This window comes from Monodelphis domestica, chromosome 5, assembly GCF_027887165.1.
Source record: "Monodelphis domestica isolate mMonDom1 chromosome 5, mMonDom1.pri, whole genome shotgun sequence".
NCBI classification, from domain to species: domain Eukaryota; kingdom Metazoa; phylum Chordata; class Mammalia; order Didelphimorphia; family Didelphidae; genus Monodelphis; species Monodelphis domestica.
Window position 1 is genome coordinate 283,676,395 of NC_077231.1, and position 144,179 is coordinate 283,820,573.

General features: G+C 44.4%; 3 protein-coding genes across 4 annotated transcripts; 1 reads left to right on the forward strand and 2 right to left on the reverse strand.

Moving 5' to 3' along the window:
• Positions 1-12,653: 12,653 nt before the first annotated feature.
• Positions 12,654-120,529, reverse strand: FYCO1 (FYVE and coiled-coil domain autophagy adaptor 1). 2 transcript variants are annotated; one of them, XM_007505070.3, is made up of 18 exons: positions 120,411-120,529; positions 100,224-100,389; positions 95,750-95,856; positions 94,494-94,619; positions 65,592-65,698; positions 62,890-63,033; positions 61,415-61,508; positions 57,059-59,425; positions 55,959-56,051; positions 55,192-55,310; positions 54,275-54,442; positions 50,003-50,152; positions 49,687-49,898; positions 47,646-47,787; positions 23,840-23,935; positions 22,565-22,775; positions 17,511-17,620; positions 12,654-16,218 (listed from the first exon to the last, which is right to left on the reverse strand). In XM_007505070.3, exons 2-18 carry the CDS (start codon positions 100,273-100,275, stop codon positions 16,143-16,145), a joined length of 4,374 nt encoding a protein of 1,457 aa, XP_007505132.1. In that variant the 5' UTR covers positions 100,276-100,389; positions 120,411-120,529; the 3' UTR covers positions 12,654-16,142. The 2 variants fall into 2 exon arrangements, with proteins under 2 accessions (XP_007505132.1, XP_001379568.1); XM_001379531.4 differs by lacking the exon at positions 120,411-120,529 and adding an exon at positions 100,812-101,061.
• Positions 36,613-41,786, forward strand: CXCR6 (C-X-C motif chemokine receptor 6). The gene is made up of 2 exons (XM_007505069.3): positions 36,613-36,689; positions 40,019-41,786. Exon 2 carries the CDS (start codon positions 40,044-40,046, stop codon positions 41,067-41,069), a length of 1,026 nt encoding a protein of 341 aa, XP_007505131.1. The 5' UTR covers positions 36,613-36,689; positions 40,019-40,043; the 3' UTR covers positions 41,070-41,786.
• A 13,471-nt stretch (positions 120,530-134,000) lies between the features above and the next one.
• XCR1 (X-C motif chemokine receptor 1) lies at positions 134,001-136,296 on the reverse strand. Its single transcript, XM_001379540.3, has one exon. It carries the CDS (start codon positions 136,230-136,232, stop codon positions 135,222-135,224), a length of 1,011 nt encoding a protein of 336 aa, XP_001379577.1. The 5' UTR covers positions 136,233-136,296; the 3' UTR covers positions 134,001-135,221.
• Between the last annotated feature and the right edge of the window lie 7,883 nt (positions 136,297-144,179).

The window sequence follows — 144,179 nt, forward strand, 5'->3', positions numbered from 1 at the left end:
TAGGCATTTGGGGTTAAATGACTTGCCCAGGGTCACATAGTTAGAAAGTATCTGAGGTCACATTTGAACCCAGGTCCTCCAGACTCCAGGACTGGTGCTTTATCCATTATGATTCCTAGCTGCCCCTTTAAATGTTTTTCTTAAACTCTTCTGTCTTAGAATTAATTCTAAGTATTTGTTCCAAGGCAAAAAAGCTGTAAGGGTTAGGCAGTTGGAGTTAAGTGATTTGCTCACTCCCAAATTATTAAATGGCTTCAATAAAATTAATAAAATGAATAAATATTTATTAAATGACTACTATGAACCAAGGCAGCTAGTGGTGTAATAGGTAGAGTGCCTAAGCTGGGGTCAGGAAGATCTAGGTTCAAATCTAGTCTTGGAACTTACTAGACAGTTATTCCTAACTAAACACTAGCTGTGTGACCCTGGGCAAGTCACTTAACCCCATTTGCCTCAGTTTCCTCATTTGTAAAATGAGCTGGAAAAGGAAATGGCACTCCCCTCAAAGCATTTTGTTAAGAAAACCCCAAATAGGGTCATGAAGAATCAGACATGACTGAAATGACTAAACAACAACAAAAATCTACCAGACACTGTGCTTAAGTCCTGGGGATAAAAAAAGAAGCAAAAGATGGTCTCTTAATTTCCAGGTTTTGCTATCACAAAAAGAGCTGTTATAAATATTTTTGTACATAAAGGAGCTTTTCTATTTCTTTGATCTGTTTGGGGTATAAGTCTAGCAGAGTTAAAGCTGGATCAAAGGCCACACACTGTTGAGCAACTTTTTGTGTATAATTCCACATTTATTTCCAGAAGGCTTCTACTCAGTTAGACTCACAAATAGTGCTTTGGTTTACCCATTTTCCCACAATCCCTCCAGTAATTATTATTTTCCTCTTTTGTCAGCTTTGAAGCCCTGATGGGTATGAAATAGAATATTAGAATTACATTTTTAATTTTTCACTTCTCTGATTAGTAGTGGGAACATTTTTTAAAATATGGCAATAGTTTTTTCTCTCGAGAACTGTCTGTACAGATCTTTAAACCATTCATCAAATGGAGAATGGCTCTTCTGATAAAATTGAATTACTTCCTTATACATTTTGGAAATGAGGCCTTTATTAGAGAAACTTTTCCCCCCAATTAATTATTTCCCTATTATTTTCAGTTTCATTATCTTTGTACAAAACCTTTTCAGTTTTATGTAATCAAAATTATTCATTTTCTCTTTTATGATCTCCTCTCTTTTTAGTTTGGTCATGAACTTTTCTCCTCTCTAAAAATATGATAGGTAGTTTGCCTCCATATTTCTTTCATTTGTTTATGATGTAACCTTTAATATCCAGGTCATGTTTCCATTTGAGCTTATCTTTGTATGAGATGTGAGGTGGTGGCTCAAATTGAATTTCTTCTACACTACTCTCTAATTTTACAGAGTTTTTGCTAAGTAATGAGTCCTTATCTCAATGGCTGGGATACGTGTATTTGTCAAATATTGGATATATTTGCTTTCGTTTGTCAGATGTCTAATCTGTTCCACTGACAGAGCTCTCTAGACCTAGGACCAAACTGAATTGATCATCACTATTTGGCATTATAGTTTGAGATTGTCACTATTAGACCTCCTTCTTTCCTATTTCTTTTAATTATATTTCTTGAGATTCTTGACTTTCCCCCCCTCCACATCAACTTTGTTATCATTTTTTCTAGTTCTAGAAAGTAATCCTTTGGCAGTTTCATTGGTATGGCATTGAATAAGTAAACTAATTTCGGTATAATATTGGCCCATCCTACCTATGGACAACGAATACTTTTCTAATTATTTAGGTTTATCTATATTTATGTATTTATTTCTGAACTTATCTATTTCTGTATTTATTCTTTTGCATTTACTGATGTATTTAATTCTGTTAAGCAGTCTTTTGTAGTTGTAGTTCCTTAGTTCTCAGGTATATTTTGGACGGTAGACTCCCAAATATTTCTTTACATTCTTTTTTAATAACTTTAAATGGAATTTCTCTTTCTATCCATTCTTGATGGATTTCATTGGCATTATATGAAAATGATGCTGTTTTGTGTTGATTTATTTGATAACTTGCAAGTTTGCTTAAGTGATCATTCCTGTTTATATTTTTTAGCACTTTCTTGGAGGATTTCTATCATGTCATCTATATAAAGCGATCATTTTGTTTCTTCATTACCTATGTTTATTCCTTCAATTACTTTAAAAATATTGTTATAGTCAGCATTTATAGTACTATTAAAAATATAAGTGCTGACAATAGACAGTTGATTTTTTTAAAAATTCATTTAACTGCCTTGGTAGAAAGAAATCCCCTGAAGGACCGAAGTGAAACTGATAATTTTGGATGCTAGGGGAACGTCCTCAGCTGTTCTCTTATGTGAAAGGAGGGCATTCTCAAATTTAATGAAAGATCAAAGAGAATGAGTCTTTCCTCTCCCTCACATCCAAAGGAAAGAGTTTCAGTTAAGACTGATCATTGGAAAAGAAAGCTTTGGTGTTTGTTCTAAAGAGAAAGGCCTAAAGAAAGACCACCAGGATAAAAGAAAACCCCTTAACTTGAATTGATTCTCTACAGCAGAAGAGACATAGAACTCAACTCCTGAGGCTTCAGCAACAAAAATCCAGAAACAAAAAGCAAAAAGAGTTTTATAGCACCAAGCATGACCAAAACATAAATCTAGAAAGGGGGAATAACTCAAAAACTTATAATCACTCAATTGAGAACAATTAGAATTCTTCAAAGAAATGATGTAGCATTGTGAGAAGATGGTGGAGTAGGGCAAGAAGCTTTCTCACTCTCCTCATACCCCCACAAACAACCAAAAATAACTCTATAGAATCAAAGCTAAACAGTGAAAATAGATAGAAGTCAAGAGTGAAGCTGAATAGCCTGGGAAAACTAGGGAGGAAGGTTTCTGATTTCCCTGGTCTAAGTCCTTCTATTGTAAGCCCTGGGGCAGGACCAGAGTAAGCACAATGGAATCAACAAGGTAACCCCTGGGTGCAAGATTGGAAATCTCACTTTGTTTGCCTGTTTTCTGAAGGACATCACTGAAATCCTCAAGCAGAGGGCCCTGGCAGTAGCTGTGTCTTTTGCAGTCTCAGTTCAGGAGACTCCCACTGGCCTATAGCTGAGGATTTAAAGAATGGACACCACTGAATCTGTGAGTGCCAAGCCCTCAGGACAGGAGCTCAGGCCTCACTGCTAGCATTTGAGGGCCTTTGGAAACCCAATAAAAGTGGCATGGACACCTGCTTTGTCCTAAGCTGTGATAGTAGGACAGGAGAACTGAGGAAAGAGAGCAAATGGGTAAGTGTGGTTTCTAAGGGACTGGGAATTCCTGGTTGTTGCCACAGGGAGAGGCAGAGTGGTGGCTTGCAGTAGCAATGGCAGAACTGCCCATTGACTCTAGTGAGAACACCAGGCTAGGGCTTGAGCTGGGGCCCCAGGATTATATCACCCTGGACTATAAAAACTGGAAAAACAAAATAGGATAGTAAACTGGAAATAGGATAGTAAACTGGAAATAGGATAGTAAAACTGGAAAAACGAAATAGGATAGTAAAAATGAACAAACAAAATCCTGAAACATATGGTAACACACTTCAGCACAATAGGAACTCTGAAAGTCCAGCAAAAAGCCAATAACAAAAACCATTGGCCCAGCTCTTAAAACTTAAAAATAAATAAATAAATGTTGAGCAAGCAAAGGAGAAATAATGTAACTATTGACAGTTATTATGGGGACAGGATAGATCATGACTCAAACTTAGAGGACAGTGAAGAAAAAATGCCTACTTCAAAAACAGCAAAGAAACACAATAAATGGCCAGATGTACAAAAAGAGCTTTTGGAAGGGCTAAAAAAAAGAGCCATTCAAGAAAAATTAAGAAAACTATAAAAGAAAGATCACACAAATGGAAAAAGAGATCCAGAAACTCACAGAAGAAAATATCTATCAAGAACTAGAATTGGACAAAGAGAAACTAAAGATTTCCTAGGACAACAATAACTAACAAAGCAAAATCAAAAGAAGTAACTAATAGAAGAGAATATGAAATATCTTATCACAAAAACACTGGACCTGGAAAACAGATCAAGTAGAAAGAATAGCTAGATTTCCAGAAAATTACAATAAAAAAGTTTAGACACCACTCTTCAAGAAACCATCAAGGAAAACTACTTTAAAATTTCAGAATCAGAGTGTATAATAGAAATTGAAAGAATGTATTGACCATTACCTCAAAGAGGGCCTTAGATGAAAATGAACAGGAACATTATTGCTAAATTATGTAGCTCCCAGGTTAAGGAGAAAATACTACAAGCAACAAGAAAAAATTTAAATACTGTGGGGCTGCAAATAGAATAACATAAGACTTAACCATCACAACATCAAAATGGGACATAGCATTTCATAGAGCAAAAGAACTGGGCTTACACCACAAATTGCATATCTAGCAAAGATGAGCATAATTATAAAAGGTAAAAAGTTGACATTTAACAAACTAAAGGAGTTTCACCTATTCTTGGGGGAAAACTCAGAATTCAGTGAAAATTTTATTTTTAAAAAACATATGATGAAATGAAACGTAATGAAAAACTAATCATAAGCAACACAAAAGGTCAAATTGTTCATTCCTGTATGGGAAAATGTTATCTATGGACCCTGGAAATGGCATCTTTGCCTAGGTATTTTGAAGGGGCATATATGGAGAGAAGATTCAGGGTTGAGGTGAATGGAATAGGATGGAATGAACTGAAATGGTAATGTAATAGATCAAGAGGAGATGAGGTGGAATGGCTAACATACAGAGAAGGAATGAGTGGAAGAACTGCCACAGAGAAGTGGAGGAGAGAGTGGATGTCTGGGAGTACTACAATCCTATTCTCCTTAGACTCTGGATAAAGAGAGACAACATACACAATTAGAGAGATAAATTTTTTCTGATGCACAGAAAAACAGGAGGGAAGGGGGATATGATAAGGGAGGGACCAGGGGGTGAAGAACAACAGAATAAGAAAAGGGAAGGAAAATAGGGTTACCTAGAGAGGAGTACACATCAAGAGGCAGAGGGTAAAGTGAGGGGCTAAGGGGATAAGGAAGTGACTTTTGGAAAGGTGACCCAATTTGGAATCAAGAGGGCAAGGGAAGAGAATAAGGGGGGTTTTTTTGGGAAGGGGTTTGAATTGGAGAAGTATTGGTTAAAGGAAATTGGAAATCTGAAGAGGATACAGTGGAAAGAAAGGAAGACAGGGACAAACAGTGTGAAGGAACAAAATAGATGGAAATGCACAACTAATAACTATGACATTGAGTATAAATGGGAGGAATTCACCCATGGGAAGAAAAATGGATGAGAAAAGATAAAAAAAAAATAACCCAAGACCTGGCAATGTGTGATTTATAAGAAACACACTGAAAATGAGAGAGACACATAGAGTGAAGATGAGAGGCTGGAGCTGAATATACTATTCCCCAGATGATTCAGAGAAAGCAAGGGTAGCAGTCATGATCCCTGACAGAGCCATGATCCTTAACAGAGTTGGGGATACAATTGGAAGGGATGAATAGGGTAACTATATTATGTTGGGGGGAAGGGGTACTATGGATAATTAATTATTATAGGAATTAGACCTGTATGTAGCAAGTGTTATAGCATCTATATTTTTAAAGGAAAACTAAATGAGACACATATGGAAATAGATAACAAAATAACAATAGCAAAGGACTTTAATTTTTCTCCTCTCAGAACTCGATAAATCTAAACATAAAATAAATTAAAAAGAAGTTAAGAGATGAATATAATCTTAGATAAGGTAAATATGACAAATATCTGGAGAATCTCCATACATCTGTATGAGGTTAGCAGCAGATCTAAGCCTGAGCATACACATAACCTAAACATGGTTTCTGGTGAGATGACAATGGTTTGGAGAGCATAAATATTCTGAAAAAGTCTTACTTTAAAGTTCATCGCAATAAGGAGGTATTCCTGCATTCTTGAGAGGTCCCAGTACTGGAACAAAAGTTCCACTGGGTATGACAAAGATAGAAAGACTTGGTTTTGGAAAAAGTATGATCCTGGCAACAGATTATGTCTGCTTCCTAAGAACCAATTTAGCTAAATATAGTCCTCCTAAAGCATGTTAACTGCTACCAAACAAGTTAAGTTGATCAAATTAAATGCTGATAGGAACATGGAGAAACAGGTGTTATATTACATTGCTAGAGCCGCTGTGATTTTTTTCTGTTAGGAAACAAGATGAAAATGTGCATTAAGAGCTGTTAAACTGCTCTTGCTCATTGACCTAAGGATTCTATTACTAGGGTTAGGCCCTGAGGGCATTCTTGATAGAGTACAAAGCTGTGTGTACATGAAAATATTCATGATAGCTTTATTTGTAATGATAAAGATCTGGAAATGACACAAATGCAATTATTGGGAGAAATGTCTGAATAAATTGTGATATTTGAATGTGATAGATTATATTGTTATTATAAATGGCAAACATTAGAAATATACAAAAATAAGGGAAATATATGGAGAAATGAAAAGAGAATAAGAACAATACATACTATGATTACATTTTTAAAATATCCACAAAACCAAGAGAAAAAAGTATCAAACTAAAATAAATCTAAAGAGAGCTCAAAAGAAGAGGATGTTTATATTAACACACACTCAAATAATTTACATGTTTTAAGACAAATTATAAACAATGTGGAATTTTTATTTTACCACAATTTCTTAATGCATTTATTTATTTAAATGTTTGGTGGTGGTGGTATTAAGTATATAACATAAAAAATTTAAAAAAACACAAAGAAATGATATAATCATTTAAAAAATTATTTTATAAAGGAAATAAATAAAAGTTATGGAGAAGAAACCTGGGGAAAGGATCAGCAGTTTAACAAAAGAAGCTCAAAACCTTAACCTAGCAAAAATGCCCTTAAAATCGGAACTAATTGCATTAATTAGAAATCAGTGATTTAGGAGCAAATCATTCTTAAAATAAAAAGAAAAAAAAGAAAAAATGGAGGAAAATGTAAGTTATCGTAAACGAAAAACAACTAACCTAGAGAACAGACCAGGGGAGATAAATGAAGAAGCATAGGGATATGTGAAATCCATAATCCTCCCCTTCCCCCACAAGGGTATTTCTTTTTCCCCCATAAACCCATACCTTATAATTAATACTAAGTAGTAAGGGCCAGGCAGTTGGGTTTAAGGACTTGCTCATGATCACACAACTAGCAAGTATCTGATGTCAAATTTGAACCCTGAACCACCTAGCTGCCCCTTGGATATATCTCAAGAAATCTTTTTTTTCAGAAAGAATAAAAGGGTAAATTGAAAATAGAAAAAAAAAACCATCTACCAATCACCACCTAAAAGGAATTACAAAGTGGAAATACCCAGAAATGTCATTGAAAAAATCCAGAATTTCCAGTCAAAAGGAAAAAAATGATGGCACCAGCAGCCAGAAAGACAGAATTAAAATATCAAGGAACCACAATGAGACTTACACACGATTTACCAGCTATCACTTTAAAGGAGCAGAAAAGACAAACTAGCATATTTCCAAAGGCAAAAGGCACAAAGGATTATGAGGAAGAAAAATTAACTCAACAAAAGAGTATCATTGTACAAGAAAAAAAGTGGATCTTCAATCAAATCAGTGATTTTCAAATATTCACTTTTAAATCAGCTTTTAAAATCCTTTACAGCCTGGTCCCAACTTACATCTCCAGTTTCCTTCCTGCTCCCTCCAATCTCGTTGAACTCATCTTCTTGCTGTTCCTTCTTTCTAAGTTCTAATTCTCGTCTTCACATTGTTTTTCCATGCCGAGAATACTTAGAATCTTTTGTTTCCTTCCCAACTTGGCTCTACAAGAAGCCTTCTCTGATCTCCACTACAAGGACCCTCCTCTACCAACCCCAAGATACCATTTATTTATTGAGTGTGCACACATGCAATCACGTGTATATATAAATACCCAAATGCATACACATCCCTACACACAAATATATGTACGTGCAGAAATGTGTATCCATATATATATACACACACAGGTACATAAGTGTCTTTATAAACAATATACACACATACACATCTACATATCTACATATACACATGTGTGAACAGCTATGGGGCACCACAGTGTATAGTGTCCTGAGCCTTCAGACAGAAAGACTTCTCTTGATGAGTTCAAATCCAGCCTCAGACATCTACTACTTGTGTGACCCTGGGCAAGTCATTTCACTCTGTTTCCCTCAGTTTCCTCACCTGCAAAATGGTCTGGAGAAGGAAATGGCAAGCCACTCCAGTAACTCTGCCAAGAAAACCCCGAATGGGTTCACAGATATCTGGGACATGACTGAGAAATGACTAAATGTCAAATATTTATTCACCAAGTTTGGAAGGAAACAAAGGATTCTAAGGGGCTGAGATGGCAACTAAGGGGCATTCCAGCAACAGGAGAACGATGCAAAGGTATGAGTTAGAATGCTATGTATGAGGAACATACATGCACAAATATGCACGTGTATGTATACATATGTTCTTGTGTATCTATATGCACAGGCACACTCATATCTTCATAGGTGTCTGTCTTTGTGTGTATATATATGTGTACATAGGTACATAAATATCCATCCATGTTTTTTCCCCTGACCAAATGTAAGCTCCTCGAGGGCAGGATTGATTTCATTTTTATTTCAGTATCCTCAGTGCCTGGCACACAGTGGGCGCTTCATAAAGTCTTCTCTTGTTTTAATCATCTCCTACGTTCTGGAGTTTGAGAGCTTGTTTGGTGGTTCTACCAAGGGAAGGGAAGCTGCTGGCTTTAGGGGGTCTGTGAACTTGGATGGGGAAAAATAAACCACATTTTTATTATGATTCCAATCATTTCCCATCAAAAACGAGCATTTCCTTCAATGACGTAAAATACAAGATACCGAGAAGAGCTCTGAGCTTTTTTCTTGGGTCAACCCTACAGCCAATGGAATCACAGATTTTTCAGACTCTCTGAGTCTGTTGACCACAGAGGGCCCATCTTCTCTCCTTACATTCAATTCAACAAGAATTCTCTGATTTCCCATTATCTACCTGGCCACCATGTTCACATTTATAGAGTTCACTTAAGGTTTGCAAAGCACTTTGCCTACTTTATCTCATTTGATCAGTATAACATGGTGAGATAGGAGATATTTTTATTCCTGTCTTTCAGAGAAGGAAACTGAGGCTAGAGATTAACTTGCCTCAGGTCACACGGTAAGCCTCTTGGGCAGGATTTAAACTCAGACTTTAAAGTCAGGTCCAGGGGTCCACTCTACCGCCTTTTCCCGGTACTATCACAACTCACAGTCTACCTTTCTGTATTTAGGAACATCCATCCCTTCTAATAATAATCATTGGTTTCCAGATGATGACAGTTGCTTGGTGGTTCCCAACAGTGGATGCCAGCAACATCCTTGGAGGGGCCAACACTGAAGCAAAGTGACATCCTTTTGTTGACCACCACCATCTCTGACTCTCTAAAGAGTCATACCAATCATTCTTATAGGGCTAAGTGGTCTGGGAAGTGTCACTTGAATTCAGCCCTTCATCTCCCCACACCCTCAGCCTGTGGTACAAACTAGACATATTTTCTGAGGCTTGCCTGTGTTCCATTGTTGTCTTCAGTCGGCTGATAGCCTTCAACAAAGCCCGAATGACCAGCTGTGGCCAAAAGGATGGAGCAATATTACTGGTTCTCCTTCTCCGAAGCTCTTCCCGGTCAGGTGCGTGGCATCTACAATATCCACCCTCTGGAGAGCTGCCGTGGCAGCTTGTCCTTGTTTCTCTGAGGGGCCAGTGTCTTAAATTCTCTGACACTCCTCTTGACTAGTTTCCTCATCTCTAAACTGAGGGGGTTGGAGCAAACGGTCTTCAAGGTTCAATCTAAGGCTAACTTCATGGGACTGAAGGGAATGCATCTTCTCCCTTTTTGTCGCCACCTGCCCTCCTTCTAGCCAGAACTTACATTTCCCATGCCAGTGAGCAGAAGACTGTGCAAGGTTTCTCTAGGGCAAACTTCATCCCCCATTCCATCCCTCTGTGGGCCTGTGGGTTGACAAGTATCTAGCCTGGTGGACCTCTCTAGAGGAGACTTCTCCTTGCTCACCCCATTGGCTGTCAGGCTCAAAGCCCAGGTGTAGACCAGCACAGCATCAGGCTTCCTTTCTATTCTGTGACAAGGACACTCACTACTATAGCTATTCTGGACATTAGAATGAAATTCACATTAGGGTCCAGATGGGGAAGTGGTTGTGAGAAACCTCCCTCAGCGGGTACGTGCAGAAAAATGTTCAGGAAAACCACACAGACATCTGTTACTTCGAAGATGAGAGACAGAGACAGGAACGGTGGGCAGGGAGACGGAGGAGAGAGAGAGAGGAGGGAGAGGGGAGAGAAGGAGAGGGAGAGAAGAAAAGGAGAGAGAGAAGAGGGGGGAGAGGGAAATAGAGTAGAGAGAGAGGAAGAAGAGGGGAAAGAAGAAGAGGGAGAAAGAGGCAGAGGGGGAAAAGAGAAAGGGAGGGAGAGAAACAGAGTGGGGAGAGAGGAGAGAAGTGAGAGACAGAGACAGGGGAGAGACAGAGAGAGAAAAGATGGGGAAGAGGAGGGAGGAGAAGACAAAGAAAGAGGAAAAGGAAGAGGGAAAGGGAGGGAGAGAGATAGAGTGACAAATGGAGGGGAGTGAGGAGACAGAAGAGTAGAGACAAAAAAACAGATGGAGAAGGGCTAGTAGACAAGCAGACACAAGACATCTAGTAGGCATGCCTTGCTATGTCTTCACCATCCTTCTTGAGAAGGTATCGAGTGTGGGAAAAGTAAAAGGTTGTCCTTCCCCTCAACCCCAAGAAGCTCTGAATAACTTTCATTATTGCTATTTTCAGTTTTCACTTCCAAAACAAAGGCGGCTGGTTTGTTCTTCTTTGCATATATTTTTTGAGTGTTGAGCACCCCTTCCCCCAGCCCCACGCTCTAACCAGCCTGAATTTTCCCACGAATCTTCATAGCGAGAGGTGATGACCTCTCCCTTAAGGGAAGTTCTCCTCTGAGTCATCTGCAGAAATCGCACCAGCCTCCTCATCACCCTGCTCTGAGATCTTGGTGGAAAAGGCAGACCCAAGTGAGGTGGCTTTTCTGTATCTTAAAGCTTCTGCAGAAATCCGTCTGTCTGTCATTGTTGTCTCATCTGGTAGAAGCACAGGGGACAGGGAAGGGGGGGCAGACGTTGGTCCCAGTCATACCTGGATACCCAACAGGATGATGGGACAAGATGGGCTTCCTATTGTGGGCACAGCATTGAAAGGTCTGTGGGCCAGGGCTTTCAGCAGTAGACTGTGGACCTTTTCCTAGGAAGGGAAGCGGATGGTTTTGAGAGTGTCTAAATCACACCTTCTGCACTACACTTCAATCTGATTATCGGGCAGCATCAGAAAAGGATAATTTTGTAAATTAAAGTTTTTTCAAAGAAGAATATTTGTTTCTTCCCTCTTCTCCCCATCTCCTATGAGAAAAATGGAAACAACGCCTTTGCCACAAATCTGCGTAGTAAAACGGAATATATCCCTCACTGGCCACATAAAAAAGTAGACATTTCAGTCTGCACCCCGATTCCACCAGCTCATCGTCAGGAGCTGAACGGCATGTTTCACCATCAGTCCCAGTTCTAGAGTCTTCCAATGGTTTTTCTTTACAATGCTAATGTTATTGCACCATCTTTTCCTCCCGGTTCTGCTTAAATCTGTGTCCCTTCTTACAAGTCTTACAAAAAGACCCCAGAAAGGAACTATTTTTCAATGCATGGGAAGAGGAGAGGTGAATAGGACCGAAAGGGCCAATATCCCCCAACTCCATTTCCGCAGGTCCAACGGCCTTGGAGAAGTTAAGCCATCTGCAGATTCCAATTCAGATTTTCCTCTGAACTCAAGTTCGCTGTGTTCAAGCTGGCCAGATTCGGTCTGTGGCTACGTCTCAGAACTCCCCTTTATCGACATGGTGGATGGAGTAGAGGAAAAAGGGCTAGGCTTGGACCCAGAAGGAAGGCCCGAGTCTGCAGCCCCGTCTTGCTATTGACAAACCCCTTCATTTCCCCGCACTTTTGCAGCAAGGTGCCACAGTAGATAGAGTGCCAGGACCGGAGTCAGGAAGCCTCCTCTTCATGAGTTCAAATCCAGCCTCAGACACTTACTAGCTGGGGGCCTCACTTTACCCTGTTGGCCTCAGTTCCCTCATCTATAAAACGAGCTGGAAAAGGAAATGGCAAGTTAACGTTAGCATCTGTGTCAAGAAAACCCCCAACAGGGTCAATGAAGTCAGTCTTGACGGAACAACACATACAATAGAGATGAAAAGTATCTGATCACACAGAGCGACGGTGAGAAACGTGCTCAGGAGACCTGGGAGTGCTACGTAAATGTGAGTGATCAAGTAGGAGCAAATGACTTCCTTAAACCTAGCCAGGAGACGTCCGGGCGGCCGGCACACAAGCTTTCTGGGGACAGACGAGGCAAGGGCTATTGTCTTCTGGGGTCCCCCCATCCCCTTCTGCTGGGACAATAAGAGACACCACTCTGAAGAGCATTTTCTCCTTTTAATTGAAATTCCTGAGATAAGAACCCAAAAGCCAGAAAGCATGAAGCACCCCACACGGTGCAGTGTGTGCATATATATATATATATATATATATATATATATATCTCGCTTAGAAATGAGTATGCTCCGGTGACGAGAATCTCTCCCCCCAGCGCGTGGCTTGGGGTGGCGTCCATGTTGGGTGCAGCTTTGCTGAGGCGATGCCTTGGCCGGAGCCCCCGGAAGGCTAGTCTCGCTCACGCACAATTCCAGGATGTGGGTGCCGGCGGTGCAGCGACGCCTACGACCCCCCCCTTTGGATAATGGGTGACGCGTGTGGAAGGGCCTGGCCACCCGTCCCACGTGGCGCCCTCTCCTCCCTCGGTGTTTTTAAAAGGATTTTGAAAGACTAAAGAACACGCCTTGGAGTTTCTCCTGCCTTTTGGAAGAACCCACCGCAAACGGTGAAACGGAGCACAGCCCGCTGAAGGCTTCGCCAAGGAAAAGCGTCTCTTTGACACCTGGATTTCAGGGCCCCGTGACCCGGCCCCATCTGATCGCTAAGCACCCTACCTGGCTTTGAGGCTCGGATCAGGAGTCACCTGGACAGCGAAGCTTCTTTTTTGCTACCCCCCCCCACTGACCCCCGATAAAACAGACCTTGGAAAGACATGCTGCTAATGCTCCCTCCAGGACAGACATTATCGCTGAAGTCAACATCAACTTCTTGAGGGCGATTCATTTTGCCTTGGTACCGCCAGGCCCTAGCATGATGCCTTGGGCAGATGAAGGGAATTAAGGACCTATTGGTGGGGGGGAGATACAGCTAGGTAGTAGAGTAGCTAGAGGACCTGGGTTCAAATCTGACCTCAGACACTTCTTAGCTGTGTGACCCTGGGAAAGTCACTCAACCCCAATTGCCTAGTCCTGGCTGCTCTTAGAATTGATACTAAGACAGAAAATAGGGATGATTGTTATTTTTAAAAATTTAAACCCTTATCTTCCATCTTGGAATCAATACTGTGCATTGGTTCCAAGTCAAAAGCGGTAAGGTTTAGGCAATGGAGGTTAAGTGACTTGCCCAGGGTCATACAGCTATTGTCTGAGGCCAGATTTTAGCCCAGGACCTAGTCCTGGCTCTCAATCCCGAGCCACCCAGCTGCCCCTGGTCTATGGGCACTAAAGCGTAGAGGCCATACAGAAACTTCTATATGAAACCACTTAGGGCTGTAACAAGGAAAACATGGCTTAAAGCATGGCTTCTCAATTGAATGCTGGCGTGGGCCTTTTGCCACCGTCTGCGCCTCATGCTTCAGTCATCGCTGTCATTTCTCCCAGCACTCTGAGTAGGACCCAGTCTGGGAACACTGCAGAGGAGCGGGACTGCTGACCCCAAGGGAGATGGAAAGATCCATCTTACTCTTTCATATTCACACATTACTCCCTCTTCCATTTTTAGGCCCAATGGACCGATTAGGTCTCAGGTTTCTGGAGCAGAGAAAGGTAGGGCTTCCTCTAATCTTTCGGAAGCCCCAGTGCTCTAATCATAAAGTGCTTTCAACAACGAGACAGGCTAACTGGTGTGGAGCAGAGCATGCCTGGGTCTTGGAGCGGGGAGCTTGAATGGCCTCAATGCAGCGGACAGCCAAGTGCCCTTGGGATTTACAAAATGAGCTATCTTCCTCCCAGGATGCTTTGCAATCAGACGCTGATCTTCTTTCAAAATTGTCCTCTGAAATCCCAAGGATGCTGCCTGTTGTTTTTAGTCAGTGGGGCATCGCCGGACTAAACATTCAATTTCTCTCAGTTATACAACAAAGCCAAACCCGTAGCACCTAGTCAATTGGCAATCTAACGGTAAATTAAAGGGTTAACACAGCTTCAAGCCACACCTCCGTTACGAGCTCTCTTTGCATAGTACAGTGTCTCCACTCTTGGGAATCCATGAAAAAGCTACTCTCTGAATAGTGTCCTCTTTCTAGTACAAGGCGTTTCCTGTACAGAAAAATAAATATGCTGCTAAACTCGGAGCATGATTTGGGCAGCCCTCTGGATACCATAAAGTGCCATTCATTTTCAATCTGATTGCCCATCCATGGCAATATTAAAAATTCTACACACCCTAAGTAAGCCATCTCCTCAAACGGAGCTCTTCAAACGTCGTGAAATGGGGACAAAGAAAAAAAATATGATGTTGCAAATTATATACTTCCTATATAAGTGTCAGGGCTAGAATACGAGTGCAATAAATTCATGGATTATATTGAGGCTTCTACTTCTGTTCTCAAAAAAAACATTCTTTATGAACAACTATTGCTTTTGGAACTGGAACTCTCCTTTGGTTATAATCATCAGTAAATGAAAATGTGCTTGGATTTCCACAAAAGGGTTTGCATTTAGTATTGGGGACCAATCTTAGTTTAAAAAAAGTTTGGTAATAAAACCTCTATTCGAGGTAAAAGGTCTTCCTGGGTCCTCCAAAAGCACTCAGGGAAGAGGCATGATGTCAAATAAATGCAAGACTTTGTTCTTTTTTCTTCCCCATCAGCAGGCTTCTGCTCAGTGAGGGCCCAGGGCTCGGCCGGTCTGACCGTTTGCTCGTCTTCACAATCAACACTTACGTCTGTGGCCCCACCGATAATGGTGTGACTGAGACATAAGGGCCAGCCAAGCACCTGTTTGCTCAACTGAGGAGCCGCAGGTGTGGTCAGAGAAGCTTGGGAAGAAGGGCAGCAGGGCTACAGGTCCCTCAGGCCAAGCTCTCCGCCCAATGGGGAGGAGAAGAGCTGGGACGGGGCTGAAGACTGCACTCAGAAGTCTCCCCTGTCACCGTCTCCATGCTAACATCACACTGAAAGCTCTCTGAGGGCAGGGGCTGGTTCCTTTTCATCTCTGTCTTTTCAGCCCCGGGCAAGCCCTGCCCATTGCTGGTGTTTAATCAGGACTGGCTGAATTCAACTGGTTTTCCTATCTTAGAGCAGCCATCATTCTGATGGCCGCCTTGGCTGATTTATTTCCTCGGTGTTTAAAAAGAGCAAGAAAAGAAACAGCAGCCCACGGCATGGTGCGCACAGTCGAGTCCATGAACAAGTTGTTGCCGAGGAAGAGGTCGGCTACAAACTGCTGCTAATGGCGGCCATGCGTAGTTTTTCTCTCTTCAGCCCGCTCCAGCAGTCCCCCTAGACCCACCCCCAGCTTTTTAAACAGGAGCCCATCGCTTCTAAGTATCTAAGCACGGCAGACTCAAGGAAATCCCTCTGGAAAATTCCCTTTCATTGGCTCTTGATCTCCAACCCCCAAAAGGCCGTGCCTGAGCTGAGGTCCTTAAATGTTAGAAGGGGTTCCTGTCTGAGACGCGCCACCTTTAAAACCGGGGAATTGGGGAACTGCTAGGCTTTGTTTCTTTCCTTTAGTGTTTAAGTGATACATAAATAAGCGTAGTGTTTCCTGTGGATGAAGTAATGTGGTGGAGATCGCAAGGATTTGAATTTAAGGAAAATCACTTCCATCGTAGATCACAGGCCAGTCAACTGTCAGGTGATAAAAGACTCTTTTGGAGATGAACCTGCAAAGAGACAAAGAGAAAAGCAGCCTGTTCGGGACGGTCCAGAAAACCCAGATGTGACTGTCAGCTGTGCCAGTGAGCCTTCCTAGGCACCACTGTCAGTGACAGGAGGCCACCAGTCCGTTCTTTCCCAGGAGGAAATGGTTCCAACCCCAGAACAAATAAACCCTGTTGCTGTTCCACTCTGATGTTACCCCCAAGGAGGCACCACACAAATGCTACGCTAGCTTGTTGTTATTGGAAAAATGACAGCTGTCTTCGCCCTGGTCCTCTCCCTTCCGAGGGGTCAGCCACAAGTTCCCAGAGGAATATGGAACTCCCCGATTTCCACTGCATTCGGCTGGCCCCACACTTTTAGGAGCACCAGGGCCATGCAGTACCCACCAGCACTCATCCCCTCCGCTCTCAGCTTACATTAGAAATGAGCATAATAATCTCCATAGAGGAAGGCCTGAAAGCTCCTTATAAACCATCTGGGAGAGCTGAATCAGGAAATGCATTTATAAAACTCCTTGCCACAGTTCTTTCAGGAGCATCTCTCCATGAGGGAAGCTGAGTTTTGGGTGGGGTGTTGGAAACTCCCAACACACAAGGGATGATTTAGGTTTTAGAGCCTCTGCCTGCCATCCATGGGGACCAGGGGCTTCTGATACTGAATCTGAAGAAGCCCCTAGGGCCATCCCTTTCCCATTCCTGATTAAACCCTGCTAAGGGATCAATTGATAACTGAGGTATTAGTTCAGAGAGGCTTCCTTGGGGTATTCTCATTTTTGCATTTTGTAGGGAGGTTCTTGAAGGCCAAAGATCAAGTGGGAGCAGAGGAGGGAGGAAAGTGGGCTGTCCTGCTGTCTACTCCCTCTCAGCTGGAGGGTCTAATCCTGGGAGTCTAAGGTTGGAGGCAGTCTCCCTTTGGGGTGGATGTGTCCAAAGATGTCAGGGCTGAAATCAAGACCCCTTGGGCAAGGGCCCCGTCCTCCTCACTGTGAGAGAGTAAACAACTCACCCTTTGGGAACTTTGGCTCTCCTTGTGGTTTGGAATCAGGAAATAGAAACGTAACCAATCCAACAGCAACATTCACTACCCCCGTGGAATGCAGCAGCCAGGAGGGGAGATGCTCATCCTAACTCTTGTGCTAGAGCTTGACCCTTTGGGAATGTGGATGTCCCCGGTGTGCAGAGGTGGTTTTGAACTTGGCCAGATAGCCTCAGGGTGCTTTCACCTCAGGGGCCACTAGCAGGGCAACACCAGTAAGAATGCTTCAGTACTACTCCCAGGAATAAACTTCACCCACCTAGAAAAGGTGTTGTCGAATATCAGGATGTAAATCCCCGGATTTCGGACCTTCAGCTGACCTTTGATGTTTTCCCGGTGGGAATTGCAACGGGTCATGGGAATTAGGACCTGAAAATCAAGCCAGAGGAGACATGACGTGCCAGTTTCCAGATGGGAAGACGATATAGTCTAATACCTCCATTTTAGAGATGGCAACGTTTAAAGCTGGCAGTGGGGTTGCCTTAAAGACCATCTGTCCACCCTCACCTCCCTGACCCCCCCTCCCCCATTTTAGGTATGAGGAAACTGGAGCTTAGAGAAGTGCTCAAGGCTAAAAGCAGCCCAGCTTGGCCTAGGAAGTGGAGTCTCCTGACCCCCAATCCAAGGTGCTTTTCACATGCTTCAAACCTTATCAGTGGCCAATGGAAGAGCGAAATCACCCTCCTCCTAGAAGACAGCTGAGCTGTGTGAATGGGAGAACTATAAAAGGAAGAGGTGGGGATGGAGACATGAAGCCACAACACTAACTTTATTTACTCCAAAATTGAAGTCCAGCACATGGCAGTGTTGAAATGAACTCAAAAAACAAAACAAAACAAAAAAACAAAAATAAAAGAATATAAGGCTAGACCTTTCCCAAGAAGGCATTGCGATTCCATGAGAGTATAAGTTAGTTACTTTGAGATCTAGCCTAGAGGACCATGCAATATAATGCAAAAATAACTTCTAAAATATTTATGTAGAAGAAGGTCCACCAGGATCAGATCTCAAGCAGTAATCCTCAAAAATGATTTGGTTCTGCGTAAGAAATAAAGAGGCTGAGCAGTGAATCAGATTAGGGGTTCAATATACATAGGCAAAGGAGCCACTGTCGGATAAACCCTAACCCCCCAACTATAGGGCTAAGGACTGACAATTCTGCAAAAATGACTAGGAAAATGGGACCTGGACTAATATCTCACACCATCTATCAAGTTAAACTCTCAATGAATACATGACTTAAGACATAAAGGGTGACATAAACAAATGATAGAAGCAAAGGAAAAATTAACTGTTAGAACTATAGAAGAAGAGCTCATGACCAACTAAGGGATAAGAGAGGACTATAGAGGATAAAATGGGCAATTTAAATTATTTAAAATTTAAAAGATTTTGCACAAATAAAACCAATGCAGCTAATAGTAGAAGGGAAGGAGATAAATGGCAGTGGGGAGCTTTGTAGTAAGTTTCTTTGTTATGGTTCTCAATTCCAAGATATACAGAGAACTGATTCAAATGATAAGAATAAGAACCCTCTCCCCAACTGATATGGTAGCTCATATCCTTTGATTGCCCTAAGGATATGAACAGGCAGTTTTCAGAAGAAAAAATCCAACCTGTCAGTAGCTACAAGTAAAAATGATTCGTCACTAATAGAGAAATGCAAATTAAAGCAATTTTGAGCAAATACCTCATATCCATAAATCTGGCAAAGCTGATGAAAAGGAAAGTGACAAATGCTAGACAATTTGGGGGAAAACAGGAACATTAGTGCATTGTTGGTGGAGCTGTGGATTCTGTTCAGTTTAGTCATTCTGAAAAGCAATATAGAATTGTGTTCCCTGATTTACTAAACTGTGTATACTCTGATCCAGCATGGCCACTCCAAAGAGATCAAAGAGATAGTAAAAGGACCCATGGAAAAAACAAAACCCTTGTAACAAATAGGCATAGGAAAATAAATCTGGTTCTGCGTAGGAAATAAAGAGGCTGAGCAGTGAATCAGATTAGGGGTTCAATATACATAAGCAAAGGAGCCACTGTTGGGTAAACCCTAACACCCCAACTATAGGGCTAAGGACTGACAAGGTAAAGATATATAACTGCTGTGTGTGTGTGTGAGCAAAAAACTAGAAACTAAAGGAGTTAGTTACCCATCAGTTGGGGAATGGCACAATAAATGATGGTATAGGAGAGGAAAGGAATACTGTTGTGTTGTAAGAAATGACAAGAGAGGGTCTCAGAGAAATCTGATAAGATCAGTATCAATGAATAAGGAGTCACATGAGCAGAAGCAAGAGCAGTAAAAACAACATGATGTGCCCGTGGAAAATTTGCCACACCTGAGCAACATTCCCAGCATCCTTTTAAGTCACGTCCTCATTTTACTTCAGTTTCCAAATGGACCCTTATATCTTATTACACGTAAATTAAAAGCAAGCAGGCAGAGGTAGTGGGGCTCTGAAAAACCCATAAAATCAATGTGACAGATGAATGGTACAAATAAAGATAGTAAGAGGGTAGACAGGCACTGCATTCAGAATCCACTTCTTCTTTGGTACTATTTGGAGGGGAGACAAAACTGATGTAAAATGGTAAATTAGAGCAATTCTGAAAGTCTAGGACTCTGATAACACAATGACCACCCAGGATTCCAGATGCTTCCTGATAGTGTGCTCCTCACTGGACTCAGAGTATAAAGCGAGGCATCTATGTTTTTGGACATGGCCAATGAGGGAATTGGTTTTATTTTCCTATGCATATTTGTTACAAGGGTTTTTTTTTTCCCTATGGAAAGGGTGTAAGGATAAGTGATAAGGAATAGAGAAAAATGCATAGATTGTCTTTAAGAGGAGAAGGAGGAGAAGGAGGAGAATTTAGACACAAACCCTGGGGGAAGATTCTGGAAGGAGAGGAGGATCTTGGGAGTTTACTGGGTTAACAGTTTCTCCAGATCTGGCTTTCCTCTGAGCTGGTCAGGAGGATCTTTGCTCTGGCATCCCCTGGGAAAAGACTAATCTTGTGGCAATATTAGGAATTCCTGGGTTGGAGAACTGCCTTAGAGGAGATCTGCCTTTCCCTCAAGTACAGAGATAAATCTGTCAGAAACAACTCGGTTAAGGTAAACTCAAGGATTTTGTCACCTAGGACTTTGGGTTTACCTAGGAAGCCAACCCCAGGCTTTGGGTAAGGACTCAGTACATCTGTGAGTCTTGCATCCTCAGCCTCTTAAAGACAATCATTGGTATATAGATAGTCAGAGAGCTTTTAGGAGTCTAGATAAGATCAGGGAGTGAAGAAGAAGGGCTTGAGAAGACAAGAAGAGAAGATCCTGCAAGGGGGAGCATAGATTGGTGGGAGGGGCAATAGCTGAATAGATTTAGGACTTTATCATTTCCCTACCCTCAATAAACTTGCTTTTTAATAATTGCAATTTAATAATTGCAAATAATTGCAACTGGCCCCAGGCGGTTCCTATTTGGGGTTTTTCCCCATTTCCAGTTCCTCTACGTCCTTTCCATTAAACTATCTCCTTTTGGAGTTATTTTTCTCTTTCAAGGGGGAGGGAAAAAGAGAAAATACCTCTTTTGTTAGTTTAAAAAAATGTTTAAGTCTCCTCCCCAAGTTTCCTAAAACGATGACAAAATAAAATAAATAAATCCCAATAGAAAGGATTTCCAACAAATACCTGCTTAATCATGTCACAAAGGAGTGCCTGGATGTTGAAGGTGCATGACTAAAACCTGACTTCTGGCAGGACCGAGCTACCATGCTGGGAACAGGCCTAGCAAGAGATGCTCCATTTGTCTTCCCTGCACTAAGTGAGGTACGCTAGGAGGCCCAGCTGATGGACAAGGACCAGCCTGGCGTGCCTCCTGGAGAGGTCCATCCTAGGCACCAGGGTGTGAATTTTTCTTTTTAGTCACAAGTTGTGCAGAGGGTCACTGCCCACAAGCCAGGAAACTATCTGCAACTGGGGAGGAAGCTTCCAGGGAGAGCTCAAACAGAGCCAGGGGCAGCCCTGGGGCCAAGCTGGGAGCCCGCTGGTGGAAGGCCTCCAAGGCTCGGCCTCTTGAGTATCCAGGAGCCAGCACAGACTGTGGGGGAGAAGCGGATCCTCTGTGCCCACTAAGTCAGAATCTATCAAGGGAACCCCGAACTGGAAGGGCCCTTCCGGCTTTATGATGAAGACTAGTGCCACGAGCACAAGCTCAGAATGGTGGCATCTACCACACCGTGCTAGGCACTTGAGGGGACACAGGAGGAAGTGAGAACGTGGCAGCCTCCTGTGGGGCCCTGAGGACACAATACAACAAGGCTCTGTGACTTGGGCTTCACCCCATCTGAGACCCAGAAAGAAGCCTTTCTTCCTCCTCTTAAATCTCGGGGTCTTCCCTCCGAGACTCCCCCAATTGACCTGGCAGTGTCTTGTTTCTATGGCTGTTTGAATGTCCTCTTTCCTTTTAGCTCAGGGCTATTTTTTGTCCCTCCTTGCATCCCCAGCCCTTGGCACAGCGCCTGGCACACAGTAGGCGCCTCCTGAATGCGGAGGACCTGGGTTCCGAGACTACATACTGCGAGCCCCTTTTCCTCCTGGAGGTCCCCTCGGCCTAGAGACACAGGACTCGTAACCAGCCCATCCCAAGCTCTAACTGGGAGAAGGAGGCCATCCCTGACCACAAAGCCCATCTATGAGGTTGGCCTGCCCTCGGCTGCTGGGCCGCGAGCTCTGAGATCTGAAGTAGATAAACTAAATGATGTGGGTTTGTGTGGGTTTTCTTTTAGTCGACGCTTTTTCGATATTTCGAGGAGAATAACGGCTGCTCCTCTGCTCCTCGCACTGGTAAGAGGCTCAGAAGATAAGCCGGCCTGCCTGCCTACATCGGGAAGCTGCTCAGGCCCTCATGAGTGGCTTCCTTTTGCCCCCTGCTGGTTCGCTTGGAAATAGAACCAGAGAAGCTGCCATGGCCCTAGCAGCAGTGGGAGCCCACTGGCAGGATCTTGGAGAGGGCTGGGACCAGCTGAGCCGATGGGTCAATTTTCAGTATGAACCCTTTTACCTCAGCAATCAGCAAACACCGCCCATCGGGGCTTGGCAATGACACTGTTTTGTTGATGGTCTAGACTTAAGAAACAGTTGGAGAAAATGGGAATAAGGCAGATTAAACTCAAGTGTGTTGTGAGAACACATTTTCCCCAGGGAGCCTGTTGTTAAATATTTATCGGCTCCCACCTGGCAGAAAGCTGCTTTCTGGAAAAGGGGCTCCGCCAGATGTGGAGGCTTATGGGGCAGCCCAGCACAAAGAGCCTGACCTTGCACTGGTCCAGGGCGGCATCCTCAGACTCCTGGAAGACCACACTGAACGAGATGCTTTTGGGATCAGAAGAGAAGACCCAGCTGATGGTGAGGCCAGTCTCTGTCACAGTGATGGGGATGATGCTGTAGGTGCTGGACTTAATGAACAGCTCTCTGTTGCCTTCTCCAAAATTTATGATCTCGTCCACTGTGAGGGGTAATTTTATCCTGTAGGAAAGATGCAGAGAATGGGGTCAGCTGGATGCGCCACGTACAGCTATGACTAGCAGCAATCTCTCCTGTCCTCTCACAGGAAGAGGAGAACCGACGCCTGCTTTTTGTACTTCTCTTTGCAGGCGAAAAGGAAGATGGGAAATGAACCCCCTGGTCTGCTCTTTGAAAAAAAAAAGGACAATAAAAGTTACATAAAAATGGAAAAAAAGAGACGCCAACCCTAAAGATGTTATGGTGTATTACTGGAATATGACAAGCGTGTGTCTCCTGTAGGTCAGAGGCTTTAGCTGAAATAAATATTCTATGCTGACAGAGTACTCAATTAACAGAAATGGTGAGCAGGGAAGGAGCTCCCCCAGTCACAATGCCATAGAGTCTAGTGGATAAAGGATTGGGGACCTGGTTTCAACTTGTGCCTCTGACACTCTATGATCATAGGCAAGTCATTCTTTGACTCAACTTTCTAATCTGAAAAATGGGAATAAAGATAGCAATGATATTTAATGGGAGATGAAAGGGCACATAGAGGGGTAGACGGGCAGGCTTAGAGGCAAGAAGATCCATTTCCATGTACAGTGGATTTGGTTTCTCCAATGGCACAGAATGATGTAGGAAAATAAGAGGAATGTCTTTGTTCATATTTCTAAAAGGCACTGAAAAAGTACAAAGGCTTGAGGCCTAAAGCAACAAGCTGAGGTTCATCCTCTCATGATAAAAAATGGCATTTATCTGTGGACAGGGCTCTTTTGGAGGTCCCAAGCAGGGCAAAAGGGTAATTGTCCCATGATGTTTCCATTCCATACTTCTCCATCTAGCTCCACACATGAGCCAGGCAGTGGCAAGGAAGAAAGTACATCCAAGGAGGCAAGAAGATGGCAGCATTTCTATGGAGGTGTCAACTGTGGCAAGGTTCCTGAGAACCAAAGGACTGCCCAAGGTTGCCAAAATTGGTGGACCTGTCTTTAACTTTGGCCTCCAAGGAATTGGGGCCCCTTCCTCTCCCCACCTCAGTACACCCCAACATGGCAATGGCACACTGTGGTGGTGCTGGTACTCACATCAGCTCTCCAGACTTCAGCAAGCAAATTTCAGCATCCTGACCCACTGGCATGTCCTCAGGGTCATCCGGTGTTAAAGAGTTGGAGGTGCTATCCCTGCAAGGCCAAAAACACCAAGACGGTCTCCAGTTGGCCATAAGCAAACACAAGAGAATTAAATTCTTCTGTCCCAGGACAGCACATTGACCACCATGTCTAAGGTTGCATTCAATCTAAGAAATAAAGAGCTTCCCCCAACCGAGCCACAATCATAAAGCTTTGGGCCTCTTTGAGGAGGGATACCCAGAATGGCTCTGTTGGATCTTAAGGGAACACAGACTGATAGACACCCAGCATGCTCAGCCTACTGAACTACTTGCAAGTAACCCAGAGTGCTGGATTAAAGCCAGTTAGTTCTGAGCTCAGGCATGGAGTCCATTTGCAGGTGCCTGAAGGTTCAGAAAGCATTTATTCAATGCTTACCATGTTCAAAGAACTGTGCTAATCGCTACAAATACAAAGACAGAACAAAAAAAAATTCTGCTTTCAAAGAGATGACATTCTACTAGAGGGGGCCCAAGGTTTATACAAATAAATGATGCAATGTGGCCTGGGAACAGGGTGGGCACTGACAATTGGGCAAGTTTTGAGGAAAGCTATAATAATGATGATGATGATGCAGCACTTTAAGGTTTACTGAGTAATAATAATAAGGAGGATAGGGCAGCTGGGTGCTACAGAAGAGAGAATGCTGGGCCTGGAGTCAGGAAGATTTGAGTTCAAATGTGACCTTAGACACCAGTTTCCTCAACTGAAAAAATGAGCCGGAGAAGGAAATGCAAATCACTTCAGTATCTGTCAACAAAAACCCAAATGGGTTCAAGAAAAGTTGGAAGTGTCTGAAACATTAACACAACAAAAATAAAGATGAGGACAGCTAGCTTTATATAGCACTTTAAGATTTACAAAGGCCTTTAATAAACAATAATCATGATGGCAGCTCGCCTTTAGGTAGCATTTTTCAGGTTTGTAAAATACCTTATAAATGTGATCCCATTTGATTTTGGCAACAATCCTGGGAGGTAGGTAAAACTACCACCATTTTATAGATGAGAAACTGAGGTAAGCAGGGTTAAGTGACTTGTCCAGAGTCACGCAGTGCCTGAGGCACCACATTTGAACTCAAGTATTGCACCACCTCACTGCCCTATTTTCTGATCTAGGCAAGCTGAAATCGAACAGCTCAATTTCTTACACTACCTTCCATTTTCTATCTGACAGATTCTAAATGACTCTCCTCCAGTAACTACTGCTTTTTTGTAGAACTAAAACTGAGATGTTTCCTAAGAAGCCACCCTCTGAACAGAACAGTGTCAAAATCTGGGAATATTCTATTTAAACTGTGAAATACGGCTGCAGATACACGGAAATATCCTGTAGAGATAAAAAGACAGAACGCCCAACAGACACAACCTCACGCCCACCCTCCTAAGAACAGCTGCTTGTAGCGTGGCCTAGCTTTGCCTGAGAGCAGTACCCTAGTGAGTGTAATGAGCACGTCATCGCTGGGGCTGGGGCTCCATAGAAGGTGGGAATTAGAGGCATTCATACAATCAGAAAGCAGAACACAGAGTGATCAGAATCACTCAGAAGAAAAGCTGCTAAAGCAGGAAGAAAATTCAGATCTCCCGACTCCTCGATGCTTGTGAGAGCAGACCCCAGATCTATCAGTGAGGGTCCTCATTTGGGGGAAGCAGATCCATTTGAGCCCAATGGGAATACATGGACATAGACAAAGAGAAGTGTGCCCCAAGGTTCATCCATAATCAAATGGTTAACCATATTTATCGATTGCTACAAAAGATTCTGAAATACATGACAAAACACTTGATCTGAAAGGCAGAATCCAGTCTGCAAATACGCACTGACCACATGCACAGCACCACACTAGGTGCTCTAGGGGACATAAAAGGAAGAGAGAACATGGCAGCCTCCTAATGGGACCTGACAACACAAGAAGGGACACACAACATAACAAAGTATAAAAAAGGCTAAAAAGAAACCAAACGATAACACATGTCTATATATACACATATGTGTAAATATGTGTGTAAAGATACATGTGTGTGTGCACACATAAATCTGTAGATAAGGATGGATAAGAGAGAAAGACAAGAGTGCAAACTATGAGAGACCAGTGTAGAAGGACTAATATGAAAAAGAGAAGAGAGACGAAAACAGTGCTCACATAGAATGGAGGACGCCCAGAAGCACCACTGAACTGGGGCATCTGGAAACAACCAGGCTGTCCTGGGGGAGAGCTGCATAGACACTTCTACCAGGACTACTGTTGGCTAGGCACATAGAGAGCGTGGAGCTAGTGTATCATTGATCAAACTGGACAAGGATACCCATAGTGTTGGCAGAGGGTGAGAGATCAGAGGGCAGAGAAGTCAAGGGCAGCTCCAGGCCAGAGGAGAGGTTATGCCCACTGTGTTGGGGCACCTGGACTTCTTTCCTTGGTGCCTTTCCTGTGGCAAGTGTGAGGTATTTCTGGGGTACTATGCTCGGACTACTGCTCCAGCACTCTCAGAGAGTGTCCACTGGTGATGAGGAGATAGATGGTGATGAAGCTGTGTTCCTAGAGTTTCCCAGACTACTACTGGTCCAGCTGAGCTCGCTTTCCCTTCATCTTAAGGGAAGGAAGCCAGTGGAAGGCAGTGGGATGGTGGCACCACTTGAATTAAAAAATGCAGAAACAAAGAATAAAGGAATGCTTAGTCACTGAGATCAGTCATGGAAAGCTTGCTAAAGGAGGTGGGCTTGGTGTCAAGGTTTGAAGGATGAAAGGTACACAGATTATTGGTCAACTTTGTAGACAACACAAAAGTATGGTATTCTGTTTTAACACTGGTGACTGAGAGAGGGGAAAAGGACCTATTTGCACAAAAATATTATTAGCAGTTCTTTTTTTAGTGATGAAGAATTGGAAACTGAGGAGGTGACCATCACTTAGGGAATGGCTGAACAGTGGCATATGGTTGTATTTGAAGACCACTGAGCCATAAGGAATGATGAACAGGATAAGTTTAGAAAAATCCAGAAAGACTTGCATATGAACTAATGCAAAGTGAAGTAAGCAGAACCAGAAAAATGATATATACAGGAAGAGAAATACTGTACAATGATCAACTATGAAGGACTAAACTATTATTAGCAGAGCATGAAAGCATTTGTATAACCTATATCAGACTATTTACTGCCTCAGGGAGGAGGGGAGGAGGGAGAGAGAGAATCTGAATAGCAAAATGTCAGAAAACAATTGTCAAAAATTATTTCTAAGTGTAATTGAAAGAAATAAAATTTAATAAAGAAAATAAAGTAGAAACAGTGTCACAAGGGACAGCTGGGAGACTCAGTAGATAGAAAGCCAAGCCTGGAGTCAGGAGGACCTTAGTTCCATGTTGGATGTGATGATGTGGTCCCCAACTAGTTGTGTCTTTCATCACATCTTCTTCTTTAGCAATCTCACAGATTATTAAACTTTACCCTTAGGGCAGTGCACAGATGTGTCTAGCCAATATTCCCTAATTCTTTACTGACTTTTTGCTTCACTTGATTATAATATTGGCCAACATTTTAGAGGTTTTAGTAAATTCATTCCTATGGTTTTGATTCAGAAAACCTTCCTTTGGAAAATCATTATAAAACTGCCTAAATAATTAAAAATTCATTCTATCCCATCACCTTTTATAGAGCCCATTTAACACCAAGGGCAGCTCTTCAGAGCATATGTAGACGACCAGTCTTCATAAACTCAAGTCCCCCTTTGGCACATTAGCTTTAATGATCACAGGGCAGAGGGTTGTGACTCTACTCAACAGGAGAGTTGTGATGTGCTGGAGATACTGCAGCAGTGTTTCCAAGGGAAATGAGAGGACTTTTAAGCATCAATGACTCTTAGGAGGCTGCTGGCAGCTTGTGATCCTTTCTGTTTAACATTTCCCCTCCAGGATCTTTTTCTCCTGTGCCATCGCCCCAGCACAAGCTCTCACCCATTCCCACTGGGACTTCTGCCATAGCCTCTTGGCTCATTTGCCTGCCTGGAGTCTCTCCCCTGTCCAGGGCACCTCACACATCGCTGTCAAATTGATTATCCCAAAACAAAGGTCTGATCTCATCACCCTTGATAAATCCTAGTGGATCTCTGGTGCCTCCATGATCAAGTAGACATGCTTCTGTTTGGTCTCTCAAACCTTTTGTAACCTGGTCCCTTCCTGCCTCTCCTTCCTGCTCTTCTGCCTGGGAACCAATTATAAGGTAAGGTAAGGATTTAAAATAAAAAAGAATAAAAGAAAATAAAAAGAAAAAATAAAATATGTTAGGGACTGTGAAAGAATGAAACCCCCAATTTGTCCATTTTCTGTTCTCCTTCCATCCCATTCCTATTTTCTTGCAACCTCTGTTACAGCCAATTGCTGGCTATTTTCATTCAAATAATACATAAAACACATAACTGAGTTGGTCCAGAGTTTTTCCCAACTAGCTCCTTCTCCATAAAAGGCCATTATAGGATCAAAGTGAGAAAAGGCTGACATGTGAAGAGGGTAGAGGTGATAAGAGGGGGAATTCATTTCAGACATTTCAAAATCAACTGCATATTATGTAATATTCACATCTCCTCTCCATTCTATCAGCATGAGTATTCTTAATGTTGTTGTTGAGTTATTTTCAGTTGTTTCTGATTCTTTACAATCCCATTTGGGGATTTTTTGACAAAGATGCTAGAATGGTTTGCCATTTCCTTCTCCTCCAGATCATTTTACAGGTAAGGAAACTGAGGCAAACAGCATTAAGTGACTTGTCCAGGGTCACAAACAGTAAATATCTGAGGCCAGTTTTCAACTCAGGAAAATGAGTATCCCTCACTTCAGGCTTGGCATTCTATAGATGCCAATGTGGTATTCTAGGCTACCCCATTTTTCCAAATCTTATTTTCACTCCTTATTTCCCTCCATTTCTGTCTCCTAAAACCAGGCTGGCATACATCATTGATGAATGTAAAAACCAACATAAAAGATACTATTCAAGAGTGGTATGGTTGGAGAGTGAGGAGGTTGAGTCAAGTAGCAACAGTGAGGAATGAGAGGCAGTGAGTGTGAATGTTGCCCTGCTACCTCGACCCCATGGAGGATCAATGGGAGGGCATGAACAAGAACTGAAGAAGCTGATGGAATTCAATCTGCACCACGGGAGAGGAGATCCTTACTGATGACATCATGGACTTATTGAAGTAGTGAAATATGCCACATGATAAAGCCTTAAGGATGTACAGAACCAGGTATGGGAGTCGTGTGTGTGTGTGTGTGTGTGTGTGTGTGTCTGTGTGTGTGCACGCGCACACTCACATGTGTATGCACGAAAAGCACGAGGTGTGTCAAGGCAATCAATGAAAAGAAATGCGAAGGAAGTAGCTCAGCAGTACCAGATCTCAAAGTCCTATAAAGCAGCAAGCATCAAAACAATCTGGTACTGGCTAAGGAGTAGAAAGGTGGATCAATGGACTAGATGAGGAGTAAATGACCTCAGCAATCTCAGCTTTTGGGATAAGGACTCTCTACTTGACAAAGACTGTGGGGGAAAACTGGGGACAATATGGCAAAAATTAGGTATAGACCAATATCTCACACCCTACACCAACATCAGGTCAAAATGGGTATATGATTTAGGTATAAAGGGTGATGCCATAAGTAAATTAGGGGAACACAAGACATTGCCTGTCAGATCTATGGAGAAGGGAAGATTTTCCAGCAAACAAGAGATAGAGAACATTACCAGCTGTAAAATGAATGAATTTGTTTACACTAAATTAAAAAGGGTTTGTCCAAACAAAACCAGTGTAACCATGATTAGAAAGGAAACAACAAACTGTAAGAAAATTTTATAGCAAATTTCCCTGATAAAGGTCTCATTTCCTAAACACATAAAGAACAAAGTCAAATTTATAAGAATACAAGCTATTCCCAATGGATAAATGGTCAAATGATATGAACAAGCAGTTTTCAGATGAAGAAATCAAAGCTATCAATAACTTTTTGGAAAAAAAATGCTCTAAATCCCTCCTGATTAGAGAAATGCAAATAAAACAAATCTGAGGTACCACCTAATGCCTATCAGATTGTCCAATATGACAGCAAAGGGAAGTAAATGTTGGAGGAGATGTGGCAAAACTAGGAGATCTATGAACTAATCTAGACATTCTAGAGGGCAATTTGGAACTATGCTCAAAGGACTATAAAACAATGTATATACCCTCTGATCCAGCACTACTAGGTCTGTATCCCAAAGTGATAAAAAAAAAAAAAGCGGGGACCTACTTGTACAAAAATATTTATAGCAGCTCTTCATGGTGGCAGAGAATTGAAAATTGAGGGGATGTCCATCCATTGGGGAATGGCTGAACAAATTTTAGTATATGACGGGGATGGAATATTATTGCGCTATAAGAAATGGATGAAATCAGAGAGAACTGGAAAGACCTCCATGAACTGATACAGAGTGAAATAAGCAGAACCAGGAGAACATTGTACACAGTCACAGCAATGTTGTGAAATGATCAATTGTGAAAGATTTAGCTACTCTCAGCAATACAATGATCTGGAACAATTCTGAAGGATTATGACAAAGAATGCTATCCATCTCCAGAGTAAGAACTGTTGGAATAAGAGTGTTGATCAAAATATGCTATCTTTCAAATTAGTTTTATTTATGTTTTTATTTGGGGGTTTTGGTTTTATGTGAGTATTCCCTTACAACAATGAATAATATGGAAGTGTTTTACATGATAATACATGCATAACCCAGAACAAATTGTTTACCATTTCTGGGAAGGGGGAGGGAAGGGAGGGAGAGAGACAATTTGGATCTTACAACTTCAGAAAACTCATGCAGAAAATTGTTCTTATATATAATTGGTAAAATAAAATAAAATATCTCTTAAAAAGCCCTGGGGTGGAGTCAGAAGATCAGGGTTTATCTCAGTTCTAATTCTGTTACTGTTTAGTTCTGTAACTAAACTGAGTCACTTAAGCCACCTTGACTAGTTCCCTAATCAATAAGGTGGGAATAATGCTTGTGTTGCCTACCTCATAGGGCTACTGAGAGACACAAATGATATAAAATATACGTAAAGCTCCAAGTGTCTTGAAAATGTAGGCTATTATGATTATGGGTGTCTAGTTTTCATTTTCATCGTACCCTGGGATGACTCTGGAGGGCTGGAGGGCAGGTGTTAATGGCACAATCACTATCACGTGGGAGGAAGATCCGTGAAATGGTTGGATATGAAAATAAAGAGCCTTATATTTGGAAAATGTGGACAGCGCTGAATCAGAGGAAGGCCCCCACCATGCTGGATAGATGGAGCAACATGGACAAACCACTGATGTTGCCTATAAAAGGCTGGAACACTAGGTGTCGCCCTATCCTCAATGATACCCTGTTTCATTTCCCTCACAAGAGCCCAAGAAAATTCATTATTAATAAAGAATATTTCTTCTGTCCTCCATGGCATGTGGGCCCAAATTTTCTCCTATTATCTCAGGAGTGACACAACACCAGCAAGGCAGCCCTTCATTATACGGCATGGAATAAGCTTAGTTCTACAATAAGGTAATAATCAAGGACTGATTATTGTGAGATTGAAATAAGAAGCATGAGGCAGGCTGTCCTCACATGCAAGGCCTGGAGAGAAGGACCTGGGGCAGTCATTCGCTGGGGATGGGCAGAGGAGGGGATCCCTGTGAGGCAAAGCTATGACTCAACCCCCAACGCGCACCCCTCCTAAGTCCATGATTTAGCCTCTTTCTGGGGAGTTTTGCTCATTTACATTTTCTGGCTGAACAGAGGATTTTTTGTTTGTTTTAAGTCTCACTGCAGACAGGCTTCTTTTTGGGTGCGCCCAGATAATGTTCCTGTTTTGGCAAGTAACAGCGCGTGGGTCTATGGGAGCTTTAAGGTTTGCAAAACATTTTGCCTACATTATCCATTTGGCCCTCACAACCCCCTGGAGGGTGGGTAGCTGCTGCCATGATGCCCATTTTACAGATGAGGAAACCAAGCAGCGATAAATGACTCGCCCAGGGTCACATGGCTAGTTGAACATCTGAAGCTAGAATTGCTCTCAGGTCTTCCTGGCTCCAGGCCCAACGCTCAATATTTAGTTGGGTTGGGACCTCATCAGTGTAGTGCAGATCACAATCTGTCTTCGCTCTCACCTGGGCAACTCTCTTCTGTGTCCTCCAAAGGGGGCTCATCTGGATCTCTTGAGAGTTGGTGAACACCAGGGAGCCCTCATCCAGATGCATCATCCTCGACCCATTTAATTTCAATTCAGTACAATTTGTGAAGGGCCTATGATGTTCCGGGCACAGTGCGAGGCACTGGGGATGTCACAGTCCCTGCCTTGCACCCCAAAGGAAGAGTGGGGCCTGGGGGCCATCAGCCGTGGAAAGGAACAGAGCTGCCACTGGAAGATGGAGAGGGGGCTGCGAAGTTCAGAGCCCGGGATCAAGGAAGGCTTCGGGAGGGGTGCAGCGCTGCCCCCAATCAGAAGGAGAGGCGACTGAGGGGCCCAAGAAGGTGCCAACTGGCAGGGGTTTGAGGCTTTGGGGGACCGGTGCATCCTGATAGAGAATGGGGAGTGAGCCTGTGAAAGGACCTGCTTGCCTGCTCTTCCCCAGGAGTCTTTGCACATTTTTTCCCGAACAATTATTTGTGAGCACTATGTTGCCACAGACGTGAGCCTGTCAACTCCCCGCTGCCTTTTCCTGACCCATGAAACAGGCATTCTGGGGCATCACCAAAGGACTAAAAAACATGGTGGGTCTTCCGGAGAGCAACCTGGAATCCAGCCCAGTCATAAAACCAGGCCTGGCCTTTGAGCCAGCAGCACAGTGAGTGGGGCCGTATCCCGCAGGGAGCAGGGATGGGCAAAGGCCCAGCAGCTACCATTCCTCAAGGGGGGATGGACAGTGCGCTGGCTTCGGAATTCCATTCTAGGCTTCTGTGACAAGGAAATCACTTTAAAAGACTGATATATATTAATTTAAGGTCGCCAAGGAATTCAGCTATGTAATTCCTAAATGAAAACTCAAGTCAGCTGTCAGCCTTTTATAGAGTTTAATTACAAACAGGAGGAAGAAAGGAATTAGAGATAAAGAGAGAGAGAGAGAGGGAGAGAGAGAGAGAGAGAGAGAGAGAGAGAGAGAGAGAGAGAGAGAGAGAGAGAGAGAGAGAGAGAAAGGGGAGAGAAGGGAATAGGGCTTAAATACCCCCTCTGTTTAGGCTGGGCCAAAAGGCCCAAGCCCTTAGATAGCTGGGGCAAAGAAAGGAGATCAGTCCCTATTACTCACGTGACCAAAATGGAGAAACAGTTTCAGAGGCCCCCACCTTCAGCTTCCTTCAGAGCAAGCTTCTCAGAGCACCTCTCCAACCACTCAGAGCCAAAACTCTCCAACCACCCTCCAGTCCTCAGACCCCTCTATCTTTAAGGAAACCATCCAAGTTCCCTCCCCTCAGTTCTCACATCTACCAATCACTGTCCATCATTTTCCCTGTGCCAATGGTGGCTCTAGCTTAACCCAGGACCATCCAGAGGTCTGTGGCTTTGCACATGTCTGTTGGAGGTCATATTCTCAAATAATTAAATCTTGATCTTTTGCTACAGCTCTTCCTAAATCCTGTTACCCTGAGTAGGGTAGAGATTGGAATAATTAAATTTTGATCTATGCTGCAGCCCTTCCTAAATCCTGTTAGAACTGAGTAGGGTGGAGATTGCAATTTCCAAGACTTGGTTCTGTCATTCCAAGTACCTCCATTGTATCAATTCTAAAATCAATCATGACTCAAAGAAATTCCTGTTCTATGCTTAAGCATAGGTCAAAGCCCTTTCCATTGTTCAGCAAAAGGTTTCTGTCCTAAAGTAATCTTAAGAAGGGAGGAGGAGGAACCTCCCATGCCAATGGGGTTCACATTCCAATAGCCAAGACCCACTCTCAATAGGAAATTTTTCAAGTATGAAATTTCCCAATGGTGAAATTTCCAACATTTATAAGTCTAAGAAATTTTAAGGTTTACACTTCCCAACAGAACAGTCAGGCTCTGCTGACTGAAAAGCCCCCCAAAGGAATTCTGTGCCCAGCTATTCCTCCAGGAGGAGAAAGCAAGAAGCCTAGACCGGTGATCGCCTTAGTAGAGAGTGTTCCTCACTCAGCGCCTGTCTACCCCCACCTGCACCCCAACAGTCTCCTGGCTCTGGCGGGGTACATAAAGCATTGCTGTCCCTATTTCCCCCCACTGTCCTGTGGCAACCGCCAGAGGAGCCCACATCTTCCTGAGCATGGGGAGAGAGAACGTACACTTGGCCCTGGCAAACTCCTGGGCTGGAGTGCCTAAAGGGGGCTGAAGCTCTGCCCTGAACACGCATTCCACTCTCTCTTAAAGCTCAACCAAGGGCCAGATTTGGACTTGGTCTGTTAAAAGAACTAAAGAATAGGAGCACCAGAGCAGGGGACCAGATGATGGTCTTACCCTGAGCCTGAAGGAAAAATGACCAGTCTCCAGCAGGGGTCAGTGTGACTTCCCAGAAGTTATTTTGGGGCAGGTCTGAGGCTGGTGAAGAGTAAACTCTCCAACATGAGAAGATTGAGATGGTTTTGAGGTCCATTCCTGGTTGGGGGGGTGAGGGTAGTAAAATCTAACATTAAAGGAGAAGGAGTCAGAAAGTTAGTGACAGGGAAATAAATGGAAAAAAAAAAGAAGACTCCAAACTAGCAAATACTTCAGGAAGAAAATTCAGTTAAAAACCTAGAAGATAAGCAAATAAATCAACAAGGGAGATAATAAAATGAGAAAACACTGATAAGACTAAACCCCTATAGATTCCCAAAAGAATATGGAAACTATAGCTGGATGTTCCAGAGCAGTTCAAGGGGAGAAATCAGAATTTTGAGAGAAGTTAGATGGGAACGAAAGGCAGAATTTGTGATTTGCACAGTAGAAATAATTAGTAGATGAGGAAACTTGAATCCACAGGGGTAAGTCTCTCCAAAGAAGCAAAAGAGAAAACAGATTGGGAATACAAGTGTTCTGAAGTGAAGGACAAAAGCAAAAAACACTGACAAGAAAAGACCATGTGACCTCGATGCAAACAAAGCATACTGATCTTTTCATTTTTTTTTAATTAAAAAATTTTTTTAAACCCTTGCCTTCCTATCTATGTATTGATTCCAAGGCAGAAGAGTGGTAAGGGCTAGGTAATGGGGGTCAAGAGACTTGCCCAGAGTCACACAGCTGGGAAGTGTCTGAGTCCAGATTTGAACCCAGGACTCTCAATCCACTGAGCCACCCAGCTGCCCCCCCACCCCCCATCCTGACCTTTTCAGATACGGTGCACCAAGACAACTTAAGGCTCTACAATCATGGGCCTCCCATCAGAACATGACAAGTAAAAAAGCCTGACCACCATAGGGCAAGAAACCATTTCTGAATACAGAAGGCAAACCACAATGCACAAGTCACCTCTGGAACACAAATAGGCTTCAAATTCCAAGACACAGACTGCTTAGTTTGATCATTCTTGGAAATGTTTGCAAGAAACCAGGAGAAAGACCTTAAATATAAAGGAAAGGGTTATGATGACACAAGAATGTTCTGCGCCCACTAGAAACCACAGATGAAAAAGAAATGTTATATTCTTAGAAGAAGCTTCAGATACGATCCCACATGCCATACCCGGCAAACCTGAACCTAATCATCCATGCAAAAAGACGGGCATTCAACGAACATGCCACTGCAAGCACTGCTGCAAATCCAGGCTCTGTTCCTTGTTACCCGTGTTAGCACGGCAAAGTTACCCATAAGAAACAGTGGATAGAGCACGAGGCTTAGAGACAGGAGGTCCTGGGTTTAAATGTAGGCTCAGACACTAGCTGTGAGACCTTGGCTAAGTGACTTAGCCCCTTACTGCTCTTCCAGCTAATACTGATAAGAAGACAGAAGGTTTGAGGGTTTTTTGAAAAGCTGCAGCAATTGGTTTTTACTCCCCTTGGAGATTACTGAGATGATTCCAGATCACCTCATTTGACTGAAGGTATAAGATTTGGAGCTAAAAGGTCATCTTGTCCACCCCTGCACTTTGATGGACAAGCATCAGCCCAGAAAGGCGGATTTGTCCAAGTCTACCCTAAGCGTCAGTCCCACACCACCCCTTGCTGGACCACTCTGATTCAATATGCCCAAATCAGAACTCAGTATCTTCTCCCCTTGAAACCACCCTAATATCATCTTGCAGACTCAAGTCTGCAAAGGTCTAGCTCCCCTTTTAGAACAAACAGTGGCTAAGAAGTGTGAAACGACTTGTCCAAAGGCACAGAGCAATAACAAGTGGCAAAGCTGGGATGTGAAGCCAGGTCCCCTCAGTCCAAATCTAGAACCTTTCCCACTGCCTCAGCCTTCCTCTCTCCCTTCCTTCTGGTCACTTAGGTCTGGGAGTCAACCTCCCCCTCTCCCTTGGCATATCCAATTGAGGAAACTGAAGCTCAGAAAGGGTTAACTGCCTTGAGCAGAAAGCCACGAGCTCTGCAGGTGCTAACTTTGCTTTACCTGGACCCAGAGAGCTTGTGGGTGTACCAACCAATACCCAGAACAAGTGGGAGGGGAAAGTTCCTTCCTGATGGCCAGCCCTAAGACTTTTGACATAAAAACAGTCTCTTCAGAAGGCATAAGACCACATCCACTGAGATACAAAGGCTACAGCGCCATGAGCTTAATGCTAGGAATAAACTGAGTGTCAGCACCCAAGGAGAGTCTGGTGAGTTCCATTTTTTGTTGTTGTTTCTACAGCAATAAAGCAGAATGGAAGGCACAGTGTCCTCTCTCCATGGAGGCTGTTCTTTATTCCTTTCTGTTAAGTCTTTTTTTTCAAATGCTCTAGATGGTCACACACAACTTAATTGGGTTAAAAAAACAAAAATTAAGCATTACCTGCCCTCAAAGAGCTTACTTTCTATTTGGGTAAAGAGTGGGGATAAAAGAACAGATTTAATGAGAACATGATAATTTGAGGAGAGAGAAAGCATTGACAACTAGAGTGGAGGAGGGTCCAGAATTTGTTTCTAAAAATATTTTGAAAATTATACTTCAGGATTGGAGGGTTCCCTTTGTAATTCTATGAAAAAAATTTATTGATGGATTTTAAAATGTTATCCTATGGAGGGGGTTCAAAGACTTTACTAGGTGGCCAAAGAGATTCATGCTACACAAAAAAGGTTAAGTGCTCCGGAACTAGGGATGTCAAGAAAGGAGTCACATAGGAGATGGCACCTGGGCGATTTTGAAAGAATTAAAAGATTTTTAGAGGTGGAGACGAAGAGGGAATTTGTTCTGGTGATGAGGGTGGGGTATGCAAAGGGATGGGGCAAGGAAGGAGATAGAAACAGTCAAAAAAATGAAACCAGTTCCAGTGAAAAGAGGAAACTATAGCCTGGGATAAGCACCATTCTTCAGCCTAGTCATTTTACTGTGATCCTCTAATAGCATCAACTAGACTTGGAAGATCTTTCTGACCACAGGGCTGAAGCACTAAATTTTCTGGATTAGTTTCAGGTGAGGCAGGGACACACACAAAGGAGGAGGCGTCTTAGCCCTGGAACTGCACAGGTCAATGAAGTAGAACTCAGAAAGTGCTGCCCAGGTCCAGTTCTGATGAGTATGATGTAAGGGTGAATTCAAATGATGCCAGTTGATGGAAAGATTTAATCAGCAAGCAAGGGAAAACTACATTAAATGGCTACAGTGTCTTGACTTTTATATCACCTCTAAAAGAAGGAAAATCAAAGTTTTGTTCCTTTATAAACAATACACACTATCAAATGGCATTTGATACTATAAAATGCTGTGTGTGACTAAGAAAAAAGAGAGACATACAATCTGACTCAGATCTTTCCAGTGAGTTGTGCTCTTATAATAAGTTTGGTTGAACATAGGACATCCAAGACAAGGTTCTTGCCTTTACAGACAGAGAAGATGTGCAGTATCACTAATGATATAACAACCTGTCTTTATATGAGGGTTCATGGTTTACAAAGAAATTTATGCACATCTCAATCTTTCCAAAATACTGGGATAGGAAAAGCTAGCTTGCTTTCTTCCTTCCTTTCTTTGTCTCTCAGTCTTTTTCTTTCTTTCTTCTTTGTTTTTCTCTGTCTTACTTAGTGGCTGTGTGACCATCAGTACATTAATTGAGCATCTCTGGGTCTCAGTTTCCTAGTCTAGAAAAATGTGAATAATTGTATTTCTGTACTTAGCCTTCCCAAGGGCTATTAGAAGGAAAGTACTTGGAAAACTTGAAAGCACCACAAAAATATAAGTAGTTGGAATTATTCCTCCAGAGCCATCTTGCTAACAAAGTACCTGGATCATGTTGGGAGCTTAATAAATGCTGCTTGTCTGATTGCCTGGAAGGTCGTGGTATCACGAGTTTGACATACCAAGTACTATGTCTCGTTAGTAATAAATCTCGTGAACTAATAAAAATCAAAACCAATAGCACAGTAGACTAGAATGGAGGGAAACAAATGAGTATTTTGAGTAAAATTAAAAGAAAGATGCTGAATACTATAAGGACCCTGTTGGACGGGGCAGAAGGAGCACTGAACTAGGAGCTGGGAAACATGGGCTCGAGCCCCTATTCTCCCCCTACACTCAGTCTGATTCTGGAGAAGTCAGTTTCCTATTCTGTGCCTCGGTTTTTGCCTCCGATCACTTGGGGTCTTTTGGGTTGTAATATCCCATAAGCCCATGGTTCTCCTTATAAACCACCAGGGTTTAGGGGCTGTGTTTATCTTCCTGAGGAACCAAACAGAAAAAAGGCATCACATAAAACGAGTCCTCACTTGCTGCCCTTTGACACTAAAAGACCTGTTCTTGCTGCAGCAAAGATGATGGTGCTGCTACTGGACTCGTTTCTGAGCCAGAATACTCAGAACCAACAGATTTTACATAAAGCTACTCTTACCCCAGCAGTATGGTTTAGCAAACATGGGGAAAAGGAAGGAGGGGAGGGGAGGGATAAGCATTAAGTGGCTCCTATGTGCCAGGAACTGTCCTAAGCATTTTAGAAATATCTCATTTGGGGCTCACAACAACCCTGGGGGTAGGTGCTATTTTTCTCCCCATTTTACAGAAAAGGAAACTGAGGCAAAGGGGTTAAGTGACTTGCCCAGGGTCATGCAGCCACTACGTCTGAGGCTGGATTTGAACTCAATTCTTTTTGACTTCAGTCCTAGTACTCTAAAGAATTAGGAAGCCAGAATGCATGACATAGGCAATAGTTGGTCTTTGATGCCATCTCACCATTCTTTTCACTGCCTTTCTCCCATCCCAATGACTTAGTCTGTTGTCACTTCCGTACTACCTTATAATTTGTCAAATCCATTCCAATGCTTAGCACAGTACCTGGCACACACTGGGAGCTTAATTAATGTTTATTGATTATTTGGTAAATCCTCTCAAGCTTGGGTTGATAAAGACTTGAGGTCTTATTCCTAGGAATATTTCAGCTTAAGAAGGGGAATCTTCAAGACAGAAAGCTTCAAAATCTAAGAATTAAATCACTAATGGCAGAATTTCAGGAACTATGTCAGATAACATGGGAGATATTTGGGATTGAGGAAGGGCGGAAATCTCAACATGCCTCAGATAATGCCAGATGGATGTTCTAAGCTTCATTCTGCACTTGGGCACCTCTCTGCCTCATAATGCTTCTGAGCTATGAATTCAGGGTAAAAAGTTCAAGTAAGCAGAGATTTTGGAGCAGCAGCATGTCTGCCATGAATGTTCTCATGTTATGGGCTGAGGCCATGCTAACTTGTGAATTTAGAGCCCTGGTGAGTCCAGCTAAATCAGAGTAGAGAGAAGAGCACAATATATACTTTTCCTCATGTAGAAAGGCTGCTCCTGAGTGCTTCCTATATGGGAGGGATCCTGAGTATCTCGAGGAAATCCACCTCCTAACACCACTGGTTTTTCAGGCTTGGACAGTAGAAGGCTAATGAGCAGGACAGAATTTCTAGGAGATGGATGGAGGATGGGAATAATGTGGCTCCAAGGTATATGAGGAATATTATTGTATAATCACAGGTGTTGCTAAAAAGAGAGACTGACCATGGAAGAGTATGCATACGATCCCGATGTTTGGAAGACATTAGAGAATGTCAGCAAGGAGGGGCACGAGAATTTCCAGAAGTTCGGCAAGATCTTCCTCCCCTGCACGTATCTGCTGGTGTTCTCCTGTGGCCTGGTGGGGAACTGTCTGGTGCTGGCAGTCTATATATTTTTCCAGAAGGCAAAGAGTCTGACAGACCAATTTCTTATGAACTTACCCATAGCTGACTTACTGTTTCTTTGTACTCTGCCATTCTGGGTTTATGCCACCATTCATGAGTGGGTCTTTGGGCAAGTCATGTGCAAGGTGATCCTGGGGATGTACACCTTAAATTTCTACACATCCATGCTGTTCCTGACCTCCATCACCATTGACCGGCTTCTGGCAGTCGTCCAGGCCACCAAGACCTACAATTACCAAGCCAAAAGGATGACGGTGGGGAAGAACCTCTGTGCCACCATTTGGCTGATCTCCCTAACAGTCACCATCCCACAGTTCATGTATGCCAGAGTTTTTCCAAATGACAAGAGGGTTTGTCATAACGAAGAGGAAGGCATTTCTACTGTGGTGCTCTCCACCCAGATGACAATCGGGTTCTTCCTGCCTCTGATAGCCATGATCGTCTGTTACTCGGTCATCGTCAAGACCCTGGTGCAGGCCAAAAGGTTCCAGAAGCACAAGTCCTTAAAGATCATCTTCTTGGTGGTGGTGGTATTCATCGCGACCCAGCTGCCTTTCAACCTCATGAAGCTCATTCGCACCACGAACTGGGAGTATGACACAGACCCGCGCTTCCTGTACGGTCTCATGGTGACGGAGGCCATCGCCTACCTACGGGTCTGCCTCAACCCAGTGCTCTACGCCTTTGTCGGGCTGAAATTCAGGAGGAACTTCTGGAAACTCATGAAGGCCCTCAAGTGCCCCCAGGCCGCAGGGAAAGCAGGCCAGTGGAAGTCCAGCGACGACACCTCCAGAAGTTGTTCTGCTTCCAACCACGCTCAGGCCACCAGCCTGTATCAGCTGTAGCACAACCCCACAATTCCCCACAATTCAGCTGCGTCAGTAAGCGCTTATGAGACGCCTGCTGCATGCCAGGTACTGTGCTCGGTGCCACAAAGTGAAGCATTCTGGACGGTTCTAGGACGATGGCTGTATGTCGAGTGGGACATCTGCTTGTAGACTCTGGATAGGCAGTGCTGTGCTGGCCACTGTGGATTCTTTTCTCTTGAGATAAAGATGCTGAGCTAGGCAGGGCCCCTGCGCTCGGGGACCCTAGGAACTAGACTAGGGCAAGGTCATTCCCCGACTCTGAACCAGCACGGGCATCAAGCCCGGCCTTTGGGCACGCCATGAAATGGACAAAGGGTCAGCCACACCACTACGGACACCGTGGCTCAGGGGACGAGAGGACAGAGTGGTACAAGCTTGGAGAAGGAAAGGACACGGAGGAGAGCCAAGAGATCTCGGGCCCCGGGCCTGAAGCAGACGTCTTGCTGTCAGGTCTCCGGATCCCAGCGGTCTGCTGCGCCAGGAGATAGGCCATGGCGGGCTCTCCTGTGACAGGCGGATGGGCCCAACGCAAACGTCACCGTCTGAAGGGACGCATGCCCTTTGGTGAAAGCGTCTTGTAAAGGGGAACGGCGAGTCTTTGGGAACTCTGTCTGGCTTGTCCCTAAGTGAGGTTTGGGGAGTGGAGCATCCTTTCCCTAGTACAGTCTGGTCATAATAAAGGGTTGTTTTCACTATTCATTTCTTTGTGGATTTTCTATTTTTTGCCCAACATGGCTTGAACCATCCTGGGAAAAAGAGGTCTTGGGTGTTTTGCAGGGCTTTGTGGCCCCAGCTTTCATGCTAGAGAAATGGCCGTGGGCCGGGGTAACCAACCCTCTGCCGCCACAGCGCCGGGCCCCGCCGCTCCCTGGATGAAGCGGGCCCCTCTGCTGGGTCCTTAGAATGCACAAACACACATCACACAAAACACGGAGGTGCAGACGGCACTTACAGAGCGCTCAGGGTTGCCAAAGCACTTTACAAGGATCCCAAGACTTCAAGGCAGGGGCTAGGAGCTCCCTTTCACGGATGAGAAGACGGAGGCGGCCAGAGGTGATGGGACTTGTCCAGGGCCACACAGCCTATTTAAGTTAGTGTTGGGAGACCTGAAGAGATCAGCCCGTTCCAGAAACCCCAACTGGGTGAGCCGCGGCTCTGCGCTTCCCTCCTTCCCCACATCCCAGGGGCTTCTTCCTGGTCCTCAAACACTTCCAGGGACTAGAAGGGGGCACCCAGGGCTCCTGCACACTTCCTGATCCCACCTTTGTCCTCTCCATCCATGGGGGAAGTGGTCCAGCAGGCTTCCCTCCCCCTCCCCAGGCAGCATGGCTCAGGCTGGCGGCGGCTGAGTGAGCGGCGCATGGCTGGCAGCCGGGGCTGGCCCGGAGCAGGCAGAGGAGGCACTGCCGAGAGGCCACCTCCCTGGCCCCCTGCACACCTACCAGCGCACACCCGCTGCCTTTTCTGGCGCCCAGGACTTCTTTAGCGGGGGACAAAGCTTTTCATCCCACGGGGAAGGGGAAGATGAAAACAGGGATTCCTGGGAGGGCAGCCAAGAACAGAGGCTGGAATGGGCCTAGTGAGTCAGGGGATCTCAGAGAGATCATGGGTTTCACACGGTTTACTGGCTCCAGAGTCAAGGACAAGCTCTCGGTGGGGCATTCAAGGCCTCCCACAATCGGGTACCCTCCTCCCTTTGCAGCCTGACTCTGCGCCCAGATGCCCTTCGCTGGGGCCTCTGCTTCTCAGCCTCCGGCCTGTGGGCGCACTGCTCTCTATCCCCCTGCATCCCCCCCACACTTTAAAGTAGGACTTCGGGGCCACCTTCCTCGTGGAGCCTCAAAGCCGGCACGATGGTCCGCTCCTGTGGGGCCTGAGCACCCCTCTCCTGGCAATGGGGCTCCATGCCTGCGGGGGCACCCCTAGGACCCATGGGGCAGGTCTCAGGGAGTGGAGACGGTCTGACCTCGGCCGGACATCTGGGGGCCAGCAGGGCAGAGCCCATCCCAGCAATGTCCCCCGCCACCAGGCAGAGGTCTGAGGGCTCCACTTGGGGTTTCTAACCTGGGCTCGGGTTCAGGGCAGCTCAGGGCATGGTGGGCGGCGGCTGGGCCCGGGGGCAGGCAGGCCCAAGTTCGGTGTGGCCTTGGACACTGCCGGGCCGTGTGGCCTTTGGGCAGGCCGTCGGCTCTAGAAGGGGGGCAGCCCACCTCCTGGGGGGGTCGTAAGTTGAAAATGAGAAAATATCATCAAGCACTTAGCACAGGGCCTGGCACCGAACAGATGCTCTGGCTGTGGAGGAGAGGCCCGGCAGCCCTCTTCACAGAGCCGAGCCAGAGCACAGGAGGGCGGACGTGGCAGCGAGGCCCGGCCCACTGGGGTGCGAGCGTCCCAGGCAGAGAAGTCTTCCCTTCTGGCCTGGCAGCGGTCTGGGCAATGGGGGCCGATGGACCTGCCCGGGGTCACCCGGCTGGGGAGGGTCTGAGACTACATAGAGCCCAGGCCCTCCATCCCGAGCCACCCAGCCATCCCATCATCTCTTCTAACGCCATGATCAGAGCCCCTTCGTGCTTGGGGATTTCTCCTGCAGCCTCAAAAGCCTGCTCTGGCCTCATCGGACACCTGGCTACAGCAGAGAGTGTGAAAGAGGCCCGGGCCTCCGCAAGCCAGGCCCTGTGAGGGAGCAGGCTGGGCCCAGGGCTCCCCTAGATTGGGGGGAACCTGCTTCTCCTGCTCACCTACCCCAAAGGAATGGGCTGGGCCCGGGGCTCCCCTAGATTGGGGGGACCCTGCTTCTCCTGCTCACCTACCCCAAGGGAATGGGCTGGGCCCGGGGCTCCCCTAGATTGGGGGGACCCTGCTTCTCCTGCTCACCTACCCCAAGGGAATGGGCTGGGCCCGGGGCTCCCCTAGATTGGGGGGACCCTGCTTCTCCTGCTCACCTACCCCAAGGGAATGGGCTGGGCCCGGGGCTCCCCTAGATTGGGGGGACCCTGCTTCTCCTGCTCACCTGGGGGGCCAGAACTAGCCCCAATAAAGTGGCCAGCGTCGGTGGGCCCTCAAACCCCCAAGCCTGTCCATCTGGAGTGAATTCTGTGGCCCTGCTACCTCTGGGACATAATACAAAGTCTGCAGACCTCAGCCTTGTCCTTCCCCTCCTGACTTTCTCCAATTTGACGCTCTTTCCATCCTCCAGCACTTGCTCTGGGGGCCCCCATGCCCCATCATCGCTGACTTCTCTGCCTTTCTCCAAAAAAGCAAGGAAGTGGGGCAGCGAAGTGGCTCGGTGGATGGAGCCGGACCCAGAGTCAGGAGGTCCTGGGTTCAAATCTGACCTGCAGCGGCTCGGCAGACGAAGGCGCTCTCCGGGCTGCTGACTCGAGCCTGGGCTCGGCCAAGCCTGTGACTGATGGGGCTGGGCCCTGCCCCTCTGAGGGGAGATCTTGGAGAGAGCCGCCGGGGGCCACTTGACCCCTTCCTCATCCACCCGCGGGGCTGAAGCTGTTCTTAGTCACTGCCTTGGGCCTGTGGATCTAGTCCCTAAACAAGCCTCCGGAGGCCCTCCAGGTGGGCCGACTTCCCCTGGGCTGCTGGCGGAGAAGGCCTGGTGGAGGGCTTCCCCCAGAGATGGCTCTGGGGCTGGACGTGGAGGAAGCCGGCGGCCTGGGGCTCTGCGGCTCTCTTCTGGGTCCACCTCAGATGGAAGTGCTAGTCGTCCTCCGGCCCCTTCCCTCTCCTGGGCGGACTCCCACGTCTGATGGGAGGCCGCAGGTTTCTGTGTGCGGCCCAAGGCGCGCCGGGAGGGTTCCCAGGACGGGCACTGCTCAGGGCACTGCGATCTGCTCTGTGGCCGTTCCTTCTGAGGGAGGCCATTCTGGGAACAGTCGTGGAGCTCTCAGGGCCGGGACTCTCCCCCTGGCAGGCCGTGCTGGTGGGAGAGAGGAGCGCACAGCTTCCTGGGTGGAAGGAACACGGCGGCGAGGTCAGAATCTGAATCCAGCTCTCTCCCAGCTCGCTTGCTAGACCACCAATCCCCCACCCCCACCCTACCCCCAACTGGAGTGGTCATTCCTCCCTGCAATCAAGTACTGAGCGTCCAAGAGGGTTCAGGACCCTGTTGGAGGCGCCGGGCCCTGCCTGGAAGCCCGGAGCACTCAGTTCAGGAGATAAAAGGGCCAAGTGACTAATAACAGGAGCTGCCAGATGAGGAGGACCCTGAAGGCAGAGAGGATGGGGGAGACCCGCAGGGGGACAGGAAGGAGAGGGAGGCTGAGGGGGGCTCTGCCCCATGGGGATTCGCACCCACGGCACCGGCCTTTGCAAGGCACCCCTGCCCCCACATCCACGCTTAACAAGATTCTAACTTTCAAAAAAGAAATTCTTTGATGCCAGGAAAATAGGTCAAACGATGGTTGAGGAAGGCCAGAGACCAAAAGAGCGCATCCTCCGTGCCTTGGGAACCACAGACGCTTCTCTCTGGCGGCGGCTATATTTAGATCGAGCTAGTCACGAGGCAGGAGCCACCCGAGGAGGCGGGATGGGGCAGGAGGCTGCCGGGCTCCCAAACCACTTTCCTTCAGGAGCTTCCAGGAAGGAGAAATCCAGCCCTCAGAAGACGCTTCTTGGAAGTCTCCTCAAGGACTGAAGGACAGGAAGTCCTGGTGCGGGAAGGCAACCGTCCTTGTTCCTGCCACGTAAAGGGGAGCCCGCTGGTGCTTTCGCCGCCTCAGGTCTCCGCTCCCTCCAAGCCGTCCACCCCTCAGCCACCAAAGCGCTCCCTGAGGCTCGGGCCCATCAGGGCGCTCCTCCACTCAACGAGCCCTAGTGGCTCCCCATCACCTTCAGCACAAAAGACAAGACCTGTTTTTCTTTCAAAGCTCTTCCATCTACCTGGGCTGGCCTCTCGGCCCTTCTCCCCTCCGGGGACGCGGCTGACTTCCGAGCTGATCCTCGCGCGGGGCCGCCATCTGGATTCTGAGTCTTTTCAGCGGCCTGCCCGACGCCTGGAGGGCTCTCCTCCTCCGCCTCCCTCTGGCGCCACCAGAGGTGCATGTGGCCTCCCGCTTAGCCTGGGAGACCCTTTCTTTGCACCTCCAGTGGACTGCAGTGCCCAGCTCAGAGCTGCTTCCTTGTTACTGTTCCGGTTTGGCGTTTCCTTCTTGACGGTCCTCACGCAGGATGATTCTGTGAAGCTGCAGGGGCAGGTCCTGCCTCGGCTTCCATTCTAGTAGGGCCGGGGGGAATCCTTCCTGGGTCTGCAAAAACCATGGATGGGACCCAGCGTTCAATGAGTTCAATTCCCTCTTTTAATGCAGATGAGGAAACGGAGGCGGTGAGAAGCGCCGAGCCACCCGTGTATCCATTCGTGCAGGCCACCCTGTCATGGCGCCACGGGGGTACCCCAAAGCTGCCCTGGGTCCTCTGCCCTCTCTCACCGCTCCCACGACCACCTCAGCGGCTCCCGGGACTCTGAATAGCCTCTGGAGGCGGACGTCTGGCCCGTCTCTACGGCTGACCGCCAGGCCCACCTCTCCACTGCAGAGGCATCTCAGACCCGGCATGGCCACATGAAACAAGTCTCTTCCTCACGAAGCCTGGCTCCACTCAAAGCTTCCCTCATGCCGCCGAGGGCCCGACCAGCCTTCCAGCCAGAGCCGGAGCCAGCCTCGACCCTCGCCTCCCCCACGCCACCTGGGCCTCCTCTCTCGCCGCGGGGGCCCAAGCACCCCTCCCGCCCGTTCCTTCTTTCGGCTTGCTCGATGGCCACCTTAGCTCAGCACTCCATCCCCACTTGCCGGGACTATTCGAAGGGCCTCCTAATCCCAATCCATCGTCTACACGGCTACCAAAATAGCCTTCCTGAAGCACGTAAGTGGGCGAGGCCCCCCCCATAGCCCAGATCTCCCAGCAGCCTCTGCTGTCTGTACGATGATAAAGCACGACTGTGGCCCGGCTCAGGAAGGCCCGTCCTCATCCAGATGTCCTTCACGTCCTAGAGCTCAGCCTTCCCTCCCCTGCTTGTGCCTGGGAGACTGAGCTGCATGAAAGCCTCCCCTTAGAGGCCAGCGCCCTGCCATCCCTCCAGGAGCTCCCTCTCATCTGTGAATGCCCAGAATGCCTCCTGCCTCCCTCTCCAGGCCTGCGATTCCCCTAAGGCAGGTGGTTACGGTGTGTGTGCTGAAATAAACGAAGGAGGGACCCCCCCGCCGGCACCCCCACAAGCAAAGGGGGCTTCTGCAGGCTGACCGGGGGCGGGGGGCAGTCAGAGCAGATCGGGCTGGTTCAGCCACGCGGATCCCCTGCCAAAAGCGCTTCCTGTGTGGGTACAAAAGTGGGTCACAGAAGCCTCAGACGGGCCTCTTCCTTGCAGGCACTCAAACCAGGCCTCGAGGGTGATGGTGTTTGTGTGGAAGCAGCCGCTCTGTGCCGGGCCCGGGGCTGGACGCCGAGGGGCCCAGAGAGCCATTCGGAAGGAAGCCCCCCCCAGACCCTCCCCGGGCTCAGGAAGCCAGAGGAAGCAAGCGCCGGGGAGGCCGAGGCGCGGTTACTCACGGTTCAGCCACGCTTTGGTCCAGGGAGTCCATTTCGGAGGGCGTTTCGGGGAGGGAGCCGGAGTCCTGTATCTGGCACAGCTCTTCGTCGGTGATGATGTCAAACACCGCATCGTCCGGGGCTCTGGAATCCGGAGGCGCCCCTGGATCCCGGCCACATGCGAGAACAAGAAGACAGGAGCGAGCGCACGTGAGGGAGCGCCCCGGCCGGGAGGTTCCTCTGTCTGACCTCGGACGCTAAGAAAGAAGAGTGCAAGCAGCCGCCGTCTCCGGGGCGAAGCGAGCACGGCTGTGTGCACAGACACGGCTGGCAGCATGTGCGCACGGCCTCTGGCCCAGCGGGCTGATTCCGCTGCAGACCCTGATCACAGACGCGCCCACACACCCATGCACAGACATGGGGATGGGGGGGCTCTCGGGTAACACAGAGACGCCCAGGAACTGGCCAGCACATCCCGCGGCTGGCTGCTTCTCCCTGTGTCCGGCCTTGGCACAGCGCTTGCATCTCTGGGAGCCACCAGCACTGTTTGCTGAATGGCTGAGGGATGGTGGGAACCTCTCTCTCTGGGTGCCCTGCAGCCCTTGTGAGCCTCCCCCCCCCAACACACAGTGGGCACTGCCTGAAAGACAATGGAGGACGCACAGGCCCTTCCTCCCGCAGCCACAGGGAAACCCTCTGGTGGTCTGGAAGCACAAATCTGGCCAAACACACGTAGGCCAAAGTCTCGCTTACACAGGGGAAGGCTGTGTGGAGGGACGGGCCCCACGTGAGCCCCCCACGTGCAGCCCCGGGGAGGCAGAAGAGCCCCGTCCTCGGGCTCCGGGCCCCACATGGGGTGGAGGGTGTGGGGAGGGCGGGAGGAGTGGGAGGCAGAAGAGCCGGGCCCTGGGCCCCTCTCCCCAGGATGCCGGCCCATGGAAGTGGAAAGGCTGGGAGGAAGATGAGGGAGGACGAGTCCGGAGCTTGGTAGGGTCTCCAGACTGGCGGGCTAAACCCACGGCGCGGCCTTCCTCGCTGCCCCTCTCAGCAAGTCCGTTTCTTGGCTGTTCACTTTCTTGCACTGGGGGGCTGATCTCCCCCCCACTGCATAATGGATGGGGAGCCTCCGAGAAGTCGGGAAAGAGGACAGGGAACCTCTTGACGAGCTCTCTAAAAACTGTCTTACACACTTGTTTGTCCATTGGAGTTTGAGGGGAGGGAAAGAGGCCGAGGGAAAGGAAAGGCCCCAGACCACGACGCCACTTCATAAGGCGGACGCCTCTCTACTTGCTCTGCAGCGAGGTCACTAGGGCGAGGGGCCTGACCACACTGGCCTTCCCGAGGACCCCCAGAAAGCGGCCTTATTCACCTCTTAGGGGTCGTGGCTCCGCGGACAGTGTCTGGGCCCCTTCTCAGAACCATGTTTTCAAATGTATAAAATAAAGGATACAGAATTTAAAAGGAAGCCAATTAGGTCAAAATGCAGTTATCAGAATGTAAAATAAATTTTAAAGACAAATTCCCATGATTTAGGAGCCCTGAGCTAGAAGAAGGCCCAGGAGCCCGCACTCCCAGCACTGCCAGGGAAGGACAGGCATGGCGGAGGGGCTTCTTCCACCTGCCTGGGCCTCCTGTTCAGTCCTCACAGAGGTAGCTGCCCAGGGCGGCTGTGGGACCTCCTCGTTTGGTCCCTAAGGGGCCCAAGGAGCCAGGAGTGGAGGCCAGAACCAGCAGGAAGCCGGCTTTGGAAGGAGGCCTGCATCGCCCTCGGTCCCACAGCGGCACCGGTAAGCTTTTCTGGCTCCCGGACCCCTTGTGGTAGTGGCCTCCCCTAGGGGAGCCCTTCCACCCTGGAGAGGGAATGGAGGATGAACTAAGAGGGTCCTCATTACCTGGAGCTTTGCTCCATCCTAGGCTTTTTCTCACATGTCTTCAGCAGAAAAAGGGAGACTTTTTCAGGTAAGAAATGACTTGAGGTAATATTTCCTCTATGAAAACCTAAGAACCCCAATGACACACCCACGGCGGCCCCGAGGGCTGGAAGGATGGGGGGGGGACTGACCTCTGACTGCGCAGGCCTGATCACCCACCACCTTCGATGGCGATGAAGGGGGGTCCCCCGGGGAGGCGGCTGAGCCGGAGCTGTCCGGGGAGCCGGCGGCACCTTCGGTGAACTTCCTGAAGCAGGCCCGGCAGCAGCGCTCCTTGCGGCCGCTGTGCTTGGTCAGGACGTAGTTGTTGCAGCAGTAGTAGCAGAAGATGCGCCCGCAGATCCTAGGAGGAGAAGACACTCAGAGGGTGGGAGGAGCCGGGAGGGCGGCCGTGCCAGGAGCGGCGCCTCCAGCAGGGAAGGGAGCCTCCGAAGGCGGGCTGCTCACCTGCAGTGGTGCCGCCGGGTCATCCAGCTGAACTCCCTCTTGCAGTCCAGGCAGTGGTTCACCTCCGTGTCGCCCAGCCACCGTTCTTCGGCACTGAGTTTCTGCTGGAATTCCAGCGCGTCGGACTTTTGCCAAAGAGCATCCTTGTCCCTAATGAGGAAGAGCGTTTGAGAGAGAAGGAAGAAGAGCACAAAAGAGGTTAGAGGTCTCCTCGCTTTCTTCTGAACATGATCTCCAAACTCCAGGAGAGGAAGAACGCCCGGCACACCGCGCCTTCCTCCTCATTCCCCATCCACCAGTCGCAGAACGTCAACTCATCGTTTCTTTTTTTCTTTTTAAAGCCTTCCCTTCCATCTTAGAATGAATACTGTGGCTCAGTCCCAAGACAGAAGAGTGGGAAGGGCTAAGGCAATGGGGAACAAGGGACTCACCCAGGGTCATACTGCTAGGAAGTGTATCAAGGCTAGATTTGAACCCAGGCCCTCCTGTCCGAGAAATTCTCTATTTTGTTCACTCATTGATACAGTCTGCCACAGGCAACAACTTGCAGCATGTACTTAACCCTCAACATCAGCCTCTGGTGTGGGGTTCTCGGTTCCTCCCTGTGTGGCCACGTGTGAGGTCATGGAGTCTCAGGCCGGGCCACATCTCTTTCCAATCCAATGCCATGAACATTGCTTCAGCGGCTAAAGCATGCCCAGCACTGTGCTCAGGGACAAAGAGGGTCTCTGGCCTCGGGACCTCCTGCTCTGAAAGGAGAGGCCACCTTGAAAAGGAGGCCGGCAGAGGCGGGAAGGGAAGGGAAGGAGCATTGAGACAGCTGCCGTTCAGAGCTCCTGCTCCGTGCCAGGTGCTGTGACCCAGCTCCCAAGGGTCTGAGGCTCCATCCGGTCGCGCTGCCTTCTGACCTGGTACTCGAGCACTAGGCACCCACGGACCATGCGGCCTCAGCCTGGGGGTCGCCCGGAGACAAGGCCCATGTAACTTCTGTCTCTGGCGCAGGAGAGGCTCAACCAAGGCTCACCGAGGCTTTCAGACTGTCTGCTAAGCTGCCGGACGGCTCCTGTTACACGGGGAGCCCGTGTGCCCACCCATGTGGGCTGGGAGACTCGCACCCAGCACACGAGTCACAGAGCCACGTGGGTGCCTGGCGGCCGGACGCCTGGGTCCGGTGCCCGGCATCACTGTCATCACAGAAGCAGAGAGCGCTCTCTGCTTCTGTCCCGCCTCTAGGCTGGCGTTTTCCTCTGGACTCTGACCGTGTCTCCTCTCTCTAGCACATGGTGAGCCGGCGGCCATGGAGGACCAGATTTTAGACTCTCTTTACCAAGAAATGCTTCTAAACCTCATCATGAGTCTCCAGATTAATCTTGATCAATAACGCGAACACACGAGTCTATGTGAGGATGTGCACGTTCGAGTCACTTTTTCCCCAGAAGCCAAGTCGGACTATTTGCTGGGGACGGGACTGATAACAGAATTTTCCTCGGAGTAAGACAAGACTCGTGATAAAGACGTCGTATAAGGCGCCACCGTTTTGGAAGCTCTGACTCACGACGGAGCATTTACAACGTGTTTCCTGTGTGCTGGGCCCTGAGCCCAGTGCTGGGAAAGCAGAGGAAGGCAGCTCAGGGGGACGGGAGACGAGGTAAAGGGGCCGTCACGGCGGTGGGGAAGGGGGCTGAGTGTGGAGGGGAGCCGGGGAGGACCCAATGTCTATGTGTAGCAGGAGCGCTGCAGGTGCGGAATTCAGCCGCTGCCAGAGGGCATCATTTCTTTAAGGCAGCTGGCCCGGCTGCTTCCCTCTCTGGTCCGTGTTCTCACAGGCCCGAGCAGCGGGACCTCAGAGCTGGTCACCCAAATTCACGACCCAAGAGGAAAAATGTCAAGTCTTGACCAGTTTCCCTAGTAGGAGGTTTTCCTATCAAGTCAAAAGCCAACCCCATGGCCCTGGGGGAGCCGTAGAGCCCTTCTTGGAGGCAGCTTTGTTACAAACACATGACGAGGTCCTTGGGTTGAGGCAAAAGGACAGCCCCAAAGCCACCCCCAACCCCGAGCTTTAGGGTGAATCCAACGTCTAATTCCTATCGCCACGCGGGATCCTACCAGGCAACATCAGTGATCGCTCGGAGGCCCGGCAGGCTCCCCTCCTTCCGGCTCCGACCATACAAGCTTCCTCCTGCAGTCTAAGGTTTGGCCTGGAAATGCTTCCTGTCCAGAGGGAGCGCCCGGATCGTCTGCCCTGATGGAGCTCCCCGGCTCGCAGCCAAGAAGAGATCTGGCTCATTCGTCCGCTCTGGACAGGCCGAGACACCCAGACAGGGTCTGGCTCGGGAGCCTGGGCCCGGCCTCGACTTGGGCGCTTGTTCCCTCAGTCGCCCTTTCTTGCTTCGAGTGTCCGGCTCTCTGATGACAGAGGGGCTGTCCTCTGTGAATGGCCTGGGCCGGAGCTGACCCGAGAGCTGGAGCCAGGGGTCAAACTCAAAGAGAACCGCCACGGCCGCGTGCCTCACATAAAGCTCCCGGAGGGCCGCACACCAGCGCCGAGCTTTACTCGCTCCGTCACCCGTTTCTCAGTGACGCTTTGGCCTGGCTGCGTGCTGGGCCATGTTTGGAGATGTCTAGGCTGGAAGGGAGGTCAAGCGTTGTCCATGCGGATGCTCCATGACCGCAGAACGGGCTCCATGCTGGATAGTGGAAGGCTTCTCCTCGAGCCTCGTCCGTCACCCCGGCTGCTGACCACCGCTCTCCCCCTGCCTCTCTCCCTCTCCTCGGCCGAATCTTCACCCGTCCCGGCCTCTTCCAGCGGCTGCGCTCCGAGACTCTGGCCTGCGCCTTCTTCCTGGGCCATCTGACATCTGCCCGGGAGGATTCCCGGGTCTGTGGCCTCTGCCAAGCGCCAGCCCCATCCCGGATAACATCTCAGACACTCCAAGCATCCTAAGCCCAGCCTGACTCAAACAGGAGTCGTCGCCTCCCCCGGCCCAGCGTCCCCCTCGTCCCCTGGGCTTTCCGCGGCAGGCTCGGACTGCAACCCCGTGGCCCCCCCTTGTCCAGGCGGCCAGTGGCCTCTACCTTACAACTCCTCTCCTGCTCTCTAAGGCCTTCCCTTCCATCCCAGAATGCACACTGTGTGCTTTCCCAGAGCTGCCAAGTGGGGTTACGTGGCTGCCGGGGCCGCCCAGCAGGGATCCCAGGGCCTCCCCCATGGCTTACTCTTTCTAGCACCCCGCATCTCTCACAAGCGGTTCTTTCCAGTCACCAAATTACCAGCTTAATGAGGGCCTTTGTCCTCTCTCCCTTGGCCTCCTCCAGGCCTCCTGGTCTCCCCGGCTCCCTCCTCCAGACGGGTCTCCCACTCACCTCCGCCGGCTGCCCCAGGGAGCCGATGTCCCTGAAGCTCTCCATCCCCTGTCCTGGCCTTTGCAGCCCCTTCCCAGGCTTGGACAAGGATCTCCTCTTCTGGGTGGGCCCCGGCCTCGGCCTCCCTGACTCCCTTCTCTGGAATGCCAGCTTCGTCTCCCCGAAACGGAATGCCCGAAGCCCCTCAACTGTTGGGTCAGCCCTGCAGGGGGTCCCGCGTGCCCCCACCTCGGGCTCGACGAGCCTCCTGCCTGCTCTCTGACTGAGACGAGGCCTGACAGCACGAAGACAGAAACCTTTCTGGGCTGAGGCACGGCGCGCGGCTTTCGTTCTTAGGACACCAGCCAAAAAGGCGACTTTTCCCATCAGGACTTTCTAATGATCATGCACAGAGGCTACATTCTTAAAGGCACAGTCCAGGGCAACCAGGAAGCTCCCTAGGTGGAGAGCTGGCCTAGAGACGGCAGGTCCTGGGTTCAAATGGGACCCCAGATGGTCTCCATGGGCTGACTCCCCCCATAGCACTCTTCTGCCTTGGAACCGTTACTTTGGATCATTACTATTGATTCTCAGACGGCAGCCAAGGGTTTTCCACACCTGTGCACACACACACACACACACACACACGCACATGCACACACGTGCAAACACACACACATGCACACACACACGCACACACACACACACGCACACACTCTCAGGAAGCCTGAACCTCCCCATCCCCCATGCTGGGCAGCGTGGTCACGGGGATGAGCTCCCAGGCTGCCCTGCGTGTGGACGGGCACCCGCGAGGATGGCACTGCGGGGCTCAGGAGGCCCCTCCGGGCAGCCACATGTCCCCGGCACACAAGGAGGAGGAAAGCCGTTCACCCGCTGAGTTATAAAAAGCCCCCCCAGGCTCTGCCCCACCTGAGCAGCTCGATGAGCCGTTCTTCGAGGTATCTCTTGGTTTTGTTCAGGTCGTCCAGGTCGGCGAGCAGCTGCTGCTCGCTCTTCTCCCACGCGGCCGCCTCGTGCCTGAGCCTGTCGCTGCACTCCTGGCGCGCCGCCTCTGACCGGCCGAGCTCCTCTTGGGACCTACAAGGGGACGCGCAGCCTCGTTGGCTGGGCTCCCGGCCCCGCTCCCCCACGCTCTACTAGCCTGTCGGTGACCCCCGCGGGGGCCTCCTCCCCCCGAGAGCATGGCGCTGTCCTCAGCGCAGAGGGAGGGTGCCGGGCCTTTGTCTCCCCACCTCAAATTTAAAGGGCAAATGTGGGGGGGCTAAAGGAAGGAGGAATGTGAGCCACAGGCCCGAGCGAGGCCAGGATGGTCGGCCTTCCCCTGGGCTGACTTCAGCTTTGGAAATACCTCCCTGTGGTGTGACGTTTCACATAGGAAATGAGAAAGGGACAGCATGGAAACGGAGAGCCCCCCAAGCCCTCCTCTCCCCCCCAGAGAGGGTGCCTCCAGCGCAAGCCACTGGGCTGTAACCAACCTCCTTAGCCCAGGCTAGGCCTTCTCTCCCGGGATCAGCCACAAGTGTGACAAACCAAGAGGAGAAGACCCGGGCTCCCTGACTCCCTCTCATCAGGGCAGACCAGGAGGAGAAGGCCCGGGCTCCCTGACTCCCTCTCATCAGGGCAGACCAGGAGGAGAAGGCCCGGGCTCCCTGACTTCCTCTTATTGGGAGGAGACCAGGAGGAGAAGGCCCCGGGCTCCCTGACTCTCTGGCTATCATAGAGAGAAGCTTCTCCAGGGCAGAGGCTGGAAGAGCCTCATTTCTTTCTCTCCTTCCTCTGTGCCTCTCTGTAGCAGGACAGCACAGGGCGGGGGCCCAGCACACCACCTTTCCAAGCGTGCGTTCAGGGCTGCGACTTCCTCCTCCTTCCTCACGGCCGTGGTGCGGTACTTGGCCAGCTCTTCGGTCACCTGTGCCAGCTCCTTCCCCAGACCCGCTCCGGCGGCCTAACACGAGATGGAGAAACAAGCCCCAGTGTGATCCAGGCTGCAGGGCCGCCTCTCGGGGGGCTGCCGCGTCACTGAAAGGCCGGTAACAGAGGGGGCGGCCCAGTGGCTCAGCGGGGTGAGCTCAGAGATGTGGCCTCGGACACCGGGGGTGGCCCCTCACCCCATCACCTGCCCCTGAGCACTCTTCTGTCTGGGCACCGACACAGCACCGATTGTGGGCAGAACATAGTGTGTTTGCTTGTCTCCAGAGGGAAGCGAGACGGCAGGGCACGAGGGTCTCTCCTGGAAGATCCCAGCCCCGGCCGCCTCTGCATTGGGACATTCATGTCTAGTTGAAGGGGAAACAACGTGTTGCAAAAGGATCCCCGGGAAAGGTCCCGGGAGCCTCAGTCAGGGCACGGTGGGGGGACAGAGAGCCAGGCCAGGGCCGGGGTGTCCCAGGTCCCTCCAATGCCCCAGCCGGGGGACCTGGCCCAGACAGTGCCAGACATTCTTTACTAAGCCGGATGCCTTCTGCATACACAGAACAAGGAGTTAGGCAAGGGGAATGCCGTGGGAGAGCCTGCAGAGTTCTGGCCTTTTTTCCTGATCCAGGACTCCCAGGCCCCATCCACACTCTGCTCCTGGGCGCGAGGCCGGACCTACCTTGAGCCCTGCAGCCTCCTCCTGGACCACCCTCAGCTGCGCCTCGGTCGCGTCCAGCTGGCCCCGGAGACTGTGGCATTCTTCACTGGCTGCCTGGGGGGAGAAAAGGAGAAGTCCTCACACCCCACCAAGGCCCCCTCCCTGTGCCCGTGCGCTGCTACTGGGGAGAGGACGCCTGGGAAGCTGCTCGGAGGAGGCCGTGGACCCCTTCGGGCCCTTTAACCGGTGCAGACTTCGCCCAAGGACGAGGCTCTTTCCCTTTACCAGTTAGAACCGCAAAAGAAACAGAAGGGGTGCGGAGGGCTGGGACACGGGCTGCAGAAGTGGCACCAGGCCAAGGGCCAGGCCGGAGGAAGGACGGCCCGACCCCGGAGCCCTCAGAAACAAATGCGTGCAGGGAGGGCCCAGCCTCGTCCTGCCAGACCCAGGTTTTGACTAGACAGTGAGACACAGAGCAGCGGAGACCTCTCCGATCCCAAAGCTTTTAATAAGAGCAGTCGGGACGTGCTCCAGAAGCTACAGCCCTCCCTCGCTGACACAGCCGGTCCTCTGGGCCTCCAGGCCAGTCACCCCACAGAGGGGCCACAGGCCAAGACCATGGACATAGCACTCCAAGACACAGCAGGAGAGTTAGGCCTGGAGGCAGGCAGGCCCTCCATCACGGAGCCCCATCTGCCTCCGTCTCCTCATCCTCATTGGGACAAGGACAAGTGAGGCTTAGTGCTCGCCCCTCGGCTACTTCCCCTGGAACAGGGCCTAACAGGGTGCATCTGTGCTGTGGGAGAAGGTGGAATAGGCTTCGTGGGGAGTGCTGGCCACCAGGCCTGCATCCGGTCTGCACCAGGGCCTAACAGGTGCAGGGCCTAATGGGTGCAGGGCCTAACAGGTGAGAGGCCTAATGGGTGCTGGTCCTAATAGGTGCAGGGCCTGGTGGGTGTGGGGCCTAACAAACAGGTGAGGGGCCTAACAGGACAGATTTCATGTGGAGTGTTGGCTGCCAGGCCTGCATCCAGTCTGCCCAGAGCCTAATGGGGCACAGGGTCCAGGAAGAGGCAGCTCCTGGGCCTGCCCCTGGGAGGGTTCTGTTCTCTGTTCCTTACCTTGAACTTGGCCTGGCAGTTCATGATCTCGGTGCTCAGCTGGAACTTCACTGTGGAGAGTTCTTCCTGGCTGGCCTCCCGCACACTCTGGGCTTGGCTCTCTGCCAGGGCTCGGGCGCTGTCCTGGGCCACCTTCAGCTTCTCATGCAGGCTCTCCCTTTCCTGCCTGAGCCCTTCCACGTCCCGCTGGAGGCCCTCCCACTCCCTGGAGGCCCTCTCCTCGGCCTCCCTAAGCTTTTCCCCAGCCTGCGCCTTCTCTGCCGTCAGGGCACAAACCTGAATGCCCAGCTCGGCCATGTCCGTGTTGGCCCGGTGGAGCTGTTCCTGGACCTCGGCTCTCTCCAGTTGAGCCATCTCAGCAATCTGTCTGGCCCGGGACAAGTCTTCGTGGAGAGCCTGGAGCTCTCTCTCCTGCTCGGCCCTGTGTTGGGCCTCTCCATCCCTTTCTTCCCTCAGGACCCGCTCCCTCTCAGCGCACTGCAGCAGCTCTTGGACGTGCATCCGGTTGAGGCCTTCATTCTGCTCCTTCAGCTGTTGGGTCAAGCTTCTGCTCTCCTCCAGGAGGGTCTCTACCAGGCCAAGCCGGACCTGAGCTTCCTCTTGGCCATCAAGGGCCTTTTGCAGCTGGGTGCGGAGCTTGGCCACCTCTGCCTGACCCTGCCTTGCCTCATCTTGGTGGGTTTCCAGCTGCTTCTGCACCAGCACCAGGTGGGAGGCCGGCTCCTGCGTCCCTTCATCTGGGCTCTGTTCCCGCTGGGCCTTCTCCATGATGCTCTCTTCCAGACCGAGGCCCTGAGACTGGCACATGCTCCTCAGGCCCTTCATCTCCTCCTCCTGGGCCTCCATTCGACTCTGGTACCTGTCTAGCTCTGCCCGCAGCCACCGGCACTCCTCCTCCTTGCTCTGAATGGCCGCCTCTTTCTCGGCCACCTGGGCCCTCATTGTCTCTTTGGCCTTCTTCACGGCCAAGAGGCTCTTCTCCATTTGGTCACCAATGTGGCGGATGCTGGCCTGCTCGGCTTCCAGAGAGGCCAGAGAACCCTTGATGGCCGCCTCTCGCTGCCTCAGGTCCTCATAGTCCACCTGGAGGGCCTTGAGCTTGTCCTCAAGGATCTCGTTCCTGCGGAGGGCATTCTTGAGTGCCTCATCTGGCTCTCTGTTTGCCAACTGGAGCTTCTCCTCCATCTCACAGACAGATGCTGGGGCCTGGAGCTGGCCCTTGGAAGCCTGGGCTGGGGCCACTTCCGCTATATCTGAGGAAGCGCCGGCCTCCCGTGGCTCCTCATCTTCCTTCTCAGGTCTCTTTCTGGCCTGAAGCAAAAGGGAGTCTCCTGAGCTCAGCTCCTGGCTCTTGGGCCTCTCGACAGGATGTTCCAGGTCCCCAGCCTTCTGGAGGAGGCGGTCCTGCTCGCCCAGCAGCTGCTGGTTCTGCTCCTCCAGGTCCCTGGCCTGCTGGTTCACCTGGGCCAGCTGGGCATCTAGGAACCGGAGCTGCCCAGTCAAGGCCTGGTTCTCCCGCTCCAGTGTCTCCCTCTCCCGATTGTGCTCCTCAAGATGCTGCCTCTCTTCTGTTCTTAACTCTTCCAGCTTCTTTTCAAGGGTCCTGGAGATGGCCTGGGACTCTGCCAGCTGGCGCTGGAGGTCAGTCAGCTCCTTCCCTTTGGTTGAGAGCTCCTCCCTCAGGGGTTCCATCTCCCTGACTAGTCCCTCCAAATCCCTGAGCAGTTTCCCGTTCTCTTCTTGGGAGCTAGAGGTCAGGAGGCTGAGCTTGGCCTCAAGCTCCACGAGGGCCTCCTCCTTTAGCCGCAACTCCCTCGTCAACCTCTCCAGTTCTGCTACCTGCTCTGCTGCTGGCTCCTGGGTGTCCCGGGAGGCTCCTGGGGCTCTCTGCTCAGCTGTGGCCAGCATGGCCCGCAGGTCAGCGATGTACACGTCTTTGGTGGCGAGGGCAGCCCAGGCGCTCTCCAGCTGCTGCACGAGGGGCTCTAACTTGGACTCGAGGTGCCGCAGGGCCGAGTGGTATTCTTTCTTATGTTCAGTCGTACCCAGCTCCAGCGCCTTCAGACATTTCTGCAGCTCCTGTATGGTGCCCCGAGTGTCCTGAGAGATTTCACACTCCTTTTGGAGCTCGGCCACTCTTTGGGTGAGCTGGGCACGCTCCTCTGCCAGGCCCGTCTCCTGCTCTGCCTGGGCCCGCGTGGCCTTCCTCAGCTCCTGGTTCTCCCTCTCCAGCTGCTGCACACGGTCTTGTAGCTCCTTCTCCCTTATCTCTAAGTGGTCCAGCTCCACACGCATTTCATCAAACCCTTCCAGGGCCTCAGCATTCAAAGAGCTATTCATATCCAAGCTGGAAGCCAAGTCTGGAGCCTGGGGAAGCAGAAACAGAGGAAGGAAATCTCTGAATACAGATGCACGCAAAACCATATTTACCACCCAGGGTGGAGGGAGAGAATCTGAATCATAACATGGCAGAAAACAACTGTCAAAAAATTGTTTCTACGTGAAATTGAAAATAATAAAATTTAGTAATAATTATTTTAAAAGAATATATATGAACAGGGTGGTTAGGTAGGTCTGAGGATTGAGAGCCAGGCCTAGAGATGGAAGGTCCTACATTCAAATCCAGTCTCAGACACTTTCTAGCTGTGTGACCCTGGGCAAGTCAATTAGCCCCCATTGCCTATCTTTACCACTCTTGGTACCTTGGAACCAATACACAGTATTGATTCTAAGATGGAAAGTAAAGGTTAAAAAAAAAAGAACATATATGCACCAATCGCACATGTATCACCTAGATTAAATTGCTTACCATCTCAGGAAGGGGGGAAGGGTTCTAAGGAAGGGAGAGAATTTGGAACTTAAAATTTTAGAAAACAAATATTTAAGATGTTTTTACATATAATTGGGGGAAATACAATATTATATTTTTAAAAGAATATATATGCACAAACATTAGCAAATCTTCAGGGTTTCATGAAAGGACCAAATGGCTAACTATGGAAGTGAAAAGCAAGGGGATTACATGGTGAAAGATGACCACTGAAGGGAAGACTGGCTCCAAAGTCAGGAAGACCCGAGTTCAAATCTGATCTCGGACATGTACCAGCTCTGTGTCTCCAGCCAGTCACTTTCTCTTCCCTCAGCCCTGGTTTCCTTAGCTGTAAAATCCGTCTAATAACAGCACCAGCTCCCAAGGTCAGTACAAGGACCATGAGCTTAAATATGTCATGTGCTAAGCCAATCTTAAGGCACTAAGAGAACAAGCCCTCCCTATTAATAACATCATTACCTCATTCCCAAAACCAGAGATGCTCGACTAAAATTACTCGCCCACCAGGTGGTTCATGACACCATCTGATTTACATCTGGGGAAACTGAAGCCGAGCTCAGAGACCCGAAGCAATGCTCGGAGGCATTCAGGGCTTCAGAAGGAGAGAGGACGAAGCCTGTGCTCGCTGGCTGCTTCGCTCATCCTTTCCTCAGCTGACCCCCCAGGATCTGGCCTCCCCTCACTCCTCAGGCACTGAAGCCTTAGACTAGAGCACAGAACCAGGCTGCTTCAAGAGCTTCCCTGAATTGAATGTGCTCCTCTTCTGTAAAGAGAGAGGCCTTACAGAATTGTGTCCCCCTCCAACACCTCCCATCCTGAAGACTCAATAAATGGGCTGGGAAACACCTCCCTCCCTCCCTGTGTCTCATGCTGAAAAGCCCCCTTGGGCTCTAAGCCTCTGGGGAAGGTCCTGAACCTTCCCATGTGGCTGTGTCTATGCGGCAACGAAGATGCATTAAGATTTCTAGACACTCCAGGAACTCGCAAAGACAAACATGCTTCATAATTCTGTTTGTATTGACCATGAGTCTTTCCCGGAAGGTTCGGAAGCCCCTAGGAGAGGATGGGGAGTGGAAAGGAGAGCTCCTCAGTTCCTGGGTGCCCAGCAGGCCTCGGATCCTAGGACATGTGCCTACAACCAAGTCAACAACACTAATTAAGTGCCACGATGTGCCAGGCACTGTGCTAAGGGGAAGAACCCTTCAGGGTGCTTCTGGGACAATGAGGTGGGCCAGTACCTAGTGCCTACCATGCTGCTTTCCAGTTTTCCAGCAGTTTTTTCCAAATAGTGAATTCTTGTCCCCCAGACCTGGTTCTCTGTGTTTCTTTCCACAGTCATTTTCTGCTCTGTACAGGGTCCCCAGTCATTCCACCAATCCACCACCCTCTCTCTTCGCCAGCCAGACTGCTGTGATGACAACTGCTTGATGGTACAGTCTGGCCTCTGATACACAAGGCTACCATCTGGCACTTTTCATTAAGACTCCCCAGATCTCCATCACTGAACAAGGCTCTGGGGCCATTACCTGCAGATAGCTGCTCACCAAACTACTCATGCTGGAACTTCGACTTGGGGGTTTCCACATATATGCTGAAGAACCAAGGCAGGCCAGAGTCCTTCTGTGAACCACAAGAAAAAAACCCGTTACGTAGACAGGAAGCCCACATGCCCTCCCTCCATTTCTTACCGAGCCTCATCTGCAGAGGCACCATCATTGCTTTGCTCCCTGGACCCCTCATCTTGCATCATTCTTAGGAGTAACACAGAGGCTCCTTGAGGGCAGAGCTGTCTGAATTTTGGCTCTATACTCCCAGAATATCCCTCTCACTAATGAGAGTTTGATGAATTGAATAAACAGTGCCAGGCCAAATGCTGAATATAATTAGGCAAAAAGACACCGTTCCTATCTCAAAGAGCTTTGAGGTCTGCCCATAGCTGGCCTGGACACAGTTACAATTCCTGGGGAAAGGGAGGGAAGACATTTCACAAAGGCTGCTGTATTTGTTTTGGGATGGCTCTGCTCTTATCTTACTCTCCCTTAAGGAAAAAAAGGAGAAAAAAAAGAGTGATCCCCAGAGCTATCCTCTCAAAAATCCTGACAACCAAGCAGAATTTTAAGGTCCAAACACCAGGCATGTTTCTCACTGATCCATCGATAAGAGGGAAAACCAGCTTATCTTTGAAGGCATATTGCTATTTCTGAACCAGTGGATTACCACGTGGCAAAACATCTTTGCCAGGGTGCCTTGGACTTCCAGGGGACCATAGGTCTTTCTGAAGTGGGTTCACTCCCTGGTCTAGGGTGGGAACTCATCCCATAACATCAGCATTCAAGGAGCAAGAGGAGACTAAATCCTAGTAAGATTGGTTAAGGAGAGGTTGGGTGGATGGGAAGGCCAAAAATGCTCTATTAGCATCAGTACCCAAGGAACTGAAAAGGTCACCACCGCCCAGGCTGCCGTCCACATTCAGCATCCAGGAAGGGGCTACTGCAGTAATTCCTACTCAGCAGGAACCTTGTTAATGAACGCATTTCTGCTCTACAAGCATATTTTACTTTATGAGCCCATCAGCCACCTTATTTTAAAGGTATTTACACTCCCTTCCACAGAAGAGCTTTGGCAATCACTTTTTTTCTTAGGCTTTCCAACAGGTCTTTGTGATGACCTTATAAATGTGGCAGGAACGCTCATTTATGTGAACACACCAAAGGCCTGCCCCAGGGAAACAAGACAACATGAATTAATGGCAGGCTAATAGCCAGTCGTTGTACAGACACATCTTCATCTGCATGTATTGAGCAATGAATGAAGCTTGTATCAGCCCAGGCCCTTCATCTGCTTTACTCTAACAATGTTCTCTATAACTTTAGTAAAATCAGCAGAGGGAATGATTGGAAAGTGTCATATCATTTACAAAGCATGCACACTGTCCTGGAGAGACTACTGTTAATCTTTTGAAATCATAAAGATAACAAAAGGAAACAATTCTCCGAAGTACCTGGCAAACGTTGGCCAACCAGCGTCCAGATCGTACCCTCTGGATGCCAGGTCAAACTGGACCTCTGTGAGTTCGTACAGTTGGCCCACAATGTCAGAGCTCATTTTGGGCTTCAGGAATGGGCTTCTTGCATAGTACCAGTCACTATCGGGGGAAACAAAAGAGCACAGATCAATCAGTACAGAGAATCAGAGAACTTGTTGAGTCCGTTCTCCCAGGTCATGACCCTGGCACACATCCGGGGCAATCCCCATCAAATAAAAAATCAAGTTCTCAAATAAACCTGTATCAGAAAAACCAAGGTTTTATAGCAGCAGAGTAGAAAGGGCTCCAATGGTACCTGGAGGTCCCAGGACGATCTTGGTTCATGTCCCTCCTCTGACACACCCTGGCTGTGTGACCCTGGGCAAGTCACTGGACCTCTCACTGTCCTAGACAACTTTCCAGGTCTGTGAGCTTCAGAGAAAGTGCTGATGTACACACCGATAGTGGGAGTTTCCTCCTCTGGGAGTTCTATACACCAGTGAGAGCAGAGGCCCTGTCCCTAGCTGTATTCCTCAAAGAAGAGAGCCCTTAAAGACGGGCTCCTTCTTTAGATAAGAAAGGTACAGTCACCTCCATTACATGGTGATAAAGGTGTTCAGGAAAAGGCTCCTTTCTTTAACAAGAAGAAAAAGGAAGAACTACCCTCTCTTCCTCCCTGAATCAAAATGATTCTACTTACTGCCAACTAGACCAGCAGAAAATCAAAGTGCCCAACAATCCCCTGAATTTGTCCCTAGTTGTGCTTTCCTGTCAGCAGAATAATGGTTTCACTCAATTTGTGATTAACCAGAACGAATTCTCATGGGTCTGAGTTCTCCCTACCAGCCTCAACTTCAGACCGTTTGGACAATTGGGATTCTGGGTTTTTCAAAGCCTTTGCTAAATGGTGCTCCCTCCCTGGCAGATCCTCCCACATCTGGAGTGTTTTAGGTATAGGCTGACTCACAGAAAACAGCCAGTAAATATTTACAAAGTGCCTCGGGGGTGCAGTGGATAGCGGGCTGGGCCAGAAGTCGGGAAGAACTGAGCTCCAATCTGGCCTCAGACACTAGCTGTGTGACTCAGGGTAAATCACTAACCCCTGTTGGCGAGGACATGGCAAACCACTCCAGTGTCTTTACTAAGAAAACCTCAAATGGGATCACAAAGAGTCAAACACAACTGAACAACCATGATGTGCCAGGCACCGTGCTAAGTGTTGGGGATACAAATTGGGAAAAGGGCCAGAATGAAGTCAGGTGGGAAATGAGGCATCCGTCCACCTGTCCTGTCTTCTGTCCTTAAATGGAGGAGGAAGAGCTCATAGCTCCACTCACCCAATCAGAGGGGTAGAAGGTAGAAGAATCTTACAAGGGGGAGAGACAGCCAGAGAGAGGGAGAGTGTGTGCATGCATGTGTGTGCATGTGTGTGCGTGTGCACTCCAATCCCCCACCTCACTGAATGGTGAAAGGCACCTCAGAAACTCAGACCATAAATCTAGACCTGGAGGAGAGCTCTCAGAAGCTGAGGCCACGTGACTTTCTTCCAGTCACTTTAAGCCACAGCGCCCCAGTTTCCAATCCAGCCAGGGCCCCCCATGCCATCTGCCCTGGTGGAGGGAGCGGCACATCGCTGATATCTTGGTTCTCTCAGGTGCCAAAGTACACCCCACAAAGGGAGGTGGTGAAGCTTAGAAGAATTCTGGCCCTGCTAAAGTGGTTGTTCCTCTCATTTAATGTCAGTTCTGATCGTGTGAGCTCTAGTTCTCATCTAAATCATCAGATTTCTAATTTGAAGGAGAAACCATTTAGGGTGAAATTACTCCTACAGTTGGGCTCTTGACATGTTTTTTTTTCCTCTATCAACTCTATCCTTTAATTCAGGAGTCATTTTTGAAGGGTCTTCTGTAAGGAATCTTCCATTGGGCCACTTCGACAATGGAAGGCTGGGCAGTGGGGCAGCGTCCTCTTCTATCCTTCTTCTCTCTTCTCCTATACTTTATTCTCTTGTTCTTGTGATTTCTTTCCTCCCTTCTCCCCATCTGAGCACCTAAGAGGCCTGCCAATCGTACCCAGGGGGCCCCATGGCACTAAAGACATTATTATTCCACCCCGCATTTAGAATCTGTTCCTTCCAATCTCCTCATCCCTACCATTGAACAAGCACAAAACTTATAGCGATGCGGAGTCCTGCACGACCAATGGACACTCGGCCGTGCCGGCCCCCCAACGTCACATCCTCTCTGGCAGGAGGCGAGTGGCCTCTCTCGTCTTGGCTCTTCTGGACAAAGGGTTTACCATTGCATCGATCAGAGTTCCAAAGGCTGTCAAAGCTGGATCTCTCTAGAACGTTGCCGCTACCAGACACAGAAGCCTCCGGTGTGTTTCCTTCTCTCAGCGTCACTTCACAGGTCTTCTCGGGTTTCTCTGAACCAGAACACGTCATCATTTCGGGTGGCACCATTACATTTCCCTACATTTATGGGTCGTAATTAATTTGGTCACTACCTTTAAAGTAAGCTGTTTATGAGCCCCCACATCAACGGGGAATTGTGGAGAAAAGGGATTTTGCTTCCTTCCAGATCACCCTGGCCTAGCGGTGTGACTGTGGGCAGTCACTCTGCCAGCCCCGGCCCTCGGGCCTAGAGCTGAGGACAGGCGGGTACCGGCTCGCTCACCTGGTCACTTTGGTATTCATGAGGCACTGCTGCAAGGTGTCTGCCAGTCTCTGGTGCACTAGAGAGTAGCGGATGAATGCCCTGCCCTTCCCGAGAGATGTCCGGAGCTGGAGGAGAGGAGAGAGAGAGAAAGGAACAGCCTTTAGAGAAAATATTCTGACCATTTGCAAACTGATATTTGGCTTTGATTGCACAACTCTTTAGGCCAAAGGCTTAAACTTAACAGGGGCCACTCGTGTGGATTGCAAAATGTCAGAAAGCAATGATTAAAATTATATCTAGGGAGTCATTAGGTGACTTAGTGGATGAAGAGCCAGGTCCAGAGATGGGAGGCCCTAGGTTCAAATCTGGCCGCAGACTCTTCCTAGCTGGGTGACCCTGGGCAAGTCACTTGACCCCCATTGCCTAGCCCTTACCATTTGTCTGCCTTGGCACCTATGCATAGTATTGATGCTAAGACAGAAAGGAAGATTTTTTATTTTAATTGTATCCACATGTAATGTGGGGAAAATATGTAAAATAAGAAAGTGAAAAAATTTTAAAAATGAAGTTAACTCTCTTGTTCTAAGACAATCTAATCATATGGACACAGAACAAAGAAACACCAGTTAACTCGACTTCTCTTGGGCCTGCAGGCTTCTTCATTTGTGGAGCAGGAAATGTTGAGGAGGATTAGTTCTGGGAGACTTCCATGCAGAGGCGTCTGGTTCCTCTCCTGGGCCTGAGCAAGTCAACATTTTCAGGGTTTGGGGGGCTCGTCCCAGGGGTGGGGCTCTCTCTGCCCAGGACTCCAGGAATTCAGACTGTTTGGATGAAAGGATGGGCACGTGATGGGCACGTGATGTCCCAGCAGAACTAATGTGGACGGCTCTCATCCTTAATGGCTTCTCTTGACCCGGAACGGCGAGAAGATCTGTGACAACCGCGGGCCCCCCCAAGTGCCTGCTCGACTCCAGGCACAATACCTGGATGTGTAACGGCCTCCTTGAGCACAGCACGGCAGGCAGAGCCCGGTCTGGGGGATCCTGTGCCTAGGCCTCGGGGTCCTCCTGCCTCAGAGTCCATGCTTCCCGTCCGCTCTGAGGCGCAGGCCAGGGGGAAGGTGCAGAGACGGATGGGGCGGCAGGCAGGAGGCGGCCAGGCCCCAGTGCTTCCTCTATCCCAAGGACATCAGACCCCACAGGGAAGGCCCACGGACACCGCTTGAAGCCCGGCTATTCCCCAGGCTGGGCCGCACTCCAATCTGCCTCACTCTCGTGGGTGACGAGGTGTGTTTTGTACTTTGCAGATTCCAGCCAGGTTTCCCCTCTACCATCCGTCCTCGTGGAAGGAAGGACAAGGGAGCGGATGAGAGAGTGATCTGGTCCCGGGACCTTAGATTCCTCCCGAGATGGAGAAGGCCTCTGAGGAGCCTAAGAGCCGGGTCAGAGGGCACATCTGGGCCCAGCCCGGGCTTCCCGTCACCCTGGAGAGGCCAGAGAGATCACAGGCAGGGCAAAGCACCCCAATGCTCTCTCGGCACGCGTCAGACCACTCCGGCTCTTCTGGTAGTCAGTCCTGCAACCAATTCCAAGGTGCAAGAGCGGGAAGGGCTGGGCGATGGAGGTTAAGTGACCTGTCCAGGATCACCCAGCAAGGACATGACTGAGGCCAGACTGGAATCCAGGACCTCCTGATTCCAGGCCTCGAGCTTTATCCAGTGAGCCTCCCAGCTGCCCCTCACGAAAGTTAATAGAAACTCTCCAGGAAGCACCTCCAACAAGGAGTCTCAATGATTCCAAAATGTTCTTTCCAGCCTGAGTCCACAGCACTTCCCAGGAGATCCCAGAATTCTAACAGGGTAGATGACTTCGGGGTGGTACAGACAGCAAGTGGGGCCTCCTGGAGGAAGGGAAAGAAACAGCCCCTGCCCACGCAGGCCCCAGCCTGACCTGATCCCCTCAAAAGCAATACGCAGTCAAAGGGTGTTTTACTCCCGCGCTGCCTCAGAGACCATCTCTGGGAAGACGTCTCACTAATATCTTTTGAAGGACTTAATGGAAGAAACATTTGCTGGACCTGTTTTCTCCAGGCATCGTCGTGGGCTGCTTAAATCTCTGGGGAAACCAGCAGAGAAGGGCAGGAAGCTTCTGGGCTCTCCCAATGCCCCTCACAGACATGCAATCAAGGCTAAAAGCGGCTGAAACAGCTAGCTGGCAGTCAAGAGGGAAGCAGAACCGCCAGTGATGGCGAGGGAGGAGGGTCTCTCCTTCCCAGGGCTCATAGCCACCTGGTCAGCAAATACCCCTGAAGAAGTGGGGCTGTCAAATGGGGGCAGAACCCATGGCTGATCCCAGGCGGGATACCCCTGGGACTGGCAAAGGACCCTGGGAGCAATGGGTCAGCCTTGGCGACAGAGACACCCCCCATCCCCCTCCCCATCCCCAGCTTGCCCATCGCTGGAAGATGAAGAACTAGATGCTGCAGAGTCTACAGGCACCAACCTATGGGCGGGAACTCAAGACTCGGGAAGCCGGAGGAATTTGGCCTGGACCCCTGCTCTAGCCTGGGCCCTAGGAGAGAGGTGTGGAGGGAGCACACACCAGTGAGGGCCCAGCCAGCTAGGGTCACTCCAGGAGAGATGGCTGCTGCCACAAGGGGAGGTGGGTTAGCTGCTTGCCAGTTCTGGTGGGAGCACCTGAGGTCAATCACAGACTGGGGCTTGAGTGGGGAACTGGAGATTACACTTAACCCTAAATTCTAGAAATTAGAAGAACTAAATAAGGCCCAGGAAATAACAAATATGAAAAATCCTGAAACCTGACGCACCATCCCACGGCACCCTAGGAATCCTGGAACTTCAGCATAAAGCTAATAATTAAGTCAACTGCCCTGGACACCAAAATTAAAAAAAAAAGGTGTAACTAAAGGAGAAAGAATCCCAACTATTGATAACTATTATGGAAACCCAGAAGACTTGAGTTCAAACTCAGAGGATAGTGAAGTAAAAATACTTCTAAAATAACAAAGGAAAACAATAAATGGTCACAAGTTCAAAAAGGTTTTTGGAAGAGTTTTAAAAAGACCTCCAAAACCATAAGAGAATAGTTCAGTAAAAAATTAGGGAAAAGGGAACAATGCATGAAAATCAAGAATATTAACAAAGAAAGATTGCCCAAATGGAAAAAGAGATTCAGAAATTCACAGGAGAAAATATTTCATTAAGAACTAGAATCAGACAAGGGAAAGCTAACAACTTCCTAAAACAATAAGAAATAATAAAGAAAAATCAAAAGAATTAAATACTAACAAGAATATGAAACATCTTATCACAAAAACAACTGAAAAAATAGATCAGGAGAGACTAAGTCTTTTTTTTTTTTAAATTTTAATATTATTTTATTTGGTCGTTTTCATACATTATTCACTGGAAACAAAGATTGTTTTCTTTTCCTCCCCTCCCCTCCCCCCCCCCCCCCCCCGCCTTTCCCTCTCCCATAGCCGACGCATGATTCCACTGGTTATCACATGTGTTCTTGACTCGAACCCATTTCCCTGTTGTTGGAGTTTGCATTATAGTGTTCATTTAGAGGAGAGACTAAGTCTTAATCCAACCAAGAATAGGTGGACTCCTGGAAAATTATGATCAAAAAAGAGTTTAGACACTACACTCCAAGAAATCATCAAGGAAAACTGCCCAGAAATTCTAGAACCAGATAGTAAAGTAGAAATCGAAAGAATCTACCAATAACCACCTTAAAGATACCTAAAGATGAAAACAAACAGGAATATCCTTGCTAAGTTCCAAAGCAACCAGTTTAAGGAGAAGAGCAAAAGAATTGGGTTTACCACCAAGAATAACATACCCAACAAAGTTGAACATAATTATGTAAGATAAAAAAAAAAAGTGGATACTTAACAAATTAAAGGAGTTTCAACTATTCCTGGGGAAAAAGCTAGAATTTAGCAGAAAATATTATTTATGGACTTCCGGTTAAGATGGCGGCTTAGAGAAAGCTGAAGTTCAGATCTCCGGAAAACCCTTCCCGACCGATCTCAAACTAGAAGCTCCTAAGGCGCCGAAATTCAAAACGATCAACAGCACAGACCCTGGGAACCCTCCTCCTGGACCTGGACCCGGTTCAAAAGGTACGGCTCCCCTTAAAAGCCAGAACCCGAGATCCCTCTGACCTCAGGGGTAGGAGCGCAGAGTCCAAGGCTCCCGGAAGCGGCAGCCGCGCCGGGCTCAGAGAGCAGGGTCTGAGGAACAACAACCCTCAGGGTCTTCTACCCAAGTCCCAGTCCGGGTGAAAGTTACTGCCTGGGGCCTCCGCTGCAAAGAGCTGGTCGGTCCGGGTGAAAGTTACTGCCTGGGGCCTCCGCTGCAGAGAGCTGGTCAAAACAACAGCAACCCTCAGGGCGGGCAAGACAGCCTCACGGGCTGGATCCTGCTATCCAAGTCTCAGTGAAAGTCTGTGCTCTCGGAGCTTGGGGAAGCGGCAGCCCATCCCCCCGCAGGCCGATGAAACAGCCTCACGGCCAGGGATTCTGAAGGCAACTTCCGGAAATCGAGCCAGGGGGAGAGTGTGGCCTCGTGGTCCGACCCTTCCATTCCAGTTCCAGTGAGGCATATTCAGTTTAGCCCAGGGAACGCTCATAGAACCAACATCTGCCCAGGACTAAAGCCACTGATCACCAGACAAAGACAAGAAAAGCCAATCCTCCACGTTCAGAGATGACAAATTCCACAGAAGCACAGAAGCCCCAAAATACCAAGAAAAATAAGAAGAAAGGGGCAACTCTGGACACATTCTATGGAGCCAAAATACAAAATACAGAGCAGATAGAAGAAGATATACAAGAAAATTCTCCAAAATCTTCCAAAGGAAATAGAAACTCTCCACAAACCCATGAAGAATTTGAATCAGAAAGGACCAAAAAGATGGAAGCCCTCTGGGAGGAAAAGTGGGAAATGATGCAAAAGAAATTCACGCATCTACAAAACCAGTTTGACCAAACTGTAAAAGAAAACCAGGCTTTAAAGCAAGAACTAATAAAGCAAAGCCAAAACACCAAGAAATTAGAAGAGAACATAAAATATCTCACCGACAAGGTGATAGATCTGGAAAACAGGGGGAGAAGAGAAAATTTAAGAATAATTGGACTCCCAGAAAAGCCAGAAATAAACACCAAACTGGACATGGTGATACAAGATATAATCAAAGAAAATTGCCCAGAGATTCTAGAACAAGGGGGCAATACATCCACTGACAGAGCTCACAGAACACCTTCTACACTAAACCCCCAAAAGACAACTCCCAGGAATGTAATTGCCAAATTCCAAAGCTATCAAACAAAAGAAAAAATCCTACAGGAAGCCAGAAAAAGACAATTTAGATATAAAGGAATGCCAATCAGGATCACACAAGACCTTGCAAGTTCTACGCTGAATGATCGTAAGGCATGGAACATGATCTTCAGAAAGGCAAGAGAGCTGGGTCTCCAACCAAGAATCAGCTACCCAGCAAAACTGACTATATACTTCCAAGGGAGAGTATGGGCATTCAACAAAATAGAAGACTTCCAACTTTTTGCAAAGAAAAGACCAGAGCTCTGTGGAAAGTTTGATACCGAAAATCAAAGAGCAAGGAATACCTGAAAAGGTAAATATTAAGGAAAGGGGAAAAATGTTATCTTCTTTTACTCAAACTCTCTTCTATAAGGACTACATTTATATCAACCTATGTATACTAATATGTGGGGAAAATGTAATGTATAAATAGGGGGTAAAGAAAGACCAAATAGAATAATGGTTCTCACACAAAGATTCACAGGGGAAGGGGAGGGGAAGAAAACTCCTATAAGAAGGAGAGGAAGAGAGGGGGGGGGGTTACTTAAACCTCAATCTCAGGGAAATCAACTCTGAGAGGGAAAAACATCCAGATCCATTGGGATCTTGAATTCTATCTTACCCAACAAGGGTAAGGAGAAGGGAAAACCAAGGGGGGGAGGGGGAGAGGGAGAACAAAAAGGGAGGGAAAGAAAGGGGGGAGGGGGAGGGAACAAAAAGGGAGGGACTAAAAAGGGAAACATCAAGGGAGGGGACAAGGGGGACTGATTCAAAGTAAATCACTGGACTAAAAGGTAGAGCCGAAGAAGAAAAGGTTAGAATTAGGGAAGGCAATCAAAATGCCAGGGAGTCCACAAATGACAATCATAACTTTGAACGTGAATGGGATGAACTCACCCATAAAACGTAGACGAATAGCTGAATGGATTAGAATCCAAAACCCTACCATATGTTGTCTTCAAGAAACACACATGAGGCGGGTTGACACCCACAAGGTCAGAATTAAAGGATGGAGTAAGACCTTCTGGGCCTCAACTGATAGAAAGAAGGCAGGAGTGGTAATCATGATATCTGATAAAGCCAATGCAAAAATAGACCTGATCAAAAGGGATAGGGAAGGTAATTATATTTTGTTAAAAGGGACTCTAGACAATGAGGAAATATCATTAATCAACATGTATGCACCAAATAATATAGCACCCAAATTTCTAATGGAGAAACTAGGAGAATTGAAGGAAGAAATAGACAATAAAACCATACTAGTGGGAGACTTAAACCAACCATTATCAAATTTAGATAAATCAAATCAAAAAATAAATAAGAAAGAGGTAAAAGAAGTGAATGAAATCTTAGAAAAATTAGAATTAATAGACATATGGAGAAAAATAAATAGGGATAAAAAAGAATACACCTTCTTCTCAGTACCACATGGCACATTCACAAAAATTGACCATACATTAGGTCACAGAAACATAGCACACAAATGCAAAAAAGCAGAAATAATGAATGCAGCCTTCTCAGATCACAAGGCAATAAAAATAATGATTAGTAATGGTACATGGAAAACCAAATCTAAAACCAATTGGAAATTAAACAATATGATACTCCAAAACCGTTTAGCTAAAGAAGAAATCATAGAAACAATTAATAATTTCATCAAGGAAAATGACAATGGCGAAACATCCTTTCAAACCTTTTGGGATGCAGCCAAAGCGGTAATCAGAGGCAAATTCATATCCCTGAAAGCTCATATTAACAAACAAGGGAGAGCAGAGATCAATCAATTGGAAATGCAATTGAAAAAACTCGAAAGCGATCAAATTAAAAACCCCCAGCAGAAAACCAAATTAGAAATCCTAAAAATTAAGGGAGAAATTAATAAAATCGAAAGTGATAGAACTATTGATTTAATAAATAAGACAAGAAGCTGGTACTTTGAAAAAACAAACAAAATAGACAAAGTACTGGTCAATCTAATTAAAAAAAGGAAGGAAGAAAAGCAAATTCACAGCATTAAAGATGAAAAGGGGGACAGCACCTCCAATGAGGAGGAAATTAAGGCAATCATTAGAAATTACTTTGCCCAATTATATGGCAATAAATACACCAATTTAGGAGAAATGGATGAATATATACAAAAATACAAACTGCCTAGACTAACAGAAGAGGAAATAGAATTCTTAAATAATCCCATATCAGAAATTGAAATCCATCAAGCCATCAAAGAACTTCCTAAGAAAAAATCCCCAGGGCCTGATGGATTCACCTGTGAATTCTATCAAACATTCAGAGAACAATTAACCCCAATACTATACAAACTATTTGACATAATAAGCAAAGAGGGAGTTCTACCAAACTCCTTTTACGACACAAACATGGTACTGATTCCAAAACCAGGCAGGTCAAAAACAGAGAAAGAAAACTATAGACCAATCTCCCTAATGAATATAGATGCAAAAATTTTAAATAGGATACTAGCAAAAAGACTCCAGCAAGTGATCAGAAGGATCATTCACCATGATCAAGTAGGATTCATACCAGGGATGCAGGGCTGGTTCAACATTAGGAAAACCATCCACATAATTGACCACATCAACAAGCAAACTAGCAAGAACCACATGATTATCTCAATAGATGCAGAAAAAGCCTTTGATAAAATACAACACCCATTCCTATTAAAAACACTAGAAAGCATAGGAATAGAAGGGTCATTCCTAAAAATAATAAACAGTATATATCTAAAACCAACAGCTAATATCATCTGCAATGGGGATAAACTAGATGCATTCCCAATAAGATCAGGAGTGAAACAAGGATGCCCATTATCACCTCTACTATTTGACATTGTACTAGAAACACTAGCAGTAGCAATTAGAGAAGATAAAGAAATTGAAGGCATCAGAATAGGCAAGGAGGAGACCAAGTTATCACTCTTTGCGGATGACATGATGGTCTACTTAAAGGATCCTAGAGATTCAACCAAAAAGCTAATTGAAATAATCAACAACTTTAGCAAAGTTGCAGGATACAAAATAAACCCACATAAATCATCAGCTTTTCTATATATCTCCAACACAGCTCAGCAGCAAGAACTAGAAAGAGAAATCCCATTCAAAATCACCTTAGACAAAATAAAATACCTAGGAATCTATCTCCCAAGACAAACACAGGAACTATATGAACACAACTACAAAACACTCGCCACACAACTAAAACTAGACTTGAACAATTGGAAAAACATTAACTGCTCATGGATAGGACGAGCCAATATAATAAAAATGACCATCCTACCCAAACTTATTTATCTATTTAGTGCCATACCCATTGAACTACCAAAATACTTCTTCACTGATTTAGAAAAAACCATAACAAAGTTCATTTGGAAGAACAAAAGATCAAGGATATCCAGGGAAATAATGAAAAAAAACACATATGATGGGGGCCTTGCAGTCCCAGACCTCAAACTATATTACAAAGCAGCAGTCATCAAAACAATTTGGTACTGGCTAAGAAACAGAAAGGAAGATCAGTGGAATAGACTGGGGGAAAACGACCTCAGCAAGACAGTATACGATAAACCCAAAGATCCCAGCTTTTGGGACAAAAATCCACTATTCGATAAAAACTGCTGGGAAAATTGGAAGACAGTGTGGGAGAGACTAGGAATAGATCAACACCTCACACCCTACACCAAGATAAATTCAAAATGGGTGAGTGACTTAAACATAAAGAAGGAAACCATAAGTAAATTGGGTAAACACAGAATAGTATACATGTCAGACCTTTGGGAGGGGAAAGGCTTTAAAACCAAGCAAGATATAGAAAGAATCACAAAATGTAAAATAAATAATTTTGACTACATCAAACTAAAAAGCTTTTGTACAAACAAAACCAATATAACTAAAATCAGAAGGGAAACAACAAATTGGGAAAAAATCTTCATAGAAACCTCTGACAAAGGTTTAATTACTCATATTTATAATGAGCTAAATCAATTGTACAAAAAATCAAGCCATTCTCCAATTGATAAATGGGCAAGGGACATGGATAGGCAGTTCTCAGATAAAGAAATCAAAACTATTAACAAGCACATGAAGAAGTGTTCCACATCTCTTATAATCAGAGAGATGCAAATCAAAACAACTCTGAGGTATCACCTCACACCTAGCAGATTGGCTAACATAACAGCAGAGGAAAGTAATGAATGCTGGAGGGGATGTGGCAAAGTAGGGACATTAATTCATTGCTGGTGGAGTTGTGAACTGATCCAACCATTCTGGAGGGCAATTTGGAACTATGCCCAAAGGGCGACAAAAGAATATCTACCCTTTGACCCAGCCATAGCACTGCTGGGTCTGTATCCCAAAGAGATAATGGACACAAAGACTTGTACAAAAATATTCATAGCTGCGCTCTTTGTGGTGGCCCAAAACTGGAAAACGAGGGGATGCCCATCAATTGGGGAATGGCTGAACAAACTGTGGTATATGTTAGTGATGGAGTACTATTGTGCTCAAAGGAATAATAAAGTGGAGAAGTTCCATGGAGACTGGAACAACCTCCAGGAAGTGATGCAGAGCGAGAGGAGCAGAACCAGGAGAACATTGTACACAGAGACTAATACACTGTGGTATAATCGAACGTAATGGACTTCTCCATTAGGGGCGGTGTAATGTCCCTGAACAACTTGCAGGGATCCAGGAGAAAAAAAAACACCATTCATAAGCAAAGGATAAACTATGGGAGTGGAAACACCGAGAAAAAGCAACTGCCTGAATACAGAGGTTGAGGGGACATGACAGAGGATAGACTTTAAATGAACACTCTAATGCAAATACTATCAACAAAGCAATGGGTTCAAATCAAGAAAACATCTAATGCCCAGTGGACTTACGCGTCGGCTATGGGGGGTGGGGGGGAGGAAAAGAAAATGATCTATGTCTTTAACGAATAATGCTTGGAAATGATCAAATAAAATATATTTAAAAAAAAAAAAAAGAAAATATTATTTATAAGAAACATAAAAAAGTAATTATGAAAGACCAATTATAAGAGACCCCAAAGTTCAAACTATTTCATTCTTATATGGGAAAACATCATCTATAACTCTTAAGAATGAAATCACTAACTGAGTACTTTGAAAGGCCATCTATAGATAAAAGATTTGAAGTTGAGTTGAATATAATGGAATGAGCAAAAATAATAATGAAATATACCAGTCAAAGGTAAAATGTAACAATTATCTCATATAAAAGAGGAATGAATGGAAGAACTGGCACAGAGAAGGGGAGGAAGGAATGGAAGGTTGGCAGTACTAGAACTCTATTTACTTTGGGCCTGGGTTAAAGAGAGAACATATACTAGAATGGTATACATCTTCTTAATGTACAGAGAAACAGGAAAGAAAGAGGATAGGATGAGGGAGGGATTAAAAGTACCCTTCAGGGTCTAAAAGATAAAGAAAAGGAAGAGAAAGGAAGTCAGAAGAATTAGAAAAGGAAGGATGCTAGAAGGAAGGATGAATCAAGAAATAAAGGGATAAAGTGAAGGGATAAGAAAAGGACTTTTAGGACAAGATAAGGAAGGGATTTTAAAAACTGAATTCATATAAAGAAAAAGAAGGGAACAGTTGGGGAGATAAGTAAGGGACTTTTAGAAAGGCAGATCATATAAGAACTAAAAGCATGGGGAGAAGGGACAAAGGAGGAACCTTTAGAAAGGTGGGTCAATTTGGAACTAGGAGGGCAAGGAGAGAGGATAAGAGAAGGTTTCTAAGAAGGGGTGGAAATTAGAGAAATAAAAGACAGAAGAAATTGGACGTCTGAAGAGGGATATGGCAAAGAGAAAGGAACAAAAGGACAAACAGTAAGGAAAAACAGAATGGAGAGAAATGCACAACTAATAATTATGACTTTGAATGCAAATGGGATGGATTCACCCGTAAAATGAAAATGAAGAGAAGAATGGATAAAAAACCCAAACCTGACAAATCCATTGTTTACAAAAAACATACTTTAAAATGAGGAAACACAGAGTAAAAATCAAGGGCTAGAGCAGAATATACTATGTCTCAGCTGATACAAAAAAACTGGAATAACAATCGAAATCTCTGTCAAAGTTAAAGCAAAAATAAATATAATTAAGGAGATTAACAGAGAAATCATATTATGTTAAAAGGTTCCACAGATAATGAAGCATTATCAATATTAAATCTATATAATAAAATGTTATAGCATCCAAATTTTTAAAGGAATAACTAAATGAGTTACAGATGGAAATAGATAGCAAAACAATAATAGTGAGGGACTTTAATTTTCCTTTCTCAGAACTAGACAAATCTAACCAAAAAATACATAATAAAGAAGTCAAGAGAATAAATAGAATCTTAAATTAAGTTAAATATGTTATTTATCTGGGGAGAAATTAATGGGAACTGAAAAGAGTATATGTTTTCCTCAGCATTACATGGTACCTTTATAAAAATTGACCATATATTAGGGCACAAAACCATCATAGGAAAGCAGAAATATTAAACACATCTTTTTCAGACCATAATGCAATAAGAATTTTATATAGTAAGGGATAATAGAAACAAAAAGTAAAAATTATTTGGAGATTAAATAACTTAATATTAAAGAATGAGTGGATTAAAGAACAAAACATAGAAACAATAAATAATTTAAAAAGAATAATGGTAATGAGACAACATATCAGAACCTATGGGACATAGCAAAAGCAGTAATTAGAGGAAAATTTATATCTCTAAATACTTATACTAATAAAATAGAGAAAGAAAAGTTCAATGAATTGGGAATGCAACTTCAAAAAATATAAAAAGGAACAAATTAAAACCACCGAAACAAACACCAAATTAGAAAGTCTAAAAATTAAAGGTGAGATCAATAAAACTGGATGTAAGAAAACTATTGTATTAATAAAATTTAGGAGTTGATATTATGAAAAATAAACAAAACTAATAAGTCACTGGCTAATATGATCTTAAAAAAAGAAAACAAAATCACTAGCATTAAATATAAAAAGGGTGAATATACCACCAATAAAGATGAAATTAAAGGAATTATTTGGAGTTATTTTACTCAATTATATGAAAATAAATTCAACAATGTAAGAGAAATGGAAGAACACTTATAAAAAAATAAAACTGCCTAGACTATTGGATCAAGAAAGACTATCTAAATAAACCTATTTTAGAAAAATAAATTGAACAAGCCATAAAAGAACTTTCTAAGGAAAAAAAAAACATCAGGACCAGATGGTTTTACAAGTGAATTCCAGAGAGGTGGAGCTAAGATGGCAGCTTAGCGGCAGAAGCCTTCTGAATTTCCTTCCTACCAATCACTACAAAGAGTCTCAAAAGGACAGAAATCAAATCAGATGAGCAAAGGGGCTCTCCCTTGGGACACAGCCCTAAAGGTAGGCAGTGTTTGGAGATTCCCATGCTATAAAGGGGCAAAACTGCACTTATCAAAGGGCAAGCTGTTCATTCCTCCACCACACCACATACCATGCCAGAGTTGGAGCGAGGGCCAGGCAATCTCTAAATTCTCAGGCTGACTCAAAGGACCACAGACTTACCCCTGAGGGTAGTGCAAGGCCGTGGCAGCAAGACTTGAGACTCAGGGCTAAAGAGTGTGGAGCCTGGGTATCAGAGCATGGAGTTTGGGGAAAAACAAGGCTGTCCACAACTGAGGCAGAAAGAACTGGAAAGACAACCTCAGGGAAAAATACTTTAAATTGCACTACACAGAGAACATCATATTACCTGCCCTCACTCGGGTTTCTGACTGGGAAGGGAAAATACTACCAAGGCAAAGCCCTGCAAGACAGAAGATAAGAAAGCAATCCACATGCAGGGATCTCAACCCACTGGTGACAAAAAGAAAGTAGTAGCAAAAAAAGCTCTTTGCCCTGGATAATTTCTATGGAGAAAAAGAGCAGAATACAGAAGCAATAGCAGAGAGTGACAAAGAAGAAAACACATTCAAACTTTCTGAAAAAAAAATGGAAATTGGTCACAAGCTCTTGAGGAACTCAAAAAGAAGTTCAAGAACCAAGTAAGAAAGATAGAAAAAAAATAGGAAAAGTGGAAAGTAATACAAAAAGAAAATGACAGCTTAAAAGACAAAATTGCCCATATGGAAAAAGAGGCACAGAAATTGAATGATGTAATAAGCACAATGGAGACCAGAATTGACCTGCTGGAGATGGCTATGAAATGGAGGATAGACTAAACCAAAAAGGAAAATCAAAAGATCAAACCTGAAAATCACTCATTAAAGACTTGAATTGGGCAAGTATAAGCTGATGATCTCATGAGACAGAAAGAATTAATAAAGCAAGATCAAAAGAAAGAAAAAAGAGAAGGAAACATGAAATATCTCATTGAAAAGACAACTGACTTGGAAAACATATCCAGGAGAGACTATTGAGAATTATTGGTCTACCTGAAAGCCTGGAACAAAATAAAAGCCTTGACATCACATTACAAGAAATTATCCAAGAAAACTGTCCTGATATTCTTGAACAACAGGGCAAAAAAGATATTGAAAGAACCCATAGATCACCCCCCACATTACATCCCCAAAAGACAACCCCCAGGAATTTAGCTGCCAAATTCAAGAGCTTCCTGGCAAAGGAGAAAATATGACAATCGGGCAGAAAGAGACAATGCAGGTATCATGGAGCCTTAATCAGGATTACACAAGGTCTGGCAGCCTCTACACTAAAGGACCACAAGACTTGGAATATGATAGCCAGGAAGGCAAGAGAATTGGGCAAGAGAATTGGGCAAGAGAATTGGGCAAAGGATCACCTACCCAGCAAAACTGAGTATATACTTCCAGGAGAAAGTATGGACATTTAACAAAATAGAAGATTTCCAAGCATTCCAGAAGAAAAGACCAGAACTAAATGGAAAATTTTATGTCCAAATTCAAAATTCAAGAGAACCATAAAAAGCTAAACAAGAAAGAGGGGGAAAAATCTTAAGGGCTTCAGTAAGGTCGAATTGATTATATTCCTATATGGAAAAATGGTATCTGTAACTCTTAAAAATTGTGTTTATTGGGGGAAGTTGGGTAGCTCAGTGGATTGGAAGCCAAGTCTAGAGATGGGAGGTTGTAGGTTCAAATCTGGCCTCAGACACTTTAACCCCAATTGCCTAGCCCTTACCACTATTCTGCCTTGGAAACTGCCTTGGAACCAATACACAGTATTGATTCCAAGACAGAAGGTAAGGGTTTAAAAACAATTATATTCATTATCATAGTAGAAAGAAGAATTATTCATAGGTAGAGGATCTGGTATTAAGTTTTTCAACATGATGTGCAAAAAAACAATTGAGGAGACAAAAAAAAGAAGGATGGTACTAAGAAAAATTTGAAGGAAGAAGAAAAATAGGATAAAATATACCACATAAAAAGGCTCATGGGGGGTTGGGGTGTGTGGAGAATACTACTATAAGAAGGGGAGGAAGAGAATGGTAATAGGTAATACTTAAACCTTACTCTCAGTGGAATCAGGGAAGAGAGGAAAGAACAGCAAGATCCATTGGGGTATAGAATTCTATCTTACCCTACAGGAAAGTTGAGAGAGAATAACAAAGGGGGGGAGGGGTGGGACAGGGAGTATTAAAAGGGAAGGAAAGGTTGGAAGGGTGTGACTAATAGATCTTAAGGAGAAATTAATGGGGAATAAAAAGGGAAGGAATGGGAAAGAAAGTAAAATAAGGGTGGGGAAAAGGGAAACTGAAAAGCAAAACATTGGTGTAGAAGGAAAAAGTAAAAGAAGAAAGAGCAGGATTAGGAGAGGGAATCAAAATGTTGGGGAATACACAGGAGGTAATCATAACTCTGAATGTGAATGTGATGAACTCACCCATAAAACAGAAGCAAATAGCAGAGTGGATTAGAAACCAAAATCCTTCCATATGTTGTCTATAAGAAACTGACACGAGGCAGGTATTGTAAACCTCAAAATTCCTTAGACTTATAAATGTTGGAAATTTCACCATTGGGATATTTCATACTTGGAAAATTTCTTACTGATAGTCTACTGGAATGGGAACCCCATGGGCATGGGAGGTTCCTCCTCCTCCCTTCTTAAGATTACTTTAGGACAGAAACCTTTTGCTGAACAATGGAAAGGACTCTGACTTATGCTTAAGCATAGAACAGGAATTTCTTTGAGTCATGATTGATTTTAGAATTGATACAATGGAGATACTTGGAATCAATCTCCACCCTATTCAGTCCTAACAGGATTGAGTAAGGGCTGCAGCCTAGATCAAAATTTAATTATTCCAATCTCTACCCTACTCAGGTTAACAGGATTTAGAAAGGGCTGTAGCAAAGGAGCAAAGATTTAATCATTTGAAAATATGACCTTCAACAGACATGTGCAAAGCCTCTGGGCGGTCCTGGGTTAAGCGAGAGCCTCCATTGACAGGGAAATTGATGAAGAGTGATTGGTAGATGTGAGGACTGAGGGGAGGCAACTTGGATGGTGTCCTTAAAGATAGGAGGGTCTGGAGACTCGAGGAGGAGGTTGAGTTTTTTTTGGTCGGTGTGGTGCCTGGGCTGAGGGAGCTTGCTCGGAAGGAAGCTGAAGGTGGGGGCCTCTGAGACTGTTTCTCCATTTAGAACACGTGAGTAATAGGGACTGATCTTTTTTCTTTGCCCCAGCTATCTAAGGGCTTGGGCCTTTTGGCCCAGCCTAAACAGAAGGGGTATTTAAGCCCTATTCCCTTCTCTCCCCTTTCTCTCTCTCTATATATATCTAATTCCTTTCTTGCTCCTATTGTAATTAAACTCCAAAAAAGGCTGACGGCTGACTTGAGTTTTTCAATTAGGAATTACATAGCTGATTCCTTGGCGACCTTAAATTAATATATATCAGTCTTTTAAAGTGATTCCCTTGTAACATTGTGGCTGACCACACGGGAGTCTAAAGAATCCTCTCAATAAAACTTTTGAAATTCCTTGCCTTTTTACTATACCGTCTCACCACTTAGTCCTTTTTCTTTTTAACAAAAAACTTGGCTTAAAGACACAGCTGCTAGAACACGTGAGTATAAAAAACTTTTTCTCTTTTCTCCTTAAGTTAAATTGGAATCAGCAGTTTTTTTCTTTTTCTTCCCTTTAATCTTAAGGGACAGCTGGGTAGCTCAGCGGATTGAGAGCCAGGCCTAGAGACAGAAGGTCCTGGGTTCAAATCGGACCTCAGATACTTCCCAGCTGTGTGACTCTGATAGACAGAAAACAGCTGTTTTAAATCTCAGCAACAGGACTCTAAAGTCCTGGCTGGAAGAACTGTTTCTAAATATCCTTTCCCTTAAGGAACAACTTCCTGGATTAAAAAAAAAAAAACCTGTGGAAAGTTTGTTGCTTTGCCCTGCTCCCCACGTGTTTTGTGAAATTACAAAATATACATATAAAAATGAGTACTACATTCTTTGACAATTATATGGCAGCTGAAGAAGTAGGGGCATTGAGGAATGAAGGATACCTCCAAATTTTTATATTAATAGGTACTGTCATTTTTGTACTCCTCAATACTATATTTAGAGATGAAAAAATAAAAAATATTGAAGATAAAATAAAACAAAATGAGGATAAAATAAAACAAAATGAGGATAAAATAAAACAAAATGAGGATAAAATAGAAAATATTGAGGATAAAATAGAAAATGTTGAGGATAAAATAGAAAATATTGAGGATAAAATAGAAAATATTGAGGATAAAATAGAAAAAATTGAGGATACAATAGAAAAAATTGAGGATAAAATAGGAAATATTGAGAATAAAATAGAAAAACTTGAGGATAAAATAGGAAATATTGAGAATAAAATAGGAAATATTGAGGATAAAATGGGAGATATGGAAGATAAAATAGGAAAAATTGAGGATAAAATGCAAGCCCAATTAGAAGATCTAAAATGTTTCTTACAGGATCAATGGGCAAACAACCACTCTACCAGAAACAGACCTGTTTCTGAACCTTTGAATGAGGAAATTTCCTTCCCTGAAATACAGATGGAAAACACCTTCCCTATAGCCCAGTTAACAGACTGCTTCTCTCGTGTAGTGCAAATCTTGTCTGAATTTAATCCCCAAAACCCTTCCCCTGCAATCCCAGCTTCTCATGTTCCTTCTCCTACAGAAAACCAAATTCCAATGCAAGGGAGATCTTGTCCTCCTAGAGAAACCTGTCCTTGTCAAACTGACCCACAGGTGCAAAATTCAACTAGAGGCCTGTTTCCTCTAAGAGAAGTACCTGAAATAGGACGAAATGGGGACGTGGTGACTTTAAGACATAGGATACCGTTTACTCCCCAAGAAATAAATGAATTTACACGAAATATCCCCACATATGAACAAGATCCTTTTCTAGTAACAAAAAAGATGGGAGACATATTTTTTCAGTATAATCCGTCTTACAAGGACGTTGAGAGCTTACTACAGGCTTTTTTAAGTGAACGTGAAAAAAATAAAATAATTGCTCATGTCAACAAAACCCGGGGGTGTAATGCAGCACATTGGCCATCTCAGGATCCCGAATGGGACTATAATAATCCTGAGGACTATCTACAACTATACCGTTGTAGAGAGGCCATCCTCACGGCCATGAAGGAATGTGCGGACAGTACAGATAAGTGGATGGAACTGGAAAAAATTAAGCAAAAGGAAAACGAAACACCCTCCAGATTTATGGACAGAATTATCGAGTTTGGGGACAGATACTTAGATTGGGACTTAAATAAGGGAATAGTTTAAGACAAGTTAGAAGAATCTTTGTAAACAATTCTTGCAAAGTAATTAAAAATTATTTTAAAACACAATGCCCAAGATGGTCAGATATGGACCTCGAAGAATTGCGAAAAACAGCTATATATGTTTTTAAGGGAAACGAAGAAAAGGAGAAAGAGAATAATGATGACATGGAGGAAATGAAGAAAAAAATGAGATGTGTAATAGATAGGATAACTAAATTAGAAAGTGGGCATGATAATGAACCAACGACAATTGCCCCTCTCCAGAAATCCAATTATCAATCCATTACTTGCCACTTCTGTGAGAAGAAGGGCCACAAAATGATGGAATGTAGAACCTTTCTTAAGATGTTTGGAAGGAATACACAGTTTAATAATGGTTTTAGAAATAATAACTATAGAAATTATGATAATGGTTATAGAAACCAGAATTCTAGAAATTATAATAATGACTATGGAAATAACTATAATGAATATAGAAATAAGAACTTTAGAAACCAGAATTATAGAAATAGGAATTGGGAATTTAATGACAATGCTCAAATTGAAGAAAATTTTAATGATAATACTCAACAATATATGAGAAATGGCGCTCGTCCAAAAATTACTCGAGGTACTAATGACCCTCAGAGAGGTGCCCTTCAGGGGGGTGCCCAAGGAATATCCCAAACACAATGATGGTGCCCGGGGGGGGCTGGGGCACAGGAATCAGAGGATACAACCTTTGATTTCCCAGACCCTGATGTCCTACTACCCGTTGTCCCTATCCACTGCCCTCCCCATACTAATGAACCCCATGTTACCTTAAAGGTGGGTAACACCTATTATGATTGTCTATTAGACACCGGAGCTTCCTGGTCTGTATTAAAGAGAACACCTGATTTACAATGTTATTCTATTGGCTCAGAGAATGTAATGGGAGTATCAGGAATAACCCAAAGAGGACTTCCTCCTAGAATGGTGTCTGTAGGACCCCTAGAGGTACAACACTCCTTCCTCTTGATGCCTGACTCCCCTTTAAATTTGCTGGGGAGGGACCTTCTATGCAAACTCAGAGCCACAATAACCTGCTCCCCAGATGGCTCATTATCATTAGAAGTACCAGAGGAATCTTTAAATTTACTCCCTGTACTTCTCTTGGAAAACCAGGAGGCAAAAGAACCTTCCATTTTTGAAATACCTAAAGATATACCGGAGTCTCTTTGGGCCACATCTTCTTCTGATGTAGGCTTACTTAAATCTGCTGTTCCTGTGCAGATAAAAACTAAATCTAGCCCACCTCCTTCTATCCCTCAGTATCCCCTCTCAAAGGAGGCAATTGAGGGTATTACACCAGTTATTAACTCATTAATAGAACAGGGAATAATAATCCCTTGCAAATCTGAATACAACACGCCCATCCTGCCAATTAAAAAACCAAAATAAAGGACCCGATGGCAAGCACATCTATAGATTCGTACAGGATCTAAGGGCAGTGAATAATCACGTTATAAAGAGACACTCCGTAGTTTCTAACATACATACTATTATTTCATCTATTCCTAGCACAGCTACATACTTTACAGTAGTAGACTTGTGTTCAGCTTTCTTTTCCATACCAATACATGAAAACTCCAGACATATTTTTGCTTTCACCTGGAAGGGCTCACAATATACCTGGTGTCGGCTGCCACAGGGTTATGTCGAAAGTCCGAGCTTATTTGAGCAAATTCTGAGCCAAGACACAGACAATATAACATTTAAAAATAGCAAATTAATCAAATATGTAGATGATCTACTCTTGGCTTCAACAGATGCAGAAACATGTCAAGAAGATAGCAAACACCTTCTTTTGGAATTGCACAAAAGAGGACATAAAATCTCTAAGGATAAAGTTCAATGGTGTCTCCAAAAAGTAGAATATTTGGGATTCATCTTGACTGCGGGTGCTCGTTATATTTCTCCAAAACGAATTGAGAACATTCAAAAATTGAGTGCTCCTACCACTAAGAAACAGCTGAGAGCAATTTTAGGAGCAACAGGGTTTTGTAGACAATGGATTCCTTGCTATGGGGAAATCACTAAACCCCTTATAGCATTAACAAAGGATTCGGTTCCTGAACCCCTCAAATTAGAGCCTGAACACTTGTCAGCTCTATCAGATTTGAAAAAGGCTATCATGTCTGCCCCTGCTCTAGGCATCCCAGATTACAACAAGCCATTTACTTTATATGTGCATGAGCGAAGAGGAGTAGCCTCTGGTGTGTTAACTCAGACTTTGGGACCTTCTCAGTGCCCAATTGCTTATTATTCTGCCCAACTAGACCCAGTAGCAGCAGGAGCACCACCATGCCTTAGAGGAGTAGCTGCTACAGCCTTACTAGTAACAAAAACCGTTGATTTAGTATTGGGATGTCCATTAACAATAATGTGCCCACATGAGATTGAAGCATTATTGGTAAAACATAGAACACAGGCATTCTCGGATCAGAGAATTACAAGGTATGAAATAACCTTATTAAATAGTGAAAATATTACCTTGAAACGCTGTTCAACTCTAAACCCTGCCACCTTGCTTCCAGATTTACCTACTTCAGGAGAACCACTACATAACTGTGAAATATTAGTGTCCATGGCAGAAAAGCCTCGAGATAATCTCTTGGACACTCCCTTAGACAATGCAGATCTGATTTTATTTACCGATGGTTCCTCTTTTATGAGGGATGGCATACGTTACACTGGAGCTGCCGTAGTCTCAGAATTTGCCACTGAATGGTCAGCTTCACTACCTTCTAACATTAGCGCTCAAGGAGCAGAACTCATAGCTCTAAAACAAGCTTGTATAATTGCCAAGGATAAAAAGGCAACAATTTATACAGATTCTAGATATGCTTTCGGCATTTGTCCCTCAGTCGGGATGCTATGGCTCCAAAGAGGATTTTTAACCTCAGCTGGAAAATCCATAGCTAATGCAGAAATTATTAATGAAGTTCTTTCTGCTCTCAAACTGCCTAAAGCCCTAACTGTAGTTCATTGCTCTGCCCATACAGGTGGCTCTGACCCTGTCTCTAGAGGAAATGACCGAGCAGATGCCGCTGCAAAACTAGCAGCCATAGAAGGACCTGGATTAATTTTAACATTAACAACCACTGATAATTTAAATTTATCACTCTCCTATAATGAAAAGGAAGTGGAAAAATGGAAACAAAAATTTAAAGCAAAACAAATTAATGGAGTATGGGTGTCACCTGAAGGAAAACCCCTGCTCCCTAGAAGTTTCTATAACCAAATTTGCCAATCTATTCATAAAAATGGTCATTTTGGCACCCAGGGCATCGTGGACTCTGTCAAGAGAGTATGGATAGCCCCTGGTATAACTACTGTAGCCTCTAAAGTATGTTCAGCCTGCCCTATTTGCCAGGCATATAACCAACATGCATATCGTGGAAAAGCCTTTGGGGGACGTCCTCTGGCTTACACACCTTTTGAACACCTACAGATAGATTTCATTACAATGCCAAAAGCTGGACGTTATAAATTTTGTCTAGTAATTGTAGATCAACTAACCAGATGGCCTTTCCTACGACCCGAGCCACAGCAGATTTTGTTGCAAAGATACTTTTAAAAGAAATTATTCCTCGTTTTGGCCTACCAGCACGTATTGACTCCGATAGAGGGAGTCATTTTACCGATTCTGTCTTAAATCAAATATATTCTTGCTTGGGGATAACTCCAAAATTCCATGTTCCATATCACCCCCAGAGCTCAGGCCAAGTGGAAAGGATGAATAAAGAACTTAAGACTATGATTGGCAAATTATGCACTGAGACCCATTTAAAATGGCCTGAAATTCTCCCTCTGGCCCTATTTTATCTTAGAAGCAGGCCTAGAGGAGACTTACATATTTCACCATTTGAGATGCTTTTTGGACATCCGCCTATACAGGCTAAGCCTTTCTCCCCGGCTTATACATCGCTATTAGGGGGAGATATTACTATTGCTTCCTATATACAGGAGTTACAGCACAAACTACGTGAACTTCATGAATCCGGAGCTGCAGTACAAGCTGGACCATTAGACTTTTCTCTGCATGACCTGAACCCAGGAGATAAAGTTTATATCAAGAATTTCAAGCGAACTGGAGCAACTGAACCTTCATGGGAAGGACCATTCCAAATATTATTAACTACTCCAACATCTATAAAGATTGGAGAAAGAGACTCTTGGATTCACTGCTCACATGTGAAGAAAGCATCTTCTGCTGAGACTGATTGACTCTATCCTATCATATAAATTGTGACTCTATCTTATCATAAGAATTGGAGATAATAATCCATAGACAAATGGATGCTGTTTTTCTTTCAAGAATATATTGAATTACTGATTTTTTTCTTATTTTTTCTTATTTCTTTTCTTTTATTTTTTTATCAGAATATTTGATTTTTTTCATTTTTGTACTGAAGGTACACATAATTAATATTAATATTTTTTCCCTGCAGTAATACAAGTTAATATATATACCCTTGCTATAATATCAATATATGCCTAAAAGCTTTAAACTATGGGAACCTGCCATTTATTGATAAAATATTATAGGACTGTGATTAATGTTTGTGTCTGATTCCAGGAAAAGGGATAAAAACAAGGAGCACAGACTAAACCTGAATAGTGCCAATAGAGCACACAAGAAATATTAAAGTGAGACTTGAGGTTGCGACGCTTAACTTATGTTTAAGTCGTAGGACTTCCTTGTATCTACACTCTTTTCGAAATACTCAAACAAGTACAAAGCTTGACTATCATGCTGGCTCCCTATATCTCTGAAGGAAAAAGATCAGACAAGGGAATGACATTTCCCCATCAAAATAGAATTCTAATTCTTTTCTTCTTATATTATGGCAACTTCCTGTAGTCTTGGCTACAAATGGCTAAGTGAAATATTACTGCATTCTGTCCTACATACTTGTGGGATAGAAATTACTTTAAATTGGACCTATACAAGGTCTATTTTGAATTTTTCTTATGTTTTTGATTATTTTTCTATTCTTTTGATAATTGACACATATACCCCCATAACTGAACATTGCATTCTGAGCTAAACTTGATATATTTTTTAAAATACTTACTTCAGGGGGGATTGTATTTTAATTTAAAATCTAAGAATTTTTGAATTTTTTTGTTTGAGATTGTATTTTTATAAAAATCCAAGACTTTTGTTTAAGATTTTACTGTTATAAAAAAATTTTTAAAGATTTTGATTTTGTTCGAGAAAAGATCTTCAAGAAAGAAGCTTGAAACTTTTATATCCAGAGAATGAACTGTTGCAGAAAGATGCCGAAAACCTACACTTCATCAAGAAGATCAAGAATGAACTTTGGATGTGATTGATTGGACTGAACTTTTGATTGAACATTTATTGTAACATTTATGCCAAAAGGGACTGCCCCTAATTTGGCTTTCTGTCAATGCGCCTAGCAAACATTGGTTTTGCTTTCTTTTCTTTTCTTTTCTATTTCCTCTCTCACTATTCTAATTTCTCTTAGAAAATTGAATATTGTGTATATCTTTAGTTAGAAGTGAATTTAGAACTACAAAATGATTATGTTAAATGATCAATGGGGAGACTAGTCTCCCAATGATCATCAGGGGGGATTGTAAACCTCAAAATTCCTTAGACTTATAAATGTTGGAAATTTCACCATTGGGATATTTCATACTTGGAAAATTTCTTACTGATAGTCTACTGGAATGGGAACCCCATGGGCATGGGAGGTTCCTCCTCCTCCCTTCTTAAGATTACTTTAGGACAGAAACCTTTTGCTGAACAATGGAAAGGACTCTGACTTATGCTTAAGCATAGAACAGGAATTTCTTTGAGTCATGATTGATTTTAGAATTGATACAATGGAGATACTTGGAATCAATCTCCACCCTATTCAGTCCTAACAGGATTGAGTAAGGGCTGCAGCCTAGATCAAAATTTAATTATTCCAATCTCTACCCTACTCAGGTTAACAGGATTTAGAAAGGGCTGTAGCAAAGGAGCAAAGATTTAATCATTTGAAAATATGACCTTCAACAGACATGTGCAAAGCCTCTGGGCGGTCCTGGGTTAAGCGAGAGCCTCCATTGACAGGGAAATTGATGAAGAGTGATTGGTAGATGTGAGGACTGAGGGGAGGCAACTTGGATGGTGTCCTTAAAGATAGGAGGGTCTGGAGACTCGAGGAGGAGGTTGAGTTTTTTTTGGTCGGTGTGGTGCCTGGGCTGAGGGAGCTTGCTCGGAAGGAAGCTGAAGGTGGGGGCCTCTGAGACTGTTTCTCCATTTAGAACACGTGAGTAATAGGGACTGATCTTTTTTCTTTGCCCCAGCTATCTAAGGGCTTGGGCCTTTTGGCCCAGCCTAAACAGAAGGGGTATTTAAGCCCTATTCCCTTCTCTCCCCTTTCTCTCTCTCTATATATATCTAATTCCTTTCTTGCTCCTATTGTAATTAAATTCCAAAAAAGGCTGACGGCTGACTTGAGTTTTTCAATTAGGAATTACATAGCTGATTCCTTGGCGACCTTAAATTAATATATATCAGTCTTTTAAAGTGATTCCCTTGTAACAGTATACACACACAAGGTAAAGGTTAGAGGCTGGAGCAGAATTTATTGGGCATCAACTGAGAAAAAGAAGGCAGGAGTTGCAATAATGATATCTGACAAAGCCAAAGTAAAAATAGATCTTATTAAAAGAAATAAGGAAGGTAACTACATCCTGATAAAAGGCAGTATAGACAATGAATAGTAGTACTCAACATGTATGCAACAGATGGTATAGCATTCAGCTTTTTAAAGGAGAAACTATTGGAACTTAAGGAGGAAATAGACAGTGAAACTATACTAGTGGGAGAACTCAACCTTCCTCTATTAGATATAGAGAAATCAAACAAAAAAATAAATAAGAAAGAAGAGATGTGAATGAAAACTCGGAAAAATTAGAGTTAATAGATATATGGAGAAAAATAGGGACAAAAAGGAAAATACCTTTGTTTTAGCAGCACATGGTACATTCACAAAAACTGATCACATACTAGGGCATAAAAACATTGGAAAAAAATTTACCATTCTCCAATTGACAAATGGTCAACGGGCAGGAATCGACAGTTTTCAGATAAAGAAATCAAAACTATCAATAAGCATATGGAAAAGTGTTCTAAATCTCTCATAATTAGAGAAATGCAAATCAAAACAATGCTGATTGGCCAATTTGACAGTAAAGGAAAATAATAAATGGTGGAGGGGATGTGGCAAAATTGGGACATTAATACACTGCTGGAGGAGTTGTGAATTAATTCAGCCGTTCTGGATGGCAATTTGGAATTATGTCCAAAGGGCTTTAGAGACTAACTGCCCTTTGAACCAGCTATACCACTGCTGGATTTGCACCCCAATGAGATAATAAAGGAAAATACTTGCACAAAAATATTTATAGCCATGCAAATATTTATAGTGGCAAAAAATTGGAAAATGAGAGGGTGTCCCTTGATTGGGAAATAGCTGAACAAATTGTGGTATCTGATGGTGATGGAATACTATTGTGCTGAAAGGATTGATGATCTGGAGGAATTCAATATGAACTGGTAGAACCTGAATGAACTGATGCAGAGTGAAATGAGCAGAACCAGAACACTGTACACAGAAAGTAAAACATTGTGGAACAATACAATGTAATGGAGTTTGTTACTAGTAGCAATGCAACAAGCCTGGACACTCCTTTAAGGACTTATAGGAAAGAATGCTATCCACATTGAGAGAAAGAGTAGAAATGCAAAAGCAAAACATATGGCATCACTTATCACATGTATACGTGGGGATGTGATTTTGAGTTTAGGCCTTAAAAAAATTTCTCATTAACAAAAATGAATATGGAAATAAGTATCAAGTGACAACATTTGTACAACCCAGTGGAACTGCTTTTCAGCTCTGGGAGGGGGGAGGGAAGAGGGAAGGTAAAGGAAATGAATCATGTTAACATGGAAAAATATTTAAAAATAAATTAAGAAAGAGATTTGTTAAACTCGCTTTAGAAAACAAATATGAATCTATCTAAACCAGGAAGTACAAAAACACAAAAAGTAAATTATAGGCCAATCTCATTAATGAATATAGATGCAAAAATCCTATAAAAAATACTAGTTAAGCGATTACAACAATATGTCACAAAGATTGTGACCAAACAGGATTTATACCAGGAATGCAGGTACAGTTTAATATAAGTAAAAATATCAACATAGCTGATGATATCAATAACAAAAGAAATTAAAACCATATGATTGTATCAGCATAACAAATCTTTGACAAAAATACAACACTCATTCCTATTAAAAACACTGGAAAGCATAGGTATAAATTGATCTTTTCTTTAAATGAAACAAAACAACTTAAAGCCATCAGCAAGTAGTATTTGTAATGGGGAGAAGCTAGAAGCTTTCCTAAAATGATTAGGAACAAAACAAGGAGGTTCATAATTACCAACAGTATTTAACATAGTATTAGAAATACTAATAGCAATAAGAAGAAAAAGAAACTTATGGAATCAGAATAGGCAACATGATGGTATTTGTGAAAAACCCTAGAGATTCAACTAAAAAGTTAGTTGAAACCATCAATAATTTTAGCAAAGTAGCAAAATAGAAAATAAACCCACAAAATCATTAGCATTTATATATTAATAACAAAGTTCTGCAAGAAGAGATAGAAAGAGACCCTCCATTTAAATAACCACAGAGATAGAATAAAATATTTGTTAGTATATCTGGCAAAACCTAGGAGCTACATGAACACTTTTAACACAAATAAGTCAGATCTAAAAAATTAAAGAAATATTAATTGTTCCTAGATGGGCAGAGCCAAAAATTAAAATGACAATCCTACCTAAACTATCTATTTCTTTAATGCCATCCCAATTAAATGATAAAAAATATATTTTGAGTTAGGAAAAATAATAAAATTTATTTGGAAAAACAAAAGATTAAGAATATAAAAAAAAATTAGAGGGGGACAAAAAGGTAAGGAAAGAGACCTAGCAGTACCAGACTTTAAACTGTATCAGTAATTATCAAAGCTATCTAGCAATGACTAAGAAATAGAAAGGTAGAGTAGTGGAAAAACACAGACAAACAGCAGTTAAAAAATTATGGTAACTTTGCATTTGACAAAAGCATAGATCCAGCTTTTTGAGATAAGAAATAATTATTTGGTAAACATGGCTGGGGTAACAGGAGACTAGTTTGCCAGAAACTAGGTATAGAACAAAATTTTGCACCATTCACTAAGATAAGATCAAAATGTATATATGATCTAGAAATAAACGGAAATATTGTAGGTAAGTTAGAAGAACAGAGAACATATTATCTATCATATTTGTGATAGGAGAGGAATTTATGAGTCAATAAGAGATGGAGAGCACTGTGAAATGTAAAATGGATAATTTGGGGTATATTAAATTGAAAAGTTTTCAAACGAAGAAAAAATACTGACAAGATGAAAAGGAAAGTAGAAAATTGGGGAAAATTTTTATAGAGAGTCTCTCAGATAGAGATCTCATATCTAAAATGTATAGTGAACTTTGTCAAATTCACAAGAGTCATCCTCCAAAAATGGGCAAAAGATATGAAGACAATTTTCAGAAGAAGACATCAAAGCTAAATGTAGGAATATGAAAAAATGCTTTAAATCACTATGCAAAACAAAACAGTTCTGAGAAATCATCTCACATTCCTCAGACTGGTTAAAATGACAAAAGGGCAAAATCTTGGGAGTTCCTCCAACCAAAATGTTGGAGGAAATGTGGAAAAATGGGGACACTAATACACTGTTGGTGGAACTATGAACTGATCCAATCATTTTGGAGAACCATTTGGAATTATACCCAAGAGAGTTATAAAACTGGGTTTAGACCTAGCAATACCATTGTTGGGTCTGCTTCCCAAGGAGTTCAGGGATAAAAGGAAAAGAACCCATATGCTCCAAAATATTCATAGCAGCTCTCTTTGTGGTGGCAAAGAATTTGAAATTGAGGGGAAGCCCATGAATTGGAAAATGGCTGAACAAATTGTGGCATATAACTGTGACAGAATACTATCGTGTCATAAGAAGCAACGAGGAGGCTAATTAAAAAAAAAAAAGCTTGGGAAGAACTACATTGGCTAATGAACAATGGAATGAGTAAAAGAGAATATTATACCCCGCTACAGAATGAACAGTGCAAGAACAAATTGTGAATGTTATCTCCAGAGTGAACTAAAAGGTAAGAACATGAGAGACTAAATTTGGATGAACATGTCAGTCTCCCAGACAATATCTTCTGTGATGCAGGGAGGGTGGGGAGGAACGGGGACATATGGATGGGATTTATTATGAATAAAAGTATGCCAAACATATACGAGATCTGTGATTTCATTTATAGCCCATCTTTTTTTTTTGTATATGGAAATGCTTGTTTTATTTGATTTTGTAAAACCTAGAATTTAAAAAAAGACATTTCTCCACATGGTCAATTTAATTAAGCATTTTTTTATAAGTATTAATAAACATGAAATAAATCTGAAATCAACTTCTTTATACTTTACCCCTTTTCTCCCTTTTTGGGGAGAATAAAAAGAGTTTACTTAAAAAAAAACAACTCTCCTAAGTTGGTTCAATGGAAAAGTCAAGCCTGAACAGTTATAGAGCTTCTTCCCAAAGCCCTCCAGCACAACCAACGGAGAGAGAAGAGCGGAAGACCATGCATCCTCTGCTCATCAACTCTACTTACCTCTGAAATAGACTTAACAAAGCGGATCCCATCATTGGCTCCTTTCACCTTTGCTAGACAGTCACAGAAGTAATCCCAGTAGTCCTTCCTGTTCCCTAGGAGAGTGGCCTTCTCCTTCTGGTCAAACTTTATTGGAAAAAGAAGAGAAGATCCAAACTCAGCTTTTCACCACCAGGCTCCAAAGACCAGTAAGAGGGAAAGATGAATTTCACCTCCTGAGGAAATCTTTATGGGTAGAGCAGATCAGCTCACATCAAAATGTTTATTAATTGTGAATATTTAAAAATGAAAGCAATAGGTTTAGGGATTGAAAATCAAAGCATTTACTAAAAGTATATCCCAGCTCAGGGAGGAAAATAATTGAGACTTGCTACTAAGTACTCAAACTATAGGTGATTAATTTGTTTTCTCATTCTTCCATCACACACACACACACACACACACTCACACTCTCTCTCTCTCCCCCCCCCCTTCTCTTCCAGTGACTTAAAATCTAAAATCTGAAATAGGTTTAATTAAAAGGAAATTACTAAATTGAAGGCAGCTGGGTGGCTTAGTGGGTAGAGTGCCAGGCCTAGAGATGGGAGATTCTGAGTTCAAATGTGGCCTCAGACACTTCCTAGCTGTGTAACCCTGGGCAAGTCACTTAACCCCAATGGTCTGCCCTTACTGCCCTTCTGCCTTGGAACCAATACTTAGTATCAATTCCTAACACGGGGGAGGGTTTAAAAAAAAAAGGAAATGGCCAGGCATATTTTCACAATGAAAAGGCACTGAAAATCATTCTACTTAAACATGTTGGCTGGTAATTTCTCCAATTTGCTCTCCTTAGCCACCCAGTGTGGTAGGGAATATAATGGAACTCTGAAAGATACACAATAATAATTATAGCTGACAATAAGGTTTATGTAGTACTTCCATGAACACAATCTCATTTGACCCTCATTTCTCGATAAAGTTTTGGATCTTTGGTGATGAATGGCCTCAACCCATTTTCAAACTCCAAGGACTAAAATCTCTAAAAAAATGTCTTTGGGTTTAAATACATCTCAAATTCACATGGAATCTTCCAAAGAACATACCAAAGGCCATCCTATTCAACACTGAACAGTGGTATGAATATAAAGGGCACTTGGGCTTAACAATGTAAATTTTAAATGACCATTGGTGAACTTTATTACTATTCAGGAAGGGAACCGATGATCCTTAGGTAGGACCAATAGACAAGAAGGGAACTGAGCCCATGTATTACTGACCTGTAAAAGATACTCAAGTTTGTAGGAAAATTTGTGTAAGTTGGCACTGTCGTCTGTAATTGGCTCCCCGATATCCTTAAATTCCTTGCTGAGTTCGATCACAGCATCTTTAAAACAACAAACCAGAACAGGTGATCTGAAGGAGGTTGATGGAAGGCCATGGACAGGTGTGAAGAGTAACTAATAATTATGGTAAAATAAATTGAAAATCTGTTACATAAAAAAAGGAAATAGAACCTTTTAGTCAGACTTTGTATAATCATAGCTTTTCTTTATCATTGTTATTGTTGGTTGTCCTTCATTTTTGAAAGACCAATGCCAATGTGGAGTAATGTCTCGGCTTGTGCATGAATTGGATTTAAGTAAGGCAGAGCTGCACAAAGTGGTCAGCTTTACTTTCTCTTCCAGAATCACTGAAGTTTAGTGGCAAGATAAAATTTGAGACTACTGGCAACAGTCTGGGATGCAGTGGATGACCTTATTTTTTAAAATTATTTTATCTTTTATTTTATCAATTAATTTAGAATATTTTCCCCATAGTTGCATGATTCATGTTCTTTCCTTCCCCTCCTCCTACCCCCCTCTCATAGCAAATGAGCAATTCCACAGTGGATGACCTTAGGGCTTCCGTGGTGACCAAGTTGTTCTCATCTGCCCATCTGGTAGAGTCTATAGAGCCTAGGCCTTGGGGATTCAGATAACCCCTCAGGTACCTACCAGCTAGCATTGAGAACAAACCATTACTTCTTTTGGATGTTGTTTCTTCTGGGCAAAATGGCACCCTACCCACCCTACTGGGCTGTGGTGAGCAAAGTGCTAGAGACATGGAAACTGTTACTGATGCTCCAGTGAGCCTTCCTCTCCTTTCCATCCTCTGCACCAGATGTGGCACAGAAACTACCATTATTTTCCTGGTGGCATTTCTACAAATACTTATCCAGAAGGCTGAAATGGGAGATGTCCAAGTGACCCCTGGGATGATGTATCTTCTTTTTCTGAATGCCTGATAAAATCAAACCCCATCCTCTGCTTAGACAAAACTAAAGTGATTAAAATCAGAACAGGAACACCTCAGTAATTTTAACTTCTCACCAAGGGTAATATCACAATAAGGCATCCTGTCTATATTATATCATATGATGGCTTTCACAATTACATTATATAGATTGTCTACTACAGATAGGACACTGGGCCAGAAGAAAAGGAATCTTTGCTTTTAACAAATATTATTTCATTTTTCTGCTTCAGAGTAAGGCATAGGAGATAGCACTGAAATTCTTTAGACTTTATTTCATTTCCATAATAAATTTTTAAAAATCAAATGGAGACAATAAGCTATATGCTTCATCCATATGCAACATGAAATGGTTGAAGAAATCCTAAAAAAAGTCCTTGGTTATATTTTCCCTTGCATGTGGTTTTTTGACCTCTGGAACAATAATGAACCCAACTGTGGCTTCAGCCACCTAGTTGTGGTCTCTTGTATGAGGGCTTCCTCATTTGTAGACACCATCTCTGAGCTGCTGAGCCTTCTGACTAGTAGAGAATGGCCATCGCCTTTGAGTCCAGTGGTGTGAAAGGTGACCACACAAGTTCCTGCTGCAAAGAAAATGGAACGAGATAAACAGTGACTGAGCCTTGTCATCTGGTCACAAGCTCAGGTGACTAGCAGGGTGGAAAACTCCTCAATTCTCTGAAATTCACCACATGGAATAAAGGAGGGCCCTGCTCTCTGGGACGAATGCAGAAATGGAGTCTGACCTTTCTTTCTAGTGGTGGACAGAACTGTGTTGCAGTGACCTAGAACCAGATCCATCTTCACAGTGTGTTGAGACCACCAAGCAGAGGGAGACGAGAGGGCAGAGAGCCACCCTGGCAAAAAGGCTGCTAGAAAGGAAAGATGAGGAAAGATGGCGCTCCTGGCTCATATCCTGCAGTAGTTTGGTGAGTCCTGCAGGACATGTTGGCTGGGAAAAGGAGGATGATTCCAAAAAGTCGGTGTTTCCTAAGTGCCAGGCACCAGGCTGAGCTCTGGGCACTCCAAAGAGGCCAAACAAGACCCGGAGTCAAGAAACAGACATCCCAAGATGGGGGCGCCACATGCAAACAGTGAGGAGCACACCAGTGCATCCAAAGTAGAGAGAAGGTCATCACGAGTGGGAGGGCTAGACAGGCCTCCTGGAGGAGATGGTGCTTGAGGCTGGGTCCTGAAGGAAGGCAGGATGAGGGGGAAGAGCCCGGCACACGCAGGAGGCAGAGGTACCTCTTGAGCAGAGACAGGAGATGGAGGCCGAGTCAGTGTGAGGAGTCTAGAAAGGTGGGCTGGGGAGCAAAGAACTCTGGATGCCCCACAGAGGCCATTCTGTATGTGCTGGAGGCCTCGTGGGACCAGCTCAGTTTTCAGAGTCAGACTAGGGCTTCAGGAAAATCAGTCTAGCAAAAGGCTTGGAAGCCAGGGCCTTTGTTCAGGGAGACAGGCACTGAGAAGGAGGCCCTGGAGAGGGCACGATGGCCTCACTGATGCTGGCAAAGCTCAGAAGGGGGAGAAGGACGTGATGAGGTGGAGAGGCCAAAGGGATGCTGAGTTCTAGATGTGTGCGAGGCCATTGTGATGTGGGCTGGAAGTCAGGAAAGGACAAGGACTGGACAGACAGCTAGAAATACCTGCCCAGAGGTGATGACAGAACCGATGGTCATGGAGGGGAGCACCGAAGGGGACAGGGGCAGGGACAGAGGTGTTCTTTAACCTTTCTTTGAGCCATGGGCATCTGTGGCCATTGGCTGAAGTTTATAAATCTCTTCTAAGAATAACATTTTTAAATTCACATGCCAATATAAAGGAAACCAATTATGCTGAAGTAGAATTATTGAAAAAAACTGAAAACAAGCTTGAGGACCTCAGCTTAAGAATTCTAGGCATAAAGGGAAACAGGAAGAGGGTCCAGAATAGGGCACCCAGGGTGAAGGAGCAGGGCTTAGATTCAGAACTGGATGGGGGTCTGGGAAGGATTGATCATCTAGGTAGGGAGGGGGAGAACCGGGGGGATACAGGGACAGAAACCCACAAAGGAACGAGTGTTCAAAGATAATGACAAACAGCATCAAAGGCTGCAGAGAGGCCAAGGAGGAGGCCAGAGAAAAGGCCATGGAATCTGGCAATCGCCAGGTCCCTGTTAGCATCCAGGACATCACAATCAGACACCAAGCCACCGAGGGTGAAGGAGAGAACAAGGACAGGGGAAGAGGACAGGGGAAGGGCACGCGTGTGGAGGTCCAGGAGGTCAGGGAGGAGATAAAAGCCCGTGACCTGACAGAGGAATTTTAGAGTTTGTGAGCAACAGGGAGCAGGACACTTGGGAGCCCTGGTGGGAGCCAGATGATGGGCTCTGCTGCAGCGGGGAACCCTGGGGAGTCATCGGCATCCCCTGGTGTGCGGTGGGAGTGATGGTGAAGAGCCTGTGAGCTGGCCACTGGACTTGCACCGGGGAAATGGCCCCGGCTCCCACAGACGCTGGCTCCTTGAGTCTGGACATCACCGATCCAAGAAGAAAGGCTGCTGGGTGGAGGGGATGGAGAGAAGGCCCAAAGATGGCTGTGGGGACCCAGGGGCATTTCAGCGCTCCCACCCAGGTAGGTGAGTCAAGGGACAGCCGATACGGAAGGAAGTGTAGCCAGTCATGGAAATGGTGGCGAGAGCCGAGGTCTCAGGCAGTACCAGGACAGAAGGAATGACAAGGAAGACACTTAAGATGAAAGGAAGTTTGTTCATTAGAGAACGAACATTCCAGAGGATTTGAGTTTGGACAAAAACATTTCCTTATAGTCACCCTATGATGTAGGGGATACCAGCATTTTCCCCATTTTACCGATGAGGGAATTAAGACTCAAGAACTAGGACTTGAGGGCAGCTGGGTGGCTCAGTGGATAGAGCCAGGCCTAGAGACCAGAAGTCCTGCATTCCAACCTGGCCTCAGACACTTCTTAGCAGTGTGATCCCGGGCAAGCCCCTTCACCCCACTCTTCTGTGCCCAGTTCAGAGTACTGATTCTAAGACGGGAGGTTTGCCAGGGATGGCCCAGCCCAGAAAGGTCGCGGAGAAACAGGATCCCAGCGATTCCACTCCAAATCTGGTCTGCCGGCATTCAGGATAGTTCGGTGTCCCGCCTCTCTTGCTTAGAGCTTGGCAGAGTTCCTTCAAAAATCAGCCTGTCCGCTCCGGTGTGGAAGCGCCTCCATCTTAAGCAGAACGGAGCGCATCCCTTTCCTTGGAGTCCACAGAGAAAGACCGAAGTGAGTCCTGTCTCCCAGAGGTCGTGGCTCTGCCTGCACGCTGACTTTGGCCTGGGGGAGCCGCAGTCTGAGCGGAACGTGCTCGTGCCGGGACACGCCACAGCCCAGGTGGCCAACTCCTCCCAGGGCAAAGGTCCAGGGCAGGCCGGTGTCCCCCCCGAGCCCCCCAAAGACGCAGCTTTACCTTGCAAGTCTTTGATAATCCTCTGCAGCTGGCTCTCAGCACCCGATGCCATGGTGAGCAGGAGGTCTGCCCAGGCGCCCCACGTGCCCCCCAGTCAGCAACAGGATCCACAGTGCATTCTGGCTGCCGGTGTTCTCGGGGCAGAGGCCGCACTGCTTCAGGGCATCTGGACATTGGGAGGAAGGAAGCAGTTACACCCTGACAACAGCCCAGCACCCCAGCACATCGGCAGGAACACTCATGTGGGGCCCAAGTCCTCCTCGGGACATCGACGTCTCAGCCGTTTGCTCCCCCTCACAGCCTGGCTGCTGGCCACAGGCCATGCCAACAGGCTGAGCCGGTGTAAGGCCGGGAAGCGAGGGGCGTGCTAGGACACGGCCCCGTTCCTGGCTTCCACTGACTCCTTCCCAGCTGAAAAAAAGTTTCCTAATCCTGTTTTGGTGCATCATCTTCACCCGGGAAGGCACAAACCAGGCCTCTGGCTTCAAAGAGGGTGAGACGTTCTGATGACAAAGGGGGCTCCCCAGATTCTCCCCTCAATCTCCTACCCCCTGGCCGCCCCCCATATTCCTTTGGAAGCATACTAACCGGCAGACTTCCTCTGGCCAGTGGAGCCCAGAGCCTAGGTAAGCCAGGAGCCCAGGACAGGCTCTTCCTTATGGTTCTGAAATGCCCAAAGCCACAGCCTGGGATGGAACACTGCTTCTTTTCCCTTCCTTCCCCCCCGAGTTGTTCAGAGCCCACAGCCTGAGGTCCGCCATTCAGGCCGGCCTGCCCTCAGAGGCCCTGGGCAGGTCCAGGAGGAAGTAAGGGCCAGCTGCCTATTTTAAGCTGCATGACAGCATCTGTGCTGGTGGAGGCCCAGCGGAGGACTCCACTTGCCTAATCACTAAAGCAGAGCAGCTCAACAAGTCAGACGAGTCTGCAACGTCATCTTTTGCTCCAGGGATCCTCTGTCCCCACTTTGGGCATTATTCTACTTCAGCACCCCAACAAGTCCCTTTAATGCAGAACTTCCTAACCTTGTCCTGTCACAGACCCTTTGAAGAGAGTCTAGGGAAGCCCCTGGACACCTTCTGAGAACAATGTTTTTACATGCATAAAATGAAGTCCACAGGATTAGGAAGGAAATTAATTAGACCAAATAGAGTTACCAAGGCCACAGCCCCTGGTTAAGTCCATGCTCCACGATGACCAGCACTACATAAACACTACTTCTAATGCTCCTTGGATTCAGCTCAGCAACCAGCAGGGTCTGGTCCGTCCACATTTTTCAAAACAAAACAGAAAAACAACAAAAACTCCTCCTTGCCTGATGAGTGCAGCTTAGAGACACAATGACTAGAGTGGCCGGCCTGGAGTCAAGATCAAGCTGGGTGACTCAGGGTGACCCAGACCTGGTTGACTCAGTGCCCTCATCTGCGACGTGGGGATGATAATGACAGCTCCTACTTGGCATCAGGAAGAGACAATATTTGTAAAGAGATCAGCACGGGGCCCAAGCCTGGGACATCAGGACCACTCCCTCTCCCCACCCTTAGCACCCCTCATTTCAGGAGCGGGAACAAAAAGTCTAGGAATCCACCCACAGCTACACTCTCCTCCTTCAAAATATTTATGTAAGTATTTCTAAAGAGGCAAGGAAGTACTATCACGGACGCCCATTCCATTTCTAGGTCTACACATTCCATTTCCTCAGCCCAAGTGGAAAGAATATTAGATAGATGGATGGATGGATGGATGGATGGATGGATGGATGGATGGATAGATAGATAGATAGATAGAGATAGGTAGACAGCAACAGAGAGATAGATACATAGACAGATAGATGGATGAATGGAGAGATGGATGGATAGATGGATGGATGGATGGATAGATAGATAGATAGATAGATAGATAGATAGATAGATAGGTAGACAGCAACAGAGAGATAGATACATAGACAGATAGATGGATGAATGGAGAGATGGATGGATAGATGGATGGACAGAAGGATGGAAAACTATAGATAAATGGATAGATATATACATACATGGATGGATGGATGGAAAAACTATAGATGGATAGATAGATAGATGGATGGATGGATGGATGGATGGATGGAGAGATGACAGAGATCTGTAGATAAACTGACAGATGCAGAACTGAAAAGAAAAAGAAAAAAAGACAGAGACCTGAAAAAAGGTAGATGTATAACAAAGAGGACAAACCAGCTATACGTAGGATAATGGAAGGAAATGGGGCCTCTTTAGCAAGTAAATAACTCTGCCAGTAGCTAACTTGAAATAAACCACAAACTAGGTCATTTTTGAAAAATCAAGACTTGGCCACAGTTAAATTATCCTTCAGTACTTCAATGACCCACGGCTTCATCTATGTGGATATTGGATACAGGCAAGATGGAACCCCTGTGACCAAAAGAAATTGTTCAGCTGGTGCTCAGGCCCCTGGGGAAGCCTCTTCAGCCTTGGCTAGCATAGCCCTCAGACAATAGTTCATTATCAGCCCACGATCCAAAACTCTTCTAGCCTTGTAGGACCGGCCCAAGCTGGCAATGTGATGGCAAAGAGAGACTTCAAGAACCCAGAGAAAACAAGAGCTCTTTTGTTAGTCCCAAGATAATAATGTCCTTGGGGTATCTGTAGCCAGGCCTGGAGTCAGAAGATTTTTCTTCAAATTAAGTCTTACACACTTCCTAGCTGTATGACCCTGGACAAGTCACTGACCTATTTGCCACAATTTCCTCATCTGTAAAATGAGCTGGAGAAGAAAATGGTCAACCACTCCAAGCAATATAGGCTAATAAAACCCCAGATGGGTTTTTTCATGTGCCCACGAAGAGTTGGGCACAACTGAAAAAAGGCTTAACAACCACAATAAAGTTATAGGGTTCATAGATCTCTAGTTGGAAGGGACCTCAGAGGCCATCTAGTCCAACATTCCCTCTCCTTCTACAAGATGAGGAAACTGAGGCCCAAGGAAATGAAGTGACTTACCCAAGGCAGGAAGCATCAGAGGATAATGAATGTAGGGCTTATGACTCTGAAGCTGTGGAAGTCATCTCTTCCTCGAAGCCTGCCTTGATCCTTCTAATTGTTAGTATTCTTCTGGTTGTTCAGGTTTTTAAGTGACTCACCCAGGGTCACACAGCTGGTGTCTGAGGCCTGATTTAAACTCAGATTTTTCTGACTCCAGGCCCAGCACTTTGTGCATTATGGTGCCACCCAGCTTTGTTGGTATTCTACCCCTTCCCAAATTATGGTGGATTTAAAGGCTGCCTTGTTTTCAGTGACTGTATCCAGAACAAAAATATTTTGCTCAAGTATTCCTTTGCATATCTGACAGGCAGTTGGGAATCATTGGGGTGGTACACTCCTGGGTCACATATTGGCTTTTTAAAATTCATGATCCTCTTTGACTACAGCCCTTACCAGATTCCAGGTCCACATTACTGCCTTCTCAGACTAAGGCAAAAAAGCTCATGTCCACACTCCACTTCTGGGCAATATGGAGGAGGGAAACAGGAGATCCACAGATAATCCCTAAGGTTTACCTCTGGACACTGGGGTTCTGGCCAATCCCCCAGAAAGGATAAAGAGGGAAAGAAAATGTACAAAGAACTCATCCAGATCTTCTAATTAAATCAAAATACCACTTAGTACTCAGTGATCTCAATGCAAAGATGAGAACAGAGCAGAAAACACAGGCCAAGGCTAAGAGGTCCTGCAGGCTTACAGCAGCCCAAAAACTATCCTATAGAGAAAAGAACTGATGGTCACTGGGTGTACCAAGTGCTGAATAACAGGGCAAAAGTAAAACTGTGTCTATGTTAATAGACAGGCAAAGACCCAGTTCTGAAGGTGTCATTTCTAAATCAACTATCTGTCTACATTCAGAGGATGGCTTTTGTAAGAGCAAAGATAAAAATGAATCAAAAGCTAGAATAATAAAGAGAAAAAGAATATGGCCAATGTGAAAATGGCGATTTGAACCCCAGACTTCAATCCCCAGAAGTCCTTGGCAGTCTCTAGAATTCCCTATAATATCACCTGAATTCCCACCTGGGCCATTGTATTTAAACTGACTCTCCCGGTCTCTCTGTTTCTGCTTCTAAGCACAGGGGTCTCTCAAGATGTAGTAAGTGAAATTGAATGGGCTAGTCAGCCCTCCTAGACACGTGCTTTTTCTTATTTTGTATTTCTTAATTCTAATAATCTTTAATAAACCTCATAAAATATAATACTTTTAGTAGAGAAACTAATTTAATTGTTAACACCAGTCAGGCAGAAAAGTCAGTGATACATGATCATAATTTTATCTGGAAGTTATGGCTATGGGAATTGCCAAAAAAAATGAACCTACAAAGTGCCATTATGTGCCAACACTTAATTTATTTGTCAAGTACAGCGAGAGATGGTAGGCAAATCCCAGTTTAGAATGTAAACTCCTTTATACAATCTGGCAAAGAAGAATGGTGGAAGATTCCCAAGTGTTAGAGCAAAGGGCGGCAGTGGAAGATATCCTGAGGGTTACTGAAGGTGAAAATGGAAGGAAGACAACATGGAAAAAACCAGAAAATATTTTTTTGGGGGGGAATTGTATTGATATATTTCATTTACATATTATCTACCCAATATATCCCTTTCCTCTCAAGCTCACACCCAGAGAGCAAACCCTTATAACAGAATAAAGATTTCATATGTGTGTACGTTTATTTCTGTTGATGGAAAGATGATTCTCATAAAATTTAGGTGGGAAAGTAAAGACATGGGTCAATAGTTGGAATGTTTTCTGGGTCTTCTTTTTCAGTGTTAATGACACAAAATCTACATGCATGTGTGGTTTAAGACAAGAAGATGCAGCTACCAAGTGAGGTGGCTAGATTGAAGCTGGGACCTAGACTGCCTTTGCAGGTTGGTCATGCTGGGACAAGTGGAGGCCTAGAGGAGAGGGACAGGCAGGATCCAGGGTGATGGAGGTCTGGCACAGCTGCTGACCTCTCTGCTGCCCAGGAGGGATCACGGCTAAGTGGATGATTCTCAAGGGAGAGGAAGCCCTTGGCTTAAACTCTCCAGTTAGTTCCTTCCCGCCACAAAAGGCCACCATGAATAGTGTATTAATACTAAAAAAAAATGGCCTCTTGGCATCACAACTATTAACCTATAGCCTTACTTTCCCATCTAAATTTTTATGAGACTCATCTACATAGAAAGAGAAATGTATGATGGGAAAAGAGGTTGGCCACGAGGCAGAGGGAAAGAGCAGACAGCCCAGAGCTCCCCCAGAATCCTTAAGATCTCAGGTAAAAGAGGGAAAGGCCTTCTGCACGCTGGGAGGTCATCCTCCATCCCTGTGGTTAACTTATAAAAGGAAAAAAGCACTGGATAGGCATGTATGAAGGGGTTGCAACCTGCCCCACTGGAGGGAACAATTCAATCATGGGAGGCCAGATAACCACAACTTCTATGTAAAGAATTGTCTTGTCTGAGCTTCATGACAACCTTATGACCTCCATTTTATAGAGGAGGAAACTGAGGTCAATGGGGTTAAGTGACTAGTCCAGATCACCCGGCTAGTACATGTCTGAAACCAGATTTGAACTCCAGGAGAGGAGTCTTGCTGGCTCCAGGCCTGGCCCTTTATACACTGCACCACCTAGCTGCCCATTTCAGGCACGTGGGAGATGCTTAATAAATACATGTTGCTCCATCAAAATCCTTCAGCACTGACTATTTATATATACATTTATATATATTTTTTTCCATTATACTTTAGGGCTATTAATCACACCATTTCAGAGCGTGAACCACGCTTCCTTGGAAGGCCTCTGCTGAACACATCAATACCCTTCCTTTATTGTGAGGTCTGTCCATAATAAATAAGCATTTATTCATCACCCACTGTGTGCCGCGTGCTAGGGATGCAAAGAACCACAAGAGACAGTGGCTGCCCTTGAGGAGCTCACAGTGGAACCTGGCAGTGTGGGGAGCGCAAATGAACCCCCAGGACCTTTGGGTCCCCAAAGCCCTCAGCAATGCTCTCCCAGCCACCCCAAGGCTGGCACTGCAGGTATATCACAGCAGCCAAGGCACCCCACAAAGCCAGGCACCCCACAAAAAGCCAGGTGCCCCACAAAGAATGAAGATGAGGGGGAGGAGCCATGCCTGGATGGCTCCTTATGAAGGGAAATAAGGCCAATGAGCCCCTACCTGACTCCTCAGACTCTGGAGACCCTGGGATTCCCAGCAGCAGGCCAGAAAGTAATGGGAGAGGAGGAACGTGCAGGGCAAGGGGGAGGTTGGCCCGAAGAGGCTGGGAAGCTCATTAGGTGACGCAGGCCCTCTAATTAACCAGGCTCCATGCTGAGAAGCCGCATCTTCCCAAACTTGCCCAGCTGCCCTCTCTGCCTCTTCTTGAAGGGAATTAGGACATACCTCCATGCTGGAGTCTCCACATCCTCCCCTCTGCTCTGCCACTTCCCCAGCTCTACAGGGCCTTCTCCATGCCATTGTATTGGATAGACATAGGCTACCTATTTATCTGTCAGTTCCACACAGTGACCTGGGTCAGCAGGTCACAGATGTCACCAGTGACACATTAACCCGAGGTTTTATTTCCTTTAAGAGAGGAGGAGGAGGGGAGGAAGAGGAGGAGGAAGGGAGGAGGAGAGGAGGAAAGGAGGAGAGGAGGAAAGGAAGAGGAGGAGAAGAGGAGAAGGAGGAGGAGGGACCCAAACTATCTTGCTAAGCAATCAAATCTGGAATAAGGCCAGTGTGGAGGCTAAGAGGCACAGAGCTAGTGGTGGAGCCTGAGATCCCCATCATTTAAGAGACAAAGAAGTCCTTGGGAGAGCACTTTGGATCCAGGCATGAGGCAGCACTGGGAGGAATTTAACAAACCATTTTTGAGGGCACGAACAACTGAGCATTCAAAACTTATTCGTCCAGGTGATCTGAAATGTCTGTCCTTCTCCCAGTTAGTCTAATTTCAGTTCAGGGGAAGATAAGTTTCCTTCCAAAGCCTAAATGTTAAGACCGGAACAGATAAAGGGGTTAAGGAGAGGCAAACAAAGTCTGGAAGAGAGTTGTGTGAGGTGACCCTGAGGGCAGCCTGCTGGCACAGTGGTGGTACTGGGTAGCTGGGGCTGGAAAGTGCAGGGGCTGGAGACAGTCATGGAACTATGAGGCCCAGGACCCCAGAGAACTTCTTTTCTCTCCTAATAAATCAGGCTTTTTCTTTCAACTTATTTATAACCCAATACAAGAAATGATGGGTATCGATGGTGCTTGTGTTCAAAGTCTGTGGAATATGGGTATCCTCAAGCCAGGACCTCTCCTCTGTGTTCCTAACCCCTCACCGCTGCCCACTGCCCAGCCTCTCAACAATCATCTGGAATCTAGTATTTGCTATTGCTTTTCTATTTCCTTCCATCTGCCAGTGAGCAAGTCCTGTCCAAGTCCAAGAAACAACACCATTCATTCGTGAGAATCCAGCCAAATGAACTTGGAACTGTGATTTTCTAATCCTAGCACTGCATGAACTCCTCATGGGATGAATCCCCAAACCTTAACTCAGCTCTTGGTGGCCGGAAGGGTTAGGAACTTTTTCTCTTTCCTCTCTCCACTTTCTTATTGTGGCAAAATGGCTGAAAAGATACCACAAAGAAAAGGAAGGAAGGGCAGGGGAGTCCCAATAAGCTACTGCCTGGATTTATCAAGCCTTCAGTAGTCTAGAATTCCCTGTATAATGTGAGCACTGTGCCTCTCCATGAGCCTAGAAGGAATCTGGGCAGTCTATTTCAACCCTCTTTAGACATTCACAATCCATTTATCTAATGAGCTCCTTGAAGGCACTGCCTTTTTGCCTCCTTTGTATCCCCAGAGCTCAGCCCAGTGCATGGTACTTAATTGGTCCTAACTGACTGAAACAACTAACTGGCAAAGCTGACATTTTCCTAGCTGGGTAGTGTAGTTTATAGAGGGTCAGGCCTGGAGCCCAAAAGACTCATCTTCCTGAGTTCAAAAATGGCCTCAGACAGCCCTCACTTCACTCCGTTTGCCTCAGTTTCCTCATCTATAAAATGAGCTGGAGAAGGAAATGGCAAACCACTCCAGTATCTTTGCCAAGCAAAATGCAAAGGAGGTCACGAAGAATTGGACATGCCTGAAAAACAACATTTTCCTTTAGGTAAATCTTTAAAAACTTAACGCCTGAAAGCAATGCCAGAGAGTGACAAAGACACAGATCTGAAAGCCAAGACACTTGGCTTCTAGGGTTGACTACCAGTTTCTTTTGTTTCATCTTGGTATACCACACTTCCCTTGTCTGTCTCTGGATTTCCTCTTCTGCATAATGAGGGGCATGACCTAGAGCAAACATTATTCACCTTTTTTGTATCATGGGCCCAACCTCTACCCTTTGGCAGTGTCTGGGGAAACCTATGTACCCTTCCCATGATGTTTTCCAATAAATAAAATACACAGGATTGCCAAGGAAACCAAATACGCTGATAAAGAGTTATCAAAATATTTTTAAAACAAGTTTGTAGAGCTCAGACGAATAACCTCTAGGCTAGATGATCTCTCTCACATTTGAGACTTCTGAGCGAGGGCAGCCTAGTTCTGCAGAGTTAACTAACAGCTCAAAAACAATTTGGCTAAGCCAGGCCTAGAGATTGGGCCGCTTATATTCACATCTGGATTTGATTTTTTGGATCCAAAAGATGAAAAAAAGAAGCTTCTATAAAGAGTCCAGTGTTTGTGGGCGTCTTACTGTGTTCCTGACTAAGCAGACACGTTTGATTCTGTTCTACCAATATGCTCAGGGACATAAGGTGGCAGGTCTCTCCAGAATAAGTCCTCTCCAGGTCAGGAAATAGCACTTACACCCTAAAGGACAACTACACCAAAAACTCTTAAAGTAAATGCACTAATTCAACTACAGAGGGTTGGGAAAATCCTAACAAAGAGACAACTAGCTCCATGACAGACCTCGGAGTACCTTCTTTCTCAACCTTGCCTTTGAGATCGAAAAGAAAAACAGTGCCTGCACTCACAGGAAATCTTATTTGACATATTCTCAAGCTTCTGGGGAAAAAATAGCAAAACAAAAAAAGCCATAAATACCATGAAAAGTCAACCCCTTCTGCAAGGCCAGGCCATGAGGCACTAATTTAATTACGGTCCCCAGCAACAGGCACATCAAACAGCTGAGTCAAAAGGCCAACATGAGAAACCAATGACTGTCATGGGCAAACAAGGATGGCTTGCAGCCAGGAGCCCCTCTTAACTACCGACTGTTCCCTTGGTTGAAATGACACATAAAATGATGCTGGTTGGCAGGGCTTCACTGAGTCAATTGACTTAATTATTTATTTCACATCATGTTAAGCACACTGTTAAGAGCTTGCTACCTTAATTGAGGCCAGTCTTAAATGGGTCACCCTGCAAGAAGGGCTACACATGGCCAGAAACTTGCCCAATGCCAGCTTCTAGAAATGAGAAAGTCAACCTTAAAACACTCAATGGGCAGTATGATGTAGGGAGATTCCTGGAAGTTATGATTCCATGAAAGACTTACTATGAAATTTTCAAAAACCTACTCAACCACTCAACCAACTTAGAGTTCTATTTCTAGTGAAAACCAGAGAGAAACATGTCTATATACAAAGGGCTGAAAGGTTCACATTTCTCCCCACTAGGACTGTTTTTTAATAAGAACAGTACAATTTACTAAGGAATAAATGAAAAAAAGGCAAGAGGTGGGGTAGCACAATGAATATGATGCCAGACCTTGACTCAGGAGGACCTGGTTTCAAATGTGGCCTAGCTGGGTGACTCTGAGGAAGTCACTTAATTAACCCCATTACCTAGCCCTTACTGCTCTTCTGCCTCAAAACAAATACATAATATTGAGTCTAAGATGTAAGGAAAGGGTTTTTTAAAAATTGATACTAAGACAGAAGGAAGGAAGGAAGGAAGGAAGGAAGGAAGGAAGGAAGGAAGGAAGGAAGGAAGGAAGGAAGGAAGGAAGGAAGGAAGGAAGGAAGGAAGGAAGGAAGGAAGGAAGGAAGGAAGGAAGGAAGGAAGGAAGGAAGGAAGGAAGGAAGGAAGGAAGGAAGGAAGGAAGGAAAGAGGGAAGAAGGAGGAGGGAGGGAGGGAAGGAAGGAAGGAAGGAAAGAAGCGAAGGAAGGAAGGGAGATATAAAATTTGTCACCCATTAAAATAAGGTTATATGAATGAAAATTTTATAATTCAAAAGAATCCTAGTGCATCCTAATACATGATGTATTATAAACATGGAAATAACATGTATAATACCAAGAGTTTTTAATATTAAATTGCTAGAATAAAAACAGGAACTCTTAATTTCTAGGGTTATTCATTCAATAAACATTTTTCTAGACTTTACTATGTGTAATGAATGCTCTACTACATTTGGGCCCAGCCTATAGGTCTATATTCCAAGGACCAGCCCAGCTAAATTCAGAATCACCAAATTAGTTGAAAGGCAGTGGATTTTTAGGCCACATCAATATATAATGACATCTATGTAAAGCAGGGGTCCCCAAACTTTTTACACAGGGGGCCGGTTCACTGTCCCTCAGACCATTGAAGGGCCGGACTATTAAAAACAAAAACAAAAAACAAAAAACTATGAACAAATCTGTATGCCGCTGTCTGGGATAGCGGAGGCTGCAGCACTGGCTGGGATGGGCCTGTCACACCCTGCATAGGTCCATCACTGCCACCACTATATCGGGCAGCAGTATACACAGTGTGGAATCCCCTCCCCCAGATCTCTGCTCACCATGCTGACGTCTTCCATTGTGTAGTCATATAATCCTTTGCCTGGTGCCTCGTTCTTGGAACAAGGCGCCAGGCAAAGGATTATGTCACTGGAAGTAGTACTGTACATGAGCACCGCGGCACTGCCACACACAGTGCTCCTCTCACTGACCACCAAAGAAAAAGGTGCCCCTTCTGGAAGTGCACTGGGGGCCAGATAAATGGCCTCAGGGGGCTGCATGTGGCCCACAGGTCGTAGTTTGGGGACCCCTGATGTAAATAAAGCATGAGGAGCTGAATATATGTCAACAAAATACTAAAGTATACAGCTTGCCTTAGAATTAAAAATGCTACAAGATCTATAAAGTTTTCATTAACTTATATCAGTTTCAACAAATTTTCCCCACTCTAAAAATCACTGAAATCAACAAAGTAATCAAACCTTTTTTTTCTTATTGAGAACCAATTATAGGCATCCTGTGGTTAAATTAAGCAAACTGGAAGTTACAAATGAATACAATTTGACTCTCATTAAAATGCCTTCTTCAAAGGACTCTGTCTCTGGTTTTATCAACACATCTCAGGAGAGTCCTTGGGTAGGGAAAAGGTAGTATGAAGACTGGATTGGCTCTTCCCTGATTGTAACAATGAAGGTACTTGGTTCTTCCCTGATTGTAAAGATTTAAATTGTAACTCATGTCTATTTTTAGATTTTAATCCCCATAAGTATAAATACTCTACTTAAAAATTAAGTATGGAGCCCTGCCTATTTTGAGATTCAATCACAAAAAGTGCAAACACGATACTTAAAGTTGAGTAGGAAGACCTGCCCATGTTAGATCTAATCACCAAAGGTGTAAACATCCTACTTAATCATTTATTGGGGGGAGGGGGGTTGTCTATGACCCACATGTGAAATGGTGGATAAGAATCAGAATCAACTAACTGCCTTCTGGGCAGTCCTAGAGCAGAGCGTCAACTATGATTGGTAGACGTGGAATTAGGGGAAGGCACAGGAAGTGACACAAGAGAAAATGTCTTTAAAATGGGCTGTCACTTCCTGTGAGGAGTTTTTTCTTTGTGGAAGTGGAGATGGGAGTCTTGGAGTGGAACTTCCTATGAGAACTCAATTCCTCATGCTTTCGAGTTGAGGCTGGTGAAGGGGGCAAAAGAATCTGCTGACTGGACAGACGCATGGTGAGTGAAAGGCTGACTCTAAACTGTTGGATTTTTCTGAGGAGACTTCCCCAGGTCCTGGGCTACAAAAGCAGTTGAAGGCTCAACTCCCCTGCCTGGTTTTTGATCCAGGGGCCAGATTAAATTACTTAGTGCTCAGGCTAGATATCCTACCTTATCATCTCTCTGATTTCTTGCTTCACTCTTTCTACATTTTGTAAATAAATCGTAAATAAAATCCCTTTGGAATTAATTAAATTCCTGGCTACCAAATTCTTAAATAATCAAGTCCAACCCTTTAAAAATTAACCCCTTTCCCCCCTTACAGTAGAAAGGTCTGAATGGACACAGGATTAACTTCTGACACCATGACATTGACCCTGGATTTATATATTACTAGACTGAACAGAATGTTATGTATTTACAACAATTAAATGTGAATCACATGAAGAGATAGTAGAAGATACCTCTACCCACTGCTTTGCAGAGATGGAAACTTATGGGTATGGATCGCTGCACATAACACTGAACTTTTCTGGTACACTGGTTCGTTTTGTTGAGCTTTTCCCCTCTATTTTTTAATTTATATTATAAGAAATAGCACTCTGGGAGAAAGGAGGAGGAGTAGGAGGAAGTTTGATCTAAAAGCAAAGAACATCAATAAAAATGTATTTTAAGCACAATAAACTGAGGGGGAAGGAGAGACTAATAGATTCCCAAAGTCCTTTAAAACAAATGAACAACAAAAACAAACCTTAAGAGTGTCATGTCATGGAAACATAAACATCTACTCTGGCATGTTGCAATTTCAAGAAACAAATCCTAAAATAATGCTCATGGGTTAACTTTTTTAGGAATTGATGAAATAAGGTTTTGTGCCTGATACAGCTTTTCAAGAGGAACCTTAGAACCCAATTACTATCTACTTTACTTAAAAGTCTACAAATCATAGTATTATAAAACAACAGATTTCAAATTAGACAGGATTCCAGAGGTCAACCAGTTCAATTTTCTCATTTCACAAATGAGAACAGTGAAGCCCAATTAACTTGGACCAATTCACACAAATGATAAGGAAGAGAGCCAAGATTTGAATCCAGATCTCTAATACCAATCCAGTGTTCTTTCTACTGTATGTGCCCAAATGTGCCTACTCAAATACCTGTGATGGGCACACTAGCTTACTCTTCAGACTTTGTTTTTCTTAAACCCTTACCTTCTATCCTAGAATCAAAATTAAATATTGGTTCCAAGGTAGAAGAGCAGTAAGGGGTAGGCAATGGAGGTTCAGTAACTTGCCCAGAATCACATGGCTAGGAAGTGTCTAAGGCCAGATTTTGAACCCAGGTCCTCTGTCTCTGGGCCTAGTTCTCAATCCACTGAGCCACTTCACCGCCCATTCTACAGGCTTTTAAATGCAAAGTGAATACAAACATATTAGCAATCTTTTCAAATTAAGGAGTCAACTTTCTGACCTCTGCTTTGTTGGTGGGGACAGAAAAGACTGTGAATGTCTCAGGAGGAGGATGAAGGTCTGAAGGGAAGTGGGGAGCCACTGATGTAGAGCCCCTGAAACCTCACCAGCCACAAACATCTAAGGTGCCAACCAAGGCAACAATGGAAATTTCCTTATCATAAGAGTTATGAGTGTCTCTCTCTCTCTCTCTCTCTCTCTCTCTCTCTCTCTCTCTCTCTCTCTCTCTCTCTCTCTCTTCTCTCTCTCTCTCTCTCTCTCACACACACACACACACACACCAACAAGATTCTATTAGCTAATTCACAGAGATCTAGTTTCAAAAAGTTTTTCTTAAATACATAAAATCATTACAACCATTCACATAGCCCTTCAATAGGGAATTAAGAACAAAACCATCCTTGCTCCACTGTCTTTCTCCATCTCTTTTCCTACCACCCAAACCAAGTTCTAAGTCTGAGTGCCTTTCTAGTCCAGACAGGCCCCTTTCAAGTCACTGAAGTTGGTTTTCTTTCCCCAAGTCACCTAGACCTGAGTGTTTCAATGGCAGGAATTATCCTCAGCTCTTTACTAGTCCTCACTGCACACACTGCCAAAACATGCTTTAGTGACCAAGGAAAATGGACACTATAGGGCACCCATTACAGATTTAAATTAAATTAAAGTGTAAAATCTTCTGCCTTCACAATAAATCTTGTCCCTTTTCAGCACTCACACACTGTAGTTGAGGTCCTCATCACCTCTGACATGTACTATTACAATAGCTTTTTTTTTTTTACCCTCATCTTTGCAATATTGTATATTGGTTCCAAGGCAGAAGAGTGGCAAAGGAGAGTCAATGGGGGTTAAATGAATGTCCAAGGTCACACCACTAGAAGTGTCTGCAGCTACATTTGAACCTAGGACCTCCTATTTCCAGGCCTGGCATTCAAACCACTGAGCTGCCGAGCTGCCTCTATAATAGCTTTCTAATTGGTCTCTTGACTTCAGGTCTCTCCTCCCAATCATCCACCCTCCACTGAGCACCAAAGTAATTTTTCTAAAGTCTAGGTCAGAGGAGGATTTAAGAAGGAGCTGGAAAGACCTCCATGAACTGATGTAGAGTGAAAGAAGCAGAACCAGGGGAACCCTGTACACAGAAACATCAGCACTGTGGGATGATCATCTGGGATAGTCGGAGCTACTCCCAGCAATACAGCAATCCAGGACAATTCTGAGGGACTTGTGACAAAGAATACTCTCTACCTCCTGAGATAGTGGAATCAGATGCAAATCAAAGCATGCAATTTCACTTTGGTTTATTTGGGTTTTTATTTCATGGTTTTGGTTTTATATTCTCTTACAAAAACGAACAATATGGAAATATATTTTGTATGATAATACATGTATAATCCAGATTAAATTGCTTTCAATTCCAGAAAGGGGGAGGGAAGAAGACAATTTGGATCTTATAACTTCAGAAAACTTATATGGAAATCTGTTATTACATGTAATTGGTAAAATAAAATATTTTTAGAATAGAAAAAATAAAAAATAAAAATCTAGGTTGGCCCATGATCAACAAGATCCTGTGGCTCCCTATTACCTTCAGGGACAAATATGAAGCCCTCTGTTAGCCATTTGAACCTGGCCCCTTCCCCTCTTTCTAGTCTTCTGACACCTCTGATCCAAGCACACTGGCCAATTTGTTGCTCCTCAAACATGAGAAAATCTCTCCTATCCCATGTCTACACTGGCTGTTCCTCAGCTTCCCTGGCTGTCTTCAAGGCTCAGATTTCACATTCGGAACCTGTTTTTTCAAATCCCCATCCACTAGCACCTTCCCTTCTCAGGTTAACCATCTTCTGCTGATATCTTTATGAATGTGGTTATCTACTGTGATCTCCCCATGAGACTTGAGAGCAGGGTTTGTTGTTGCCTCTCTTAGTATCCCTAGGTTAGCCCAGAGATGGAATGTGGTAACCTTGAAATGTTTTCTGATCTAGCTCCAGGATTCATTCCAACCAATGCTAAAAGAGCCATAAACTAAGCATATCTTGGAACCAAGCTAATCATTTGTTTATGGAATTATCCCTACAGGAGAACTTGTAGTCTCTGAAAAGAGGATTTTGAAATATATTTAACACTAGAAAGAGAAAGAGAATAAACTAAATATAATGGAATCAGTCCCTCAATCCAGTTAACTATCATTTTGAGCTCTCAATGGGAATGGAAGCCCTTAGTTAAATAAACACACGATTAGGTTGAGAAGACAGGTGTCAAACCCAATCTAATCTCATAGGCTGCTGATCCCAGACAGAGGTTAGCTGGTTAGGAAACAGTCCATCTACACATAACCCTTTCCAGTATGGGATCCATTGGCCACTTGTTTCTGCTTATGTTTTTCTAGACCAAGGTCACAGCTAAAAAAAGCACGCTGCTCTCATCCTTTCCCTTAGACTATTAATCTATTAGTCAGAAGGAATATCTTCTGACACTACAAAACACCGCTCAGAGGGCAGCTGAGGTCCTCACTAAATATCAAGCAAAGGGGAAAATCTCTTCCTGAGTGACATTTCCCTGGGAACCTCTGTTCTCACCTAGCTCTGGGATGGGACATTTGGGAAGTTGTCCTAAACCCATGCTCCTCCTAAATTGGATTAGAAAAATACCTGCACACTTATTTTGTAATTTGGCTCCACTGGAAGGAGCCTGGAGGGCAACTGGACTAAGTTCCTTACTTTGGAAGAGACCAAAACAGGGACAGCTGGGTGGGTCAGTGGACAGAGAACCAAACCCTGGGACAGGAGGTGCTGGATTCAAATTTGACTTCGGCTACATCCTAGCTGTGTGATGCTGGGCAAGTCTCTGAACCCCCCTTGCCTAGCCCTAGCTGCTCTTCTGCCTGGGAACCAATGCTGAGTATTGATTCTAAGACAGAAAGTAAGAGTTTAAAAAAGTGAAAAGAATGAGTAAAACAGAGCCCTGAGTCACAAAGGAGCCAGGATCAAGGTGGGGGCCCAGGGTGTGGACCCAAAGCTCCAGTTTTTCCCAGGAAGTTTGAGGGGGACTCTCATCTCCCTCCCTACCAGTGTCTTTCTGCTGAGACTACCTCCAATTGATACTAATAAATTCTGTATATACATAGTTGCTTACAGGCTGTCTAGCCCTATTAGAATGGGAGCTCCTGAAGGTCAGAGTCCTCGCCTTTGCCTTTGCTGGTACCTAATACACAGAAAGCATTCAGAGAAGCTTCTTGGTGAAGGCGAGGGTGATGAGGGTGCTGCAGCAACACAGTGGTGTGTTCTGGAAAGGGCCAATTTTTAACTTGTGATGGGTGTTGGATCTTATCAACTTTTCCTGATCACTAAGATGCCTTCTTATGATCAAGGCTGATGCTCTTCAATAGTTACAAATTATCTTAATAATATCAATCAAGTGTCACCAAACTAAAACCATGAAGCAGTTTGGCCTCCCAAATGGATATCCGTTATAAGTAAAACAGTGGAAAAATAAGGGTCTGAAGAAGTTGTTGACCTCCAAGGCAAAACGGGCTATAGAAATGTCAATATGGGGCAGCTAGGTAGCATAGTAGCTAGAGTGCTGGGTCTGGAGTCTGGAGGGCCTGAGTTCAAATGTGATCTCAGATATTTCCTAGCCTATTGCTCAGATATATCCTAAATAGATGAACTTGGACAAGCCACTTAACCCCAATTGCCTCGTCCTTATAGCTCTTAGGTCTTGGAATTGATATTAAGACAGAAGGTAAGAGAAAGAAAGGGGGTGGGGGGAGAAAAGAAGAACGAGGGAGAGGAGGGAGGGAGGAGGGGACAGGAGGAGGGGGGAGAGAAAGAGGAGAGACAAAGAGAGATTAATATTAAAGAGGAAAACAATCCTGGTTAGTTAGCAGATGCAAATTAAATCTGGAAAAAAACATTCATATAGTATCCTAAGGCCCACACAGGATACTTATAGGCAAAGGACACCAAAGACCCAAAGAAGGACAGAAGAAATATGGAAGGCCAGGTTTACTCCCCTGACATCCTATAGTGAGAGAGAGAGAGAGAGAGAGAGAGAGAGAGAGAGAGAGAGAGAGAGAGAGAGAGAGAGAGAGAGAGAATAAAATGATGAGCAGGATTTAGCAGATGGTGCAAGAGTTTAGTATGATGTCCAAGGGGCTTGGAGTGGGCAGATGAGAATGGAGACCAGATTAACCAATGCTAATCCCATCTCCCAATAAACCATTGACCCCATTTCTCTCTGTCAACAGAGACAACATCTCTAGAAGTCAAGGCAAAAAGAAGACAGCAATGGATTGTGCTTAGGATAGTTTCAACAAGTGTCTTTTTGCCTTTTCTTTTTTGCTGGATGGAGCAACCAGAGAGGAAAACAGAAGATAAATATCAATGGGTACTTGAGCAACAAGTCAGAGAAATGCAGTTGATCTGCTAACCAAATGTTCTTTTGGTTACAAATCTGAAGCAGAATATTAGGATCCAAACACACAAACTGCACTCATTTGGGATGTTCTACTAACTAAACTATACCGCCTAATAATGATCTGCCTACGGAGTTATAAAGGTCCAGGGAAAGAATATTGGCTTTATTTTGTATTCAAATCCCACCTCAGAAACCTACTGCTTGCATGATTTGGGCACATCATTTAAACTCCATTAGCATCAGTTTCCTCATCTGTAAAATGAGATGGCTGAATAAAGTATCCTTAGGTTCCTTTGGGCACTAGATCTTGCAACAGATTGTGTTCAAAATCCATGGGGTCCCTATATGGAGTGGTTTGCCATTTCTTTCTTCAGTGTGTCTCCAATTTACATGTAGGGAACTGGTGCAAATAGAGACTTGCCCAGGGTCACACAAGTAGAAAGTATCTGAGGCCAAATTTGAATTTGGATCTTCTTGATTCCAGACCTCAGGCTCTATCCAAAGCACCACCTAGTTACCTAGAGCTAGTAAGTCACTGTAAATAAAAATTAATTCCCAGGGTGGATATTGTTACCAGTCTATTGTTATAAGCAATATTCCCATATATAATCAATATTCTCATATTTTTATCAATACTCCCTATCTCTATTAATATTACATAGTTATATTATGAATAATCCACATTTAAATAACATGTCATAATCACCCTTTTACTGAGGAAACCTTGGCACATACAGAGGTTAAATAATTCATCTTAGGAATTATTCCCAAAACTGAATTCAATTGTTCTGACCTCCAGACTGATGTTTTTTCCTACTAAACCACACCAACTTTCTATTTTATTTAAAAATTTTTATTTTATCAAAATCAAAATCCTTTATTTTTAAAGGAGGCAAGTAAACAGCTATAACAATACTCTTAATACTGTTTACAAGTTTAAATTGTGCCTGGCTTGTGGAACTGGGGCCTTCCAGCCAGCAACATGGGTGTGGCAGAGGAAATGGAAATAATCCATCCAGCAGTAATATCAGCAAAGCAAACATAAGATTCCCTACAAGTTGACTATATACTGGCTTATATCACATGACTGTCAGGAAACTCAATCAAATGCAGAGTCAAAACAAGTAAAAGTTAGTGTTATCTAGGGCCCTGCTATTGGTATCAGAGATTATATCCTCTACTGATTAGGAGTTTGCTTCAATGAACCATTTTCTGTACTCAGAAGTAGCATAAAATTCAAATTGAGGCACACTAGCATCTCATTTTACATTATGTTTACACCTTTGAACAAAGAATAAACAAAGCAAAACAAAACAACAAAAAAGACCAAACAATGTTCCTTACAATTAATTACACAGAAAATCCCAACTCATTTGTCTGAGCAAGTTGGTCTAGATGACTTCTCTGTCCCTTTTAGCTCTGTCTAGGAGTCTGTAGATTTCATTTTACTGCTCCTAAGTAGAAGGAAATCTAAACCTCTAGTGTTGGTCCACATGTGATCCTCAGAGACACAGTAGGTGCAGCATAGTGGGCTTGTCTTCAGGAACACCTCCGTTCAAATGCTGCTCCCTTGCTATAGGACCCTACACAAGCCATTTAATTTATTTGTGCCTCAGTTTCCCCTTTTTACAGGAGAAAACAAAAACTAAAGGGCTGGACTCGAGATCTCTTCTCTCTCTAAACTACGATCCTCTGCCTTCCCCCAAATCAAAGGCAAAGTAGGTAGAGCGAGCGCGTGTTCCCTAATGTAACCCTAAATAGACATCCCTCGATCCAAAAGGAGGACAAAGTAAGAACTCTCCCCACTCCCGCGGCAGCTGGACACGGTCAATTTCCAAAGAATTAGAGTTCGGGGAGTGAAATGCCAATATGCCCAGCCCTCGGACAAGTGCCAGGGCAGAGCCAAGGGGACGGTTAGGACGGGCGTCCTTGTCCTTGTCCCTGAGCGCTAGGGCTGGCTGTCACCTCCGGCCCAGGGGAAGTGAGGCTGGGGCCAGGGAGTAGGAAGGGAGAGGGAAAAGTAATTTTCTCCCGAACTCTGGCTGCTGCACTGCGCGCCCGCTGCCTAGGGCAGGCGTGGGGAAGAAGGGAAGCAGACAGCCCCGAGCAGGCGGAGACTAGATTGGGGGGGGAAGAAGGGAGACAGGCAGCCGCGAGCGGCGCGGCCGGGGCGGGGGCGGAGAGAGGCGGCCGCTCGCCCGCCCGCAACAAGTGACGGCGAAACCAACTCGCAACTGGAGTCTCCGTCCGGCTGAGGGCAGCCCCTGCAACGCGCCCGCCGCGGGAACCTCCGCTAAAGATGCCTGGGCCTAGTCGCCTGGCGTCACTTACGGGAGTTCGGGTTCCCAGTCACCCCCGCTCAGAAACTTTGTGTCCACGGGCTGGACAAGTACAGGACCTCGGCGCAGGCAGCCATGACACTGATCGTCCGGCGGAGGGTTCGGGACTACAACTCCCAGCAATCCCCGCGCGGTGACCTATCGCTTCCGGCATTCCCACTGCCACCTACACCCCCAGCCCCCCTCTTGCTCTTCATCCTCCTGCTAGGTCTCCGCCTGCACTAAACTTTATTGCTCCGTCTATTTCTAAATCGCTGATTTCACTATGAGTAGCACAAGCTCATAAGCGTCAAGGTGGTGTCATGGATAGAGAGCTCACCTGAAACTCAGGAAGTCCTGAGTTCCAAGTCCTGCCTTCTCCTAAGGCTGGCTATAGGACCCTTAGCCCGCCAGACTAAGAATACCAGGGGTCTGGGTATTTTTTGTTGTTCCATCTTGCCCAACTCTTTAAGGCCCTATTTAGGGTTTGGTTGGGTTATTTTTTGGTGGTTGTTGGTGGTGGGTTTTTTTTGGGGGGGGGTTGTTTTTGTTTTTGTTTTTGTTTGGTCAGAGGGACAGGCGTGATTTGTCATTTCTTTCTCTAATTTTACAAATAAGGAAACTGAGGCAGACAGGGTTACGTGATTTGCCCAGGGTCGCACAACTATTAAGAGTCAAGACCGGGTTTGAAATCTGGAAGATGAGTCTTCCTGATAGCTGCCCCTCAGGTTTAGCGAGACTTTATGCTATTAAAATTAAGAGGTGTGTCCCTGCTCTTGCAGAAGGGGTTTCCTTACTTGAGAATTCCCTGTACTAAAGAGATCACAAGTCTAGCCTTCCTTGCATTTATTTGGCACCTTTAAGATGTGCAGAATGCTTCTCCTACCAGATTGATGCAACAATCTTTTCCCACTCTGGGTTAGGTACAAAAAGAGAGCCCCTGCCCTCAGTGGGCTTAAATGCTCGTGGAAGGTGGAGGGTAGTGGGAGAAGCCGGAACAAAGAAAATTAGATATGAAAGTGTGCAAAGTATGATTTCACAGGTGTAATGGGTAGATTACTTGCCTTCTCAATGTATGGAGGCGGGTGAAAATTTGGACCTCAATTTTTAAAAATTGATAAAAATTAATAATAATATATATTTAATATGCAAAGTAATTTAATGATGGAGTGCAGAGGTCTAAAATAAAAGGCAGATAACTTCTCAAAGGAAGTTTCCAGTGGGCACACTTCTCCCAGAATGAGTCAAGGATATGGGAGGGTATGAAGGAGTAGGATGTGGTTCCCCCACCTCCTTCTTCTATATCTTAATATCAAAGGGAAGAAACCTGAGAGGGCAATTGAGTTCACCTCCTTCAGCTTGCCCATAAGTAAGAAGGGTCAGATCCAGGAGACTGTCTCCAGAATCAATACTTCCAAATGCAGCCTTCCAAAAACCACCAATAGACACCTAGGAAACAAAAAATATCACTCTTTGCAAATGATATGATGGTAAATTTAAAGAATCCTAAGGAATCAACTAAAAAGCTTACTGAAGCAATGAACAACTGAAGTCAAGTTGAAAGGCTTAGAATAATCCCACATAAATCATTAGCATCTCTATACATTACTAACAAAACCCAGCCGCAAGAGATAGAGAAATCCCACTTAAAGTGGTCACAAACAATATAAAATACTTGGGGGGCGGGGGGGAAGAAGCTGGGGTTGTTCTACCTGCCAAGACAAAACCAGAGAACTCTGAACACAATTACAAAACACTTTTCACACAAAGCCTTATCTAAATAATCAAAGAAATATTAATTACTCATGGATAGACTGAATCAATGTAATAAAACTGACAATTCTACCTAAATTAGTTTACTTATTTTATTCAGTGCCCTACCAAGCTATCAAAAAATTATTTCACAGAGCTAAAAAATAATCTGGAAAAATAAAAGGTCAAGAATTTTAAAATAACGTGAAGGAAGATAACCTAGCAGAACCAGAACCAGGTTTCAAATTATATTACTTACAATATTTACAATAATTAAAATATGTTGGTTATTTGTTGACATGTTGACATGGTTAATTATACTGAGAGTTTTTCTAATACTGAACCAGCCCTGTATTTCTGGTATAAATTCCACCTGGTCATAGTGAAGGATCTTTATAATATATTGCTATAATCTCCTTGCTAATGTTTTATTTAAATTTTTGCATCAGTATTCATTAGGGAACTAGATCTATAATTTTCTTTCTCTGTTTTGTTCTTCCTGGGTTAGATATCAGCACCATATTTGTGTCATAAAAGGAATTTGGTAAGACTTCCTCTTTGCCTATTTTTCCAAATTATTTATATAGTATTGAATTCATTATTCTTTAACTGTTTGGAAGAATTCACTTGTGAATCCATCTGACCCTGGGGATTTTTTCTTGGGTAATTCATTGATGGCTTGTTTAATTTTTTTTTTCTAAAATGAGATTACTTAAGTATTCTATTTCTTCTGTTAATCCAGGCAGTTTATATTTTTTGTAAATATTCATCCATCTCACTTAGATTAAATTTATTGACAAATTACTGAGTAAACTAAGTCCTAATAATTGCTTTAATTTCCTCTTCATTGGTGGGTAAATTCACCCTTTTCTTTTTTGATAATTTGGCCATTTGATTTTCTTCTTTCCCTTTTTAAATCAAATTGACCAATAGTTGATTTGATTGATTTTTTTAAAAACTAGCTTTTAGATTTATCTATTAGTTCAATGATTTTCTTGCCTTCAATTTTATTAATCTCACCTTTAATTTTTCAAGATTTCTAGTTTGGTGTTAAATTAAGGATTAAAAAAATTTTTTTAAACCTTTACCTTCCGTCTTAGAATCAACACAGTGTATTGGTTCCAAGGTAGAAGAGCCTTAAGGGTTAGGCAATGGGGGTCAAGTGACTTGACCAAGGTCACACAGCTAGGAAGTGTCTGAGGCCAGATTTGAGCCTAGAACCTCCTAGACCTAGCTCTCAATCCACTAAGCCACCCAGCTGCCCCTTAATTCAGAATTTTTAATTTGTTCTTTTTCTAACATTTTTTGTTGCTGCATGCCCAATTCATTGATCTATTCTTTCTCCAATTTATTACTGTAAGCATTTAGAGCTATAAATTTCCTCTAAGTGCTTCTTTGACTGTATCCCATAAATTTCAGTATGTTGTCTCATTGTTGTCACTCTCTTAGATGAAATTACTGATTCTTTTTATGATTTGTCCTTTGACCCATTTATTCTTTAGAATTAGATTATTTAGTTTCCCATTAATTTTATTCTCTCTTTCCATGGCCTTTTATTGAATATAACTTTTATTATATTATAATTGTAATAATACATGCATTTAATATTTCTGCTTTTTTTGCATTTGTTTATAAGATTCTTATGCCTTAACCCATAATCAATTTTTGTGTCTTTACATGCTAAGAAATGAGGTATATTCTTTTCTATTCCCATTCAGTTTTTTAACTTCTTTGTTATTTATCTTTTGGTTAGATTTATCTAGTTCTGAGTACGGAAAGTTGAGGTCCCCCACTAGTATAGTTTTACTATTTCCTCCTGAAAGTCATTTAACTTCTTAAAAATGTGGGTGCTAAAGAGATAATAAGGAAAAAAGACTTGTACAAAAATATTCATAGCTGTGCAGTTTGTGGTGGCAAAAATTGGAAAATGAGGGGGTGCTCATCAATTGGGGAATGGCTGAACAAATTGTGGTATCTGATGGGGATGGAATACTATTGTGCTGAAAAGAATGATGAACTGGAGGAATTCCATGTAAACTGGAACGACCTCCAGGAATTGATGCAGAGTGAAAGGAGCAGAACCAGGAGAGAACATTGTATACAGAGGCTAATACACTGTGGCACAATCGATCATAATGGATTTCTCTACTAGCAGTAATGCAATGATCCAGGACAATTCTGAGGGACTTATGAGAAAAAAACACTATCCTCATTCAGAGGAAGAACTGTGGGAACAGAAACACAGAAGAAAAACAACTGCTTGATCACATGGTTCAATGGGGACATGATTGGGGGTGTAGACTCTAAATGATCACTATTGCAAATCGGAATAATATGGAAATAGGTCTTGATCAATGATATATGTAAAACCCAGTGGAATTGCTCGTTGGCTCCATGAGGGGGTAGGGAGGAGTGGAGGGAAAGAACATGGATCATGTAACCTTAGAAACATATTCTAAATAAAATAAATAAATTTCTTAAAAATTGGGGTGCTATACCATGTGGTACAAATATCTTTAGTATCAACCATTGTCTATGGCGCCTTTTGTAAGATATAATTTCCTGCCTTATCTCTTTTAATTAGATCTATTTTTGCTTTAGCTTTGTCTTAGATCATGACTGCTACTCCTGGTTTGTTTTTTGTTTTTTACTTTAACTGAAACATAATAGTTTTTGCAACAGCCCCTTACCTTCACTCTATGTGTGTCTCCTTGCTTAAAATGTGTTTCTTATAGGCAGTACATTGTAGGATCCTGTTTTTTTTTAATCTGTCCAGCTATTTGCTTATATTTTCTGGATGAGTTCATCCCATTTGCTTTTGCAGTTGTGATAATTAACTATGCATTTCTCATTCCACCACCTAGGAACTGGAAGTTTCTGACAGTCCCTTCTCTCAAGGACCTTAAAATCCTGTTGGGGAAACAACATACAAACATATATACAAAACAAGCTTTATACAGTCTTAATGGGAAATAATTAACAGAGGGAAGGCACTGTAATTAAGAGGGGTTCGAGAAGGTTTCCTGTAGAAGGTGGGATGTTGATCAGGACTAAAAGGAAGCCAAAGAGTCAATAGTCAGAGCAGAGGAAGGTGAGATTTCCAGGCATGGGGGACAGCCAGAGAGAATGCCCAGAGTCAAGAGATGATGGGTGTTTATGATGGTGGAACAGACAGGAGGCCAGTATCATAGGGAGATGGGGAGTAAGCTGTAAGAAGTCTGGAAATGTAGGAGGGGGATAGATTATGAAGGACTTTGAATGCCAAACAAAGCATTTTGTAATTGAAAAGGAACCTAGATCTATGCAGGTAATAAAAACCTCTGTAATTACCACATACTTTCCTATACATTGTCCCATTTCTTTTCATCTGTTCAAAGTGTTTATGTCTGCTAATGATAAATAAATAAAAATTATAGTTTTAGAATTCTAGAGTTCTGTGGGGAAGGGGAAATCCCATTATGGCATATTTCTGCTTCTATCTATTTTCATACAAGTACAATATAGCATTGACTTGAAGTAGTACCATTCCATTTCATATCTGAGGTTTACTCTTAACCCAAGGTCAACACTACAATTTTTTTCTTATTTTCTCCTTATTTCCATTTATGTTCTGAGGGGCACATATTCATCCCTTTGTCCACATACATCCCCCCTCCCCCCCAACCCCCCCCCCCCAAAGACCCAACAATCCTTGGAAACTTTACCAATTAAATATCAAATATGGCCATAGGGACTAGAGGTTGGACATGGAGAATGAAGACTGGATTGCAGCTGTTTGATGGGGACCATGGAAAGGAGCAGGATTCTTCTTCTTTGATGCTGAACATTTAAAAGCTTGATAGAAGAGGATGTGCCCCCTGCCAGATTCTTGGAGATAAGAAAGAGAATTTTCCCTTTGAAAAGCTCAGGTTCATTTTGTCTCATGCCTATGTAGAAAGGTCCATTGATGGCAGTTTGGGGCCCAACTCTGTGATCAATTCTGGTATGGCTGATCATTATATAGCTTTGTTTTGAGACCTCTAGAATAAGCAGAAGTCAGAGAAAAATAAAGAACTTTGTGGCAGTGTAATCTTTGACCAAACCAGAAGAGGAAGAATGGAAATGAGAAGATGGGCATGTATATGTGCTTCCTTCTGGAAAGCAGCCTGAGCCTTTAGAGGATGAGTATGGTGGTTTATAGCCTATACCAAGCTTGGAACAATAATTATATTAGCCAGCATTTATATAGCACCTTGAGGTTTGCAAAGCACTTTACATATGCTCATTCATTTGATCTCACAATAAACCTGACAAATAGGTGCTATAATTATCTCCATTTTACAGATGAGGAAACTGAAGCTGGGAGAGGTCAAATGGTTTGCTCATGCTGACATAGCTAGTAAATGTCTAAGGTGGGATTCAAACTCAGGTCTGGCAGACTTTAGGTGCTGCATTCCATTCAATGTGCCACCTACCCACCTTCATAAGGCTTAGAGATCACAGTAGAAAACCATACACTCATGGCTGAGTATAGCAGCTTGGCATTTATACTACCCTGATTGGATGCTTGATACACAAACACCTTTTTTTTTTAAACCCTTACCTTCCATGTTAGAATCAATACTGTGTATTGGTTCCAAGGCAGAACAGTAAGGCCTAGGCAATAGGGTTTAGTGATTTGCCTGGGATCACACAGCTAGGAAGTATCTGAGTCTAGATTTGAACCCAGGACCTCCCATCTCTAGGCCAGGCTGTCAATCCAATGAGCCACCCAGCTTAGCCCCTACAAACAACTTTTAATAGTAATAGCTAACATTTATGCAGTACTTACTGTGTGCCAGGCACCATGTTAAGTGCTTTTACTATTATTATTTCATTTAATCCTCACAAGAACTCTGGGAGGCAGGTGCTATTATTATCCCTGTTTTACAGATGAAGAAATTGAGGCAATTCAGAGGTTAAGTGAATTGCCCAGGCTCCCAATTCTAGTAAGAATTTGAGTCTGAATTTGAACTTGGGTCTTCTTGACTCCAGACCCCACTCTATCCACTGCCCAATTGAGCTACTTAGATTTTGAGAATTCCTCAATGTTTTCCAATTATGTTGCCACCAGTCTGGATTTCTTTTGCATATACCTGTGGAATGGAATACTGTCCTATGAGTTCTGTCATTATGAATAGGTAGAGTGGCTTAATTGATGTAAATCTCCATGTGGGAATAGGTATAGACATTCCACAACTAATTCTACTCTGCTGTTATATTCTCTTCCTGGGCTAATCCTGTTCTCCTCCTTGTTTGATGGCATTCCAGTGAAAAAGAGACAATACGGAATGGAAAAAAGCTTTGGACTTTCCCTTTCTGAGGCTAACATGTGGCTTGTGAAGGAGGAATCTGGAGTCCAGGAATCTGTAAGTTTCTACAGGTTCAGGAGCCCAAGTCACTAGGAGGTCTGGGAGAAGAGCCCAGTCAAGGCTTTGCAGCCAAAAGATCTGACATCAATGTTCTGAGGCATGATGTCTGGCTTTCAGGACCCAGACCAGATGTCATGGAGACGTGGGTCCTTCTGGAAGCGATGCTCCATTTAGAGATGAACTTGGTGATATCAATCCTATGTAGAAACTCCAGTAATCTGAGACTACTCTTCCTAGGTACTGAGGTGCTATGGGGGGAGAACATGCCTTGACAGCTGTTTGGAGGAAAGTATTTTACTTTTAGTCTGGTCATGTCTTCAAAGTAAATATCCCTTTGTAAAACTGTTTTTAATTGGTTATATGGTGCCAATCACTGGAGTTTAAGAATGAAGGAACCATACTGGGATTGAGGACTGGGCTAGTAGCACTAGGGAAAGATACCCCCAGCCCCTCAGGAGTACCCTAGAACCTTGAGAGGAGATGTCTTCAGCCTTCCTCCTTGGAGAATAAGGCCAGAGAGTGTTTGCTGTACTTAGTTAAGTCTAGCTTTGTTCTAAGAGGCAGCATAGTGTATAAGGTCTCAGTCACATCATTGCAGATGCCTTCATCTTTGGGGATTTTCCCCCTTTCCTTTACTATTAAATGTTAATTAGATTTTCCTAGAATCAGAGTATTTTCTGATTAGCAGGAAAAAGTCTATGGGACAGAAATCTTTTTCCAGGCAAAAAGCTTGTACGGCATATTTGAAAAAAAAAAAAGAGAGAGAAAAGCATCTCTCTCAACAGATTTTAGATAAAATACAGAGCACAGATAATTTTCCTTTTACAATGTAATGTTAGACCAAGAAGGTCCTACCACATTGGATGGATCCTTTCTGGATCTATATAGATGATGAAAACATTATGGACAAGAATTGCTCAGGATGAGAAAATGTGCACAAATTCCCATTTGCCATGATGGAGGAAAGTATTTACATCAATGAGCTCATAAATGTAATGTTTCGTGCCATGAAGTAATATTTTAAATATTTTTTAAAATATCAACAATTCAGTTTTCTGAGGGTTAATTATTTAGTCTATTACCAACTAACACACTCTTATTCTTCCTCTTGCTCACAACATTGTGGCCATATCAGCACTAGAAGAGGGTACGAATAGAGCAAAATAATGAATTCAATTAGAAATTCAAACTGTAGTTTGGGGATGGCATGTGTTGTTTGATTTTTTTTTTAAACCCTTACCTTCCGTCTTGGAGTCAATACTGTGTATTGGCTCCAAGGCAGAAGAGTGGTAAGGGTAGGCAATGGGGGTCAAGTGACTTGCCTAGGGTCACACAGCTAGGAAGTGGCTGAGGCCCGATTTGAACCTAGGACCTCCCGTCTCTAGGCCTGGCTCTCAATCCACTGAGCTACCCAGCTGCCCCGTGTTGTTTGATTTTTAAAGGAAGTGGGCAGCTCGGTGGCTTAGTGGTTTGAGAGCTAAACCGAGAGATAGGATGTCCTATGTTCAAATAATAAATAAAAGTATACAGGGGCAGCGAAGTGACTGAGGGGATAATGAGCCAGGTCTGAAGATAGGGGTCCTAAGTTCCAATTGGGTCTCAGACACTTCCTAGCTGTGTGACCCTGGGCAAATCACTTAACCCCCATTGCTCAGCCCTTATTGCTCTTCTGCCTTGGAACCAATACACAATACTGATTCTAAGACAGAAGGTAAGGCTTTAAAAAAAAAAGGAGATAAGAAGATCAAAAATGGGGAGGGAGCTTTGGTAGGAAGTGAATGGAAAACCCAAGGTTTGAGATTATTTGTGGATTTAACTCTTCATGGAAGTATTAAAATGTATAATAATCAAAAAGTGAATACTGTCCCTGAAGTAGATTTAAGTGACCATGGCTTTCCTGTCCAAATCAAGATTCCTTTCTAAGAATAAAATAGAACTGAAATCCCTAAATTAGATTTGGAGAGAATCCTTGTCCCAACATGTACCATCTGACTCTCAGTAAATTATCCACTCTAACTCCTCATGTGTGAAATGGGTCTAACCTTTGTCCTACAAATGAAGGAAGCAGTCTGTAAACACTGAGAGAGCATTGAGTTGTTCTTATTTTAAAGAAAACCCCAAAGAAGCATCAATTCTTGCCCACTTATGTTTTTGTCTACATAACTCTCTCCAGACAATTGCTTCTCAGAAGAAAAAGACCCATTGCAATTCTTTCTATCCCAGAAATGACAATTAAAGGCAATACGAATTTCCTTTTAGAAGGAAATTTGAAGAAAGTGAAGAGAGCTTCTTAGAAAAGTTATCTTTGCTACCAAGATATTGGTGCAACAGATTGTCTGGTAGATAACAGGAAATTCTGCTCACCCAGAATGATGAAATTGTTCCTACTGCCTCATATTAAAAGTTGACTTTACACTCTGTGCCTGTCAGGTGGCAAAGGGTGCTCTTCTGATCGGTTTTATGGGATGTGAAGTCCATTCAAGGACTCTCTGTAGAAACTTTGCTATTGGACACAATGACATGACAACTGCTAAAGAGTTTAGAGTATGAGGGAGGCATCCTTTGACTTTTGATAGAGAGTGTTGGGGGCAAAGATACTACTCCCCACCAACTGTGGGTTCTTCTGCCTTGGAACCAATACCCAGTATTGATTCCAAGAAGGAAGGTAAGGGTTTAAGAAAAAAAGAAACAATATGAGGCTAGATTGGAACTTAGGACCCCTATCTTCAGGCCTGGCTCATTATCCCTTCAGCCACTTAGCTGCCCCTGTCTACTTTTTTCATGCTTTTCCTACATCACTGTTATCTCTTTTCCCAATTTTTCTTCTGCCTCTCTTATTTGATTTTTAAAATTCTTTTTGAGCTCCTTCAACAATTCTTTTTGGACTTGAAACAAACTCATACTTGTCTTGGAGATTTTGAATGCAGTAACATTGACTTCATTATCTTCTTCTGAATTTGTGTTTTGGTCTTCCCTATGAACAACATAACTTTCTAGATTGAGTTTCTTTGTTGTTTTTGTTCATTCATTTTCTAGCCTTTTTACTTGTCTTTAAACTTTAAAAAACTGTTGCAGGTGGACTCTGTTCCTGTGGAGAAGGGGGCACTATCCCAAGCTTCAGAGTCTTTGCACAGCTACTTTCAGAGCTACCTCTGACGTTTTCAGTTCTTCCACAGTAATATGATCTAAGAAGTAGGTTTAAAGATCTCCCAACAGGTGCTCTGATCTTTGAGCAACCACAAGCACTCCTTTCCACCCTAGAACTGTGACCAGGGTCTACTGTTCCCCTGTGGCCCTGATGGGTGGTATATACAAGTGTTCCTCCTTACTTGGGGAACTGGGACCTGGAATTGGGACTTGGATCTGTATATGGGTAATGCAACTAAGTCCTGCACCCAGAGCCAGCAAAGGGACCCTGGTAATCTCCTTCTGTCCAGTTGTTGGTTCCTACTGCTATCTGTGGCTGAGAAGATTCAGCACACTCTTACCCACCCCCCCCCTCCAGGACCTGCTCAGGCCGGTGGAAGTGGTGCCTGCCTTAGCACACTCCATTCCTAGTCCCATATGATAGATCTTTTGTGCCAATATTTTAAGCTACCTTGAGCTGAAAATTTGTGTTATTCTGTCCTTTTGTGGGTTCTGCCACTCAGAATTTGTTTGAGGAGTTGTATTCAAGTTATTTGGAGTATAATTTGATAGAGATCAGATAGGTCTGTGTACCTCCTCCTCTGCCATCTTGGTTCTATCCCTCAAGAATCTTACACTCTAACAAAAGAAATAATATGTGAACAGTTACATGCAAGATGCATACACAGTAGATGGATGGTACCTTTAGAGGTCTTCTCAGCACTACAAGTGAAGGGTATGGGAAAGGTCTCCTGCAGAAGGTGGCACTTGAGTTAAGTCTTGAAGGGAGTCAATGGTTCCATATTTCTTTTCCCATGTATGAGAGAGGGTTGTCCTGGACAGAACACTGAACTTATAACAAGAACATTTGGACTCCAATCATAGCTCTACCACTAATGAGTTCTGTGGATTTGGGTAAATCACATTTTTTCTTGGCCACAGTTTTCTCACAAACATAATGAAGTAGATATGGTAGATGACATCAGGTCAGGAGGCAGTTATGTAGCTCAGTGGTAAGAGAGGCAGACCTGGATATGGGAGGTCCTGGGTTCAAATCTGACACTTTCTAGCTTTATGACCCTGGGAAAGTCAATTAATCCCAATTGTCTAGCCCTTACCACTCTTCTGCCTTAGAACCAATACTTTATATTGACACTAAGACAGAAGGTAGGGATTAATTTTTTTTTATAAAAACTCTTACTTTCTGTCTTAGAGTCAATACTATAAAATTGGCTAATATAATAGCAAAGGAAAGTAATGTATGCTGAAGGGGATGTGGCAAAGTTGGGACATTAATTCATTGCTGGTGGAGTTGTGAATTGATCCAACCATTCTGGAGGGCAATTTGGAATTATGCCCAAAGGGCGACAAAAGAATGTCTACCCTTTGATCCAGCCATAGCACTGCTGGGTTTGTACCCCAAAGAGATAATAAGGAAAAAGACTTGTACAAGAATATTCATAGCTGCGCTCTTTGTGGTGGCAAAAAATTGGAAAATGAGGGGATGCCCTTCAATTGGGGAATGGCTGAACAAACTGTGGTTTCTATTGGTGATGGAATACTATTGTGCTAAAAGGAATAATAAACTAGAAGAATTCCATGGGAACTGGAATGACCTCAAGGAATTGGTGGTGCCTGAAATTTCCAGTAGGAGAGTCAAAGTCACAGGATCTCATATTTGGAAGAATAATCAGTTCATCTAGTCTGCCAAATACCTAAAGATATAAGAAAGTCAGCTACAATATTTCTGAAAAGTTAGTCATACTACCTGTCCTCAAAGGCTCCCATTGATGGGGAATTTTCTGCCTCCCAACGTAACCCATTTTACTTCTGGGCAGCTCAAAATAGAAGTATTTCTTTACACTGACCCAACACTCTGGCTCCTGGCAATTTATAATTATTCTTCCAAGTTCTACCCAAATAAAATAACTCCATTTCCTTTACATAAAATGCAAATGTGCCATTTATCCATTTATTCAATCATTACTTTATTTTCCCCCGTTTCTTGAGTGATGGAGTAAGGGGTAGGAATAATGTAAGAGGAGGGGTGAGCTCAGAGGAGTGAAGTTTGAAGGAGTAGAGTGTAATTATTTTAAAGTTTTATCTAGGACATGGACAGAGCCCATCTATCTCAAGGGACTTCTCTGATAGGGAACCTTTGCTTTTGTTCACTTGTTTCTGGTGTGTCTGACTATTCATGGCCCCCTCTGGGGTTATCTTTCTTTCTTTTTTAAAACTCTTACCTTCTGTCTTAAAAATCAATAATAAGTATTGACTTTAAGGCAGAAGAATGGTAAGGGCTAGGCAATTGGGATTAAGTGACTTGTTCCAGGTTATACAGCTATGAAGTGTTGGAGGTCACATTTGAATCCAGGAGCTCATCTCCAGGCCTAGTGATCTCTATTCACTGAGACACCTAGCCGCCACTTCATTTGGGGTTTTCTTGCCCAAGATACTAGAATGGTTTGCCATTTCTTTCATCAGCTCATTTTGATAGATGAGGAAACTGAGGGAAACAGGGTTAAGTGACTCATCCAAGGTCATATAGCTAGTAAGCATTTGAGGTGGGATTTTGAAATTGGGTCTTCTTGACTCCAGACTGGACACTATTCACTGCATCACCTAGCTGCCTCATCAGAGGTCCTGATCCTTGCTAATTCTTTTGCCCATTTCTGCCCACTCTTCCCCATAGAACCACCTCAGACTCCCAATAGAGACATTATATTTTCTGGAAACCCACCCTGCTTCAAAATATGACCACAAAACAACCAGAACATATCACTAAGCCTTTTATTTTCTCATGTCCCCATTAATCCCCATTAACCACCCCCCCCAATCACCTATATTCACAATCCAGCAGGTATTCTCCTTAATGGTAAATGGAGGAATTCTCAGCTCAGTGATCTATACTCCAATCGGCATCTACTTATATACAAGCTTTATATATACATCTTTATATATTTTTATACATATGCATCATGGATGTGACAGTCTGCAAACATTAAAGCATCAAGAAAAGGCAAGTTATTATTCTTATTCCCCAAAACAAACTTTCCCCATTTGAATTGTGGTTGATAAGCTGGAGCTCAAGCTTCAGATTTATTTCTGCATTCTCTGGATTCACTTCCTTTACTGGCCTCCACTATTCCCTCCTCCTATGTCCCATTTTGCCATTTTCTTTTTTTGATGATCTATTTATTTGCTTGTTATATTAAAATTCTCATTTAACTCCCTCCCTCCCTCTCCTCCCCACATTAGAGAAGGCATCATTTGACAAAAAGATATCATATATATATATATATATATGTATGTATACACACACACACACACACACATATATATATATAAACTATGTCCTACTTTCTATTTGCCATTTTTTTTTCTCTGAAGGTGGACATTCACAAGTCATTCTTCAAATAGCATTTCTATTGTTGCCTAAGAAATTGTTTGGATGATTTCCTTACAGCTACCTGTGTTGTTATTTTTCTTAATGTCCAGAACAGTCTTTTACGGGCCATGGTCTCTCCATTTCTTGCTGTTCAATCAGGATTAATTTGGGTTGACAACAAAATAGGGCCAATTAGACCTAGATTCTTCTCTGATCCTCTTCTTTAGGAAGCCTTTCCACCGGGTCCCACTCATCCAACTGCTAATGCTATTTCCCTATGATGGCCTTCCATCTCTTTTGAATACGTTTATTTAGTTATTTATATGTTTGTCTCATTGGACCATTAGCTCCTTGAGAATGGGGGCTATTTCTTTTTTTTGCCTTTCTTTATATTCTCAGACCTTAGCACTTCTGCTCATCATTTCTTACAGTGCAGTAGTATTCCACCACAGTCATAAGCCATAATTTGGTTAGCCATCCCTCAACTAATAGATATCCCTTCAATTTCCAGTTCCTTGCCATTCCCTTCAACCTTCTTTATTCCTGTACTTGGATTCTAAATCCTCTTCCTTCCATGCCCTTCCACGGGGACTAGACATTCTGTTTGAAGTTACCCAGAATAGCCATAGGTTCAGACAAGGGTAATTTTCTAAATGCCAGACCCCTAACCTGATTTGTAGGCATTAGCTCTGCTTTGCCCTTGGGCTTGGTGCTACCCCAGAAGAATAGGAGAAAGCAATGAGATAGCCATTTGTAAAGGGACCAGCTAGCTATAAAATTGACTAGCCCATCTTTCTAGGCTTGTAGATACACCATATTTTCCTGGTGCTGTATCACCTGGCTTGTAGATCTTTCAAATTGGGTCTGAACAGTGGAAAAAGAAAGTTGAACCCCCTTTCCGTTAATAAATCATCCAAATGCAGCATCAGAGAAGTATTTTCCTTGATGGTCCTGTTGTGATTCCCAGTCCAATGATCAATTTGTCCTACATGAGACCTAGCTTCAACATAAGCTACATTAGCAAAATATAAAATCTGTTTAATTTTGGTCCACTCCCACTTCACCCCCCAGGGATGAAAGCTCCAGTAATCCTGTCTAGTATGATTCCCTATCTCCTTTTCTGATGAAAGGGAAGCTGCTGTGATTACTTTTCCCTGGAAGAGGCTTTTCAGAAGAATGAAGCATCCTCATAAAGGAAGGCCCTGGGGGAGCGGGGTGAAGAGGTCAGGCTCCACTGGGAAGGCCAGATCTGGCGGCAGAGCGCCTTTAGATGTCGGCGGAACTTGATTCCCACAAACACGTAGAGCACCGGGTTGAAGCAGCAATGGGAGAAAGCGAACTCCCGGCAGATATGTTCCCAATAGTTTAGCTTCTTAATGACTTCACAGTTCTGTATGTACCCAAGTTTCACGAGAGTCTGTAGGAACAGGACCATGTTGTAGGGGGCCCAGCTGAGAAAGTAAGCCACCACAATGGTGAAGATCAGTCTGACAGTCCGGTGCCGCCTCCTGGTGTGGGATTGAAACAAAGTCCTAAGGATCTGGACATAGCAGAACAGAGTAACTACCAGGGAGAAGATGAAGAAGAGATTGTGTAGGTAAGTGGACAGCAGAAACCACTTTGGCTCAGAGAAGTCACAGGACTTATCTGTGAGAACAGTGTGGAAAATGGTATCGGGAACAGACACCATAATGCTGGCCATCCAGATGCCCAAGATGATCCCGACTCTGCTCCAACAGGAGTGACCACCTAGATTTGACAGAGGATGCACCACAGATATGTACCGGTGGGTGGTCATCACCATCAGGAAAATAATGCTGCTGTAAAGGCTGATAGAGAAAAGCATGTTGAGTAGCTTACAGAAGAACTCCCCAAAGATCCAGTCATAATAGTGCACCACAACCCAGAAAGGCAACAGACAAGAGAAGACCAGGTCAGAGAGGCAGAGGTTAAGAATAAAGACGTTGGTGAGGGATTCCAGGCTTTCATACTTCACCAAGACCCAGAGGACTAGGCTGTTCCCAACAAGGCTTAGGAAGAACACCAAGGAGTAAAAGACTGTGTGGGATAGGGTCATTGATTCAAAGTTCTCATGGTTCTCACATAGGATGCCTTCGGTGTCATAATCGGTAAAAGGTGTGGAGGAGAGTTGGTCATCTGAGTACCCCACGGAAGTCATCTGGATGGAAAGTAGAAATGTTAATGGCAGAGACAATCATAGAATCCTAGAAATTTGGAGTCAGTCAGTGCTGTGTCTTAGGGTAAACAAGGCTAGCCTGGAAAAGATACAAGAATGCCTTCCCTCTCTTCTTAACAAGAATCACAGGGGTATGATATGATATAGAGGAGAGGAGGTGGGACATAGCATATATTATCTGACTTCATCGATAAGCTGGTTAGTTTTGCTCAACTGTTTCTTTTCCCTTCTCATTTTTGTTTATCATAAGGGATAGATCTCTGGAGAGGGAAGAGGGGAAGTATATTTTAGGAAATGAAGGTCATGTCAAAACAGAAGCTATTCATAAAAGTTTAGAAAAAAGAAATTTAGTTAACAAGGATCTTATAGGTCGGCTGATCTAATCTATGATCTATTTAGGGATTTCCTTCCATCCTGGATCACAACCATCTGTGCCTCATTGGAGAGATTTTGTAACATTATTTCTGCCAAAAAAATCATTGCCTTACAACCAACCTAGTAGTGAGCTTCTCAAAACTTAAGCTATCCTACTTTGTGCCATTAGATATACAGCCTATCTTTGGGTCTGTACCTGAAACCTCTACAGCTAGGACTTTCATTCCACTGGCATAGCCTCCAAGAATCCAGTTACCACCATGCCAAGATGAGACATCCAAGGAGAAATGCCCGCAAAGGGGAGAGATCCTTTCTCCTAGCATCCCTGACAGTTGTTATCCAGCCTTTGCCAGAAGAGGAGCTCATGATCTTTCAGAGGGCTTCCCGGGTACATAGATGATAAACACAAAGAGGAAACATCTCTAGCATAAACTCAATAGTACCAATAGAGCTTCAAGAGAATTCAATTAGATGCTAATCCTTGCTGGACCACAATTACAGAAAATTTGGGCTCTTTGACTTGGATGCAGAAACATAATTCCATAGAGTTCAAAATGCAGTGTGATAACTATCCAAGCATTGCAAGTAGCCCTTCATCCAATTAATTACGTTCCTTCTAAAAGCAAAGGAATGGATACAGAACACCTACTTCTCAAACTCTAAATGAATTCCTCCACATCCCACAATCGAAGGAAAAACCATTGTCTGTGACAAAATAAAACAAGAAACAGAGTATATGGGGAGCAGCTTACCTTCTCCTTCCTTGCTAGTAATGAGAGTGCTTTCACTACCTCCTCTAAAATTTTTCCTTATTATAGCAATAATAAGAGGTGTGTGTATGTACACGCACATGCGCACATGTGTGTTTGTATAAGATTCCACAGGGGGTGCAACTAGATGGCTAAGGGCAAGTCACTTCACCCCCATTGCCTACCCCTTACCACTTTTCTACCTTGGAACCAATACACAGTATTGATTCTAAAATAGAAGGTAAGGATTAAAAAAAATACAAACATTCCACTGGGAAGGAGATTGCCAGCTTCCTACCAAAATTGATTCCCTGTACTTAAGCTGGAGAAAGCCTTGATGGCCTAACTCCTCTGCTGTCATGATGAGACAGCTTCATACAGGTGGGAGGGAAAGAAATCAATGGATTTAGAGCTAGAAGACCTGGGTTCAAATCTCAGATCTCCCACCTGTGAGCATGATGCTACCTCCCACTGTTACCATGGCAGAAGGGGTCTATGGTCCCATCCTAGCCCATATACCGAAAGAGTCAGGACAAGGATTCTCAATTATATGGAATTGCTAGTGTACTTTCTATTCCACTATAAGAACTATGGACCTTTAATGGGGAAGATCAGTCTCACGTTACTCCACCTCACACACTCCATGTTCCATCCAAAGGGACTGACTTGCTGCTTCCACCACAGTATATTTCTCCTGACTGGGATACAAGTTATGGCTCTGTGACCCTGAGCAATACCTAGGTGATTATAAGTCGCAGAGAAGGTGAGCTATGATGGTAGAACGAATTTCCTCATGAGCAGAACCTTACCTTAATGAAATACCAGGTCCTCTCCCCCAAATCCAAATATATAACATCATCATATATATCATATCTCTATATTTTGTATACAATTATCTGTGTATACATCCCCGCTCCCACCACCACCACCACCACTAGAATGTAAGCTCTTTGAGACCAGGGATCCTATTTTATTTGTCTCATTAGCACCTAGCACAGTGGACTTACTAGGTTCTCAAAGAATATCTCCTAGGGGTAGAAGTGGGTTCTTTTGTTTTTAGAGAACTAGAGGAGGTTGGGTAGGATCCTGCTCTTTCCTCTGCATACAGTTGATGTGTCTGCCTGGGCTCTTGTGCCATTGATCGTGGCAGTGGGATCTACTCAGTTTGATAAGACTCTAGTCCTGGCTCTGTGGTCTATGCACACAAGTGTGCTAGAGCCAGTTCTAACCAGCCTACCTAGAATGATTATTAAATTTTCTGTGTAAGCATTGACACCTCAAGAATGAGCAGCAACCATTTCTCAAATATACAGAAAAGTAAGTCAACTTTATAAAAAACTCAAGTCATTCTCCAGATGACAAATGGTCAGAGGATATGAACAGGCAGTTTTCAGATGAAGAAATAAAAAGCCATTTATAGTCATAAGAAAAAAAATGTTCTAAATCTCTCCTGATTGCAGAAATGCAAATTAAAACAACTCTGAGGTACCACTTCATGCCTATCACATTTGCCAATATGACAGAAAAGGAAAATGATAAATGTTGATGGACATGTGGGAAAATTAGGACACTAATGCACTGTTGGTGGAATTGTTGTCCAACCCAGTCGTTCTGGAGGGCAACTGAGAACTCTGTCTAAAGGACTTTGAAATTGTGCATATCCTTTGACTCAGCAATACTGCTACTAGTTCCCTATCTCAAAGACATTAAACGAAAGGGGAAAGGACCTATTTGTACAAAAGTACTTATGGCAGCTCTTTTTGTGGTAGCAAAGAACTGGAAATTGAGGGCATGTCCATCAATTGGGGAATGGCTGAACAAGCTGTGGCATATAACTGTGATGGAATACTTTTGTGCTACAAGAAATGATGAGCAGAATGAACTTGGAAAGACCTACATGAACAGCTACAAGGTGAAGGGAGAAGTGAGAAGAATATTGTACACAACAATATATTTTTTTAAAAACCCTTACCTTATGTCTTATAATCAATACTGTGTATTGGTTCTAAGACAGAAGAATGGTAAGGGTTAGGCAATGGGGGTTAAGTGACTTGCCCAGGGTCACACATCTGGGAAGTGTCTGAGACTAGATTTGAACCTAGGACCTCCCATCTCTAGGCATAGCTCTCAATCCACTGAGCTACCCTGCTGCCCCCACAACAATATTTTTTGATGAACAAAAGTAAATGATTTAGTTATTCTTAGCAATGCAATGATCCAAGACAATCCCAGAGACTCATGATGAAAAATGCCTTCTGCCTCTAGAGAAAAAACTGGCAGAGTCTGAATGCAGATTGAAGCATTCTATATTTCACTTTTCTTTCTTCTTGTTCTTATCCTTCTCTCTTCCACAAAATGACTAATATGGAAAAATGGGTGGAAGGAAGGAATGAAAGAAGGAAGGAAGGAAGGAAGGAAGGAAGGAAGGAAAGAAGGAAGGAAAGAAGGGGTGGAGGGAGGAAGGAAGGAATGAAGGGATGGAGGGAGGGAGGGAGGGAGGAAGTGCAAAGAAGGGAGAGAATTTTAAAATCAAAATTCTCCAAAAGGAATGTTACACATTGTTTTAAATTCAATTGGGGAAAAATAAAATATCATTTTAAAAAGAATGAACAGCAAACAAAGTCTTGATTTATTGACTGTCTAGCCTTAAGTATGTGCTATATTGAAGACTGATTTAAACAAGTGTGTTCATCATACCTTTTGGGGGAGGGGTTGTTAAATGTTTACTAGCACTTTTTCATCTGTGGGTATCTAAGGTCAGAGGAAAAGGTGTCAAAGATTGGCTGGTCAGATCACAATGAGTTTGAGGCATTGATAGAATCTGGCTTCATATCTTTATGACTGAACCTGAGAATAACTGTATCTGTATCTGTATCTGAGACTGTATCTGAGAATAACAGTGGTCATGGGCCTTGGATTTCCTGTGACAGTCCTCCTATCACCTACTCTGACATTATATAAAGAAGCATCATGATGTGGCATTTAATTAACATAGGTACCTTCTCAACTGACTCAGAACACAATCCTAGAATCACTTTGATGTTCTTAGAGAATTTCTGTGACTGGAAAATTCATCACTTAGAATCTAACCTGAAGATGAAGAGTATATGCATAGTAAGCCCACACCTCAGATTTATAGGCATCCACTGAGTTTATACTCACAGCTTTTCCAGTCTGACAGTACTTCATTATATTAAGCACCTTCTGTGTGTCAGAAATTGCACTAAGTGCTAGAGATATAAAACAGAAACAAAAGTAAAATAATACCTTAAGTCCTTAGAAGCTTACATTCTACTGGGAGAAATAACATCTTTAGCTGAGTAAATACAGATGAAAGATAAAGTAAAAAAAAGATAAAGTAAAAAAAAGTGGTAGGTGAGAGGGTAAAGGATGCCTAAGAAGGTATTCTAATTTGAGAGCTAGAAGGAGGTCTCTCGGAAAAGGGATGAGAGACAACAGTCTGAGAAAAGTCAGGGAAATATCAGAGGAAATGTTGTGTCCAGGAACAGTAAGTCAGTCAGTTTATCTGGAATGTAGAGTTGGTGAAGGGGTGTAATGTATAATAATTCTGGAGTCAGAAGGTGGAAGGTTCCTCCTTCCAAATTTGGTCCCCTGCTCACATACCCTTCAAGAATATAAGGTCATTCGAACAGGATGATTTCAGAAAAACCTGTAGAGACTTGTATGAACTGATGCAGAGTGAAGTGAGCAGAACCAGGAGAACAATGTACACAGCAATGGCAATATTGTACAATGATCAACTGTGAATGATTTAACTGCTATCAGCAGTGCAAGGACAACTCCAAGGGACTCACTAAGAAAAATGTTATCCACTCTCGTAGAAGGAATTTATGGAGTCTGAATGCAAATCAGTTTCACTTTATTTCTCTCATGAGTATTTTTTTTTGTATGAGTGACATGTGTCTTCTTTCACAACAAGACAGATATGGAAATATGTATTGCAGAAAAAGAATACAGAATCATCTCTGCACCCTAGTGAAGTGTCAGAGTAAGGTTTTGGTAGAGGGGGCCATCAAACTAGAAAAGAAATCCAGCATTTGGACAAATGACAACTAGATGAATCAAGTCAGTATGCATCGTGATGAGGACCCGCTTAAAAATGAAGGCTCAATATCTGGAGAAATAGTAAAGGGATTGATGAGAACTTGTTTTTGTTACCTCTTCAGGAATGTGTGCCTGTTGTGTGTACCATGAGGGCGGTATAATATAGATATTGCATCCATGGTGATAATTGGCCACAACATCTGTGGCTATAAAGCCTGGAGGGTGCTGAACTGAGCATACTAATGTAAGCATCCACTCAATGAGGGCAATACATCAAAGCTGATTGACTAAAACAAAGGTATAAGTAGTGATAAAGATTTTCAGGAATTATTCAATTCAATTCAATTCAATTCAATAAATATTTATTAATCATTGAATCAAGGAACTCTTCTGGTATTAGGGAATACAAAGCTTTTTAAAAATAAATCCTTGCTTTCTGTCTTAGAATGGAAAATTCAAGTTGGAATGTGGTTAGAGGCAAGGGAGGCATTTCAAGTGAGTTCAAAATAATTTAATTATACATTTTTGTTTTACCTTGAAATGAGTGCAAAGGTTCTGAGTATAGTATTACACACTTTGTAGTGCATTCGTATATTTGGAAGCGTATTAAAAGGCTAATCAGAAAATACAATCTTGTCTCTGATCACATAGCTAACATGGGCCCTGTGTGATTCTAGAATCCCTTCCTACATCCAATGTACGATGTTTAGGGTAATCACGGTACTACCAGTAAAGCTTGAGCCCCCAGACAGGATGTGCTGTAGCATTAGACCTGATTAAAAAAACAAAACAAAACAAAAACAACTAAGTCAAAAAGCAGAATTGGTAATTAGGTCAGAGTAGCAAAACAGAAAGCAACGCACTAGGTACAGTAGAACCCCTTTTTGTATCCCATGCACAAAAAAGTTCACTGTCCCATGTTCTCCCATGCCAGTAGGACAGGAAACCATCTCTGGAAAACTGACCCAGTGCAGCGTTGCCCCAAGGGCACCTCGCACAGCTTTATCTCCCAGAAATCACCTGCTCCATTTGGGGCTCCTCTCTGCCTCTGAAGCTATCATTCATGCTAGAGTGATAACCGTTGCTTGGTCTCCTTCCTCAAAATAGACACATTTTCAATTCTTTTTTTTGAGTCAGGCACACAGCCATACCGAAGTGGCCCCTCAGATGGTTGTTTCACAGATGCCAACTAGTACCCTAGGCTCCCTTTGTAGGTTAGGCTTGGGGGGATGATTTCTTCTAACCTGCTTTTGCCAAGTGCCCTACATATATGACCTCATTTGATTCTCACAATAACTTGGTACAGGAGGGGTTAGTATTATACCCATTTTACTGATGAGGAGATTGAGGCTTGAGAGAAGTTAAATGACTTGCTCACCTGTCATTCAGCTAGAAAGTTTCTGAGGCTGAATTTGAACTCAGACCTTCCTGATGCTGTCTAGCATTTTTTTCCTTTAAGCCTCCTTGAAGTTGTTTTTTTAAAAAACATTTATCTTCTGTCTTAGAATTAATACTGTGTATTGGTTCCAAGGCAGAAGAGGGGTAAGGGATAGACAATTTGCGTTAAGTGACTTGTCCAGGGTCACAAAGCTAGGAAGTATCTGATGTCAGATATGAACCCAGAATTTCCAATCTGTAGGCCCGCCTCTCTATCTACTGAGCCACCAGGCTGCCCCCCTTGAAATTTTGAAAATAAGCCTCAAAGGATCTCTTAGCAATACCAAAGGAACCAAGGTGGAGCTGAGAGGTGACCTTTGCTTTCCTGATACTTTTACATAGTCCTTATAGCCCCGATGACAGTTTGGATCTTTGCGGCCTCAGCACCTGCCACATTGCCTTGCCTATAATAGCTAGGTGACACCGTGGAAAAAGAGCTAGGACTTGGAGCCAGGATGTCCTGAGTTCAAATTTAACTTGAGAGCCTTACTAATTGTGTGATCCTGAGCAAATCACTTCATCCCTATTTTATCATGTATTAAATGGGGAGCATAACAGCAACTACCTCCCTGGGTTGTTGTGACGGCAAAATGAGATACTAATTGCAAAGCACTTTAAGGTAGTTTACAAAGAATCGCTCTTGTGATTTTTAATAGATGTTTGTGGAATGGAATGGATTGAACAGATTAGGAAAATACGGCTATTCGGTCCAAGGGCATGCTTATAGCCTCTCTACCCACTCCATGATGGAGAATCTCTCCCAGGTATCAGGCAGACTCTGTCAGCAGGAAGTGAGAGTTGGACTGTCATTCTCTTTCTTGCTTTAAGAAGTGGAAAAGGGAACTCACAATGGAAAATGCATTTCCACTTCTCTCCCCGATAAAACATCTGTGGTTTTAGTCACCTCAGACATTGGATGATAACTCTTGTTATATGGGAAAGAAATTACTCTTCAGCTTTGATGCTGGATCTAAAAAACAATAAATGCTTTAACTCCCTGGCCTTCAGAGTCAAGAAGAGATGGGTTCAAATCCTGCTTCTGGCATTTGTTCTCTGTTGACCATGGGGAAATTGTTTTGTGGCTCTGGGCCTCAGTTTCCTCATTTGTACAATGGAGGTGATAATAAACTGGTTAGTATCTTATCTCACAGATTTGTCATGACCACGTAGTAGAGGTCTTTGTCTGGATGGAATTGAATGGGGGGGGGGGGAGAAGTGACTGGTTATTCCCCAGATCTGAAAAGTAATATCAGATATCACGCTCACATCCCTTGCAGAGTAGTGCTAACTTTGATACGTGCAA

What these genes read in the sequence shown, in the direction of transcription:
- CXCR6 (XM_007505069.3), top strand. Translation starts at nt 40,044, where the DNA reads ATGGAAGAGTATGCATACGATCCCGATGTTTGGAAGACATTAGAGAAT.
- FYCO1 (XM_007505070.3), bottom strand. Translation starts at nt 100,275, where the DNA reads ATGGCATCGGGTGCTGAGAGCCAGCTGCAGAGGATTATCAAAGACTTG. An exon ending in GGTTGGCCAACGTTTGCCAG is followed by an intron (nt 61,509 to 62,889) that starts GTACTTCGGAGA and finishes TGTGGTTCACAG; the next exon opens with AAGGACTCTGGCCTGCCTTG. An exon ending in CTGAACGCACGCTTGGAAAG is followed by an intron (nt 54,443 to 55,191) that starts GTGGTGTGCTGG and finishes GTCCCCTTGTAG; the next exon opens with GTCCCAAGAGGAGCTCGGCC.
- XCR1 (XM_001379540.3), bottom strand. Translation starts at nt 136,232, where the DNA reads ATGACTTCCGTGGGGTACTCAGATGACCAACTCTCCTCCACACCTTTT.